At 48.0% G+C, this 143480-nt stretch overlaps 4 protein-coding genes across 6 annotated transcripts; 3 read left to right on the top strand and 1 right to left on the bottom strand.

Moving 5' to 3' along the window:
- The first annotated feature begins 49751 nt into the window (after positions 1-49751).
- On the top strand, positions 49752-57830 carry LOC144160045 (uncharacterized). Its single transcript, XM_077691665.1, has 2 exons — positions 49752-50224; positions 56679-57830. Exons 1-2 carry the CDS (start codon positions 49916-49918, stop codon positions 57828-57830), a joined length of 1461 nt encoding a protein of 486 aa, XP_077547791.1. The 5' UTR covers positions 49752-49915.
- Positions 57831-63624: 5794 nt separating this feature from the next.
- On the bottom strand, positions 63625-79321 carry LOC144157913 (uncharacterized). 2 transcript variants are annotated; one of them, XM_077688630.1, is made up of 6 exons: positions 79089-79321; positions 77923-78074; positions 75180-75260; positions 73035-73097; positions 68299-68349; positions 63625-64294 (listed from the first exon to the last, which is right to left on the bottom strand). In XM_077688630.1, exons 1-6 carry the CDS (start codon positions 79150-79152, stop codon positions 64265-64267), a joined length of 441 nt encoding a protein of 146 aa, XP_077544756.1. In that variant the 5' UTR covers positions 79153-79321; the 3' UTR covers positions 63625-64264. The 2 variants fall into 2 exon arrangements, with proteins under 2 accessions (XP_077544756.1, XP_077544757.1); XM_077688631.1 differs by having other exon boundaries at positions 63659-64294; positions 73035-73073; positions 79089-79271.
- A 4365-nt stretch (positions 79322-83686) lies between these two features.
- On the top strand, positions 83687-93542 carry LOC144157912 (uncharacterized). Its single transcript, XM_077688629.1, has 6 exons — positions 83687-83808; positions 85678-85823; positions 87241-87324; positions 87628-87666; positions 90100-90150; positions 93340-93542. Exons 1-6 carry the CDS (start codon positions 83745-83747, stop codon positions 93376-93378), a joined length of 423 nt encoding a protein of 140 aa, XP_077544755.1. The 5' UTR covers positions 83687-83744; the 3' UTR covers positions 93379-93542.
- Positions 93543-101883: 8341 nt separating this feature from the next.
- LOC144159150 (uncharacterized) lies at positions 101884-139097 on the top strand. 2 transcript variants are annotated; one of them, XM_077690456.1, is made up of 6 exons: positions 101884-102055; positions 113866-114011; positions 122984-123070; positions 130003-130041; positions 132851-132907; positions 138910-139097. In XM_077690456.1, the coding sequence occupies exons 1-6, from the start codon at positions 101983-101985 to the stop codon at positions 139000-139002; spliced, it is 495 nt and encodes a 164-aa protein (XP_077546582.1). In that variant the 5' UTR covers positions 101884-101982; the 3' UTR covers positions 139003-139097. The 2 variants fall into 2 exon arrangements, with proteins under 2 accessions (XP_077546582.1, XP_077546583.1); XM_077690457.1 differs by lacking the exon at positions 130003-130041 and having other exon boundaries at positions 101885-102055.
- The last annotated feature ends 4383 nt before the right edge of the window (positions 139098-143480 follow it).

The following is a 143480-nucleotide window of genomic DNA, read 5'->3' as shown; positions in this document are numbered from 1 at the left end:
GAAGACTGTCACCGTTCATTAGGAAAAATAGAGAATATTGCATAGTCCGCAAACCACGTAAATATTCTGGCAAAAGTATTGCATTAAACTGTAGGTGATACTAATTTTCTTGCATATTGTGAATAAAATCTCTAAGTGTGTTATAGGGCTAAGTGCCATAAGCGTAAGAATAAGAAATTTGCACGCTCAGCAGCTGGTTGAGCAGTTCACGACTTACCTTCAAGAACAACATGAAAAATGGCAAGAAAAAAGAAGATTGTATTAGCATGGAAGCACTAAACAATAATTTCTCCAGCCAAAAAGATTCTGTTATCCATAAGATACACATATCAAATTACCAGCCAATCAGTTATTGAACCACGAAACTATTTGAACAAACTAAGAACTTTAATGTATAACAACACCACTTGATGAAAAAATTTGAAGCTTTCCTCGGTAGACATTTCTCAAGTGTACCCCCAAATATACTTCAGAACGACCACGGCAGTTCATTACCGAAGCTGGCCGTTCCTCCGCGTGGCACAAAGAGCGCGTTAATGCGAGTATTTTAAACGTGATGCGAGTCATCTCCGTGATTTTTTTTATCTTAGTCGGCTTATAAATTACTGCAACGGTGACACTACGCTAGAAAGAGCAGATGATATCATGCATCGAGCACAAACGCCTTTCAGAACGCGCACGCGCGCTGACATTCGGGGCCGTCGTATCGGCGGAGTTATACACTACTTAACTAATGGGAACCACCAGAGGCTTGACAAAATGGCTGATTAAATATTGTAAATTACAACAGTCCACAAATTAAATCAGTCAACATGATCAAATTGCAATCAGTCAACGCACGTTCCTCTACACACTGCGCATCAAGCGCTAACATCTGAATCTCTCAAGCACGTAGCCACGAGCAAGTGTCCCGCCTCAAAAATTGAACGGTGGTACAGGCCACAACCGCAACGAGCGGCGAGAGAGGCACGTTCGCGGATAGAAGTGGTGTGGGACCAGCAGTAACAACAAGTTCATGTGATATCCCCAGGCAGACCTCACTGGAACGGATAATTTAGCAACTTTTTTACATTTGCGCGAAAGCGAGGGCCGTGGGTGCATATGTATGAGCGCGACAAATTTTGAAGGCATGTAATTGGGCAACAGTGGTAACCGCACATCACAGCTACCTACGCTACAGGTGCATCGAGAAAATCCAACCAAAAACGTAATTCACAAAACGCAGGATTTTCGTACACAGAAAACAAAAGGTACGAAACTCGACTATACATTCCCCACAAACGCCATTTGGAAAACTGCGCCAAGGACTGTCTTACGAAACGTCAGCTGCCTTAGGGTGCGCGGAAGAAAATTAGGCCTAGCGGGCACGACCAGCTCGAAATACAGTTACGAGACGACGGCTGCGAAACGACGCACCTTATAAAACCTAGCGCTATACGGAGGGACGCGGCTCTGCTAGTGCGCTCCAGGGCCAGGCAAACCTCGCTGCTAGCCGACCGACCATAAAGACCCTCAAGGCGACCGACCTGAGACGCGTTCGGCAAGGTCAGGAGAGAACGATGTGGCTCACCTCAAACGCTGGCGATAAAATGGCACCGCAGATTTTGCCCGTACCCTTCTTGTTGCTGTTCCTTCGTTTTTAGGGCATACCCACTTGGAGGATTCGCCAGAATCGGGAGCTTTACTGGCGCTAACGTGCCCGATTGAGTAAACTAAGATTTAGAGAATTGTTTTTAATAATCGCACAACAAATATAGGAACAAATATAGAAATATAGCACTATGCGGGAATCTGCGAAAAAAGGAAATTCGGGAATTTGGTAGAAAATGCTTTTCTTTTGTCCGTGGAGAGCTGAACTAAATTCACGAAGAGCGGCTAACAGGGTAGGCGCCTTTTCTCTGCGACGTAGGTGTGGCCGGCTGTAACCAAATTCCTGTGTGTGAACAACACGCACGGCAAAGCGACGCGAATGCTGCTGACGATTGTGCCTGCAAAGACTAATCACACCCCTGTCGCACGGCAGATCTAATGACATTTAGATCAAATTTCATTCGCTCTAAATGTCATTACTTCGGCGCTACACGAGAATACCAAATGATATTTGAGGAGAAGGAGATTTAGCGGCTAACTGAGGTTCGGGAGCTCATTCAGCAGCGATATAAGTAACCTCTACAGCAGTTGCGCGTTACTAGAGAGAAAAGTTCAGTAGTAAACAAAAGTAAACTTATATTTCCCCTTTGCGTTATTTTTCAAATGAAATAAGCAAAGAAATATTAACAAAAAGAAATACCTCGTTTCCAATGCGCGCATACTTCAGAGAGAGAGAGAGAAAAGACTTTATACACAGGATCCTGCGTGGGGTAGGTGCCGGCCTCGCAGGGCGCGGTCTACCCTTCTAATGTTCTAGTCTATGCAGTCCTAGAAACACTGGGCCTAGAACTCGAGGGTTGAACCTGACCCGACAGAGGATACTTGGGTTCCCGCGCCCCGCGCTTGCGGATCACGAGTTCCCGTTCTCCTCTGCCTGGCCAGGGCCCCCTCGAGCCGCTGGATCGCCCATTTCTGAGATTGGCAGTCCACCGAGCGGATCCACCGCTCCATCTGCGCTGGCAGTTCTTGGCGGGCGGTGCTGTCGTCGGCACCAGTTTCCCTGCCGTGAGATTCCCCAGCCCTGCCACACACATCACCGTCGGCACCGTCGCACGAACCGCCGCCCGGTATCGCTGCACTGTCACACCTCACTATGTGTTCTAGTGTCGCCAGTTCTTGTTCACATACACTGCACACCGGGCTTGCGAACATCTCGGGACATATGTGGCGCGCCATCGCCGGGGTTAACGCGCACTTCACTTGTAGGTGACGAAGCAACACCGACTCCGCTCGGGAAAGTTCTCGATGCGGGGCCGGGTATTCTCTTCTTCCTTCCCTGTGCCTCCTGAGTATCGCTCCGTAGTCGACTAGGTGTTCGGGGTCTTGTTCGTCGCCGACACCCGCGGGGATGCTCTCGCTGTCGTCCCGGCACCTGATGAGTTCTCGGGCCGCTGCGTCTGCATCCTCGTTGCGGTTGTCCACGTTCGGTAGGTCCCCCATGTGGGCTGGGAACCACTTTATGGTGATGGTTGGCCCGGTCGGGTGACGTTCCGAGGTTCGCGAGGCTCTGGCGAGCCCCACGATCCGCTCCGCCTCCCTCCAGACCGTGCTTCTGGCGTAGTTCCTGACCGCTGTTTTGGAGTCGCTGAGGATCGTCCGAATGTCCGGTACTCCCATCGCCAGGCCGATTGCTGCCTCCTCTGCCTGGCATGGGGTCTTCGCTTTAATCGTACCCGCGTTGATCAGCTCACCCGTTGACGCCCGGATGACTGCCATCGCGTACACGCATCTTCTCGTTGGATGTTTAGCCACGTCTACGAACGCGGCGTTCTCGTCGCTCAATACGGCTTTCTTGCGGACTTGTCTCATCTTGTGTTGTCTACTGATGCCACCTCAACCGGTGATTTTATTTTTGTAATTTAAATGATCTTTTGTTGTTTCTAAAAAATAGGTATTTAAATATTCCACATGCACTTGGAATAAACTTTTATGGTTTCTCGAGATCGCTAATCGTCTCCGCTATCACTAGCGAAAGACAGTCAAGTGACATTTGTATCGCCGTCATTAACAAATGTCATTAACATTAACCGCACGGCCAAACCAAATGTCATTAACAGCTGATGTCATTCACGTTGAATGGCATTAGACCTGCCATGTGACAGAGGTATGCAATGATGCATTTATTGATAACGACAGAACGGTAGAAATTCTGTTGAAACAAGATGTTTTAGCAATAACAAAACATTTGTGTCGCGTAGTTGAAACGTAAGCTCTTGAATACATTTTGTTGTATCCGACGCCACCGAATCACCATACCTGGCAGATAGATGCAGACGCCACCTCGTACCCACATAAAAGAGAGCCTTTATTATTGCTACACGCTATTTATAACCTGGATGTGGTTACTGATGATAATAATGGACATTGGCCACCTTATAACTGCGAGCTACCAGGTGGCATGAACAGAACAACATGATCGATTGGTTGATGGCTATTGGTTTCCCATTTGTAGCGGGGTGATGACATGTCATCTTAGCAAAAAGGACTAATATACCTATGTTTTACACTCCCGGTTCCATTCTAGCGCCGATAAGGGCAGGCACAAAAAGCTTATTAGGCACAAAATATTTTTTTTTTCTGTTACAGGTGGTAACTGTCCTGGGCAATATTCCCCTCAGCTTTTCGTCCACCAGCATTCTAATCTTCTTTTCGTCCGCTCGACAGCCTTGAAGTTAACTTCGTCTGTGCTACCCTTTAATCCTGGGGCTTCTAGAGGCCGAATATTTCTCTCGTGTAAATTTGGATGGATACCCTCACATTCTAACACTATGTGCCGCATGGTTTCTGTTTCTTTTCGCAGACGACGCATACCCCATCATTTTGTGAATACTTCCCTACAAAGGTCTTAGTTCGCAAGCATCCTGCTATAGCCTCAAAAAGCAAAGCACTGCCCTGGGAATTATCGTAGAAATTTTCCTTTCTGATGTTCAATTTCTCAGCCTTGTACTATCGGCGTCAAATGACACTCGAACACGAAAATATGAACCGGAACGTGCAAAATTGAAAATAAATGCTGTTAGTAGAGTTCATATAGTGGCACGCTATTGGTATGTTTGAAAATTCACTTTTACCAAATTCGTTTTTGTTACTAAGCCACGCGTCATTTTGGCTTCCATGGAAAGAAATCACGCTATCTGTGTGTTCAGACACTACGGCAGCGTCGTTGAAAACCATTAATCCTGATTTTTCTACACTGAAATTTAACCCCAGGTTGGTGGCTTCCTGGCCGCTAATAATTATTAGCCGTTGCATATTGGTCCGATTATCAGCTAAAAGAACAATGTCGTCTGCGTATAACATTCCCGGAATACGCTATTGTGCCACATCGCCTTGCAGCAAATGGGTTATGCTAAACCCAACTTGACTTTCTTCAGGGTTCGCACAGGACCCAGGAACAGGAATTCAAGGATATTCAAGGACTTTCAAGGCCCTGCCAAGGCTTTTTCAAGGGTACAGGGAAGCACGTGTACTAACGTTCCCCTACTATTTTCACATAAATATGTTTGCTTCTTTATACATAAAAAAATGACCTCAACAAAAATGTCTTTCACACAGCTCCACGCTTTGGAAGTGGAAAAGTTTACCCTTACTGAGGGATCTTTACAAAAGCCATACCAACTTGTATTTTTTTAGCTCTGAAAATGCTCCTAATACAGAGTCTCGATTAGCAGGGAACATAACTTAATTCCCCTGCCATTCTCATTCCCCAAATTTCTGTGCTCATTAACGGGGTGGGGTATTGACGACTCCACAGGCTCTGGCAGCAATCCCAGCAACACACCCGTCAAAATAAAATATTCCAGTAAAGTTTAGGGGCTAGATTCACGGTGTTCTCACATTCAGAGTTTTGCTCAACTTTTCTCATTTCTATTTCACCCTGGAGTGTCAGCACCGTTCGTTCTCGGAGCTTAGTGGGGCATAGCTCTGGCGGGGCACAGCAACGGGAAGATATGTAAAATGAATAACAGGGTGAGGTTATGTAGAAAGCGGTATTGAAAATTGGAATGGGGTCTATGCGAATTTCTGCCTCTTCGTATGCCGGGATTTCATTCCGTACAAGCCATTGTATAAAGCAACCCACCTGTGCTCCCGAGCTGATTTAAATTGAAAAATCTGTACAGAGCAGCACTACTGCACCACCAAACTGTCTTTAAATTCTAGAAAGCATCCTTAGGATGGGGAGTGTGCAGGCCCACACTGATATAAGCCACGAAAACCCAGTCACGTAGTCGGGTTTTCTCTGTGTTGCCCAAGAAATCAAGGGTTTTCCAGAAGGAAAAATTTCCAGGCTTTCAAGGCCCCTGAAAACTTAATTTTCAATGTAAAGGGTTTTCAATGTTTCAAGGACCTGTACGAACCCTGTTTCTTCCAGGTTATTTTCTAACCCTGCCATGTAAAGCATGAACAGTATTGGGCTCAAAGGGCATCCCTGTTTCAGTCTCTGATGGATGTTGACCTGCTGGGCGCATTTCTGCTCTTCCCATGTAAGGTGCTTTCTATTGTTTTTATAGATTGATATAAAGAACTGTATTAACTCGTTATCTCATCCGTGAAGTTTCGGCATTCTCCACAGCCGTTCTCTGTTTACGTTGTCATATGCCCCTTTGATGCCCAAGAACGTAATCCATAATGGTCTATTCTGTGCTTTCGCAATTTAAATGCATTGCGTTATCACGAACAAATTGTCGTCCAGTCGCCTGTCTTGCCTAAATATATTCTTTAGTTCCTCAAGTATTTCATTTTCTTCCATCCATGCTTGAATTTCTGATTTTATCGCCTGCATTACGAATCTATACACCACTGACGCTACTGTGAGTGGCCTGTATGAATCAATACTGGCTTTGTCGCCTCTGCCTTTATATATTAAATTCATACTACTTTCTAGCCAGTCCTCTGGTATTCGTTTGGTTTCTATCAGCTTATCTAATGCCCTCATAAACGATTCCTTACTTTTAGGTCCAAGCAGGTTTATCAGTTGCATTGGTATTTCGTACGGGCCCACTGCTCTGCTTTTTGCTCTGCTTTTTTCCAATCAAGGGTGCTCAAACTTGTTTCCCTTTCCCCAGTCTTCTGTGGTGCGGAAGTTATCGGTGCAGGCTTCCCTACCACTATTGCCCTAAACTGCTCACGAATCACTACATGAATATGCGCCATCGCGTGCTCTCCTTCTAAATGTTTCCTCTCCTCAACAATCAAAACTTTTTGATGCAGATCGTTTTTTGAGCTGAGTAATTTTACATAGTTCCAAAACTTCTTTGATGCGCTTTTGTCTGTCTTCCGTAATTCTGCCATCCATTGTTCACTTTTCTGCTTGATGTTTGCTTGCACCATTTTCTGCATTTCTAGTTTTTTCCCCCGGGTAGATATCCCATTTCTCCTTCACTACCTCCGGTTCCATGCGAGTTCTTTTTGCTTCTCTATGTTCTCTCGACGCCTTTCTTCACTGGTCAATGGCCTCTTTTATTTCCTTATTCCACCAGCTTTTTGCCTTTCTCTTCCCTTTCCATCGGTTTCATTGCTTTGCTTCATTCATCTAAACTTTTTATGAACGCAATCATTCGACGTAATACCTATTTTTGTGTGGATATTTATTGATTTCCTATTCCACTCTATCAGCGATGATCTTTAACTGCTGATTGTTCAAATTATATTGTACCTATTTCTAAATCTGTCCGGGTTGCGCTACCAAAGTCCTACGTAAGCCGCTTGTGGTCGCTTCCTAAGCTGTCTGTTCCACTTTCATCTATCCGCATTCAACCTTTCGTATCCTGTCTCGGATACTAAATTGTAGTATATGCTGAACTGTCTGGTACCGCTTTCCCACGTTATTTTTCCGTCACACTTGCTTTCCGCGTTTACTATTACAAGCTGGTTTTTCTGACATAGATCTATCACTAGAGAACCGTTGTGGTCTGCGTATCCATCCAAACCTTTTATATGGGCATTCATATCTCCAACTAAGATTATTTCACCCGAATCTTTGAACTCGTTTATGTCTCTTCTCAAACAGTTTATCATTTCCTCATTTTCCTCCCTAGCACTACTTCCAGTCCACAGATACACCACTCCTAACCATGTATTTTCCCCCTCTATGGTTCCTCTAACCCATAGTTGATCTTTACAGATTTCATGCACTCTCTGCCAGTTGGTCCCTTGTTTAATGAGCATGCCAACACCTCACCCTCTCTTCATTCCTGTAGTTCTGTAACTTGTCTTGCAACGTTCCCAGACACAGTTGTCTATGACAGGTGGGGCTTCTAGGTCTCGGAGGTGAGTCTCGACTAAAGCGTACACGTTTATTTCTTCCCGTTCAAGTTGGTTTCGAATTTCCACCCACTTATCAGGATTCTTCCTCCTTGCGGTCACCAGCGTCAACTACGAACTCCAAAAGATGGCTGCCGAGCTCGCGCTCGCGGCCATCGAACGCCAGCGGCCGAAAGTGCGACTTTCCACCACCCCTTGCACGGGGTCCGGCGAGTAGCGCCAGTAGGTAACCCACCGGGTTTACGCAGGCCTGAATAAATGTTGTTTCTCTCTCTCTCTCTCCTTGCATATTTATGTGCGATTAAATATTTATTGCACTTGTTTTTCTCTTTCCGCTTACGGGGCAGAGTATATTCTTGTCTTTTACAAAATTGTTCACTCCATTGTTTCCACTTAAATCGCTTCTGTCAACGTTCTCAGTTACGTCTGTAGGTTCTCCGTTCAGCTCTAGGCCTGGCTGCCTCCCAGCATTGAGTGTGCATGTGTCCCTCGCTTCCTTATAGTCTCCTAGTTTGCCTTCCTTATCTGCGCCGGGCCCCCTAAAAAGCTACTGCTCTCCCACCTAAGCGCCACTCCACCTTGTTTCCTAGCCTGGGGCTGAAGTGAATCCCGTCCCACTGAAAAGCGTGCCCATGTCAAATGCTGCCCACTGCCCTGTTCACGTCTATCACTTCACGCCCAAGTTCCCTGCCGCGCCTCACGATCTCGCTGTTAGCAGCGAGTACTCCCCGTTCGGTGTGCGCGCCCTGCTTCGTCACCTCCGGCACGATGCAGACTGCAATGAGTACATTTGGGGCCGTCACCCGCAGTTCCATTACCCCCTTCGCTATCTCCTGGCCGAGTTTTCCCTCCTCTCCCTTTAGAACATCGTTAAGCCCCGCGGCAATCACCACAAGGTTTCTAGCTTTGCTGGACAAGGCCAGCTGCCCCTTCGCTCCAGTCATCACCGTCGGAATCGTTGGACCGGGATAACGCCCCACCTTTACACGATTATCTCCCTTTACCCATTCCCCTATGGCAGAGCTGCTCCTCTTCATGTTAGAATCTCCCGCAATGATTACCACGCTATCATCGGTCACGTGATGCTTTTTACCGGTACCCGGCTTATCGACTGGTTTTGCTCGCCTATCTTGCAGCACATGGGAGCAGCTCTTGCCTTTCGTTGCTCCCACCGCCTGTGTCACCTCGGTGCTTGCCTTCACTTCGCTGCGTGGGCCGAGGTGTTAGTCATTTGTTGGCGAAAGGGCGCTCCTTTCTAGCTTCCTCTCTTCTGCTTCCAACTTAACCTCAACGGCCCTACGTTCGTCGCGTTCGTTACTTAGCGCTGACTCCAGTTCTGCAACCCGCTTACCTAACCCCGAGTTATCCGCTTCTACGCGTTCTAGCCGCGAGACCACTAAGCATAAATGACACGAACCTGCCCCTTCGTCTGCCTCGCCGCCATCCCGCTGAAGCCCCTGTGCGTCTATTTGCCGCGGACAGCAACCACACTGTACCAGGTTTCTATGCGTCCTCTCAGCTTTAAAACCCCACACAACGAAAAAGAACCATGCAGGTAAATACTCAGTTTCGGCTGTCCCCCGCTGTCCTTAACTGTATAAACACGCTGTTGTCGGAGCACCAGAAAAGCAGGTCCGCACAGGTTTACTACGCACTCATTACTCATTACATTACACATTACACAACACAACATCCCCTCCTCACGAAAAGGGGCAGCACACCGTCACTGCAATGTCTTGTAAGTAATATTGGGCAAGCCACGCAGGCTTGCGTCGGTCTCTGGTGGATCGCCGTGGAGCATCACTTTCAGCCCTTCTCTCAGTCCCACCCAACACGTTCTTTGGTACACTCATGTCGTTATATCAACACTCAGCACACGAGCACTTGCAGTTGAAGTTGGAACTGCCGCTCTGTCAGTGCTGGCCGGGGTAGTAAGTGGCTGGAATATCTGCGCACTCGGGGACTGTGCTGCTGTGGAGCCGGAAATCCCAGGGGAAACGCAGGTTGCATCTGTCGCAGGATTCCAGGCTCCAGTGTATCGAATCAGCCGCTCACAATTCTAAACGCGGCCGTCGCTTAGCTCATACGTGTCCTTACGTTGGCGCCGTACAACGGTGAAGGGAAGTAAATATGATGGGAAACCCATTGGCGCATGTCCCGATAGCTTAATCCGAACTGCTTTCCTGCACTCAATGACGAATGTTTGGCTTCACGGCGTCGATCCGTATAGTGCTTTATTGCAAGCTGTTTCCGAGTTACCCTTTGCTTGATGGCTTGAAGCTCCACGCCTTCCACCTCGGGAATACTTCCAGTCAGTACTGCAGTGAGATCGAGCCTGGTCCTTGTGTGACGGCCGTGTAGGGGAACAGCAGGTTTCTGGCCGTAGTTGCATGCAGGGTGCAGCGGTAGATTCAAAAATATCCATAACAGCCTTCTTTAGTGGGCGGTGTTCCTCCAGACACACCTGAATGTAGTCCTTTCACACACGATTAAACCATTCCACTTGTCCATTTGATTGTGGATGATAGACTGCAGAGAATGTGTGGTGGATACCTCTATCGCGCAAGAATTCTTCAAACTCGACGGATGTAAATTGTGGCACAAGGTCACTCACTATCTCCTTCGCATAGCCTTCACGGCTAAATATACTCCGCAATAAGGACATGGTCGTCACTGAAGGCACGTTAGGAGTTGAACCATACTTCTGGCCACTGGCTGAAGTATTCTACTAACGTAATGGCAAAACGACAGTCCTGAGGAGCCCTTGCGAAAGGACCAACAATGTCGATGGCCATCTTCTCCCACGGTGCTGAAGGAAATGGTACCGGCTGCATAAGCGGCACAACTGGCTTTGCCGATTTTTCGACAGACTGACAAAAGGCACAACACTTGATTGACTGTTCGACGTGCTTGCTCATGCCAGGCCACATTTTTCTCGGAGCCGTTGCTTTGTACGCGTGATGCCTGGGTGTGATTCATGGGCGATATCGAGAAGTGTGTTTAAAGAAGGTACCACGAACTGTTCCCCTATAAGCAGCACGTCATTCATCACGGACAGTTCGTCCCGAACCCTGAAAAAATTCATCACTTCTGGAGCCAGCGTTTTGGCTCATGGTCACCTGGACGTTGTCCACTATATCACTTGGCACAGTACAGAATCCTGCGCAGTTGCGGTTACGAATTCCTCGTGAGTTAAACATGAAGAGACAATGCAAACAGCACCTTCTGGCTCCGGGCGGGCTGCATGCTTGTACTGCGGTAGCCGGGAAAGGGCATCTGCGACAGTGTCTTCAGTGCCCTTCTTGTATTGGGTAGTTGTATGCCAGCAGTCTGGCATGCCATCTGTTTGCACCAAGCACAGTCACCCGTGCCTGATGGTCTGTGCAGTGATGCTACCAGCTTGGGCTGCTTTGAAGCAGCTTTTGGAGCAGGCAAAAATGCGTTTCTGAGCAGCAAAACCAGCTTTCTGAGCTGGTGTGATGATATACAAGCAATTTTAAGACACGTATTGTAATCATGATAGATATTCGCTAAAAGCAAGCCCTTCAACGATAAAAAAAAATTTTAAATAATCCAGAACATGGATACTTTGTCCCCATTTTCATCAGTCTCCTGAAGAATGTGTGCGCTGAACTTTGTACAGCGGCCTGCACAACAAAAATATCTGAAAACAAGCTCTCATTTTTACACAATAGCAGATTTATTATAAACGAACTAATAATTGCTCGTCGCAATGAACCTGCTATTTAAATCGGGAGCTATTTGAAGGCTATCGTGGGAGTGCACTGACCAATAACATCAGTTGCGCAAGGGCTTTGACTGCATAATTGAACATCACGCTCCTCCCCGTGTTGCACGTGCATCACTATTTAGCAGCGTCAGTGCTGCCACCGTAAGGGTCTAAAACGACAACCCAGGGATAGCAGCGCTATTGTTTACAAAGGTAGCGGGCAGCCATTTCTGGCAAGCAACATGCAGCACCAAGCTGTATCTTGCCCCTTCACAACACGTTTGCCGCCAGAAACAGAAACGCCTCCGTTAATGACAAGGTAGCCCATTAAAATCTGAATGAAAAATTGCCTGTGATGTTGGTGCACCGCCATTGTAGCAATAATCAACGGTAAATGAGCCATAGCTTTTCTACCCCTGCTACCAGGGCACTTGCAACGGCCGTTAACGCAAACGGCAGTTGAATGGCCTAACAGCCATTGGAACTGAATGGTGGTAGCTGTGCTCACACGGCACTTCCCATGTTCACATCCGTTTGGGTGATTTAGTATACGTTCCTCTTGAGATGCTACCTCGCGAACTCAAAAATATTCTCTAATTAGTTTCTGCGCTGCATGTTACACAGTGTATTTCTTTCACTCGTCGCAACCATTTTTGTAACAGTACTGCATAACTTTTAACTTAATCAATGGCTGCGAATGGCTGCAAGTGTTGCAAATTGCTGCGCTTGTTGGAGTATGATGTGGTGAAGCGTCCTAATTGACACTCCATCGCTTGACCTAACCACAGCACCGCGGTCCTACCACAAGTTAATTTGCAAATGCGTCAGCAACGGTGTCCACACGAAGCGTTTTTGTGGGAGCGTGCTCGCCTGCAGTGGGAACACGTGGCTGGGCGCAGCCATTTTGCGCATGTGCCGACGGTACAGAGACTGGTGACCTCCGTTGGTCCGGTGATCGCCATTGCATTTCCAATGACGCTCGCGCTGCCATGTAACTCCGCCTAACTACCTTTAAGGCCAACTGCCGTTCACGTAACGGCCGTTAAGGTGCCCGTGTTTAACAAAGGTTCAAGTCAGGGCAAAAGAACCACTCCGTCATTTGTTTGCACACTGCTATGCCTAAAGGCGGTCATGAAATGAGATCCCCATCGGCCTGCAGTGGCACACATTCAAGAAAAGCAAAATAAAAGTAAAATGTATGAATTTTTCAGCTTTGAAAATGCCATCGACAAGGCCTGTCGACGGGCTTCCCACCCAGTTGAGCGCAGAAACGTCAGTTGACGTTCACACAGCAAAACGGGCTGGCGCCTCATAGGCGTTGTGAAATCCCCCCCCCCCCCCCCTACACCGAGAGTTGATAATTCCCTGCGGAGCCACAGGCGCGCATTTCACCTCCAATTTTCAATTTCCACGTATATGTGAATTCTATGCCTCTATACACTCTACGTGAAATCTAAGGCACGCGTCGTCATATGCGTGCCGTATTCGTGAAGCTCGGCAACAACGTGAGGAGTCGTGAAATTGCCGTACACACAGCCTGTCGAGTGCAATCTTACTATCTACCGTCAGGCTACCGTCAGACTTGCGCCATTGGTATGCTATAGCTAAGTCGCAGACCTGTCAAGCATACCTCGATCTCATCTACACGCACTTGAAATGCTGTCTTAAATTATTTCAATTGAATTTAGAGCATTGAGCAGTAATGCTACGTACCAACGCGAGAGATGGCAGTGCAGCGTCACGGAACACTGTTAACAGTTTTGCATTCGCCGTAGCAAAGTCGCCATCTTTTGATTGATTGATTGATTGATTGATTGATTGATTGATTGATTGATTGATTGATTGATTGATTGATTGATTGATTGATTGATTGATTGATTGATAAGGAGGTTAAACGCGCCGAAGCTACACATGTGATGAGGCGCGCCGTTATGAAGGCCTCCGGGTTTTTTTTGACCACCTGGGGATTTTTAACGTGCGCTGAAATCTCGTACACATGAGGGGCGTTTTCGTTTTTCTATCAGTTGCACAGAAGATTCTGTGATGTCAAAGAGAAATAGCTGGAAAGTCTATGGAGCTCCCACTGCTTCACACATTTTCTGCAATACCGTGTTTGCTTGACGTTTTCCATATAATTGGTCATTTGTTATTCGGCAAAAAATATTTTTAATAAAACAACCTTGTATGTTTTCTTCGTGGCCCCTTTAACAGCCTGATTACTGTGCCACTATACAGTGGTCACTAAACAAATGAATGCCCACTTGCAGCTATCTTCGGTGGCTTGTAACGATTCACTATGATTTCCCATGGCCAATATAAATTCCAAGGAATCCACGGTGCTACACTCCAGGGCAGTGCATGTCTCCAAAAAATTATACAGTAGAACTGGACACTTTAAACGCAACTAACAGGCTCCATAGGTGGCAACCCGTAGCCCACCGACGGAATGCCATGCGATAGCCAATGCAGTAAGTCTCTGGTAAGTATTAAGAAGGTTTAAAGCGTAGGTTTTCTGTGATTGATTTTTAAGCAAGGCATTCAACTTGTGTGGATCAACTAGGTAGGTCTAGATGGCCAGTTTGGGCACAAAATACTCATTTTTGTGATTTGGGACTGTTCTCGAAGGTTTGTCTAGATGTTTTTTTTTTTTTTGCAGAAAGTCAAACCTCACAGTTGGGGTCCTGAAAACACTGTAGCCTCTCCAGCAATTGTGCGAGCCTGAGGTAACCCGGCCTATAGTTGGTCATCATGTTTGCTAGCTCCCTCAGCATCACATGAATGCAGTCTAAGAAAGATGGCGGCCAAAACAAGAAGAGAAGGTAGTTTTTGAACAAACAGCCCGTGATCATCAAAAAGAGCGCTAGTGGCTCACAGTCCTCAGCTTTGGTGTCAAAATACCTTCTAACGTGCACAGTGCACTCACAAACTTTTCTATAAAAAAAATCTTACGGTTACACACACTCCCTCCATGAAAGGGGTTTGTCTCTGTCAAGGTGGTCGAAATTTTTTATTATCAACAACATCAACTCGCCATTCATTCCTTTCATTTTGCATGCTTCCGAGCTTCGCTTTTAAAACCCTGCTTTTTCTAATTCAAGTATAAATTAACTGCTATATGCAATATCCTGTTTACCTCTTTTCGAATAAAACTCTGTTATACCTTAAAAGCCGCTGTGTTCACGCAGGCGTAACATTCTTCAATGGTGTTAGGTGGGGTACATTAAGCATGGTACTGAGGAACTTAAAAAAACCAGGGCAAGTAAAGTTCCCCGTATTATTTCGGGGTATCTAAACTATTTCTAAATTTTTGTAAGTATTCCGTCTACCACTATCTTGGTGGTATCTCAACTAAGCTTACCATTTTGCCATGTCTTTATTATTGTTGTGTTCTACAAACATACACTCCCAGCCGGAGCATATGTCTGCTGGATTTAGGGCCCTAACCATTCTTTTGCTATTTCACACAATTGCAGCGGTATGAAATGTTGCGTATGTATAGTTATTGCCAATCATTTTCAACAAGCCACCTAACTAGTGCCAGAGCCATTTGAAGCATTTTATCGCTATTTATAGGAAACAGTAGTCTGTCATTTTATATAACACATTTCGTTGTAACCTCACTCAAGGTGTTCGTTACCCAGCCAGCCTGGTTCATATATCTTGGTGTGAAGGACATCTAAACAACAAGTGCCTTACTGTAATACCTACGCATGCCTGTCTTGCAGCAAATCTGCACTGACAGAAGCAACATGCTTTGACTTTCCAGCAGAGCTTTGGTGTCAGCAAAAAGGGAATCTGTTCTCGGCTTCTCTGCAGAGCTTTGAACTTGCAGGGCGCTATGCCGGGCGAGAGAAAGGAACCTCGGACAGGACGACCGTTCGTCGGCAAGAACAAGGAGATTCTATGTTGTCGGAACTCTGCGATACCCCGTGTCGTCGTGCGCTCGCGCGGCCGCGCCTGTCCTGCCATGTCGCTTGGGCTGCCGCGTGAAGTGCGGCGCTTGATCTAGCGATATCGCTGGAGCTGCTGCTACAAGCTTTAGCAAAAAGATCACTTGGTGGTTTGACTTTCCTGCAGGACCTCAGTGCAGTGCTAGAAGGTATCACTTGTTTATTTGGAGTTTTTCAATGCTGTGTATCACGCAGAAAAACCCTGGTGTTTGTTTGGAAAAGGCACTTCACACCACAGACTGTTCAGGGAAAGTAGAACTACTCACTGACATTTTTCACAGCCACGGAAGTTTGGTAGGATCACTTGTCATTGACAAACACCGTGTTTGGTTTCTGCCTTAATGCGTGAAGCTGGAAGAGATAATTTGGGGAGAAAACAGCGCTAATAAACTGTATTGAAATACAAGGAAAGGTGCTGTGATGAACACAGTGTCTATGTGTTCGCAGCTTTTTTGTCCAATTTCTTTCTTGTGTTTTCATGAAGGTTTGCTAAGTGCCGGAACGTAGCCTGTTTTTGTGTAACAAAATTGTCAACAGGGAAGTACTTCTCAATGACCACATACTGCCCACTGATACCAAAGCAGAAGTACGTTCATTAGAGTCATTTTATTGTGAGGCCATCCATGATATATACACCTTTCGGCTGTACTGCAATATTCACAAACACTTACAATGACATTCACATCTACACAGGTGTCCTTGGTCCAGTTTCTCATCAAGGTAATAAGGAGTACTTTTGGGAGAGGGTAATGTCAACCTGTACAAGAACCATTGCCTCGTTGATGGGCTTCATAAACTATTTCTCAGGCTTGTTAGCTTAAAAACAGTTTTAATGCCTGTATTTTTTAAGCTAATGGGCACATAACACAAGTTATCTATACACCACCCGATAATGTGCTTTCTAACAGTTCGGACTTGTTGGTATATGCATCGTTGAAAACTAAATATGGGACCCTGTAATATGGCCCATACGACTAAGCTCATTCACTTAAGCCATTAGCCGAAACAGTTTTTTACACAGCACTGAGTTAAAAAACAATAGAACACGAAATATCCCCTCGCAATGGAAAATTTTAGTGTTCATCTCCTCCCAAACATTCAGAGAGCAGAGAACTAAGCACTCTTTACCAGCTGTGAATACAAGCATTAATGTCGAGTTGAATTCCGCAGGGGGCTCCGGATGGTCATAGTGACACAGGCAATCAGAATTCGTGAATCCACTGTAAGTCTTAGAAGCTCCCACCGCCATAACTGGCCATTCGACTGAGTGGGCATGAAAGTATTGTGGTTGGTTATGTTGACTTCCAAGCCGAACACGAAGGCAAACAAGGAACTAGCCTATCAAAATAGATAAGCAGAGCACATGCAGGACTCAGTGAAGTTTTGTTGACTACATGGGTCGAAAACGGCAGAAGGCACTGGGACAAAGGTCAGGTAAATAAAAGCCATGGGGTAGTTATGAACGAAATTATGAGACGCTGCCAGACGATAAACTGGTGGAGGACTATGCTATCTATCCTTTGCCACCTCTTTACATGCATTTGAGCAGATAAGAAGCTTTCATTAAACTTGCTGGCTCGCAGTTCCACGTACCCTCTGTGGAAAATTTCAAGGTAGAAAAAACGTAATTTGTTCCTGTGCGCTCAATACTGGCTGCCTGCAGATCGCTTAAAATTCACAGAAAACACAATAGTATTCGAAGCAACCAATTTGAAAAATATGGGTGAACAGTAAGTGCAACTTGTTTGCCTTGTGCGCACCAACCTTCAAAGCACTATTTAACACAAGTGTCAAGATTCCCACAAACGGCGATCTTATCGGCTTCACTTTCCCCAAACTTCCACAGTTAAAGATTGAGCTTCCTTGCGCAGGAAGCCAGCCAGTCAGCGGCTGGTTTCAGCGATAGCTTGTGTAGATGCTGTCCGTGAACGGGCAGAGAGAGAGAGAGAGAAATAAACTTTATTGCGATACGTAGTTAGGAGGGGGCGGTGACCGGTAGTTGCAGTTTGCCCGTGACCAAGGCAACCGCTGCTGGGCTCTCCATTTCACCAGCCCACCCAGCAAAGTGGAGCTGCGCTCCTTGCACGCGGCGTGCACGGATTGTTTCCGCGGGGTAGTCAGGCGTCTTGCACTGCCCCGCAAGAAAAATCTCAGAACAAGCTACATGCGAGGATGGATTGCATTCGACGACGCCCTGCGCTACCTGACGATACTTGATTCGTGCTCACGCTGACGCCGCTGACACTGGGTCGCTCGCGTTATCATGACATCATAGTCAGCAGTTAGCCGCGGCGCGACGCGCTGGAAAATACTGATCCGCACGTATTATCATTGAGCCGCAGAATCAAAACACAAGTCCTGGCATGCAAGTAGCCAGGCACAAGTAGACAACGAATGCAGGAGCCTGAAGCTGATGACACGCGAACTTTAAGAGAATATGATGCTAGCATGATATTTAACGGCGACAAAACACTTCTAGGAGCATGAAAAAAAAAAAACGGGTCAAATCAGCGGGCCAAAAAGGATGCGTTAGGATTACACCAGCAAGTTCGCGAAAAATACCCAAACTAAATGCTTACAAGCAATCTTCCAAACAAGAAAAAAGCGCCGCGAGGCAGCCGCTGTGCAAGGCGATACGGACGTAATGATGCGTCAGGCTTGCGGTTTGATCCGCGGCCGGAATCCCACATTTACACATTAGGCACACACGCCGGCAACTCAACGCCATGCCAGCAGTTATTAGACCGCGTTTGTGCAGAAAAAAAATTGGCCGCGTATATGCTCCTTTCGTTGCAGATGTCGTCAAAAGACGATAGTCTTTATCGACTTTTGACAAGTACTGCTGAGCGCAAGGTCGCGGGTTCGATTCCCGGCCGCGGCGGCCGCTTTTCTGATGGAGGCGAAAAGCAAAAACGCCCGTGTGTACGAGATTTCGGCGCACGTTAAAGATCCCCAGGTGGTCAACATTAATCCGGAGCCCTCCACTACGGCGCGCCTCATCGCCTGCGTTGCGTCGGCGCGTTAAACCCTACAATCAAATCAACTTTTGCCAAGTAAATGCCTCCCTTCGCTTTTCCGCTCACCTCTCATGTTGTTCCTCTTGCGTCGCACTCCTCCCAAGGAAAAGAGGCCAAATTTTTGCTTTAATCGTTTTAAATTTCCGGCGTTCCACTGCTCCAAACCGGATGTCTCGATGCCAACGCTGCGGTACGGCGAAGAAGTTGAAGTTTATTTCCATAAACGTACACCGTTATGGCGGAAAATAGGGTAAAAAGCTGCACTCAGCAACTTGACGAAGCCCTACATCCTTCATGGTCAACAGAAACAACATAAACAACAACAGCTCGTGAATCGAGGCGCCCTACTTCAACGTTTATAGAACCGCGTTACCCAAGTCCACGTGCGTTCCAAGCAGAACGTGGAACCTATCTAGTGGAACCTGTCGTAACTGTTGCCACTTGATTTCTTCAAATGCCGCCAGAAGCTATATGGCGCGGGCGACAGCAGGCGACGGCGGAGTGATATTTTTTTCTTCAGTTGATGAAGTATTTAATCTCGCCAAAATCAAACATGTACGATTTTTTGTAAAGGAACGCTGCAAATATCACTTCTGTATTAATTTGTCGTCTCATATATGCGTAATGTCTTGTTGTTCTTCAACAATATTGACAAGTATGAACATTACACCGGACTTAGACGGGCACATTTAGCTGTGACTATATAAGAATATTGCGCACGCATTGTTTTACTTTGGCCGGGTGGCTGAATCGAGTCACAGACAGACAGACGGACAGACAGACAGACATACAGACACCAAAATTTCTGGGTTTAAGTAGCCCAAGAAAGACTATCGTCTTTAAAAGTAACATCAAATGAGGTAAATATGACTGACGTATGCCTAATGACGTCACCCAAAGTCTCGTGATTAGTTTAGCTTGGCGTAACTTTTGCGGCGCAGGCGCCACTGCGAGGGAGCTCTCTCTCGTGCACCGCGTGGGTCACGAGACGTACCCTTACTGATAATTGCATTTATGGTAACTGCAATCCATGTATTGTAAGTAAAGCCGCGGGAATAATCGTTATCAAGAGCTAAGATGTTGGATATTTGTCAAAGCAAAACAAAAACCAAGAATAACACAAAACCAGAAATAAGCTTACAAAATCTCAAAGGTCTAGCTAATCTACCGCGCTCTTGCGGCAAAAATAGCCGCAAGAGAAAAGGAACGTAAAGTTATTTGTCAAACAAAACTCAATAGTGTGAGGTCTTGTATACGCATAAATATTTCATAACGGGCGCAGTTAGGACATGGAAGCGTCACAGCGTAAGTCCATATTATTTGTAAAAAAAACATGAAAATAAAAATATAACACAACCAATATATCGCTTGTGTACACTTCGTCCAAATGTGCGCTGTCCACGCCCAGCACGGTATTTTATTGACTTTTACTTTGGTTTGGAACTTTCGGCGACTGTAAATCCCGCCTTCTTATGGCCAAACATTAAACTACTGTAACGATGAGATTGTCGTTTTTGTCACGTTAGAGCATGCAGGGGTTTGTAACCAGAGCGGGCTGACAGATCCGAGGCCTTTACGGATGATGCGAGCTAATCAACAGAGGGCAGTCCTGGTTTGGCAACCATGGTAGCCCCCCGAAAAAATGGCGGGAAAATTTGCGGGTACGCCAGCCGAAATGCTACCGTATAGGGGCAAGCCCAAAATATTAGAAAAAACCAGACCGACTACCCTAGCAGTTATCGAGTCACAAATGAACCCCGGTGCGCTTCCGTCCTGCCACGCCAGCCATAATCTACCACCAAGAACCATGCCTGACACTTAGTCCCACCGGGGAACGCCAAAGTGTGTGTTGCTCCAATGGGACCTCGGGAGACAACTACTATTATGAGGACATTTGAACGTTGCATCGTTACATTCCTAACAAATTTGCGACCCCTTTTTCAATCGCTTGTTCATCCCCTATCCGGGGGAATTTTTTGGCCACCTGTGCGTATTAGACGTTCATTCATTCACTTCAAACTGGTGCATAGTAGAGCAAAGATCAAACGACGACACTAGTGAAAGCAGTGATGTATGAAAACGTTTATTGATATTTTTGAAGCCCTCACGTTCTCTTCGAGTACCAGAACGTCTTCGACAGAGAAAGTGAACAACCTGCAAGCTTCATAGATGACAACGCGATCAAAATAAATGGCTTGAACGTTCAATATCCTCTCCACGTTCACTCAATGTATCGGACGCGGAGATTCGTCCAATGTGGTTAATGAAATACTCCATACAACTGAAATACAAAGAACTGGAGACGTTGCAAAAAATGCGCTCTCGGCGTCTACAGACATTTGCGTCCTCACGACAACCGCCGTCGCATGCCTCGACTTTCATTAGCTTTCATTCTTTATCAGAACGTGGAAGATCAGCGTGTTATCGTCAACCAGGCCAGACTCCTGAATGGCCGAAAGGGACGTCCAAAACCTGTGCTGGCAACCCATCGGAAAGACGTTGTTCTGGTAGTCCTTCTCCATGGCGTGGTTCTGGCGCGGGTCCTGAGGATGCACCAGTGTGACGCTGTAGTTCTTCGGCATCGCAAAGGGGCTGTCGAAGGTGTTGGCCCACTTAAAGTACACGTCAAGTTTGTCTTCCCACTTGGACGTCCCCAGAACCACCGTGCAGTATGAGAACCGGGTGTACCACATGGTAGCGATGCCGAGCACGCCCGGGTCGACGAGGAACGACTTGAACACATCGTTCATGTTCGGAGCGCGCAGTTCGTACCGCGTGCCCCTCCCCTCATCCGTCTCCACTTGCGGAAGGCAACGGAATACGTCGCTGACGCAATATCTCTCACCGTCGCCGTAGGCTCGTCCTGGGTGACGCTGAAAGGAGGCCATACCGTCCTGCACGTCCCGTACACATCCAAGCAGGTCATCAGAGGTCATCTCCAGCTTCCGGAGGATGTATTTCTTCTCGACGCTCCATGGAATGGGAGGCGTCCCATTTGCTGAATGAGTTTCACCGTTCTCAGCCTGCGCCGGTCCGGACATGGTGTGACGCATCTGAGCCAGAAAGTCCCCTGTGGTAACTGAGGCGAGTGTGCTGTTGACTTGTTCCAGACGATCCTTCAAGCTACGCTCTGAGCACTGAACAGCACCGGTGACTTCACTTAGCAGCTCGAACTGATTCTGAACCTGCTGTTGGAGAGCGCCGAGTTGACTCCGGATGGCCACGAGCTGTTGCTGGCCGGGAGACGTCAGCGCCGCTTTCAACTCCTGGAAGGCGACCGCGACGTCGTCCAAAGTGAGCGCACGGTACCGCGCGGACTGTCCGTCGGCATTGTTGGAGGTCGTATCGGGAGACGCGGACGTGCTCGGACATCCGTGTCTTTGGTGTATCGACAAGTCAACGCGTAGGACTTTGACGCCGCAGCGCGGGCAGCTGACGGCGTGGAAGCTGCAGTCGTGATCGAAGTGGTGCAGCATACTCGGCAGGTCTCCGACGAAAGTGCACCCCCGGGCCCCGTTCCAGCAGTAAGCCTGCACAGAAATGGAGAGACGAAACGCGGAATTTAATACAAGTCCGAGCATGTCTCTCTCCAACATATACTCCAAGCCAATCTTGGATGTTAATGACAACAGTCGAGTTCAGTTCGGTTGGCTGAGAAACACTAAAGGAATATTAAAAGTTTACATACATGAATTATTGTACCTTGCATCAGGTGTCGTGTTTGAATATCGAAGCAGTCGAAAAGCACAGTGAGCGCGCGCTACTTCTCTGTGCATGAGTGCCCGCGTAACACTGAGCAAGTGTTTTCACGTTCACAATGCCACTTGCAGAAAAAGTAATAAATAACCGATGGCATTTGAAGCTCAATGACTATGGCGTGTTGCTGGCTCCCGCTATCTTAAGCCTCATGCAGCGAGCAGAAACAATTTTTCCCAGAAGGCGCGGTGGATGTAGCGTGGACTTCAATATCACGAGAATAACGGTTATGTGTTGTGAGAACCAGCCACGTATGACGGATATGAACGAGCAGATCTATTTGACTTCTGTAAAACCTATTTGGCTAATTTAATCTGTATCCATAGTTAATTGGCTACGCCTTTAAGGGCTGAATGCATACTTTAGCACTCCACCACAGTAGGCGCGGCGTATTCTTTTTCTGCCGGGCAAAAAAAGGCACGCACGGTCCCGTTTCTACTGTCGTATAACTATGCCTTTTTTGAGCGTCTGCAATAATTCAGAAGCATTCCTTGCCGAGTATCTCAAAGCACCGACTGATATAACGCCCTGCATCTGTCCAAAACTGTTGTGAAGGACCAAGTTAATATATTTATTCCTTAAAATTCTGTAAATTAAGATAATTTGCCGAAGAAAATTTGAAAAAAAAACTGAGAAACTTGAAAACAAACCGAAACATAAAGTAAAACTTTATGAAAAAGCAACGCCATGTAACGCCCTGCACAAATGGATATTTGGTGAAGTTAACACCCCCAATCGTAATAATAGTGTATATGCAGATCCTCGGTTAAAAAACAGTAAGTATAACTGAACTAAATGCGAAACGGCCCGACACGACTAAAAATAACGAAAGGTATCGCGATTAGGCTACCAATAATTACACCTGGCTACGCACGACGTTTGTCCTTGCTTACCTTGAAGTCCCCAGCCGTCAGCAGTGGCAGCTGAACTTCGCGGCAGTCCTCGACGGGGTAGACGTATCCGTCGAAGGGGCACTGCCGCATGTTGTCCCGAATCGCGCCGCCCGTGCTGCAGGGCCGGCAGAGATCGCAGAGCACGTGGAGGCACGGCATCACGAGCGTGCACTCGGGCACGACTCCGCAGTTGCTGCACACGTGCAGCGGCGGCAGGGCCTCCGTGAACCGCGTCGGACGCCAGCTGACCCCGGCCACGACGTTGCCGTGAATTGTGTACGTGCAAGGGCGCCTGCCGTGGTCCGCCATTGCGTCTGCTTCTCGTCGGAAGGAAGACGACGATGTCTAGGAGCGCTGCCCGCGGTGTAAGACACGGGTGGGATGCCGCAGACGTCCTCGACGATGTCGACACAGCTGAAGTCGAGGTATCCGGAGCGACTGGTGCCGACGGTGTTTAAAGACGCAGCCCGCGAGGTACAAGATGCCTTCGACAATGTCGAGAGTGCCGAAGTCGAGCTTGCTCCGCTACGGAGGAACTGCGGCCGACGCGGAGGCACCGCTGGCAAATGAAGCTTTCGGGGACAAAGCAGGAGGTGGAGAGAGTACCTGCTTACTTCAACGATAAAAGAACGCGACTTACAAACGGTATCCGCAGGCTACCAGATACGGGCTGGTGTCGTGACTCATCTGCCGACGGGGGAAAGGGGAACGGGTAAAGGGAAAAAGGTGTGCCTGCCTGAGGAAATAAGGGGGGCGACCTTTCCGGCGTACTTGGAAAACGATAAGTCGCTGAAGTAGTCAACTAGTAATTTCATATCGCCTTGTAGGGGAGATATTCGTGTTAAGAGGCGGCACAAGCAAGAGTCAGTGAAGGCAGCACGCAGAGTAGTTCGTGAAAAACTGCCACCGCATAGTGTGACTCACTAGGAGGTAGTGAGTCATCTGGTATGACTAATAAATAGACGTGACTTGGACTCTCCCAGGCAACGCTATCAGTTTAAAGCGGAAAAAACAATCGATTTCAAAACACAAGAGTGACAGCATTGCTCTCCTTGAATGGGGATTAGCAGCGAAGCTGTATTAAATACACATCACACAAGTAATTGAAGAATGCAGAACTATTTATTTTTTGTTCATTTGGTAAGGGTTAGTGATCATGCCTTTGTGATTATGTGAATAAATTCGGGAGGACTAGAATTTTACCCCAGCAGAAAAACACCGAGGTGTCCTTGTTCGCCCCCTTCCCCCGTTGAAGCCCGCGTATTCATAGGAGGTGGCAACCTTCGCAAATTCACAGCGTACTACCTAAATATGAGTTTAAAGATCGGCGTAATGACGAAGTTCTTGTCTAATGGTATTGGTTGCGTACTTCGTTGCGGAACAGTTTTCATTAAACAAGGGTTTCCGTCGCTTACTGTAACCATATATACTCTTCCCGTAGAGGCCAATGTATTTACAGGTGAAAGTAATTCGGTGATGCGTACAACTACACTGTGAACTAACTATTTAAGCCAAGTAAATACAACTCGCGGTAATGATACAGTCGCCTTAGCGGCAAATTTCCGTAGAGTTTCTGTTCGGGAAGTTTTGATAAAGCAAGAGCTGCAGGAGGTTTTCACTGAGCATTCGGGTAACGCCCGCTTCGAAGTGACGTGTTTTTTGCTCACGCACATAAAAGAACGCCTAACCCGAGAGCCACAAACAGCTTCTCTGTAAAAAAACGCGAACAGTAACTGGGACATGGACAGCACGTTCCTTTCTGTTCGTGTCGTTTTCTTCCTAACCACATCGGAACAAACTAGCGAAACAACACGTATAGGAATATTTCCAAGTACCTATAGGCCCCTCTCGTATGTAATTTTGTTCTGCGCAGAACTGCTGCAAGCGCTCCGATTTCTTTAATTTTTGCTTTTTTTTCGCCCACAGAGTTTTCAATTGCGAGAGAAGTTCTGGACTGCCCATAAGTGCTCAACACTAATCTGTACAGCCAATGACAAGACCCACATATATACTGTTAGTCTGAGGCTACCGTGTTTACAAAACACGAAGTGTTGCAGTGAAGTGGAGTTCAACCAGTTGTTTCTTCAGAACTAATGTCAGCGATGGCATAAATTCAGAAGATTGGAGAATGACAGCAGTATTAAAAGTAAGCGAACGGTGGCGGTTTGTTACCTCATCTCCACCCCCGCCCACCCCCCCGCTTTTTTTTTAATGCTCTTTTAGGACGTAAGCTAAATAAAACATAAAATGGAAACATAAACTACATTCGGGCCCTACGGGGTTACAACCATTTGGGGGTAGAATATTTCGGTGCGGTCTATTCAGTGAACTGATATTTCGGTGCACGGATATCGTCATCGAATTCTTCAGGAATTTTTCTTGACTATATTTATATATTCGTTAGACATCGTTGTTTTAACGTTTGAGAGCAACGCGTTCGCTGCGCTCAGGTGTCGCTTCCGCGCATAACGCATCGATTGAAAATAGATGTAAACAAAAATTGCTGTTCCTTTATTTCCGCTTGGCTCTTCTTAATTATTGGTATAGACAGCACTATGACTTTATTTGCTCATGTAGCTCTTTGATTTCGCGGCAAAAATGCGCATTTTTATGAAAGCTTAATAACATGACTACAATGAAAAAGAAGTCTAGTGTAAATAACCATATGTAGTGGTTCTGACAAATCTCTCCGTCCGTCAGTAATGGCACTTCACAGAACGCTGGAAGAAGCTGTCTCTTTTATTCCATTTCAACCCTTCTCTCCTTCTCCCTCTAAACCAAGAAAAAAAGAAACCGAGGTAGCTTGGAAATGACAGCATTCTTTATTTCGGGGTTTCATGCATCTTGTGCTTTTTGTGATGATACAGAAACCGCATTTAAAATTACCGACGTACTCAGCTGGCTACAGAAGACGGCATGCTTTGGAGCGCTACGTTGGCCATTGGTAAATTCTGATTCGTTAAGGGACCCCAAGTTGAAATTACAACCTGTAGAAACGAGAGAGACAAAGAGTGATGCAAGCTAGCAAACGCATGGTAAAAGAGGGCCTTGGAACAGACTCGGAATTCGGAGGAATTAATCAAAGGCCGCTTTATAATAGCCGCTTTACCCAAAGCCCTTTACATATGGTTTTTGTTCAACGAAATCGGCGAGCAGTAATCGCTTCTTTTACCATAAAAATTCCCTGTCTAATTATTTTGTGTGTTGTCATGAGCAAAACTTGTAGCAATTAATTTTGTTTATTTTACAGGCTTTACTGTTCTGACGGTCTCTCTCTCTCCCCCTCTCTCTCTCTCGTCCTCCCTGCGATCCGTAGCATGTCCCGGCATTCCAGCCTACCTCCCCCCCCCCCTTTCTTTTTCTTAAGTCCAGAGCACTTTAGGGGCTCGCCTGGTTCTCGTAGTTAACTGTCACAATGTCATGTGACTGCCGGAATCAGGCGGCGCAGAGACATCATAACGGACCCAAGTAGAGTCCCACGGCATGCCGTAACGGCGTTACACCAGAGGCTTGGAAAAACAAGCGGGTTATATAGTCATAACAGTTCGAAACTCCTGAACCGCTCGCGCTTGTCATACATCTCCCCGTTAACTAAAACGTGTGTTTCGTCGCCTCTTTTGCCTTTGTGTCTGTTTAGCGTTCGCTAGTACGATGATCTCCCCGTTGTTAGCGCAAAGAAAACTGCAGGTATATCTCCGGCAAAATCTGTGTACATAACCAGCAGCCCCCAGGTATCACGTGTAGCACGGCAGGGCTAGGGCAGTGGCAAATGCGCGCGTGCCGCCGCTCTACCCCGCCCGTGCTGTAGGTCAACCGGCGAGGGTTGGTCCGCAGCGCCACGAACTAGCGGCGGTGAAAGGTGGGAACTATACCCGAAGCGCAGGCCGTATGAATGTGCGCGCCCGCTGCTCCTCCAGGTGACACGGCCGGGCTGGAGGAGCGGCGGGCGCGCACTTTCATACGGCCTGCGCTTCGGGTATAGTTTCCACCTTTCACCGCCGCTAGTTCGTGGCGCTGCGGACCAACCCTCGCCGGTTGACCTACAGCACGGGCTGGGCAGAGCGGCGGGGCGCGCGCATTTGCCACTGCCCTAGCCCTGCCGTGGCTAAACGTGATACCTGTCCGTGTAAATTTACATGTGCGCCATTAAAATAGGCGACTCCTCCCCCCCCCCCTCTGAATTTTCGGTCTAATAGGGTCAAACAGCCTAACATTATCACTCGGAAGCGCCTAATCAAAAACTTGAAAGAAACATTTTACCTCGGGGCACACGAAGAAAAATATGCGAGGCTTTCATATCTTATCAGCGACTGTATTATATGAAAATGGTGAGGTAAGCAATAAACGCGGCATTTTCAGTGACTGAAATATCAGTTCTTATTTTTCCTTTCGGATAATGCCTTGGTTTGCACACGCACAGGGCACGACCAGTGACGCCAATGATTTCCCGCCGACGGAGATACGGTTATCGCTTATCTAAACGTGTTTCTGCTGCTCACGCTCCGGTCTCGCTCAGGGGACCGCTGCAAGCGAGCGCACTGTCAAAAACATACAGCTAAAACTCTTAATCATGCAACTCAAGTGCACAACGAGTCTTCTTTTAAGTGCGAAGCACTTCTTAGTCGGGCCTACTGCTGCTTCCACCGCCGTCCTCCGTCCGCAGCCTAGCAACGGAGCTAGCTACCGTGCCTAGCAACGGCGCCGGATTTCCGACGCGTGAGGGCGCTCGCATAGCGCCTCCTCTCCCCCCTCGCCTACTCTCCTAAAGCCCCTTTACTACTCTCCAGCTCGCAACACCCTCCCTCGGCGCGCCAGCCAGGCCACTACACTATATAAAAAAAAAAACAGCATCCGGCGCCAGGTTTCGATCCGAGGACTTTGCGGCCGCAGCGCGATGCTCTACCGACTAAGCCACGGACGCCTTTTTTTTTTTTTTTGTAACAGTAACTTTATTTACAAATATACATACAGGGCCAGATGAAGTGGTTACAGAGGTTTCAGAGAACAGTGTAACATCCTTTGCTCACACAGACAAATAATCGCGTTCGGGAACTGAACAAGCCAAGACAAGATTCAGCGTGTTTCGCCAGGGAAGTGGAAACTATTCGTAGACAGTGCCAGCCAAGCCACGCAGTGCTGGCGTGGTTCCTATTAGAAACACTTACAAATGGGCGATGGTGTCATTTGTTTACAGTATACGGTAATGTAATAGGGACGAGGGGTTGGGCGTAGAAGTCGTTAGTGGGCAGAAGTGGCCCATGGTGCTGTCCCGCTTCCGACCCTCAGATCAAGTCCCATCTCCTTTGCTGTTCTACCTTAAACTCCATTAGGGCTCGTGAGCCCCGCGCCAGTGAGTCGCGAAGTTCAGTGTCTGAATCGGGCCCGTCGAGGGCGGCCACTGCCCACTGCGCCTTCTGTACAAAGTGCCTCCACGCTGGCCGCGGGTTTTCGGCACATTCAACCACGTCGACTCTCGCCCTCCATAGCGAGTGGAGACCTATGACGTGGACGCAGTCACGGAGGAGCGGGTGCTCCGAGGCCGCCTCCAAGAAGCTCAAGTTCATCCAGGTGAGCTGCCAGTACGTGTCGAAAGAGCACTGCAGCTCGTCCCAGAAATACGACGCCATGTTGCACTCCAAAAAGACGTGCTCTGCCGTCTCCCTCCTTCCACACAACAAGCAGTTGGTCCCTCCAGGAAGAAAGAAGCCCCTCTCCCCCTGTCTTGCCTTAGTGGGTAGAACCCCTGTGTGAAAGCGGAAGAAGAAATCCTTCGAACCAGAAGGAATGGGGAGCTTCCGCACTCGCCGGAGGACGTCACTTTTCATGCGCCCAAGAGGTGGTGAGCGATACATGGGGGGGTGGAAGGATCTGTTCCACCAGGTCTTAGTACAACTTCTTCGGGGCCACTGCGCACAGGTACTCCCAAGAGAACAGTCCCTGCAAAAGGGCCACCGCTGCCGCCACTTCTTTGTAAAAGCCCGTTGCCCGGTTACTATGTGTAAACTCCGCTGTTGTTGGCAGCCAAGGGGCCAAATGTGAGGAGCCTACATTTTGCAGAGCAGCCCGAAGGAAACCGTCGCGACGATCCCGGAAGAACAAAAAATGTTGCACTGTCAGCTTTAGCTCCACGTTAACAAGCCCGAGGCCACCCGCTTCCGGACTCCAGAAAATGTTCGTGCGACGCATAGGCTCGTAGGTGGATCGCCAGAGGAATACTGCGAACATCCGGTGTAGCTTGGCCACTGAGCCTGCGTCGATGGTCGATACTCTGGCCACGTACAGGACGGCCGGGTATAACACGGCATTGCAAACATGTGCCCTTGAGAAAAAGGCGATTTGTCGCGCTCGCCAGGGCTCCAACTTCCTACCCGCGGCTGCCAACTTTGACTGCCAGCGGGGGGCAATGGCTCGGCCGCAGTCCAGGTTGACTCCGAGGTAGCGGGTGATGGCCTCCCTCCATCGGACTCCGTAGAGCTGTGATGGTTTGGTGGGCCATTCACCTAGCCATGCTCCCTCACACTTAGAAAGATTCAGCTGAGCACCCGAAAACCGACAGAATGATTGCGCGAGCGCGACGATCTCCCTCACCTGATCTTTCGATGAACATACGAAGGCGACATCATCCGCGTAAGCCAGGACTCTTAGTTCTTCGTCGCCGAGAACCAAGCCTTTGACTGACTTCGATGCCATTGCCATTCTTCAAAGTGGCTCTATATATAATGCAAACAGAATCGGGGACATGGGGCAGCCCTGCCTGACCGACCTTCTCACGGCGATGGGGCTCCCCACCTCCCCATTCATAATGATGCTGGTGGTGATTTCAGAGACGCGACGCTGATATCAGTGTTAGTAACGCGCTTTATATCTTTAACGCATTCAAACTACGTCGTCAGCGGCGTGCGTTGGCGACTCAGCGGCGTTATAGCGGCTTGATAACTGCGTGGTGTACACGTGATACTACAAACCCGCTAGTTCTGCATTATCTCACGTGACGGCGCCTCCTCTCCCTTCACTCCGGTCGGCGCTTCGCAGGTGCGGTGCGCTGCGGTGCGGTGCGCTCCTCCTCTCGAACATACACGTTAATTCACCAAGATTTCCGCAGAGGGACAAACGAGGCGTGTTAAGCCGAACGTGATCATGAGGGGGTGTTAATGTAACTAACGGGCAAAATGCCACCAAACTTCAACAAACTCCCCCTCATAGCATCACCCCGTGCTTCGCACTTCCTCATAATCCCCTTCGGAGAAATGCGGGGGAATTTTTTTGGTAAGATATATCAGCGAAGGCATTTATTGGTACCGGTGATATTCCACGGCAGATCCAAAACACATGCGGCAAGCGTTGTCGGCTCGCTCGGCCAGAGGCGATGCCTCGACTAAGAAAAAAGAGGGTTGGTTGGGTAGAAGGTTGGTTCGAAGCGCCCTCACTGTGTCAAGAATCTGCTGTATCGTTTCCTTGTTGGGTGCGCAGGCCGTATGAAAGTGCGCGCTCGCCGCTCCTCCAGTCCGGCCATGGTCGTGACTACAAAGTGCGGTGAGTGGCCGAACGATGGAGCTACCTGCGCGGAACAATCAAAACAGGCCACGGCAGCTGCCCTGTCACCGATCGCCTCAAATGACATTTATTGCGAAAATAAAGCTCTACATGCGGGAAAGGGGACGACAGTGTGGTAAAATGCTGTGTTAGGGTTTGTCGTTAGCAATTGTACAGATAGCGGCGATCAAATATCCGCCACGACGCTAAGCCTAAAGTTCCCAACACCCGAGCCAGCCGACCCGAGCAATGCAGGCTGGTGGCGGGTTGTTGGGGAAGCCCCTCTAAACTCGGCGCGCGCTAGTCCGTTTCGTTTGGGGCCGGGCTGCCCTATTCTAAAACTGCCTATTAGCGCATTTCACCCGCTCATTCCGCTCTGCCAGGTGCGAAGACTGTGCCCTCAAAAACATTCTGTAGTTGTTTATTGCGCTTGAACCATATTTGTTTTTTTGTTTTTTTTGAGGGGGGGGGGATAGCTTTTTCTGCGTTTGAAGGAGCTCCTTCCTGTCTACTTGCAGACGTGGGCAACACGAACTCGGAGCTGCGCAAGCCCAGCGGAGCTCCACGTCGTACACGTAGCTTGCTGTACACATCTCCTGCCCTTCATCCGTCCAACGTTCTCGTAGAAAGTCTTAGGGTAATGGTAACAATTCGCCGATACATACCGCGAAACCACCGGCGGCATTCTTCCCTGGCAAACACGACACAAAATATGTTAAAACAGAACATGCGCAAACCGCGTGCAGGCCGATACTCGTATGGACACGGGCGGATCGTCTGCTTCCATACTACTAAATGTTTCTGCGGCGCTCCCCTAGGTGGCGCTCAGTGTACGTTGCTCGGAGCGCCTCCTACCCAGCGCAGGTTCCCTATGCCTCCAACTTGTTGACAAATTAAAGACGGTACACACCAGGCACGTCACAAAAGGGAGGAGCTTTGCGCCAGCCTTTACTGATGCGAACGCCAATTAAACTTCGCGGTTCGATATCTCGGAGTACAGATGCGCTAGAAGAATTCTGCTAAATGACAGTGCGTAGAAACACGATTGCGTCCCACTTTTCAATACAAAAATGCCTACTTACTGCAGCCACTACAAAGTTAATTATTGAATTTTAGTTAAGTAAGCCACCGACATCAATAATTACCACCTAATTCTGTGTCCCCCTGGGCGCCAAACGTTACTGTAGAGCACGGTGTAAGATATACTTTTAGGTGTGGACACAGCAGCCCAAAAATCTGTCAAATAGACTTGGTGGCGCCGGGGCGCCGCGCGTGGACCTTTGATTGAAAGGACATCTGGTGGCAGAACTCTCAACTAAACTTCGAAGCGACCGAGGCTTCAAGTGACTTGAACAACGACTGTCCGAAGCCAGGTGATTCGCAGGCACCCGCGGCATGCGTGTAAAACAACCATGTTTGAGCTCCGTGGGAGCACGCGATCTTAACGCATAATTTATTGCATTGTTTAAAGAGCTGCGAGATTTCGGGCGTCCTAAGTTCATTAAGACGCGCGCGCAGCTCCTCAGAACATTGGACACCGGCAATGAGTTTGACAACATCGATTCGTGTCCGCTGCTTCGGGCATGGACTTACCCCATTTGTGCAATGTCATTTACCACGAATTATCAGCGTACTCGCCGCCAGTTTAATCCATTTCACAAACTGCCTACTTTCCTTGTATGTCGGGGCGTTGTTCCGGCAGCGGACGTTTTCTTTTGCCGCTGCTTGTACGGAGTAGCTTGGGGGGCTGTAGCCAACGGTAAGGTCGACGGCACTGCATCGTTTGCGAGCGCGCACCTCTTCGACATTCAGTAGTACAGCCCCTCAAAGCACCAAAAAGGACCCTTTCGCGCAACCGCACTCTCAAAAAAATACTGACCGCAAGTAGCATAATTTTCTGCTGGGGATGGCTGCATTCATTCGTTTAGGACCGCAGGTAACGTTAATTCCTGTCACGTTTTCTTGCCATCCGTTGCAATAGGTACTCAATAAAACATTTGCACCCCATTTTTTCTTTGCGCAACCGTAAAAAGAGCAGCATAAAATCTCATTTGTGTGAGCGCTCAACGGCTACCGCGGCACACATTCCCTTCCGTTTAGTGTTTTATGCTTTCTTTTGATTGTTACCAACTCAACACACATGCTTAGAAAACGTTGAAACACTGGGGCGAGCGCAAAGGCTTTCGCTCGGCTTTCTTCAAATTATCGTCTGCATCCCCGGCCGGCGGAACCAGCCAAGCTGCGGCGAGCAGAAATCGAGCAGACGACCGGTGACGGAAGCTGCCGAGAAGGCCCGAGAAGGAACCGAAGAGATCCGAACACCTTTGAGTGGGCGGCGCTCGGGCAGCTTCTTTTCTCTGCCGCTGGAGGGCGCTGCAATCAACGGTCTCAGCGGCGCCAGTTTGGCGACTTTATCAAAACAAAGAGCACACGTTCGTTTTGTAAGCTGTGTCCTCACCTAATAATATATCTTACACCGTGCTGTAGAGGAGGTTTTCACGGAAACCTAAGTGCCCAATTATAAAAAACCTATCTACATAGCTTTGATCACCTTGTAATAAAAACCACATTTTCAACTGTCTTTTTGCCTCTAAGCCACGCGTCATGTTGACGAGCATGGAAAGAAGTCGCGCTGTTTGTGTGTTCTGGCTCATAGTTTCATGTTGGCGTTTCATTTCTCCATGACCGTAGGTGTTGTCTTGTTAGTCAGTTCATTTTGACGTTGTAAAAAAAAAAAAAAGAGAAAGAAACGGCAGTAACAGAAAGAAGTAACAGAAACGGGAGTAAAAGAAAGTTCCTGCACCCGTTGTTTCACGGCGAAGCTGGTTCGTGGTTCTTTTATGCGCATGAGAAAAAACCACTCGCTGCAGAGCGAACTTTACTACGAATGCTCTGCGAGAAGCGGCTGTAGCTGTTGCTTTATGAGAAATTTTCGAACAAAAATAATGCCAACATTTACCGCTAAGACGACTATATCATTTCCTTTAGTTTCATTTACTTGTCATTAGTGTTCAGCTCACAATGGTTTTCAACTTCCCTTAATTTCCGCCTACTGCCTACATGGGACCTACGGGAGTAGTAGTTACAGCACATGGCCGAATCCTTGTTTTATGGAAGCTGTACAACAACAAAGTACAGTACGTGACCATTGCTATTAGACAAGCACTCTATTGTCACGCCGAGTTTCTTTTGGTATTTAGGTATTCCGCAGTGTATTTGCGAAAAGTTTGCATCTGCTATCAATATGCGGGCTTCTACGGGGCGGAGCAGGGTGGGGAAAGATTCGTGTTTTTGTGCTATTGCTGCCAAACTGTAGTCCTCCCAATTTTCGTCACGTAATTACAAAGACGCATTCACAGCTCTTTTCACATACAGAATAAATACGAGTGCATTCTCTAATTACGTCAGCGATGTCTAATTTATACAGCTTCGCTGGTAATACAACTTCAGAAAGTGAAACGCACGCACTTTTTTGCTTAAACGTTGAGTGTTTTTGCCGCGTTAAACTTATAGCGTTGCCGCGGACAGTCCACGTCATGTCTATTTATTAGTCATCCCAGATGACTCACTACCTCCTAGTGAGTCACACTATGCGGTGGCAGTTTTTCACGAACTACTCCGCATGCTGTTATTCTTGTTTCCGCGTTTACTGATTGTTGCTTCTGCCGCCTCCTAACACAACATCTCCCCGACAAGACGATACGGCATAGCTACTTCGACTACTTCGGCGTCTTATCGTTTTCTGATTCCGCCCGAAACGTCGCCCCTCTCCTTCCACAGGCGCCCACAACTATTACGCTTGATCCGTTCCCCTTTTCCCCGCCAGCAGATGTGTCACGACGCCAGCCCCTACCTAGAACCCATCGGGTATACGGGTTCACTCGCGTTCTGCTATCGGTGAAAAAAGCCGCTACTCTCTCCACCTCCACCTTTGTCCCCGAAAGCTTCATTTACCAGCGGTGTCTCCGCTTCGGCAGCAGTTCCTCCGTAGCGGAGGAAGCTTGACTTCGGCTCTTCCGACATCGACGAGGACGTCTGCGGCATTGCCCCCCTGTCTTACATCGCGGGCCGGACTCCTGGACATCGTCGTCTTCTCCGCCGACCAGAGGCACACGCAATGGCGGATCCCGGCGGACACCCTTGCACGTACACCCTGCACGGCAACGTCGTGGCCGGGGTCAGCTGGCGTCCGACGCGTTTCACCGAAGCCCTTCCCCGGCTGTACGTGTGCAGTCTCTGCAGTGTTGTGCCCGAGCGCACGCTGGTGACTCCGTGCCTGCAAGCCTTCTGCGACCTCTGCCTGGAGGGCAGCACGGGCGACGCCAGTCGAGACAATGTATGGCAGTGCCCCTTCGACGGATGCGTCTACAACGTCGAGGAATGCCTCGAATTTCCGCTGCCACCGCTGATGGATGGGGACTTCAAGGTAAACAAGGACCTACATCGTGCGAAAGATGTTTTTTTTGTATGTTGTCAGGTGCAGCTTTTCTGCTCATTGAAATTGTTTCAGAAGTGATGAAGTCATTCCGTGTGGTTCAAGGTATTTCTTGCAATGCTAACATTGGAAAAGAAAGCTTACCGAGCAGTTACGAGGTTGCTCTACCAAATTCCAGAGACGTAGATCATGAAAGCTATCACATTTAAGAGCCTCAACTTTTGATGGATAACTTTAATTAGAGTTCGAAGTGTATTTACAGGGTTCATATACAAATCTATGTTTTCCTTTTTGTGGAATAACACTTTTGTAGAATTATCCTACTATAGCTTCCTGAGTGGTCGTGCTTTTGAGCGAGAACGTTAGGAACGTGTGTAAGAACACAGACAATTCTGTGCTTGCAGTGTTTTTGGAACATGTTCTTTCGCGGGCATTAAAGTACAGTGACGATTCGTACTACCTGATTGTTTTCCGTTTAGCGTTAAGCGACATGAGTTGAAGAAGTCCAAGACGCCGTAAGTATGGTAATGGAAAAAATTCTTACAGTTGTGCCCTGTTTTCTTGGATACGGCAACTCAAATCGAATCATGCTTCTCGTCTTTCTGAGTCACATACTTTGTGGTGAAGCTGCAACAATCCTTTTTCTTTGTGGATGCAGGGGCTTCTACAGCAAGTGTAGCAAGAGTAAGATGTGTGAAATCCGGGGATTAGGCTACGTTGTTACGAATTGCATTTAATCTCATTCCTTGAGGTCAGCATTTAGCTACCGGTGGGCAACAATAACAAAATAATTGTGCATTTCGCGAAATGTGCGTACAGTCTGCTCTTGATAATTCGAAGTCTCCTAGCATGTTAATTCGAGGCACATTGTGTACACGCTTCGATGGAAAAATAAACCTCTTTATAGAGAGACAGACCAAACTTTCTGCGTTTAACTAGCCCAAGAAGGACTATCGTCTTGAAAAATAAAGGGATTCGACTGTGTAGTATGTTTGTCAGAACGGGTAGAACGCAAACTCTTCGAGCCCGGTGGGCCTTTGTTGTCCTGCCGGGCATGTGAGACCTGATCAATCCAGCAGTGTCACATTATCGTCCCGGTCAGGCGGGCATCGAAAACAAAAAGCAGTGGCGTAGTTTAACAGCGGAAACATCCCATTCAATTGCTCTTTAATTCTCTACGTCGCAAGACTTTACACCCGCTGCCCATCTTCCGAAATGTAAGGCGGAACAAATTGATAATTGGACTGCGGGGAAAGTCCCCGCGACGGGTTGACGAATGGCTTCCTGTGGGGCGCTCTCTGAAACACACGCTCACTGCCTGAACTTAAAAAGGCAAGTTCGCCACGTGATTCTAGCGGCGAGAACGAGAAGTTATGAAAAAACAGCTGATTTCGCGATGTCGGGCAAACAAAATATCTGCGGAGATAGGTATTTAGATGCAAACAATTGTAGAGAAATTCAGAGAATTATCTGCTAACTCCTAAACGTTCTTACGTTGCTTGTATACATCGTGAGTTTTTCATCGCCGCATTTCATTATGGGTAGCCATTTTGCTGTTCTTGTTCGTGTTCCACGGTTTCGTGTTTTGTTCGGTCATACTTGTTTTTATATAAGCATACAGTATTATAACGACCTGTTAAGTTCACCAAATATGCATTCTTACAGATGCGGGGCGTAACGTGGCTTTGCTTTTTAACGAAGCTAATGTTGGAATTTGTTTTTTCTAGGTTGTAGTTCTCAGTTTTTGTTAGCAATATTGTTTTTTCGAAGTTTTCTTTTTTCGAAGTTCGAAATTTTACCGTCGGTGCTGCGAGGTACTCAGCAATGAATGCTTTTGTATTATTGCTTGCGCTTAAAAATGCATTATTACAATACAGCAAAAAGGATGCAGCTGGGATCCTTTTTTTTTTCATGCAGAAAAAGAATGCGCTGGGCATCATGGGGCCGAGTGGATTCGGCCTCTCAGGGTAGGAGCCAAATAACTGCGGGTTTAAATTTAAAAAGGTAAAGTAGGTTTTATAGAAGTAAAATATAATTGGTCGTCCATATTCGTCATACTGGTTGGCTCTCGCAATAAATAGTCGTTATTCTCGCGGTGTTCAAAACAACGCCACGTTGACAGCGCCCTCTGGAAAAAATGCTTCTGCTGGCTGCTTGAGTCTTAAGATAGAAGGGAGCCTGGAAAATGCCACGGAGGTTTAGGTGTAGTCGGTAATTTATTATTTTTGCGCAAGAGGCCTTGTAAACATGAAAAAACGCTCACTCAATTTTGTTGCCGCGCGCACTCTCTGCTTTTTGCCCGTTTCGATATTCAAACACGACACCTGATGCAACGTACAATTATTCATGTTAGTATGTGAGCATTTAATATTCCGCTGGTTATTTTCAGTCAACCATGCAAACAAAACTCTACCATTGTCATTAACACCCTAGATTGACGCAGGGCACATCACAGAGAGAAATGCTCGGATTGGTATTAAATTCCGCGTTCCGTCTCTTCATTTCTGTGCAGGCTTACTGCTGGAACGAGGCCCGGGGATGCACTTTCGTCGGAGACCTGCCGAGCATTCTGCACCACTTCGATCACGACTGCAACTTCCACGCCGTCACCTGCCCGCGCTGCGACATCAAAGTCCTGCGCGTGGAGTTGTCGATACACCAAAGACGCGGATGTTCGTTCACGTCCGTGTCTCCCGACACGACCTCCAACAACGCCGACGTACAGTCCATGCGGTACCGTGCGCTGACGCTCGACGACGTCACGGCCGCCTTCCAGGAGATGAAGGCGGCGATCACGTCTCCCGGCCAGCAACACCTCGTGGCCATCCGGAGTCACCTTAGCGGTCTCCAGCAGCAGGTTCAGAGTCAGTTCGAGCTGCTAAGTGAAGTCGCCGGCGCTGTACAGTGCTCAGAGCGCAGCTTGAAGGACCGTCTGGAACAAGTCAACAACGCACTCACCGCAGTGACCGCAGGGGACTCTCTGGCTCAGCTGCGTCACACTATGTCGGGACGGGCGCAGGCTGCGAATGGTAAAACGCATTCCACAGACGGCCGTCCCATGCCCCGAAGCGTTGAGAAGAAGCACATCCTTCGGAAGCTGGAAATTACCTCTGATGACCGGGTGGGATGCACGCAGGACGAGCCGGACGGTATGGCCTCATTTCAACGTCGCCCAGGACTAGCCTACGACGACGGTGAGGGATATCGCGTGACCGACGTGTTCCGCTGCCTTCCGCAACTGCAGACGGATGAGAGGAGAGGCACGCGGTACGAACTGCGCGTCGCGAACGTGGACGATGTGTTTAAGTCTTTCCTCGTCTACCCGGGCGTATTCGGCATCGTTACCCTGTGGCACACACGGTTCACATACTGCACGGTGGTCCTGGGAACGTCCAAGTGGGAAGACAAACTGGACGTATACTTCAAGTGGGCCAACGTCGTCGAGAGCCCCCTTGCTATGCCGAAGGACTACAGCGTGACACTGGTGCACCGACAGGACCCGCGCCAGAACCGCGCCATGGAGAAGGACTACCAGAACAACGCCTTTCCGATGGGTTGCCAGCACAGGTTCTGGACATCCCTTTCGGCCATTCACAAGTCAGGGCTGGTTGACAATAACACGCTCACCTTTCACGTTTCGATAAAGCATGAAAGCCGATGAAGGTAGAGGCATGAGAAGGCGGTTGTCTTGAGGACGCAAATGTCTGTAGACGCCTAGAGCGCATTGCTGCTGCATCTGCAGTCCTTCATCACTCAAGATACCACATATTTCATTTACCCCTTTGGATGAATCTCCACGTCCGATACATTGAGGGAACCTGGGGAGGATATTGGGCACCGAATCCATTCGTTTTGCCGGCGCTAACATATATGAAGGTAGAAAGAAGGTGGTTGACTTCAGTACTTTCAAGGATGTCCTGATGCTGAAACAAACGTGAGGGCTTGAAGAAACAAACAATAAACACTTTCATGGTTCATCTCTCTCAGGAGTGTTTTCTTGTTATCTTTGCTGTGCAATGCATCGGCTGTGATGTGAATAAATAAATGAGTGCTACAGAGAGGAGGCTAAAAATCCCTGTTTGCAGGGAAGTGAAAATGGATTGGGAAAGGTGTTACAAATCAGTTATAGTAAGCGTAAAGACGAAATGTTCAGGTGTCTTTGTAATAGTAGTTGCCTCCCGAGATATCACTGGAGCAACACATCCTTGGTGCGGCATGTCCGACATAGTTTTTGGCAGCACGTTAGGTTTGGTGTGGCAAGATGCAAGCGCACCGGTGTCCATTTGTGACTGGATGACTCGAAGGGTAGTCGGTCAGTCATTATACCATTTGATGGAAACCATTTTTTACAGTAAAGTCCTTGACTTTTACTGATATTTTGGAGTTGTTTCAAACATACTCGACATGCCCTAACGTGAGAGAAAAATGCCGAAGTAATCGTCCGCGCAGTTTAATGTTTTGCCGTATGGCCGATCATTAAACTGCTGTGTTGGTTGGTTGGAAGATTGTTGGTTTTATAGTCTCCGAAATTTCCAAAGTGGAGTTTAATTAAGCCCAACATTGGGCTAGTGGGTGGCTGTATAGTGAAGTGTGAACAGCGCACATTTGGACGATGTGTACCTTATGCTATACGGGTTTGGTTATATTTTTATTTTCAAGGTTTTTTTACAAAGGATATACATTTGCGCATAACACAAAAAAAATGTCCTAACTTCGCCCGTTATGACTTGAAAAGCTTGTGTAGATACTAGACCGGACACTATTAGGGATTTTGACAAATTATTTTGCGTTACTTTTGTGTTTGCGGATTTTTATTTAGGTCTTAACAGCGTGAGGGCGATAGATTAGCGAGACCTTCGAAATTTTATCAGTTTATTTGTAGTTTTTTGTTTTGTTTGAATATTAGTTTCTTGTGCTTCAGCAAATATAACGATTATTCACGAAGCATTACTTACAATACATTGATTGTAGCTATCATAAATGCAATTATCAGCCAATGATGTAATCCGAAATTTCCAAAGTGCAGTTTAATTAAGCACAACATTGGGCTAGTCGGTGGCTGTTAGTGAAGTGTGAACAGCGCACATTTGGACGATGCGTACCTAATGCTATACGGGTTTGGTTATATTTTTATTTTCATTGTTTTTTTACAAAGCATGTACATTTGCGCATAACAAAAAAATGTCCTAACTTCGCCCGGTATGATATGAAAAGCTTGTGCAGATACAAGACCGCACACTATTAGGGATTTAGACGAATTATTTTGTGTTACTTTTGTGTTTGCGTATTTGTATTTTTGTCTTAACAGCGTGAGGGCGATAGATTAGCGAGACCTTCGAGATTTTATCAGTTTATTTGTAGTGTTTTGTTTTGTTTGAATATTAGATTCTTGTGCTTCAGCAAATATAACGATTATTCACGAAGCATTACTTACAATACATTAATTGTAGCTATCACAAATGCAATTATCAGCCAATGATGTAATAGATAGTTTCTCGTCACTGTTAGACCTGGCCACAGCGTTCAAGTGTCGCAAGCGCTTCCCACCGAAAACACCATGACGGATGATGATGATGGTGATGGGGCGCAAATTGCATTTATTTTACCCACAAAATTAAAGGGCGTTAAAGAGGGGAGTTGTGTGCATTGAATACAAGGCGTGGGAGACGGCACAGAGAAAAATACAAAACACAACGTAAGAAAGACTACTAGCAAAAGGAACTTGCTGGTTTATTTGTACGAAATATACATATCGGCTGCAAAAAAGGTTTTTTCTCCTGCATTTGGGCCCGCCGACTCTTTTTCACCATCTCTATTTTGCTTTCTAGCCCGTGTACAGGTGCTCCAAAAGTTAAACCGACCGCGAGAGCGGTGGCCGGAGCGAGCACAGTAGAGTTCCTGCATATAGCACCTTTATCTCGGGTAGGGAAGAAGTTCGTAATTTTTATTTCTTAGCGAGCTTATTTATCAGATTAATCGATGCTTCATGTATGTGCATGGTTAACACGAGCTTGTTGGAGCGAAGACTAATGCGCGCTTATCGTTGTCTACTTCTGTTTTTGCCGTTATTTGTGTTCATTGCTGCTGGGCATGAACATTTGAACCATGGAGCGTTTTATTCGATTTATAAATTTAATAGGACGCGCCATAATAACGTGACGCCTGAATTCAAATATCTGTATAATTTGTTCGTTACTCAGCGCAGCAGAAAGAATTGAGTTTATCCCCAAGCGGCGGCATTGCATTTTGTGAGGCAAGTTACACGCTGTAGCGTTGCATTACGGGTAGTTTTGATGTTTACACTGACGCTACATATCAGCCATTAGACAGGAATAACCGAGATCGAGATTAGTGTAATTAAAGTAGTAGGGCCCGGAAAACGGAGCAAAATAGGTATAGAACGCTGTTTTCCACACTAAGAAAACGGATCTCCTTATGGTTGTACTCTGAATTCAGTCTTTGTGATCAACCGTTGTTGCGAGGTAATGTTGCGAAAAAGTAAAACAAAAAATGGTTCCAATTCAGGCTGTGAAGGTGGTTGGAAAATAAAGCTGTGAACAACCCCCCCAACAATTCCACATGCGACGTCACGTTAATTCCCACACGTGGCTCTACAAAGAGTGAAACCAGTGATTCGGCCAGCCACTATTTGGGATTCACGGGGGCGGTGACCCGAACGCAGCAGCGTCGGCCACGTCCAGGCTCGAGCGGCTGACGCCGCCGCTGTAGCCGGGCCGTGGGTCGGAAGAAAGAAGACTGAGAGGAGCGTGTTTCCAAGGCTGAGACAGCGGAACCTAGCTATCCTGATGTGCTGGCTCGGTGCTGCACCACGGCGCTGCACAAGCGCAGGCACCGAAACCATCCAGTATGTGAGCTTAGTGATTCCCATTTATACAGATATAGACTAAATAGTTTCGGAAGTCTGAGAATTGCGAGAAAGCTTACGGAGCTTTTACAATCGCTATTTATCAGAACCAGTCGCTCCGTTCGTCTTTTGTGATAACCGTTTAAGCACAACCGAATTGGTATTCAGCAATTTCGAAAACGCAGACCCACTCGTGACAAGAAGTGCGCAAAAATTGGCGTTTCTCTAGCGGCCAAATGTCTGTAGGTGGTCCTTACATTCTGTTTTCCCGCCCTGCAAACCAATCCGTAACGCATATTTGCCGTACGACCATTTAATTCCGTCGGGTCCGGGTTACCAGGAGGTGCTGTCGAACAAGTTAATCAGGCCGTGCGAAATAAGCGCGCAATGGACGCGAAGCTGAGCCAAAACAGGCCTAACCCCGTCGCTAAAGCAGACGACACAGCCGACGGAAGGGTCCCGCCGAAGCTTTCGCCGGGGTAAGCACGGGGAACGCTGGGTAATAGCGCCCTATCGACGAGCCATCTACACTGTGCTCCGCGAGGAAAAAGTACCCTCAGCCTCCCCAGGTTTGTTGATTGATTGATTGATTGATTGATGGTAGGGTGTAACGCGCCGACGCAACGCAGGCGATGAGGCGCGCCGTAGTGGAGGGCTCCGGATTAATTTTGACCACCTGGGGATCTTTAACGTGCGATGAAATCTCGTACACACGGGCATTTTTGCTTTTCGCCTCCATCAGAAAAGCGACCGCCGCGGCCGGGAATCGAACCCGCGACCTCGTGCTCAGCAGCGCAACGCCTTATCCACTGAGCCACCGCGGCGGGTTCCCCAGGTTTGTTGCGAGTTTCTTGTTCTGCACGCCACGAAAGAACCATTGGCTGGTAGAGGTAGACAGCTTTGCTTTAAAAAATCTAGTTCTCAACCATATCTGAACAAGTGAACTAATGACGGCCTGGTTGGTGCATGTTCCTACTCGAAAAAAAAACAAAAACGCCAGTAAACGAGAGAAACAGAAGAAAGAGACCTACAGTGCGCTGTTTGCAAGACTTGCATATCTGGCATCCAAAAAAAGGCTCTAACTACCTGAGGTGTGGTCCAGATATCGCCCACCGTTATGCATGACCACGTGACTCGGAGTCTTGTCCTCCAAGCTTTGTAGCTACGTGCTTCGTTCGCTATTCTCCCTTTCGACGTGCGGTCACATGGTTTTGTAGCTTAAAGGGACTCTGCAATACTTCAGATAAACGCTTTCACTCTTTCCTTCGCGTCTGAAAGCACCGTGAAACTATAGTTATCGCCGGCACGCAGCGCCACTGAGTGGTTTGCTCGTCCCAGCAGATGCGCCTTCCGTCTCTGCCTTGTTTTTGTGGCTTTCGTTTTAGAGTAGCTGTCAGATGCGTTCATTGCTACAACTCAAGGAACGCGAGCCAATTGAAGTTACAACGCTGTAACGACGTAATTAATGGAAATCACGTGATATGCTTACATGCTTGGCTGCAGGGAGAGAAAGATAGAGCGACCTGCGCTACGGTGACTAACTTCGGGACTAATAAGGTGTTGAGAATGGCGTGCAAGGCTCGGTAATCTCCGCAACTGTACGCCGTGCCGATTAAAATAAAGGAGGACGCAAAAATTGTTGGAGACGAATGCTAGTTTCCTAGCTGGCTTTTAGATGCAACGCATCTCATGCTCGCCCCTCTGTCCTTCCTGCGTCTCTCCGGCGTTGTCCGCACAGCTGCAACTCTCCTCCTCTCCTCTCTCCGATACCGAACACTATCTCCCAAACAGCTGCGGGTAGACGCAGCGCGCTCTCACTCCGTTGCTAGGCGCCGGTGGGCGGCGCTGCGCATGTGCAGTACTCTCTCTCTTCGCGCTCTCCTCTCCTTCGGGCGCTGTGAATATAAAGCGGCATTCCGCGCTCCAGCGGTCTCAGTCGACGGTCGTCCGCTCACCTCCCCTTCGCGTGAGAATCCCTGCTATAAGCGTAATCAATACGAAGGAAAACGCCATCACACCAGGGTTCCCGCGAGGGGAGGTGGGCGTAATTTTTTCACTTGAGCCCGCCGCTATGACTCAGCAGCCAGTGTTGTGCTGCTGAGCTGAAGGGCGCGGGTTTGATTTCCGGCCGCGGCGGACGTTAGGCAAAAAGTGAAAACGCAGGTGTGTTAAGATTTGAGCGGCCGGTACGTATTCCTAGGTGGTGAAAATTAATCCGTAGCTGGAGCAGGGGCCAGTTCGCCGAACAGGAGTTTCTTGTGACGCACACCCTGGCCGCGGCAGCACAGCGGGGGCAACAAGACCCAGATGCCAACCCCCCCCCCCCCCCCCCCCCCCACCGCTTACCGTCGCACTGAATGCAAAATGACAGTAATAAAATTAAAGCCGTTCCGCTCAAAATGAAAGCTGTCGGAAGTGCTCAGCAGTGCAGTGATTCGCTATAATGGGCTGTAGCGCTGTCATCCGCTGGCTGCTACCACGCAATGCTATTCAAATTTCCCGCCTTCGCAGTGCTCGTGCGCCCCTGCCTGAGACTGGGCCAGCGGGAGTTATGTTCTTTTTGTGCTCGTTTTTCCTCCCGCACGTGCCGGCGTGCGCTACCATTTTTTTCGCTTATATCGTAAAAACCAACCCAACGAGGGTTCCTACATACAGTCAAACGCCGCTACAACGAACGCTTCTACTACGAAATGGCCCGTACAACGAAGCATGCCATATGGCCTGGCCAGATTCCACTGTTTCCTATGTATTGTGAACGCCACTACAGCGAATACCACTACAGCGAATTTGCCTGTTTAACGAGGAAAATCATGCGTTCCCAATCGCTGAATTGTTGTCTGATAACGAATACGGCTAGCCGCACACGTGGTAACGCGCAGCAAGGAACCGAATCCGAGCAACCGGGCTGCTCGGTATAGGCTCGGGGCTTCATCGCCGCGGCCCGCTGCTGCCGCCGATGGCACTCGCTAATGCAAACGGCCAGACAAAGGTAACCCCGGGCTATCTTTTAAAGAACTACAAAAATAAAAAAAGGCGATAATGCCGCTGCACTGCTGCTCAGGGATGTAGCCAGCGGGAAGAGGGAGTAAACACGTACAATGCGTGTTGCGACGCCGCATTGGTTGTGACGGCCGACGATTACGTCTCGGTGGACGACCAGGTCCTAATTTGCTCTGACCTTACAACTGACGACATCGTGGAGGCCATCATAGAGAAAAGGGACGCCACAAATGACCAAGCGAGTAGCGATGAAGAGCTTGCAGAGGAGCCAAGCGTTATGACTACTCGCGAAGCGATAGCGGCATTTGACGCGCTACAGATATATATCTCGTAACTTCCTGACCTCGCGCCGCAGCATGCCGTGAACCTCGATAGCATCAGGTCGGTGGTGGTTGCGCATTCAGTACGTCATACTACTGTGCAGAAGAAAATTGTTTACTCTTTTTCGCCTATTGGAGTCTAAATCTGATGTAAATATAAACATATAGGTTCGCTGCTAATTCTAATTATTTGCTTACTTTATTGCACTAACTACGGTAAAATGCATTAGCATTTTTCAGTTATTGCAAACTACAACAGCCTGCCCGATGAAAGTGAAGCTCTATCATCTTTATCATCATTTAAAAGGCTTCTTCAAAAGTTTCTTCTAGAGTGCTGAATGGTACATAACAGTCATAGTGAAATTTGATGTGTATTTTTCAGTATTATCATCGTTGCACTTTTGCGGATTGTTTTTTCTCGCTGAATGTATGTTTGTAGTGCTGCACTGGGTTTGTATTATTTATGTTACATTTCACTTTAATTCTTCTTTTCCTTTTTGCTGAATGCAGTTATGCCTGCTTTTGTTTCTTGTGGCGTAGGGTGTTTAGAAATTTCACCTAGATGCGCGGTTTACTGTTTTCTATCTCGTGAAAATTCCTTAGTGTTCTTTTGAATATTACTATAGTTTTACATGCATAATACTGCGTTTTCTGTTATTTTATTTGTCTTTTTTTTTCTCCCCCTTCGAGTCCGCCCTAAATATACTACTTATTTTGTATTGCTCTATTGTCAATATTTTTTAATAATTTATATTACTACTCTGCAATGCATATAGCTCTATAATATGCCACTGTATAATGTGATTCTAGCGGCTTTCACTGTGTTTTATTCTTCTATGTAATATTTAACCGAGGGCCCCGGTGCAGTCTCGACTATGGGACCCTCGTCTGTATAATTTTGCTTTGTAACCTTCATCTTCTTGTAAGATAGAATAAACTTCTTCTTCTTATATATGCTTATATGCTTTGTAGGGCGTCAATTTAGTGCGCGACGCATATAGCGAAGTGACGTGTAGAACGAACAATTCACACGGTCCCGCACACTTCGTTATACAAGCGTTTGACTGTAAATGAACGCGGGCGCTACTGGTTAATTGCGTTTATTTTGCCTCAAATATACTTGCAGTCTTGTTTGCACTAAACAACGGGGAGATGTCTGACAAGCGCCAGCGGTTCACGAGTTTCGAACGCTTATGACTATACAAATCGCTTGGTTTTCGGAGCCTCTGGGTTACTCTGCGACGACAGCCGCTACGACGAAACTCCGTGTGGTTCTGCTTGTGTCCAGCGAACGAGCTACGACGACGAGGTGAGCCCTTAAAGTGCTCTGCACTTAAAAAAACGTTTTCCGATCCAATCCAATCCTGCATCACAGTGCGCTAAACCGTCTAAATTCGAAAGTTAAAAAATTTGACACTGGACGAATCGCGGTGTCCATCATGTATGTCAAATAATCATAAAGTGATAATAAAAGAATACTCCAGAAAAACCAGTGGTACATTATGTTTGCCAAGGCATTAGGGAAAAAAACTGGTCAGAGGAACTTCAGTAGACCCAAATCAAAACAGGCTGGAAAGGCAGGAGAGCAGCTAGAGCTGAAATGCCGTGTGGCTGAAATGCCGTACATGCGGCGGGTCTCAGGGAGGACGAGGGAGAGAGAGAGAGATAGATAGATAGATAATAGAGAGAGAGAGAGAGAGAGAGAGAGAGACCGTGACAACAATAGCGCCTGCACAATAAACAAAATTAATGGCTGGAAGTTTTTTTCATTCACCACACAAAAAATTTCACAGGGAATTTTTATGGCGTTAGAAGCAATTACTAGTGCTCGCCAATTTCGTTAAACAGAACCATCCGTAAAGCGCTTTCGATAAAGTGGCTATTATAAAGCGGCCTTTGATTAATACTTCGGACCCCTCCTCCCCCTGAAGGCCATCTTGTAGCATTCGTTTGCTTACTTGCATCACAGTTCTCTCAGGCCTTTCCCACTCTCGTTTGTGCCGGGCCCCTTAACGAATAAGAATTTGCGAATGTCCAAGTTAGCGCTCCAAACCATGCCGTATTCTCGTATCCAGCTGAGTCCGATGTTATTGTAAACGCGTGTTCGGTATGATCACAAAGGGCACAAGATACAAGACACCCACAAAAAAAAAATGCTTACGATGCCAAGCTGCCCCGGTTTCTTTTTTTTTTTTTTTTTTCTTTCTTTAAGGGAGAAGGAGAGAAGGGTTGTAACGGACTAAAATAACAGCGCCTTCCAGCGCTGTGTGAAGTTTCATGACTTGCGGCCGAAGAGTTACATCGGAGCCACTACATATGGTTATTTACACAAGAGTTATTTTTCACTGTAAGCACATTATTAAGATTCCATAGAGATGCGCATTTTAGCCGCAAAACCAAAGAGGTGCATAAGAAAATAAAGTCATAGTGCTGTCTATAGGAATAATTAGGAAAACCAAGCGGAAATAAAGCAACAGCGATTTTTCTTTTCATCTATTCTCAATGGAGGGGTTATGCGTGAAAGAGACACCTGAGCGCAGTTGAGCAAGCAGCTTTCAAACGTATTAACCACGATTTGTAATGAATATATAAAAATAACCAAGAAAAATGCCACAAAATTTGATCACGATATGTGCGGATCGAAATATCAGTGCGCCGAATAGATTGCCCCGAAATATCCTACCCCGAAATGCTTGGACCCCGTCGGGCCTGAATGTAGTTTCTGTTTCGGTTTTATGTTTTATTTAGCTTACGTCATGAGAGAGCATTAAAAAAAGGGGGGAGGGGGGGGATGGAGGAGATGGGGTAACAAGAAGGCACCACCGTTCACTTCGGTTTAATACTGCCGGCACTAGCTACTCTGCTGAATTTCCCCCATCGCTGACAGTAGTTCTGAAGAAACAACTGGTTAACTCAACTTCGCTGCAACACGTGGTGTTTTGTAAACACCTTTGCTTCTGGAAGCAAATACTCTATAAAGTAGCTATTTGAGTTGTTTTATTTGTCAGAATATTTTAACGTGGATAAGAAGAAAACGGCACAAACAGAAAGGAACCTGCTAGTCATGTCCCAATTCCTGCTCGCGTCGTTTTACTGCGAAGCTGATTGTGGCTGTAGGGATCGGTGTTCTTTTATGTGCACTCGAGCAAAAACACGCCGCGGTGAAGCGTACTTTACCGGAAGGCTCAGTGAAAAACGCCTGCAGCTCTTGTTTTATCGAAACTTTCCGAACAGAAACTGTGCGGAGATATGCCGCTCGGACGGCTCTATCATTACCCGCAGTTTCATTTATTTGTCTTTAGGGATTAGGTTAGAAAAAAGTTGTGAACTTTACCAAATTACCACCAGATACATGGACATCTACAGGATGATTATATATGGTTACAGTAAGGGAAAGAAACCCTTGTTTTATGGAAACTATTCCGCAATGAAGTATGTAACAATTACTATTAGACAAGAACTCCAACATTACGCCGATTTTTCTTCTCGCATTTTGGTAGTACACAGGGAATTAGCGAAGGTTGCCCCCTGCTATCAATACGCGGGCTTCGACAAGGGGAAGGGACGCACAGCTCCGTGTTTTTCTGCTAGGATAAAACTCTAGTCCTCCCAAGTTTCATCGAGTAATCAAAAAACCACGGTGACTAAACCTTACCAAATGAAGAAAAAATAAATACGTGTGCATTGTTTAATTACGTGTGTGATGTGTATTTAATAAAGCTTCTCTGCTAATCCCCGTTCGAGGTGTCGAATGCTCCCCCTATTTTGTTTGAAAATCGAGTGTTTTTACCGCGTTAAACTCGTCGCGTTGCCTGGGACAGGCCACGTCATGTCTATTTGTTAGTCACCCCAGATGACTCACTACCTCCTAGTGAATCACACTATGCAGTGGCCCTTTTTCACGAACTACTCCGCGTGCTGTCATTCTTGTTGCTGCCTCCACTGATTGTGGCTTCTGCCGCTTCTTAACACGAACATCTCCCCGACAAGACGATACGGCACAGCTAGTTGACTACTGCGGCGTCTTATCGTCTTCCAAGAACTTCCGAAACGTCGCCCCCCTTATTTTTGCCTGCAGGCACACCTTTTACCCTTGACCCGTTCCCCTTTCCCCCGCCGGCAGATGTGTCACGACACCAGCCCGTCCATGGTAGCCATTGGGAACGCGGGTTGTCCAGTCGCGTTCTGTTATCGGCAAACTCCAGTACCCTTTCCACCTCTTCCTTTGTCCCCGAAAGCTTCATTTGCCCGCGGCGTCTGCGCGTCGGCTGCAGTTCCTCGGTAGCGGAGAAAGCTCAACTTCGCCGCCCTCGCCATCGTTGAATGCACCTTATACCTCGCGGGCTGCGTCTCTGGACACCGTCGGTACCAGTCGCTCCGTATACCTCGACTTCAGCCTTGTAGACATCGTCGAGGACGTCTGCGGCCTTGCCTTCGTGTCTTACACCGCGCGCCGCACTCCTGGATATCGTCGTCTCTTCCGCCGACGAGAGGCAGACGCGATGGTGGACAGCGGCGGGATCCCTTGCACGTACACCCTTCACGGCAACGTCGTGGCCGGGGTCAGCTGGCGTCCGACGCGCTTCACGCAGTCCCTGCCGCCGCTGCACGTGTGCAGCCACTGCGGAGTGGTGCCCGAGTGCACGCTCGTGATGCCGTGCCTGCACGTGCTGTGTGACCTCTGCCTGGCCGGCAGCACGGGCGGCGCCATTGGGGATAATGTGTGGCAGTGCCCCTTCGACGGACACGTCTACCCCGTCGAGGACTGCCGCGAAGTTCAGCTGCCACCACTGACGGCGGGGGATTTCCAGGTGAGAGAAGGCCGCTGTTGCCTACAAACTTTTTTATCGGTTGTTGCGAAAGAAAGTCCGTGCTTGCGGGTTCTTTTTTTTTAGACGATAGTTTTCCTTGGGCTACTTAAACCCAGAAATTTCGGCCTGTCAGTCTGTCTGTCTGTGACTCGATTCAGCCACCCGGCAAAGTATAATGCTTACTGCGCAATAGTCTTTTATACTCGCCGCCCAATGTAAACGTCCAAGCCCGGTTTATAAGTTCATACTTGTCAACTTCGTTGAACAAGACATTACGCAAATATAAGACAGAAATCAGTACACAAGGAATATTTACATATTAAATATTACATATTTACATTTACATATTAAAAAATTCCTGTATGCTTGGTTTTTCGATAGCAAATGATATTCTACATCTACTGCAGAACAACGCGTATCGCCTGCTGTTGCCCGCGGCACCTCCGGGCGGCATATGAGAAATCACGCGGAAACAGCAAAGAAAGGTTCCACTAGCTAGGTTTCACGTTCTGCTTGGAACGCACGGGGAGCACGGCAACGCGGTTCTATAAACCTTGAAGTCGGCCGCCTCGATTTCCGCACTTCTCCGCCGTACTGCAGCGCTCGCATCGAGGAGCTTAAACGAGAAAGGGACCTATGGGTTCCGAAAATACGGGCAAAAAATAAAGGCGCGCCGAGAAAGTTTTGGAATCATGTAAATAACTAAGGAAAAAGACCGAAAGAGTACAAAGTCATGTCCTAAACAGTGAAGGCCAGGTACTAAAATGGGAAGAAGCGGTATTTCACATACGCTCAATGATACAAGAGAAGCTCAGAAGAACGGAGAGAGGGCTACAGCATTTAGGGAGTGGGGCAACTTAGGTGCGTACAGATAGAAAGATAAAGTTGCAGAATCTAAACCGGAAAAATGCTGAAGACAATGTTCCAGCAAATACGGCAACAGGGACGGATGAAATTCCTATACGGCTGGTGAACGTACTGGGTCCAAAAAGCAAGGCAAAACTGATTCGAGCACTCCAAGAAGTAAATAAAAACTAAGCAAGTACCGGAGAATTCCCGTAAGAGCAGGATGAAGATGATATATAAAGGTAAAGGAAACAGGGCTGATGCCAATTCGTACAGGCCTATTACAGTTACCTCAGGGGCATACAGGCTGGCAATGCAAACCATAAAAGCAGAAGTACAGGCGTGGATAGAGGGGAACAGCATACTGGGAGAACTACAAAATGGTTTTAGACGAGACAGACCCTTAGTGGACAATTCATTTGTCCTAACCAAGAGCATAGAGGTGTCAATGGCTCAGGAGCGACCACTATGGATAGCATTTCTCGATATAAAGGGAGCCTACGACAACGTAGATAGAGAACTTCTATGGAGCATACTTGAGCGGGAGGGATTAGGCCAGACCTTTGTACAGCTGCTACAGGGAATTTACAAAGAGAGCGAGGTGCAAATTACCTGGGAGGACCAAAAGTGCACGGAACTGGTAGTCACAAATAGAGGTTTAAAGCAGGGTTGTCCTCTGTCGCTATTGCTGTTCATGCTGTACATGGTACGACTAGAAAGAAAGCTTGAAGGCAGTAAAATAGGTTTTGATCTATGTTATAGCCGCAGAGGACAGGAAGTGGAACAACATATCTCGGGACTGATATACGCAGATGACGCAGTACTACTAGCAGATAGCAAACAGTGTCTGCAACAGCTCACAGATATCTGCGGGGAAGAAGCCACTGAACTGGAGTTAGAGTTTAGCACAGCAAGGTCGGGAGTTCTAGTTTTTAATGACAACGCCCACAACGAATCGGTATTCGTTCAAAAAGCAGCAATACCGTGGGTAACGGAATACAAATATCTGGGCATATGGTTAAACGAAGGTCATGCGCATCTAAAAACTCATGAGGAGCATTTAAGAATGAAAGGCAGAAGAAACGCCTCTATCATGAAGCACAGAGCACTGTGGGGATATAACAGATATGAAGTAGTGAGAGGAATCTGGAAGGGAGTAATGGTACCAGCACTCACCTTTTCAAACGCAGTAGTGTGTGTCAAAAAAGAGATTCAATCAGGGCTAGAAGTAAATCAGCGGGCCGTAGGTTGATTGGCATTAGGAGCACACAGTAAAAGACCAAATGAGGCAGTGCAGGGAGACATGGGATGGGCATCCTTCGAAGTAAGAAAAGCACAGTGCAAAATATGTTTTGAAGAACGACTTAGAAATATGGATGATCAGAGCTGGGCGGCCAAAGTGTTACGGAATCTTTACATGAAAAGCGTGGACACACAGTGGAGGAAAAGAACCAGAAGCCTCAGGGACAAAGTTTATGAAACCTGGAAGTGCAGGGGAAACGACCAAGGCAATAAAAAATAAAGTGAAAGAAACAGAGACAATGACCTGGAAAAAGAGGATGGATGCGAAGAAGTCCTTAGATATCTATAGGATCGGGAAGCAGGAGATGACAATGGAAAAATTATTCGATAATACCAAAGGGAGTGCATTGCTTTTTGAAGCCCGGGCGGGTTATTTGCGGACAAAAACACTTATCCGCGAGCCTGTACAGCAAGAATTATGCGCAGGCTGCGGAAATGAGCCATAAACCATGCGACATATTGTAACGGAGTGCAAAAGTACCCGTCCAGTCCTCAGTGATGGAGCCATCCAGCTACCGGAAGCCCTTGGCTTTAAGGTTAGCGGAAAAATGAATTGGACAGCAGTAGAGGTTAGTAAAAGAAGGTTAGAATGTTGGCGGGAAAAGAGCAGAGAACAATCTCGGAAGACAGGCGAACAAAGAAAGTCAGACTAGCACAAAAATTTCGTAAAAGTATTTTCTTTTTATTTTGATATTATTTTTTAGTGATTTTGTTTTTATTTTTGGTGATGTGAATGTACAGTGGCGTTGCCACTAAGGCCGCTATGCAACGCCGCCCCGCTACAAAGGGGAAGCCACTAAGCATCATCATCATCCCGCCTGTAGCAGTGGAACGCGGTAAATTCAAATCGCCTTGAGCAAACCTTTAGTGTGTTCCCCTTGGGATGAGCGCGACGGAACAGGAACAGCATGAGAGGTGAGCGGGAAAGTGAAGGGGGGCATTTCCTTGGCAAATGTCTACAAACACTTTCGCCTTTTGACGACATTTGCAACGAAAGGAGCAGACACGCGGCTAATTTTTTGACAGCGTTCCTTCACCGGCGCAGAAGTACACAGCTAGGTGAATTACGTTTTTTTGTAGTGTGGTTAAATTTGACTGAGTACATTCTTTAGGGTTTTAAGACGAAGGTATTGGCGTAATCTAGTGAAGCGTTATCGAAGAAAACCACCAAATGAAATTGGGTGGCAAATTGCCGGGTACGCAAGTATTTTTAATTGGGTCGTGATTTATGAGTTTCTGGATAATACTTCGCTGTGGAGTTGCGAAAATTATCTCTCGGTAAATACAAGGGCTTCTAATTGCACACATTGCAAGCTAACATCATGTTTGTCAGCATGGATAGAAGTTAAACCGTTCCAACCCAGCGGACCTTTTTTTTTTCCTGGCACGCATGCGCGGCTTGATCCGGTACAGTCCGACGGGCTTGAAAAGAAAAGAATAAAAAATACAAAGCGCCCTCACGTAAAACGGCCCATCCTCCTAATTTCTGTTTCATCTGCCCCTAATTAATCAGGGGCTGCACTGTACGTCGCAAATCCTTTATTAGACGTGCTTATCGCTATCGATCTTAACAGATGTCAGGCGAAGAGAATCGATAATTGTAGATTCCAAGAAGATTTGAACAATGGCGCCTGGGCGCCTTCGGAATAGGGGGGCTCAGTGCCGGATGCACAACGACACGGTTCGGGAACGGCATGAGCGTTGACGCCGACTAGGGCTGTTGTATTTAAAGCGAAAGACGAAAAAGGGCCAGATGTACGAAAAGTGTAGTCGCTAGAACCAGTTGGGCAGAAAGCGGAATGAAAAAAAAAACCCTGAGATCTGTGGATTACAAAAATCGTGCGGAGATTCACGGAATTGTTTGCTAATGCGTAAGCCTTCTTACGCCGCTTTTATTTATGGTGAAATATATTAATAGTCAGATTTAGTTATGACTAGCCCTAGTGGGCTACTTTTCGCCGTTTTAGTTCGCATTTGGCTATATTTGGCAAATTTGACTTTCGTTTGGTTACATCTTTCTTTTCACTTTTTTGACAAATGTTCGGCATTGCACCTACGGTTGCGCGTGTTAGATTCACCAGTTATTCGTCTTTCTCCATATGCAGGGTGTAACGGCGTTGGTTGTCCGCGATTTTTTTTCAATCATGTTTCGGTTGGGTCTTCCGAGATTGTTTATTTTAGCTGCAATTGCGTGATGGCGGTCCATCAGACTGACGTTTGTGAGTTCCGGAATTCATTTTCATGCATCTTTATGACTTATTATTTTTATTTTTTTGACCAGCTATTTTCTTTACGCTTTTGTAACGATCAAGCGTGCCAAGTTTGCTAATTCCGTATTTTTGTGCAGATTCAAGGCGGTACATGGTTGGGGCACTCGGCAAGGAATGCTTACGCATTAATAATTCCGATGGACAGATAGCAGCGTTACGACAGCACGAAGTCACTGCATTTTATGAGACACAAAAGAAATACGCCGATAATACTGTTGTAGATTGCGATGCCCCAAGTGTATGCTGCGGTCAATCAATTGTGTCCTTGCGATTTTATAGAGCGCTGGCAGCAAAATTGAGTGTCAGCTAAGGAAGGAAGCGCAGAGGCTAAAAAAGGAAGGTTCCAAGGTTTTTTTTTATCTTGTGCGTGAAATTGAAGGGAAGCAAGTCCCAGTAGATCCCTTCAAGGCAGACATCAGTGAAACAGATGGGTATAGGAGGAGGCGGCTGACTTTAACCTGTGTGCTTAATTAAACATATGGCTGTCAGCAGCCGGTTGCCTCCTCTGCATCACATGCCTCACTTTCCAGTCAGTTTCTTGCGCAGCCTTCTATGCTCGGTGTGGCCAAATTAGAAAAAAAAAAAAAAAAAAGCTTCGACGCCAGTCCCTGTTCTACATTTCAAAAGCGGTAAAATTAGCGTCTTTAGCGTATTTCCTGCTTATGTGTCTTGGGCATCGAGTTTGCAAAAGCATAGTTTTCAAAATGGTGTTTCTGTTGCTTATAAAGTGCCATCTTCACATCAATGACATATTGACAATGATTCGATACCCCTACAACTAAATAACAAAAATTGGCATTAGGCAACTGAAAGAGAACAGCTTGTTCATATGCATCACAGTTGCTGGTTCTCGCAACAATTAGGAATTAATATGGGTTGTCCAAATGCACGCCGCACCGGTAAAACCACCCGAATAAAATCGTCACTGCTCGCCGCATGAGGCGTAAAAATGCGGGAGCCAAAAAAAATTACGCCCACCTCCCCTCGCGGGAACCCTGGTGTGATGCGACGCTGAGGGGGGTTCAAGCGCAAGCGGAGAGCAACCGTCGACCGAAAGGCCGCCGGGAGTGGCACACCGGTCATATGTGCAGCGCGCCCGAAGGAGAGGAAACCGCGGAGAGAGTGCCGCGGCTATGACGCAACACAATCCACTTTAATCCAAGCCAAGCCATTCCAATCGAATCCAATCCAATGCCCCTCGTAAGAGAGTGTTCGCTATCGCAGAGGAGAGGGGGAGAGTGGCTGCGGACAACAACGGACGCACTCGGACTACAACGGACGCACGCAGGAAGGACAGGGCCACCGACAAGAGATGCTCTGAGCGTCGCATTTAAAAAACGCCATAGACGCCGGTTTGGATACCATAAGTTATTAGATGCGAGGCTCAGAGCATCTCTTGTCGGTGGCCCTGTCGTTCCTGCGTGCGTCCGTTGTTGTCCGCGTGCGTCCGTTGTCCGCAGCCACTCTCCGGCTCTCCTCTCCGATAGCGAACACTCTCTCGCGAGGGGCATTGGATTGGATTCGATTGAGTTGGGTTGGCTTGGATTGGATTTGGATTGGATTAAAGTGGATTGTGTTGGATTGTGTTGCGTCATAGCCGCGGCAGATGTATAGTGCCTGGAATATACTGTATATTCTAGGCACTATAGCAGATGCACTGGCGCCGGCGCGTGCCCAGGTGAGAGCGTGTGCGGCCCAGCGCGCTCTCCGCCGGTGGGCGGCGCTGGGCGCGGTGCTGCGCATGTTTAGTACTCTCTCTCTCTCCGCGGTCTACTGTCCTTCGGGCGCGCTGCGCATATAACCGGTGTGCCGCTCTCCGGCAGCCTTTCGGTGGACGGTTGCTCTCCGCATGCGCTTGAACCCCCCTCAGCGTCGCATCAGACCAGGGTTCCCGCGAGGGGAGGTGGGCGTAATTTTTTTTGATCCCCCGCCTTCACCGCTGTCATTCATATGCACCATTGTCATGGAGCACATCATGGAGACAGCTGGCCGACTTTGTATTAAATGCCGCGTTTCGAATCTTCATTTCTGTGCAGGCCTACTGCTGGAACGAGGCCCGTGGGTGCACTTTCGTCGGAGACCTTCCGAGCATGCTGCACCACTTCGATCACGACTGCAGCTTCCACGCCGTGAGCTGCCCGCGCTGCGGCGTCCAAGTCTTGCGCGTGGACTTGTCGATACACCAAAGACACGGATGTTCGGGCGCGTCCACGTCTCCCGACACGACCTCCAACAACGCCGACGGACAGTCCTCGCGGTACCGTGCGCTGACATTGGACGACGTCGCCGTCGCCTTCCAGGAGTTGAAAGCGGCGCTGACGTCTCCCACCCAGCAACAGCTCGTGGCCATCCAGAGTCAACTCGGTGGTCTCCAGCAGCAGGTACAGAATCAGTTCATGCTTCTCAGTGAAGTCGCCGGCGCTGTGCAGTGCTCAGAGCACACGTTGAACGATCGTCTGGAACAAGTAAACAGCGCACTCGCCTCAGTGGCCACCGGGGACTTCCTGGCTCATCTGCGTCACACCATCTCCGGACCAGTGCAGGCTCCGAACGGTGAAACTCATTCCGCCAATGGGACGCCTCCCATTCCATGGAGCGTCGAGAAGAAGCACATCCTCCGGAAGCTGGAGATGACCTCTGATGACTTGCTGGGATGTGTACGGGACGTGCAGGACGGTATGGCCTCCTTTCAGCGTCACCCAGGACGAGCCTACGACGACGGTGAGAGATATTGCGTCAGCGACGTATTCCGTTGCCTTCCGCAAGTGGAGACGGATGAGAGGAGGGGAACGCGGTACGAACTGCGCGCCACGAACATGGACGGTGTGTTCAAGTCGCTCCTGGTCTACCCGGGCGTATTCGGCATCGTTACCCTTTGGCACACACGGTTTACATACTGCACGGTGGTCCTGGGAACGTCCAAGTGGGAAGACAAATTGAACGTGTACTTCAAGTGGGCCAACACCGTCGAGAGCCCCGTTGCGATGCCGAAGAACTACAGCGTGACACTGGTGCACCGACAGGACCCGCGCCAGAACCGCGCAATGGAGATGGACTATCGGAACAACGTCTTTCCGATGGGTTGCCAGCACAGGTTCTGGACGTCCCTTTCGGCCATTGAGAAGTCTGGCCTGGTTCACGATAGCACGCTCACGTTCCACGTCCTGATAAAGCATGAAAGTCGATAAAATTCGAGGCATGCGACGGCAGTTGTCTCAAGGACGAGGATGTCTGTAGACGCCGAGAGCGCATATTTTTGCAGCGTCTCCAGTTCTGTATCAATCAAGATACCGAATATTTCAGTTACCACTTTGGACAAATCTCTACGTCTGATACATTGATTGAACGTGGAGAGGATAGTGGACACCGAATCCATTCGTTTTGCCGGCGCTGGCATACACGAACCTGCAAGTTGGTTCAGTTGAGTTCTTTCTAAGATGTCCTGGAGCGGAAACAAATGTGAGTGCTTCGAAAAACAAACAATAAACACTTTCATGCATCATCACTCTCGAAAGTGCTTTCTTGTTATCTTTGCTGTGCCATGCACCGCCTTTGAAGTGAAGAAATGAATGAATGAGTGCTACAAAGAGGAGGCTGAAAAGCCCTGTGGGCAGAGGAGGGAAAAGTTATCGGGAGCGGCGTCACATATCAGTTATAATAACTGTAACGAAGAAATGTTCAAGTGTTCTTATCAAAGTACTTGCCTCCAGAGGTCCCGTTGGAGCCACACACTTTGACCTTCCCCTATTGGCCTGGAGGGGGGAGGTGTAGGAGGGTTGCCGGCATACGTCTTGGTGGAACGTTAGGCTTGGTGTGGCAAGATGGAAGCACACCGGTGTCCATTGGTGGCTCGATGGCTGGAAGGGTAGTCGGTCAGTCCTTAACCATTTGATAGAGGCCATTTTTTAGAGCAAAGTCTGATTTTTTGTAATATTTTGGGGTTCTCCCATGCGTACTCGACGTGCTCTAACGTGACAAAAATACCCAGGTAATCGCTAGAGCAGCTTAATGTGTGGTCATAAAACGGGTGGAATTATATTCTCTGAAAGTTCCAAACCAAAGTAAAATTCTATAAAGTACTATTTTGGGCTAGTCGATGGCTATATGGGGAAGTGTGAACAGCGCACATTTGGACGAAGAAATGTACGCAAGCGCTATATGGTTTGGGTTATATTTCTATGTTAATGTTTTTTACAAATGATGTACATTTATGCTATAATGATCTAAATTTTATAACTTCGCCTCCTAGGTAATGCTCGGGCAGATACAAGACTTCACACTATTGCGGATTCTTATGAATTATTTTACATCACTTTAGTTCTTGCGGTTTTATGTTTTTTGTCATAATCGCGTGAGGGTGATGGATTAGCTAGGCCTTAATAATTTTGCGAGCTCAGTTTTAGTTTTGTTTTATTCCTAGTTTTTCGGATTCTACAAACAGTCAACTTTCACACTATTACAAGTATTATTTCTGCGCAATTACTTAAAATAAATTGATTGCTATTACCTTGAAAGCAATTATCAGCCAGTGATGTAATAGGTAGTCTGTGGTTAGAAACGGGAAAAAAGCATGCAAGTTTCTCCAGCGCTTCTTCTCACCGAGTCATTATGACGGATGATCATGATGGTGATGGTGTGGGCGCTGGCGCTTCATTTCACCCATTATAGCCGGAAAACTAACGGGTGGTAGAGAGGGATGTTTTATGCATTTACTACAAGGCGTAGGAGGCTGCGCAGAGCAATATACAAAGAACTACGTCAGAAAGATAACTAGGAAGACGTCAGCGTACGTGCATTTAAAGAAATACATGGAGTTAGAAAACTAACCTTCTAGCTCTTTCAAAATCACTTCATTTGTACGAAATATACAAAACATCTGCAAAAAAGATGTGCATCCTGCGTTTGGGCACCCCAATTTTTTTTCAACAGCTCGACTTTGCTTTCTAGCCCGTGTACATTAGGTTTTATGTGGCTTTACCTGTTCTCAAAAATATGGTATTTAGGCTGCAGCAAAGGATGTTTCTCGTTTCATACGTTCTAGTACTCAAACAGCCCTTATCTGTTTCCGCCTTTCAAACTTGTTAATAACCAGTAAGCCAGACAAATTCATTCCCTTTATATATAAAATATTTTATTTGGTCACCACAAAGTGCACCAGGATAGCTTGTTGCAAGAGTGTTCTAAAGAAAATATGAATACTCAAACAAATTTGCTGTCATTGAACCTTGTGCGTGAAATACACATCACTGAAAAAGAACATAAAAGATGTGCCTCGGGACATTCAAGGCCGCTGCATTCGGACATGTCACAAGCAATTGTCTGTACAGGGTTCACAAATTAAGAAACAAGCGAAACACCGAATTTGTCGATTTCTGGAAAGACAGATGAGTTAGCCATCATGAGTAAATCATGTTCGGGGCCAACCACAAGGAAGGCCGGAGTGTCACATCAGCAGTGTGCGCAATGTACGACCGACGGCAATCTAGGAGCATATGAAGGGAAAATGCACACTAGTACGTCCAACAAGTCAGCAGAAAAACATGTTCGACAAGGGGCGCTTGAATATTATACAAACACAACACCACATTCATCGTCCGTCCAATCGGCAACAGAGAAATGTAGCACTCCCCCCGCTAGGTCATAGTATATTATGGGTTTACGCGACGAAGAATGTTCTCGTTGTCGTCAAAAGCGAGCACTTCCATTTCTTCAGTTCGGGCACACTCCCGAACGCTGCAGTGCAGGTGTCATTTATCAGTAGGTGGCCCCAGCAGAGGATAAAGGATAGGTGTAGAACATTACTGTATCCCAACAGTACCACCGCTGGGACGCTTATATATACAACAGCCATTTTGGCCACGAGGAATAGCGGCGTCGTATCACTTCTTTCATAAGGCTATTCGATGACAGCTGCAAACGCTTCCTGGAGCCACCTCTTCATTTTTAGCTGCAAATCTACCGTTGTACCGTTGTCATGGGAACCACAGGGTCCTGCCGTTGACCTGTTGCAAGGCTCTACCCCTTTATACAGGTCAGAAGCCTCCCTGTGTGAAGCAGGAACTGCCCTAGCTCCATGATGGGCTTGTCCTCGACAGCCCTGTTGGCTTGGTGTAAAGCCTTCACGATGCGTCGCTGCCGTTGAGTAACGGCGACCTGCTGGACATCGGGATCATAGGAAGAGTACAAGATCTTCCCGTACTTCGACACCCAGTCGATGTCCACGGAGTGCACTTGGACTTCAGTTGTCCTGCCGTAAGCCCTGTAAGGTGTTTCAAGACAACTGGTCAGCCGTAGAGGCGTTTGCAAACTCCGAGGGGTCGCCTCTATGTCTTCAACAGTCCCCACCTGAAGGTTTTCGGTGAAGGCCAGCAGTCATGTCTTCTTGAGGTCTTTCCTACCAGCGTATCTTTGCTAAGTTCAACGATGGCGCGGTAAGCGTGAACTGAGCGGAAAAAGTGCTGCAAATCGATAAACTCCCTTGCGCCAATTCTGTGCACATCGAATGCGCTGGTAGTCAAGCAGATGTAGATGGCGTCAGGCTGCATTATAGACTTTTTTCTGGGGTTTTCAATGGGAACCTATGCGCAGGGACAACTTGTTTCGGCATTTAAGGGCTCGGAATTTGTTCGTATTTTTGTTCGTATTTGTTCCTACACCAACTTGTGCCTCGCTTTTTACCTACAAATTTGACATCAGGGCGCACAGATTTTCATTTGCCTTTTTTGCTTATATGTAAGGGCGAAGTTAACACGAAGCCGCCATAGGGATTCCTCAAAGAGGTTGTGGACACTTCTAACTTTCTTGCCGCGCTGTGTTTCTTGGGATATCTGTTCAGTATCTCAAGGAGAACTATTACGAGCCCTCTAATTGAATGTAACTTCCCAATGCCTATTTATCGATTCGCCAGCCTTACTTAGGTCACCATAAAGTAATGTTTTAAAACGTGTAATGAGTATACGTGTGTTCCTTCATTGCGAACACGTTTGCCTTCAAGCTTCAATCTTCCACACTCCCAGTTACAACATAGCAGCACTGAAAGGGAATGTCTATATTTTGGTAGGACAATTATCGCCTATGACATCAACCGCAGACGTTTATCGTCGTTTGGTGTTGTGCCGTGACGCAGCGTTCTTATGAGACGTTTTGCAGCAGACTCTCAAAAAGGACATAGATATAGAAATTACTGCGTAGACAATTCGGTACCTGCGTTTTTTTTTGTTTATCGGGTGCTCTATATTGTTTTTGTAGTGCTGGTGTGGCTGTGCCGCATGACTGTCCGGAATCGGACCGATACCCCCCCGGACAACTAAGCCTGTTTTTTCAAGAAGGTTCTGCGTTGGTGAAAAGTGTTTGTGCGGCGCAGAGTAATCCACTCGAGTGGTCGAATCTAGAGCAACTAAATTTTTACGCTTAAGAGTAAAGACACTGACGCACGACGGCAGCCATTTTGGTGCCTGACGCCAGGGTGGCTAGCTTTGTGCGCCCTATTGCGGCTGACATTGACGGGCGGAATTGGTCCGGGCGCCGCTTGGCAACCATGACAGCTGTGTTTACTTTTCGAAGGTTTAGACACAGCGCGCCGGTGCGATGGGGTCAGGATCGGTTGTGCTAGCGTAGCCTGTATAGTGGTTCTAGGCTACGGTAAGGCCACTAATTAAGCTACGCATTTTTAGTGGCCGCTAGGCCACTGTTGTTCTTTCTCAGCGGGAACCGATGCAGGCGTTTTCCACCTTTCCACCGGTTGAAACAGCCCAGTACAGAGCAGCACGGCATCACTACTCTATCTGTAGGGCTTAAAAACTCACTCTCAACCTGCCATATAGCCGCACTGCGGTCTGAAAATCACGACTTATCGACGAGCGTGCGCGCGGCCGCACAGAGGCACCCCATTGCCAACGCCCATGGGGTTACCACCTGACGCGGTTCGACCAATGGCCGCTGTCGGCGGCATACAACAATGACAGAAAAGAGTGCCGATACTCTGGAACCTGATGTAGTGGCTCTAGTTGAATCTTTTGAGTGCGTGCACCTGCTTGCCTGACTTTTGAAGTGCGACAATCTTCAATTGGCCTTATGTACCTCTTCATGGATGTTTTAAGCTTTTGTATTGGCTATTAGTCGTTACGTGGGATCGTAAGTGCACCTGTAATTTTCATGTGTTAAAAGAAAAAAAAATACTTGGCCGATAGGTTTGAATAACCGAGAGGTACAGTCCCACGGATTGTGGTGCGAATGGCCGAGGTTTAAGCCCCAAAAATGCGGATTTTGTTTGGAAGACCCGTAACTTTTTCACTGTAAAATGCTCTCCATTAAATCCTGATCAGATTTTTTGTGTAAATAATGATGGCTTGGAATTTTTTTAGTTAGGGTTAGGAGAGGAACGCAGCAAATGAACTCTTTGAAGAAACGTTATTCATAGCTCCGAAATGCCCGGCTTGTATCTATTTTTGAACAGAATATCGCGTCTCTTGGGAGAGGATTGGACAAGAGATTGTACTATTGTTGAAATACTTTTCAATGTGCCTCGCACATTCATCTATGGGGGAATCAATTGAGAGGTTGCGGGTTGTCAGGTAATTGGTAAGCATGGTACGAGCGCTGGACGCGACTTACGTCGGCCACTATAAATTCGCCCGTACAGGTCGGTCTTGACCACGCTGCAAAACCGATGCCAGCTTTACACTTCTGAATGACATTACTAGCCCAACACGCCGGTGTATCCAAGTACGGATGCCCTCCTATTCACCTGACTTGTCGTGGTGGCTGGGTACGCAAAAGGTCTCTTGGCAACGCGAAGCGAACTGTAGGGCCAGTGATCCCCACCCGATTCGCATTGGTCTTATTCCTGAGTGAACAGGTCGCCTTCGTCACCGGTGCATAGATAGCGGTGAACTGGGATACCTGCCGATCTATTCGGAACGCTTCCATCTCATCTTTCACCCCAGACCCCACCGATCTGCTTCGCCGTGTTCCTTCGGATGCCTCCCAGCATACGTGGCTGGAGGAGACACGCCCAAAGCCCAATCTCCGGCTTCTGCAGCTCTGGGCCAAACGTAAACAAGCTAAAGTAATTGCCACCAAGGACCTTTCTTCGATACGTGCCAAGCTGCAGTATCAGCGCCTGGCCACTGCGGCTAGACGGCAAGAGAAAAGACTGCCCATGAAGCGCTGGATTCACTGGTGCGCTTCTCTTGGTCCGTCATCTTGTACGGCGTCTGTCTGTTGCACCGTTCACGCCATGGAATCCTACAGTCGCCCTGCGGAAGCAGCAGCCAGTGCAGTGCTTGCCTTGCATCAAACAAGGATCCGGCGCAATTGGTCCCCCTTTGCCCGGGCCTTCTTACCTTCCTTACTATTGCGCTTTTGATTAAAGTCTACTCTTTTCTCTCGTTCGCACTGGCATGTGAATTTATTGGTTACAAAAATTCTTTGATATAGTATAACCGTATATTTGAGGAATCCTTTAGCACGTACCAGTGCCAAAGACATGTGAAAAAGCAACTACGTGATTGCTCATCGCAAAAGATTTTATTCAGTGGCTCGCCCTGTTTTTGACGTCGTTGGTAGCAGTAACAATACTATTTTAATTAAAATATCGCAGCTCGCGGTCGACTTGGAGTTATCAAAATCCGATGGCTTTATTAATGCATCCCTGAAAAAAAAACAATAAAAACAAATTTAATATCTTGCAACTAGAGCACCGTTTCATACATCTAGCTTTTAAAATCTGAGTACACAAGATAGTACAACCGGAACTCCAATATAAGTAAAGTATACCAAACTTGGCATTCGCGGCTTTTTGGCAATCATAAAGTGAGTTGCTCCCTACATCTGGGCGCTTTGGGGGAAGCCACAGGCTTAACCGCTGGGGAGATCTAGTTTACGGTAGCTAAAAACAGGAACAGAAAATGTCAACTGTTCTCTGAATATAAAGGTATACCTGGGCTGAAATGCACTGTCCTGCGACATTTTTTCGCCGGAATTTTGCTCGGTGTAGTTGCTGCTTATTCAGAGCGGGGAGCCGTGGCGGTTGCGTCGAGAAATACGAGCTATAAGTGGAAGCGTTGAAAGTTTGACTCTCCCTGGCGAATACGCCGACGGTTCCTAGCGGGGAGAACGTGATACACGCAGCACCTAAAGTCTCCCCAGGAACCCTCTTTCCCCCTCGCTGGTTGCGGCCCCAGCTCACCCTTCGGTCGCGGCCCGAGAGGAAGCGAGTATTATCTAGTGCAACAGGCTTCCCGGGCGCTGTCAGCGAAGCGCCTAGCTAGCGTTGTCGGTTTTGAGATAAAACTTAGCGAGATAAAAGCCAGAGATAAGCAGCAGGAGCCCCTTCCAAACCTGGCTGAAAAGCTAAAGCAAACTTCTCTTTAAAGAAACCCTGACATAATATCTTAAATGCTCGTAGAACATAGTCACGCAACACACCCCGTACTTAGATTAGGGGGGTCGCAAAGCACCTTAAACAAAAATTACTGCTCTATACCCATCAGATAACTTGGAAACTTGCTGAAATAATTTTTCTTTTTCCCGAATCTTCACGTTGTTGGAGTGCTCGAATTGCGTCATTGCAGCGGTGTAGCAACTACTGGCCGGCTTTCCTTCAGTTGCAGCAATGAACGCATTCACTAGCCACTTTAAAAATAAAGCCACAAAAGCAAAGCGTAAACGGAAGGCGTATCTGCTGCGACGACCAAATCACGCAGGGCTGCTCTGTGCTGGTTATAACTATAGCTACCGCAGCGCTTCCTGACGTGAATGAAAGAGTGAAAGCGTTTATTGGAAGTGTTGCAAGGTCCCTTCAAAATACCCGGAATTCTACAGGACGTGGAAAGGGGCTAGTTGGTGATGTTTCAATTTGAATTGGCTTACGTATACAAAGACAAATGGGACGCTAACAAAACTGGTATGAGGCGCAATTCTGCGCCTTGTCCCGTTCCTGTTAGCGTCTCATTTGTTTTCGTATACGTAGCATAATTCAATATCAAACGGAATTCCAGCCATGTAAGCTACGTTTCAAAGATAGTTATCAGTCTGTTAACTGCACGTTAGTATTGGGTGGTACCATGAACTGGAACTAGTAGGCCCGCTACCAAGCCCAGTCATGCTCCTTAGCCGTGCCTTTGATTTGGTAGGTTGCCGCCAATCGCACAAACAACAGTCCTTGACGCCATAGATACATCGTCTGAAAAGAGGTCGCCACTGCTTTATCGCTTTTCCTTAACTTCTGGGTTGTATTTTAAAGCAAACCTTTCTACCTCCACCTGCCAATGGTTCTTTCATGGCGTGCGGGACGACAAACCCCAACGTGGCAGAGGTGGGGGCACGGGGCGGGGCGGAGGGTATTACTCACGGAGCGCACTGTACATGGCGCGGCAAATTTACCAAGCGTTCCCCGCGCGGAGGTGCCTGCTTGTCGGCGGGCGGGTCGGTGGTACGGCTTTGTCGTCTGCTTTAGCGACGGTTGTACCGCGCCTGTTCTGGCACAGCTTCGTGTCCATTCCGCGCTTTCTTCCACGGCTTGATTAACTTGTTCGACCGCACCTCCAGGGTATCCCGTACCCGACGGATTTAAGTGGTCGTACGGCAAACATACGTTAAGAATTGGTTTGCATGGCGGGAAAACAAAACGTAGAAACCACATACGCACATCTGGCCGCTAGAGAAACGCTACCTTTTGCTCACGGCTTCCCACGAATGGAGCTCTGTTTTCAAAATTGGTGAATACCAAATCAATTGTGATTTAAGAGGTATTACAAAAGGTGAAAGGAGCAACTGGATCTGATAAATAGCGATTATAAAAGTTCCCTTAGCTTTCGCGCAGTTATCAAACTTACTAAACTAACCAGTTTAAATCGGTATAAATGGAAATCACTAAGCTTACATGCCGAATCGTTGCAGTGTTCGCGCTTGTGTTGCGCGGTGGTGTAGCCCCAAGCTAGCACTTCAGGTTGACTAGGTTCCGCTGTCTCAGCCTTTGGAAAGACGCTCCTCTCCGTTTTCGTTCTCCCGACTCACGGCACGGCTACAGCGGCCGCGTCCGGCGCTCTAGCCCGACTGTGGGCGACGCTGCTGCTGCGTTCGGGATGCCTCCCCCGCGAATTCCAGGTAACGGCTGGCAAAATCTCTGGTTTCACTCCTTGTTGAGCCACGTGCGTGAATTCAAGTGACGTCGCATGGGAAATTGTTATTGGTGTCGTTTAAAGCTTTACTTTCCAACCACCTTTTAGCGTGGATTGGAGCCAATTTTCTTTAGGCTTGCGATAAAATTGATATAACTGATACCCGGAGAAACTATCCATTTTAATGAACCAGTCAATGTCTTCATCACCCCTTTAGGCATAAGCGTCACTGTCAACAGCCTACTGGGACAATAAGTAACGTGCTGGAAACTAGCTAAAACCTTTTTTCTTGCACCGGAATTCGGCCTCATGACCCTCATAAAAAATTAGGAAACTGTCTACAATGCAGTGCACTGGATGGTAGGCCCGTTCATTACGTAGTACGTCTCCAGTACTGTACCCCACGAGCGGTGGATCGGCACATATTAAGGCCGGAGAGTTATTGCAGTGAAACGAAATACTGAACTGTGCGCTCACGCGCTCAAGAGCGAATACTAAAACCACCGCGCAACTAGAGACATTGAAGAGGTGCTGTGGGCTGTCGACATTCTCTGAGAACCTAGTCACTTTCAAATTGAGATTGTATGATACATGTTTGGACTTTTTTCAAGTCATTTAGGGGAACTTTTCAAAAAGGTAAGTGCTCAAAGCTATCATTTTGCATTTACAATACACCTTCCGCAATTTATCGGTGCCTTGCGTGACGACCGCCAATCCTGATACTAAGATGTTATCGAAAGAATTTAGACCACGAGTATCCCATATTGATCGTTCCTGGCAAAAACGAGTACCGATTATAACCGCAAAGTGGGTAATGATATTTACAATGTCGGATTTCTGATCCCCATTTCTAGCCCATATACGCTAGGCCCTTACTCAGGTGTGCAAGGTAGTTGAAAAGGACGTCTCGAGTTTCCTCTCTTTCCGAGCAGTTAAAGTAAATTAAAGCTGCAGACCTTTTTCATACGGTGAAACAACAAATTGTCCGAGTTTAACTACAGAATGCAGCGGTAAATGGGTGTTCGCCTAATGCGCTAAGTTGTGTATCTAAAGGCGGTGTTTTTGAAGTACGTACGCCTAGTAGCCGTGCCAGTGTCCATGCTGTGACCACGCTGGGCCATTTATTTCTATTGAGTAAAATATCGCAATTGATCAAATGAAAGCCGCCTCCAAAGCGCCTCACAAATGAAGAGGCTGTCGGGCGTAATGGGTCAGAGAAGAGCAAACACCAAACGTACGTTACACTGGTGAATTATTTCCAGAACATTGACGTGTCGACACAAAGAATATACTAACACTGATACACCTCAGCCATAAATTCCTGCTCAGGCACTTTTAGCGCGAACGTTGAATACGTTCAAGTCCAAAAGACGACCTCACAATTAGCAAAAAAAAAGTTTAAAAAGTTTAAAACATTACGCGTTTAAAGGCAATACGCTCTGGCAAGGCTTGAACGTCTTTTAACAAACAGACACTTAGTTTTCATGTTAATTTCCGGTTGTTTTATAAGTGTGTGTTCATGATGTATGCTTACCATTCCAGTGTCAAAAACTTTAGCGTCCTCCGCACCCATCCCAGTTGAAGCCTGCAAATAAAAATGTGCCACATTAAAGTAATGGGGACAGTGTTATTATAAATTGAAAGCTGATTTAAGGGCGGATGTCAATATCAGAAGAAACAGAAAGGTTGTGTTGGTCGCTGAAATGTTACATTTTCCCTAGTTCAATGATATTTGCTTAACCAATCCCCTCCGAACGGACTTCTATTATCATAGTTGCTACCGTTAACGGCTGTATACACAAACACTGTAATGGGTTAGGCCAGGAGGTCTATTTACACAAAGGAAACAAAACAAGAAGATTCGCATTTTATTATTGAAAAAAAACACCGAGACAGTCAATGTTTTACACGATACTTCCTACTGCTCACTGAAGCAACCGTGGATCAGGCATCCTTAGAATGACGGATACGATGGGCAAGGGGCTAACGGTGTCCGATTTGTAAGGAATGGATTCGGTTTACGTCCGCGGTAGAAGCTTTCGGCGTCTAGGCAAAGAGGGACAGCGGGTATGTCCATAATATCGCGATGCCTATGCGGAATACGCCCGTGAGGTAAAATATTCTTGGGCAGCTTTTTTTCGTAGTGCCTGGCATTTCTCTCACCCCCACCATCCCTTTCCCCGTAGTGAATCGCTACATTCAGGACTGCCCCAAAGTTGTGCTCACAATAGTACACGCGCATCCTTCTTATGCCCATTTATTCCGTAAGCTATTCAGTTATTACGTCCTGTCCACCTCTAGTTAGCTAGCCTCCCCTGCTATGAGGCCTTGCTGAAATTGCCCTGAACCTTTTAGGTGCGGAGTACCTTAGGAACGCACAATGTCCGTCCGCGTCCGTGCGCATAGCATTTACAATCACAAAAAATCCCACAGGCACCGGCAGGATTCGAGCTCGTCTTTCGTAGACGAGACAGAGTTAGTTTCAGACGTCTTACCGATTGGGCTACGACCATGAGTTATAACCGGAGCGTCAAACGGCTTACTCCCTCGCCTGTAACGGTGCGCAGTATATTAGGACCTCCCAGTTTTCATCCGCGTCCATCCGCGTGCACACCACCATCAAGAGAAAATCAAGCGAAATTCGATTTGAGCAGTGAGTTGCGGTTTCATATAGGGAATAATGAAGGTGCAGCTCACGGCTCAAATCGAATGACGGTGGGGGCGCAAATGGGATGTCACTCGGGGTGCAACTTCGATGTCATTTCGAGTCCCCGTACTCCGCACCCTCGCCATCATCCACGGAGTGGAGATGCTGCCATTTTTCTTAGTGTTTCCAACATTATCAGGGCATTGTGATTTTTTCTCTTACGATAACACAATGTCAGTTAACGTAATGCAATAGAGTCGATCCGCATATGCTTTGATTTTGTGTTAACAAAACTTGCACACTGTTCCCCAACCTGAAAGTGGAAAATATTTATACCATGACTAACTTCCGTTTCAATACGTCTGCAATCCGGTCATGCAATCCGGTCTGCAATCCGTCTGGCACATCCCCACCGCGGTAAATCGTCAATTCTGAGCAAGAACAATATTTCCATGGAACAGACAACTCGTTCTACTGCTCTACGAGTTTTCTTTTAGCGCGTACTAGCAGAGTTTCCACTCAGCCTAATACCAAATAAATTTGCTCCCTGACAACGGTAGCTGAGACGGACCGCACAATTTTACATGATTAAAATGTACGGTGTGGAACCAAAGCTAGAGCGCGTTGCAGATTACCATTAAGCCCGATTCTTTTGAGGCTTCATCTCTGAACTTTGACAAATGTTTTCCCGATAAATATCTCATATTCTTGGTAGCCCGACATTTCTGCAACAAAATAGTAGCTGAAGGGCACAACACACGCAGAATATTCATTACATTTCTTTGAACCTAACAATAAGATCACGACAACAAACATTCCAAAACTCAGGCCATTGAACTAGGTGCTTAATGTACAACTGTGAGTGATAAAATTGTGATACCTTTCTAATTAAGTTCTGTACAAAATAGCAGACTGAAAACGTGTATTTATGCTTGACTGAGAGCCCTTAAACTGCATAATAGATATGACAAAAGTTGTGTTAAACTAGCTAGAAAAGACTCTAAGTTCGAACTATACAGCTAAATAAATAGGGTAATTATAGGAAAGGAAAAGAACGTACGGAATAATCGTTCTAGTACACCGATATATGCGTTATGCTACGCACTACAGCTATTACAAATATGGGCTACATTTTATGTCGCTGCACTGATTGCAACGCCGTTCCGGTGTTTTTTACGGGAATAATAATTCTAAGCCTTCAGTATCCCACAGGAGAAAACCAAATTTTTCTCAGGGTGTGGTGTTTAATTTGGTTAAACATTAGGATCGATGTATCGTATGAGCAAGCTAATGGCTATGAATAAACTAAAAAAACCGGTGCCCTTCCCCTCTATGAACACGGATGACCATCTAGGCGGTAGTGCATAATGTTATAGTGGTCTTAGCGGGTAATTATCCTATAATTGGCTCTCGCTTAGTTACTGTAAAACAAGTCAGAGTCGTTTTCTGTAGCCGAACTTTCTCCGTAGATGACCATGTAGTAACAGTAGACAGTAATTGTGTAACGCTTAAACCTTCGCTGTAAACTAATTACAAGCAAATGGAACTGAGCGTAATTGTAGTGGAGTCTTAGCGACTAATTTTAATTTAATGTGTTTCGGAATACTTTTGACAACCCAAGTGGTAGAGTGGTTTCCTGTAAATAAACTCCCGCAGTAGATAACCATTCCTCACGGTGCAACACAGAAAGTGGTAAAGCAAGCTTAGTAAGATCAAGCTAACACTGATCCCCTTAAAGTCGGCTTCACCTCTGAACACAAATGCATTGGTGGGAAGATATTTTGCGGGCAATATAATCATCATCATCATCACCAGCCTATCTACGCCCACTGCTGGGCAAAGGCCTCTCCCATTATTCTCCAATTACCTCGGTCCTGTGCCAACTGTGACCAATTGATCCCCGCAAACTTCTCGATCTCATCTGCCCATCTAACTTTCTGCCGCCCCCTGCAACGCTTGCCTTCTCTAGGGATCCACTCTGTTTCCCTTAATGACCAGCGGTTATTTGCCTTCGCATTACATGCCCTGCCCACGTCCATTTCTTCTTCTTAATCTCCACTAACATGTCCTTAACACCAGTTTGCTCTCTGACCCACTCCGCTCTCTTCTTGTCCCTTAATGTTACGCCTATCATTTTCCGCCCATTGCCCGCTGAGTCGTTCTCAATTTAAGTTGAACCCTCTTAGTGAGCCTCCAAGTTTCTGCCCCGTAGGTGAGTACCGGTAAGATGCAGCTGTCATACACTTTCTTCTTCAGCGACAATGGTTGGCTGCTATTAATTATGAGAATGTCTGCCATATGCACCCCACCCCATTCTGATCCTTCTAATTATCTCTGCCTCATGGTTGGGATCTGGGGTCACAACTTGGCCTAAGTAGATATATTCGCTTACCACTTCCACTGCTTCACCACCTATCTCAAACCGCTGTGCTGTCCCGAGGTTATTGATCATTACTTTAGTTTCCTGCATATTAATTTTCAGGCCCACGGTTCTACTCTGTTCCCCCAGTGCTGAAAGCATGCTTTGCAATTCGTCCCCCGAGTTACTTAGCAAGGCAGCTTCATCAGCAAATCTGAGGTTACTGAGGTATTCTCCATTAACCCTTACTCCCACCTGTTCCCAATCCAACGTTCTGAATACTTCTTGTAAACATGCTGTGAATAGCATTGGAGAGATTGTGTCTCCTTGTATGACACCCTTTCTTATAGGTATTTTACTGCTCTCCCTATGGAGGATGATCGTAGCTGTAGACCCATTGTAGATATCCTCTAGTATTCTTACATAATGCTCATCTACCCCCTGGTTCCGTAATGCCTGAATGACTGCTAGGGTTTCGACCGAGTCAAATGCTTTCTCATAATCTATGAAGGCTATATATAGTGGTTCAGTATACTCAGCGCACTTCTCTATCACCTGATTGATCGTGTGAATATGGTCCTTTGTTGAATAACCTTTACGGAACCCTGCTTGTTCTTTAGGTTGACTGAAATCTAAGGTTGCAGAGATTCGGTTAGCGATTACCTTAGTAAATACCTTGTAGACGACTGACAGTAAGCTGATCGGCCTGTAATTTTTCAAGTCCTTCATGTCGCCTTTCTTATGGATTAGGATGATGTTCGCGTTCTTCCAAGATTCCGGTACCATTGCGGTCATTAGGCATTGCGTATACAGGTTTGCCAGTTTTTCAAGTACAATTTCTCCGCCATCCTTCAAGAGGTCTTCTGTTATCTGATCCTCACCAGGTGTTTTGCCCCCTTTCATTTCTTTCAAAGCATTCCTTACTTCTTCGGTCGTTATTGGTGGGATGTCTATCTCCTCTGAACTACTGTCTCGTTCGGCATTATCCTGTATGTCCCGGCTGCTGTACAGCCCATGAATACGCCAACTAATATAATCGTATTATATCAAAATATGAAGGACGCAGGACCTTTTTTTTATTTTACTATGATTTTTTTCATACTGGTAACCGGCTTTTGCGCAGTGGAGAAACTGATATGTAGAAAGAGAGTGTGACACGATACCAGCAAAGACTGCCGTCAGGTCCAGACCCCAGAACAGCTATGCTAGCTGTTAAATGACAGAAATCATGCAGGCAACGTTCGTGTCTATGTTGCCAACTTACCTTAATTTTAGCAATGGCGTCGTTCGTGCAGCTCAGGTACTGCATTTGAAACATGAAAAAAAACTACATAACAATTCTATCAAACTTAGCAGAATCTGCATGGACTGTCAGAATTACCGGTAAAATGACAAAAATACGAAACTTGACAGGTACACTCTACGATATTCTGGTGGTTCAGCTTCCCTGCAATGCACTCGGTTGACTTACCCGCGCAGGAAGAGGTAATATTGAGGCGCATTAGGATGTCGAGAGTACGATTTGACTTAGAAGTTCGGTCTGCGTCTAGCACAACGCGATCGAAGCACGGCGTTCTGCATTGTGCAGTGTTACAGTGGAGATAACATCCACAAATCAAATGGCATGCAGGTGGCCATAATTCGCCAAATTCGCTTTTCTGGAGGCACGACATTGTCAATCGAGTGCGTTGCGGTCAAACCAAATCACTGGTTAACCGTAGTGTGCACCAGGAGTGCAAAAAAGAACTTTTTTGAGCTGCCTATAGCTTGTATCCACAGGCGAGGCACGCATGCAGGCAACCGTGTGAGTGCGCCGTTACTGGTTACGTTGGGCTCTGCGGGATGGCGGTACCTCTCCGTGCTAAGCACATCATTTGTGTTGGATGTTCCAAGCTCTACCCCTCCGAACGCGAAGTAATGCCTCGAGTCCAATGTGAGTGCCATTAATAACATCTTTGTTGACACCACCGCTGAGATTCGGGTTAAAACGCAGCAGACCACGCACACCGGGGTTTTTTTTTTTCTTGGGCGTGCGGGCGCAGGGGCTGAAGCCGCGCCGTATCCGTGGCGCATCGGCCATGTCCGCGGGTGTTACCAAGCGAAGAATGTGACAGCTAAACTTTTCAATGAATACCACCTATATATAGGTGTAGTACTCGTGAGTCCTGTCTAATTACTGTCTTTCCGCGACAGCCACAATCGAAATAGCTTCCGGCTTTTGTGCATGTTCAGGGCTTTTTTTGTAAGCAGTTTATATTCCGAAGGATGTCGATAGTCACCAGAATGTTAGTTAATGCCGTTCGTACGGGAAACCACACTAATTAGGAATGAATGATTTTAGATCACTGCGACACGTTTTAAGCCGAAGAGATGGAGAGCTTCAGAGGAACGTACTGTGCCTCTTCATGTTCACACATACAGGAAATATGAAAAGCTACCGAATGCATAAATGTTTTTAATGTTAAATTTACTATACAACACATTTAACCCAGAAAAACTTCGTTTTTACAACAAAAATGAACGTCCCACAAAGGATGTTTACGAAGGATTCTTGTCCCCCCCCTCCCCCATTCTGAATCTCGTGTAGTGGAGGAGATACTTGAAGGTGATTTTCGTATGCAACAAAAAAAAAATACTGCGGGATACTCCACTCCGTCGAGTCGCCGAAACACATAGAGGGGAGGACAGACTCAGTATACGGCCGTTAGTGTCTCAATACATACTGCACTCTCTAACCAAGGAATTCCTGCTGCGGCGTGCCCTATAACAGGTGGGTGCAAAAAATTGCCGTAAAAGTTGCTTTATAAACGCGAGGAAATTTTATTTCATCCGTCAAAGTGAACCTTACGTGTTGCCGAGAAGCGCAGGCTTTTTTCAGAAGTGATGCTCGAAGCGAACTGCTCTTATCTCGGCGGGAATTACCTCAGAGGTCAGCGCTGGGAGACGAAAAATGCGCAAGAACTAAAAACGTCGCTAACTCATCCCATTTTGTTCAGGTTTCAAAATTTATGTCAATGTTCGTAGCTTATCCTGAAATCTAATTTAAATTGCGGCCTTCCTGCAGGCGCTAGAAAAGAGAAAAGGTGGAGGCTTCTCAAAAGGGAATTTCTTGCGTGCGTAATAAAGCTAAAACATTTACCGCATGTTCACTGAATAACTAGTTGGTTTATATTATGCTTTGAATGACATCCGCCTCCCAGTGCGAAAGGCAGTTCGCTGTGGCTGAAAAAGACGCGAAAGTAGTGAAGGTACCGAAAGAAAGCAGCACCAAATTCACGCAAAAAATGTCGCTTTGTTTGCATTCCGCAATCGTGGGCCAGGACAAACGAGTGTTCGCAGATTGTTCCGGCCGTGCTTTCACAGATAAAATGTAAAAATGCCGGCGCAAAAAGCCTTGCTGCTTCCTTACCACTGACGCTTTCTGGTTGTCAGACGCCGCAGACAATTTCATTCCGCAAGTGTTGAAGGCTGGTATCATCTGGTCAACAACCTGTGATGCCAAAAAATCCAGACAAAGTAAAGCAATCTGCGCCCTGCATAAGAAAGTGTCCCAAGACTCTAAACAGTATTTTTAACAGCGGAGCTGTTGCAAATGGCCGTAATGCGTGGCGGGCAACGCGTAACACATACCGCGTTAAAAATGCATAAAAAGAAAAGCTCAGCGCTCGTGAGCGCATGCCTCTTCGCGGCGACCACCCAGCGCCCCTGCACGCGCAGTAGCTTTAGCCAAAAAAACAGAGAAGACCTGGCGAGGACTTTGAAGTTTGAGGAGCGAGAAAATGCCGAGCGCTAGTGAGCGCCTGCCTTGCGGCGCAGTGGCTTTAGCAAAAACAAACAAAAACAAGTGAAAACCCCCAGGAACGACTTGCAACGGCTGGCAACCAACAACACTACTGCTGGCGCAACACCATGCGTCGTGCACTTACGCACCGCCGCTGCGCCTCCGCTGTCCTCAAGCGCTACCGCGCGTGTAATGCTTGGCATAAGGAATAAGGAACACGAAGACATCCATGCATGTGACGGTGCCTACTCCAAGCACAGTGCAAAGCGACGACGGAACATGTAAATAAACAATTACAAACTTGTACAAATGAGGGGTGATGTGCCCTTCACTTCTCATATAGAAAGAAATCCTGCAGCCCTGCTATGGTTCAAGCCTTGCACGACTTCGTGCAAGCTTCGCCAGTTCTTTTACTCGCAGCCATTGATCCGCCACTTCGTAACGTGTTTTATTTGCCTGAAATGACTATTTTTTATCAACACTCAAGTGACCGTTGTTTTGAATTGGAGCTTTCTCACAACAGATTGGGTAAATCCGCTTATTATAGTTGGCCTGCCAGCGAATGACGTTCGCAACCTCGCGAGGAAACTAAGACAGGTTTGCTCATCTACTTTTTCTTCCGAGTACCCAAAAGGCTTCACAGGAAGACGCACAGACTGACAAGAGTACTTTCGATATGCCTCACGGTATATTACTTTGCATGGTACTTCCACGTAGTGCTGTGGAATCCTACGAAAAACCTCGTTCACGAGAGTGCTAATTTAGGTGTGTCGGTACTACAACGTAAAATTTTGCAGCCCTGACACAGACAATGACAAAGCAAAGAGGCACACACGCCCACCGGGTGTGTACCCTCTCCTTGTCCTTGTCCTTGTCTGTGTCAGCGCTACAGAAATTCGCCATGGAAACCCATACGAGATAATTCACGTTTTGGGAAAGTTCGCCTAACGTGGATCTTCTTGGCAGCTTGTACAAAAATACCCACACTTCATGCTCCATGACCTTGCAGAGGGTGAAGAACTGAGGGACGGTTTGTAAAACCCTTTGACTCAAATGCTACGGTCGACAAAATATGTAAGGAGTTCGGTTACAAACTAGCATAACAAAACTATAGGTTGACTCGCAAGAACCAACAGTTTGTCGTAGGTGGCCTCAGTGGTATGTGTACTTTCACTCCAATTTACGCAGCGATTTTCATTCCGCAGCTAAGATTTGAGACGGGATGCACCATTGCACCCAGGAGTAGTAGTAGTAACTTTATTTGAGATCGAGGCGTCAACTCGTTGAAAAGCATTTGATGACAATAAACGTGGTTTGAGACATACCGAAGGGAAGAGAAGGCCACAAGAGAACAGAAGGTGACAGCGGCGGGCTGGCGGGAATAGGAGGAAACTATGAAGGATCGATTAATAGGTGAAGATACGAAGGCAGTTGAAAGTGTAGTCCTTCGGAAGTGATAAATATTCAAAGGAGTTTTTATCGAAGTGTTATTCTTTTCACGGCCCCCCTTTTCCCAGGAAAAGATTATTTTAATATCAACTTAAACCTTTCTACTCTGAAAATTTGTGATTATCGTACCGGGTGCAACCGTGCTCCAATGACAAATGTTGGCCGAAAGGGGCGGCGGCTCACAGTATAACTAATTTATTAGCAGTGTTCGTCCGTGCCTTCACGAATTAGTTACCATACAATGCACATTTAGAATAGAATGAAATTTTACTCTCAGTGTACCCTTCGCTGAGACGCCTCTGAGCTCCCAAGGGAACATTATGGCGTAAAAGCTTCCGTAGAACTTTTTAAAGCGAACCTTTCTATGCTTAACTAATGGCGACTCTCCCGTCACCAAAACGCAATGCAAAAAAGCCGACTTTACACAGTGGGTTTCACAAAACGATGATGACAATAAGCGGAAACATATTAGGCATTTAAAAACGATTCTGCTGGTCAGAATCAAACCTGGGTCCCTCCAGGTAAGAAGCCGACATCCATCCGATTGCGCCATTCTGAACGGTCAAAACAGCTTCGATTTTGGACTTTGACTTCGACTTAGGTTGCATGGAAGTAAGCGTCGCGTTTGAACCATCTCTCTCTTAAGAAACGGGCTCTGATTTTATTCCGCCACATACACTTCGAGAGTATTCTCGTTACTTCGTTCGGTAACATCGGTAAAGCTTGACGACCCGAGTTTGGAATTTTGAGGACAGCTGCTGTTTTCTATTACTCAATAACACAAAAATAAGAAACGTTTGTTTGATAATACTCTCTTTTTGTTTTCTTATTTTCAGTATTCTTTGCCGAACAAGACTGCTTCACCAATGCGCCGTAAATAACTCGTACAGGAGGCCCTAAAACCAGGTCGCCGCGAACTCACTTGCATGGCAACCTGTGGTGACATCTTTATCAAGCCCATGAGACAATTCTGGATCTCGGGGAGCTTGCTCATGATCAGCGCCTTGGTCGCGGGATCAGTAATCTTCTCACCGATAAGCTTCTGCGCGAGTTCCACCATGCCGCCATCTTGACCTGGAACCACGCAGGGTGAGGGCAAAGGAGTGCAGAATACAAAACAGGCGCCAAGTTACATGAGGCAACTGAACAGGCTTGTCTAAGGCCTAGGAACGGGGTGTCTCAAAACTTGGTCACAGATCTGCTGTGGTTCTGCGGTGCCATCTTCATTTTTCACTCGATGAAAAATGAAGATGGCACTAATTACATCAGGGTAACTAAAACAAGTTTGTTACGCACTGTAGTTTTAACTGACAGGTACGTCTTGTTTTGTGCAGACGACGCGCACACACACGCACGCACACGCCGTATTCATATCCGCACGCGAACACACACATAAAACGTCCTTTGGTATGCAGGAATGATTTAATTTGGAAATCATGTCGCTTGAAAGAGTGCTCCGCTCTTCGATGGCTTGATGGGAAACAAAGGAAAAAATTGTTGAAAGCTTTGAACTTGGTATGTGATTGCTGTTTGTCGGTAGTACGTTAGGTGCAGATGCAATCTATTTGGACCAACTGTATGTCTAAGGGCACAAAACTGAGGCGTTTCCATTGGCCACCAATAGCTAGCAAATATACTGATTGATTGATTATGAGGTTTAACGCGCTGACCCTACACAGGCAATGAGGAACGCCACAGTGGAGGGCTCCGAATTGATTTTGACCACCTAGGGATCGTTAACGTGCGCCGAAATCTTGAACGCACGGGCGTTTTCGCTTTTCACCTCCATCAGAAAAGCAGCCGCCGCGGCCGGAATCGAATCCGCGTCCTTGCGCTCAGCTACACAACGCCTTCGCCACTGAGCTACCACGGCGGTTGCTAGCAAGTATACATCAAAGATATATACGAGGATGACATAAGCAGAACACTAATGTGTGACCCTAAGGTGTTTGTGCAACACAGAGACTCAATTCCGGATATCGGAGGGTACACTGAATGTAAGAGAAAGATTGTTCCCAATTAAAACAAAACAAAACAATATGGGATATTACAGCGGCCGACAAGGTTATAGAAAGCGCACTGCATTACCTCTGGTCAACACGACGGGCCCAGTCACCAGCAGGAATGCTGTAAAGAAATAGCTGAAATCCATGGTTTTCTTATAACGTCTGCGAGGTCCTCCGGGCGGCCGATTCGGCAGAAGAAATGTGACTCACGAACAAAATCACCAGACCCGCCCTTTTAAATCACCCTATGTGCACGGTTCCAGTTGGCTGGACTCCGGTACGAAAAATACACTTCCGTCCACGGGAGCGTGCCAGTTCGGATCCTCAGCGAATTGGCTAGGCGGCACGAGGCCATATTTCTTCCAAACGCAACCTTGAGACTGTAGCCCTGAAAATACCGAGCGGGTTCCAAGCGTGACTGCATGCAAAGCAAGAGATGTTCAGCAACTTCGTGTCTATACAGTATGCATGTGGTACCGCGATCAGTCGGTTGTAGGTCGGTCATTTGTCCTCGGCCTTGACTCTTGCCCACAGATGACGAAGAAAATAAGACTTGACTTGTGTTTACTGACGCGTTCTTTTAATCATGTTTGTGTTTTTACAACGAATATGTTATCGTCTTGTTGGTAGCACATTTTTGTGCCGTCCGTGTGTGAGAAAATAACCCTCGCCCCATTCGTCACAAAGCCACCCTATGAAGGCTACAAACTAACTCATCCGCACCCTACTCGACAAAACGTACCCTACCCAACGCTACATGACCTGTTCCCACTGCCCATACTCTCAAACTTGTATTACCTGGTATGGCCGCACGGGCAATTCCTGTCTTTGTCTACAACCCTCAATCCCTCCTACGAGCATGGGTGGACCGGCTGACCAGCTCGGACCCTACAGCGCAACGAAAAGTCTTCGCAAGAAAACGCTCGGCCATCAAGGACCAGGACATCCCTGCATGGCTGTTGGTTCTGCCATTTTGCACCGGATGCTCATTTTAAACGTGTTTACTCCTCCTCATAAAGCGTTACATACCAGGCGCATTGGCCAACACCTACCCTGTTTTTTCCGTTTCATGCGAGATCCCCAGCTCAAACAGTAGGACCAATATTGCACTTGGCACATAGACTCCCTGTTGCTGGAGCCAGTGACCTATATGGGGTGGACAACAATGCAAGAGTGCTAATCCTCACAGCCTATGCATACCCCTTGCAATGTCTAGAACAGACATCGGCAGCTTCACGCATAAGGCTTTTTTCATGTCCAGAGTTAGAATTGCAACAGAGCCGTGACTACGTACTAGGTTCTATGACATCATGGTAATGCCTGAGCATGACGTCTTGGGTAGGAATGTTTGGCCAGAAGCCCTCCATGGCGGGCGAAAATAGATTCATTCGGATAAGTTCGGATTCATGAGTCGTGCGTGGATGACATGCTCCATGAGCTTACCCAGATACGATGTCAGGGAGATTGGTCGGAGGTGTTCCAGTTGTAGGGGTATATTCGGCTTCGGAATTAGGATTGTTTTGGCGTACTTACACGATTTTGGTATAGTGACCGGTCCCCAGCGCTCGTTAATTTACTGCGTGAGCGATTCGATTGAATTATAGCCCAGGTTTCGTAATGATTTATTACTTACTTGGTCTGGGCCAGGGGCTGAGTTGGATCGGAGTGTGGCTAATGCGGCTCTGAATTCAGCTTCTGTAATATCTCGGTCCAGCTCCAGATTTGGTAGACCCGCGTAGCGTGGCAATTGCGATTTCGTAAAGAAGCCGGACCACATGCGCTCAGAAGTTTATGGGCATGACGCCAGCGCGAAACATCATTATCCACATGACCGCCTATTCAGGTCCACTGCAGAACAAAGCGCGAGACACATATCTTCAGCGACCTTAATGTTGACATCGCGAAACAGGGCAAGAACTGGTTCTTGGCTTTTGTCTCAGATAACTTTGGACTTACACGGTACAAGGACCACAGTAAACCAAGCACGTGATGCGGACGTGCAGATAGTGTTCTGATTTCGTCTCAACTGCAAAAAGATTGTCATTAACTCAAATGAAAAGCAATACATCCCTTCCTGTGCCCATTAGCAAGGGTCACGGTTTCGCAACAACTTCTGTCTTCACTGTGCCTTCAAAGGAGAATAGTTAGGACCGCTACGCTTACTCTAAAAAATTACACGTCACTTTTATTTATGGGATAAAGAGGGAGGATTATTCTCGTTTGTCCAGACGAATGAAGGCATTGGCGCAAGTATCACATTCCCGTCTAGGCATCTGCCATTATTTCTCAATTATGAAGCGCGGAATGTCTACCCCATCCATCATTGCTCACATGAATGAAAGGCTCGCCGTGCGCAGGCTACTGACGAGGGGGTTGTGATAATGACGACGCTTCGTCTCTTACCAACGCACGCACGTGGGACAAGTGTTTGCTTTTGTCGGCAACGTGAACGCCGTATTATATAATGAGATACGAACTGTGTCATGAAAGCAGTGAGAGGATACTAGAAAAGAAGGTGGAACGTATCAGGCCGTTGTGAAAAAATTGTCCTGGCAATGTAAGGTGTTTTAGACAATACTTTAAGTCCGTACGTGCAAAAGCCGGTCTAACAGAGCGCGACCGTAAGCTGGCATGCCCTTGGTGACCAACCCAATCGTTACGCTTCTCTGCTTCGCAGTGAGCGCCCGTGCGGATCCGCATTCAGATCTTGTGCAGACAACCAGAACAATTCCGTGACAGTTATGGCAAACCGGGCATGTCTTCGAGCTGTCCTGCGGCGCAAGTATCACATTCACGGCCGTTTCTCCGACTTGGGAAGACAGCGGGCTGAGCGTGTGTGTTAACATTTCCACGAACATGTTGTTTATGTTTTGTTTCCAACGCCTTGCCGCGCACTGCTATTCTTATCCCTTTCGAGTTGAGCACAGGATCGCTCTTTTAAAGCAAAGATTTATTGTCCTCACTGACGCCGTTGTACGCCAACACGCCCCGCAGGAAAGCCAACTTTCTCTGAAGATGATAATGAATCATCATGGGTGAAGGAAACAAGAAGAAACCTTCCCGTGGTCGGAATCTAACCTGGGCACCTCGCGCTATGGAGCCGGCGTCTGTTCGATTGCTCCATTTCGGCACGGTCGAAGCGAATGCCAAGCAGAGGTACCGATACACGCCGCACACCCCGAACTCAAACGTTATGCCTACAGAGTGCACACCCGAGAATTGCCGTGGGTATTCTAGAAAAGTGGTGCGTACCTCCTGTGCAGCACGTATACTCGCAGTGTGCGATTGCCCAACCAAGGAATCCATCACGAGAAAGCTTCGCGTTCAACCATCGTCGTCGTTAGACGGAGGTGTGGCTGAGTTTTTTTGTCGTGGGCTGCGCTTGCAATCTTGTTTGACGGGGGTAGGTTTCCCCCTGTCGTCACGAGCCTCGACTTCTCCTCTTTGATCGACGATGCTCTCGGTTTAATTGGATTGTTCTTGATAACGCTGAGATAACTGCTTGCCATTCGGCGACGTTCTTCTGTGGAGGTTACTTCGCTCACCGCTGCTCGATATTTGTGTACTGTTTAAATGTTGTGCGAGGCGCAAGTTGTTCCGATAAACAATTATTTTAAAGAATGCTGCGTCCTCCTTCGCTAGGTGGCAATACATAGTATTCGAACCAAGAACACGAAATACATACATTCAGGAACCAAACATGCTAAGGATGGGCTTTGTGACATGCATACGAATATTTCGGGGAATAAAACAGCCAATATACTACAAGAGAACGGCATCTCGCGGCAACGTGCCTGGGCGTATACGGCACGCACCCTCCTACGGTGCGTGGACAAAACAACCCGACAATGTTCGCTGCTGGACTGCATTTGCGAGGCAAATGTTTGCGTATTCTTGTGATGTGCTTTCGTCGTCATCATGTAACCATCTACCTCCACTTATTTTACCCTGTGGTCGAGTAAGCGTTTGAAAAGAGCCATCATGTGGCTAACAAAATGGATGACGTTAAGAACAAGGTTCATTTTGATACAATGTTTCACTGTTGTTCGTTTGGTGTATGGAAGCAACAGAAAATATGCACCAATAGAAAACTCCAGTGCCTCATACGGCCTTTCGCTCGCACCAAAATTTCACTACCAAAGTTTAGGCATTTTATCTGTGCCACAGGTTCTCTGGTTTCACTCATTTATCTCACGCGTATGTTTAGAATGGAAGCTGTTCAAAGAGACGGCAAGTTATCACGGATAGCTTCGTTCACGACTGACGGACTTGCATCGTAAGACTCACATACGTTCAATGTAGGCATAATCAGTGTTCGGAGCGTCGACTTTCCGGGTACGTGCATCGTATACTTGTAGCGACGGAGTGGTTACTGAGTTAGTTTTTTTTCCTCGAGTACATGAGTGCCCCGCCAGTTTCCATTAGGGATGTAGATGAGAAGACGATGTCTTTAGTGTAAGGGCTGGACTTATGTGTTGTGTTCGTTATTGTGATACAACTTATAAGACCCAGGTCTGATATCGTTGTTTTTGTACGCGCTGTTTTGAGCAGCTATTATACATGGTTGACGGGTTTTGCTGCGTCTCGTGGGTATATGGTCGTACGATTAAACAGACAGCTAGGGTATATAAGCTATAATGAGGTCTCCGCTGCTTATTCAAAAGCAGTGCGTGCAACAGTTACCTCGTGCACGCGTGCGACCAGAAAGTCGGATGCGTTTAAGCTCTGCGGAGCTACAATGCGTGTTTATTTTTGTGGTTTTGTGACTGTTTTTATCGTGTGCTGCCTGGCAGACAGTGAAGGTGAGTCTATTAGAATGTGTTTGTGGAATTGCCGCCTATTGTGGAATTGCCGCGATGCCTAAGCAAGCTTGAAAACTGAAAGCGCACAACAATGGCGGCGAAGCGCTGATAAAAATGTTCGCACCAATGAGCTAATGTCTTTTTGTTTGTTCAGCATGAGAGCTAGACTGCGAGTCAGTATTATGAACATTGCGTGCAGCCGCCTGAGGTCAAATTTTTACGAGGCAAAATGTAACTGTTTAATCGGGATACAGACGTCTTATACAGCCAAAAAACGACCCCCCTGCAACAACACCAACAAAAAAAAAAACGTTTTCCGTGCTCTAAGTTGGCACAATAAACGTGAACAAAAGCAAATTAAACGAATGCCTGGAGCCGGTCACTTTGACTAAAAAAATTATTTTCTCGATGACGTCACGCAAAACACATGGAACCCTTTGCTGTCTCAGTGGGCACTTCCCGCATCACAATGGTTTGTCGTTTAGGGTGCGTTGCCCGGTAGCAGATGTACAGAATTTTGAAGTGTGTGGTTCATCAGTACTACTTAATACCTTCTGTAATGACAATGCGTACTAAATTTGGAATGTTACTGATTACCGCAGCGCCCAAAGTAATGAATATCCTGATTTTCGGGTTTGTTTTGGCGATATCACTGAGAATGTGTTTGAGGCAATGAATGCACAGCTTCGTCATTCTTGAACGGGATGAAAAGCTAGATGACTTGCTTGCTTACTTGTTTGTTTGATTATGGGGTCTATGTGCGCCAGAGCTGGCCCTGGGCTATGAGTCTCGCCTTAGTGTGCTCCGAAATGTCGACACACATGCGTTTTTGTCTTTCGGCTTAATCAGAAACGCATGGGATAGAACCCGCGTCCTTGGGCTCAGCAGCACAACGCCGTAGCCACTGAGACAACCCGACGGGTAGTGCATCACTGGTGAGCGACTGTCAGTGCCTAAGATATGGAAGTGCTTAGGAGACTGAATTATCACTCGGCACACACTGCTGGAGCGATTTTAAGATGAAAGTTTTGCAAAACAATCCCGGGCTTTCTCCACTAACGTGAAACCCAGGGACCGGCGAAGCATGCAGTCCATCAGTGTACTGAAAGATTGTAAGTCTTTCGTGCCACACAGAGCACGCTGACTGGGCGCCGGAGAAGCGCAGAGGAGAGATTAAATCGCGTGCTTGCTGAGGCGGTGGCGCCACCTCTTGAGTTGAAACGGATTTAAGCAATTTGCATGTCCCGTCTGCGGCAGTTTGGTGTGGCAGGGGTCAACGGGAGCGCAGTGCAATGCCCGTGCCTCGCCCTGGGGACTCGTACTCGGTGATCGATGAGGCCCCGGCACCAGGGAAGTACGCCTTTTCTTGCATCGACCGAGCACCCGACACGATCAGGCATAGCGTCAAGAGACGGCGGGTGCTTGGAGACCGTCTAGAAACAGCTTCTTTTTGTGGTTGGCGATTGGTTAAACGGACATGGAGCTTTCCACAAATCTTTAAGTCATATTAGTTTATTTTGGATCGGCTTTATTCACAATACACTTTCTTTTAGTGAGCGTTACGTTGTAGCGCGAGGCGTAGGAAAACGAGTGTCGCGGTGTTTTATTAGTATGTGATTACATAGATTCTAACTACAATGACAGGATGCGCCGAGAGCCCAAGCCCTTAAGGGGCTTCGCTCCTAATATATAGGGTCCTGGGTGGTGAAGTTCATTTTAATGAGGGAAGGGGCGTTTTACCGGAAGCCTTTTAAACGGCTTCTTTTGGATATACTAATCCGCATCCGCTTGTGTTGCTGCTAAGAAATGCCAGCCTTGTTTGTAAGCCCTCCCATTAAAGTCTACACGAATTGCGTGTGTCGCATGCAGTGGCCGAGATCATGGCAGTCCTGGACAGTGTCATTCGCGAAAATGGCGGCACGGAAGAACTCAAGCAGAAGACGATGGGAAGGATTCGAATAGCTCGGCAGTGCAGCCGCGAGCAACGAACGCTCGGTCCACAAATGTTTAGGAAGGTAATTGTGCGTTATGTATTCATTATGTAACTTGTGCGTATTTGCACATGCATGCGTTACGCTTTTGTCCAAGCGCAGATTGTATACTTTTTTCTAATCGCATACTTGGCCTCGTCATACGCCAAATTATTTGGTCATGCTGCTGGGTAGTTCTAGAGCGTAGTGGTGGAGCCCGCCTGCGGCGATTTCTTAGGATGTAGGGAAGCAGCAGGAGTATCGAGAACGTTTGGTAGAACCATTAGCGAGCTCAAAGTTCAGAGTGAAGCCCGTGTTCTGATTATTTTTATATTGATTATTCTGTATTTCCAGCCGCCATTTGGCATCTGGTGCCGGAGGCGAGCAAATGTGGCTCCCTACTAACCTCTTCTCTCTAAGTAACATCCTCGTAGGGTTGTCAGGCCTTGTCAAGCTGCTATAGGACAGTCTTTATTTTGAGATCCCCGCCGCCACAGTTTGGGTACTTTTATGAAACAAATTGAAATAAATTGAACTGAACCGAAAGCTGCATGACAGCAACAACCACGAGAGAGCAAGGAGCACAGGGGCAACAACAAGTCTAAGGATGGTGTAAACACTAATTTTAGAGCCTACATACGACTTGCAGATGCGGTAAAGTAACCAGCGTTAATTCAAACACCTTTTTACCGCAACACTGCTCTCAAGGGCACCGCATAATTGGCATTTAATTTTAGTGCATTGCGCAATTTGGTGCTGTCAGCGGTGGCAATAAACTTGCAATATTAAGGCGGCATTTGAGCAGTTTACGAGCTCGTTGGTCGTATACTGGCCACAACACTGTTTTATTCATGATAAAGAGAAAATGAGGGATAATTTTAATTTCAAAGAATAAAATCGGTTCATATCTCATGTACAACCCATGTGATGTGATAACTGTGGCAGAAAATGACTTTAGTTTTTTCTGCTTGCAAAAATAAAAATGTATTTTTTAAACATTTCTTTATTGCCTTTCAAGTTTGCTACCAGGTGGCGTGAGCACGGAGAAATTCACTGATTTAAAAATGTAGTTAGGTCATTCTTACCACACATTTTTTCATCTCTACCTGCCCAGCCCTCTTCAACCGGCTTTCTCGCAATGTTAAATTGTTCGAACTGCGCGTTAGCTTCGTTATCGTTGCAACTAGCATCAATCTGGAGCGGAGGCTTCTTCCGCTCTCATTCCTGAGACAATGATATCTGAAAAGCAGTACAAGACGCCAGTTTTCAATTTCAGTCATTGTAATGCACTTTTAAAAACCTTTACGAGCTGGAAAACTGAAGCCAACAGTTTCGTTCCACATGAACGCCCGCCTCAGAGTTACATGGAATGCCGAGAAAAGTTGCGGTACTTCTCATACCTTTTCTTCAAAACATTCCAGCACATTGTATGAAACCCTGTCTTTGTTTCCTTCTTCTCCAGGTGACCCTACCCACTGTAACAGAAGGAACAAAATGCGCATCGAAGAAATCCATGATCACTGACCCTGTTGAAAGAGACATTGCTGTACGTTGCATACCTTCGGAATAATGTTTGCTTGTAAGGACATAAGACGAGTGTAAAACTACAAAAAAAAGTTCTCCAAATAGGTTTTTGCAATAATTTCGAGCCGTATATTTTGCTCTGGCGATAGTGTGCATTAAATAATTCGACACTGTGAAGCCATTCATTGCAATGTAAAAAAAATGCGATGTTTCAATACTTGCAAGTTCTTGAAATAATTTAAATAGCTTGATGTACAGTCTATACCTGCTTTTAGGGGCTAGTAGCGTAACGATACATAATGTGGGGCTGTTTTCACTTTTTCAGGAAAAAGAGTGCTTCAGAGAGGCGTCACTGCGCCAAAGGGTATGATTTGAATCTCTTTAAAGCCTAATGAAAACGAAGTTTATTTCTTTGAAGGCCCTGTCAAACATGCTTGATCTCCATTTTATTTCAAGCATGAAAAATAAAGAGTGCACATTTTCTTCAAAAAGGAGAGCACTAATACCGTTGCTCTCTGCCAATTCGTCAACATGTTGCACTTTTATAAGATTATAAGTTCCAGGTTATAAGTTCCACAAAAAATGTTCTGGACTGAAAAAAATTCGGTTAAGATTTGGAGCTATAGCCTGTATACTTTTTTTAAATTTGAGGAGTACGCCGAATTAAAATGCTAGTGTTCTCAACGTGAGCCACACCAACAACAACAAGACAACAACAACTACAACAACAACAAGAAAAACTGGACAGAGGGTGCGTTTTCTTTTATTTGTTCTGTGAGCAAATAGCAATTAGGGTGTTGTAGGCCAAAACCCACAAAATCTGTAGAAATTCAGAGAATTGCCTACTAATGAGCAGTATTTTATGTTGCTTGTCTAGAACAATAGTCCTTCTCAGCCAAATAGGGCTATGAATAGCGAAATACGTATGAATAGCGAAATACGTATGAATAGCGAAATAGCGAAATGAATAGCCAAATTTTGTATTTTTTGTCAATGATGTATAGCTGTGAAGCGCATTTAATTCGCTACTTAAGTTTTTTCCCGAAGATGCAAGGGGTACTGCCGAGTTTGCCCATTTACGCTTTTTTTAATCGTATTTTCATAGTTCTTTAGCAAACTTTGTTTGTTTTCTCTTAAGTTTCGTGCAGAGATGTATAAGATGCATATTTCTGATTTTGCAGATCATTTCTGTTCTATTTTTAAAAACTTTTCTCATTTTTGGTTTTTATATGCGACGCATTTCTTGCTCTGGGGTATGTCCCTGCTGCGTCGTCGGCGTCCGCACACCACCTGCGCATGTGCAAATCTCCCCCATTCTTCTCTCCGACAGCTGGCGCAACACTCTCACTCCGTCTCATTATCAAAAACAACAACAGCTGCGCGCGCGCGCTTCGCTCCGCTCGCGTCTGCTCAGGCGCGCAAGTGCGCGCATGCGCGACTCTCATGCGCTATCTTCTCTCCTTCAGGCACTGTGAATATAAAGCGGGTAGGGCGCTGCGGCGGTTCAGTCAGCGCTCGCTCTCGTTCGACTCCGCGTGACTTTGCTTGACAACTCCGTGCTTGACTTGATTCTTCCGATGAAGACGTGATGGAAGCGACAGTCTCTTCAGCGAGTGGACTGACGCAATCCAATACCAGCGTCAGTCCAAACGCTCCCCCCCGATGCGTCGCATCACATCAGGGTTCCCTCGCGGGAAGATGGGCGTAATTTTCAAAAAGCTGTACTACCAATTATCTTTGTTAATGCTGTTATAACGATTGAAGATTGAAGGTGTCCCTCTCGCTAAATCTGCATTTTTGTAGAAAGTTATGGCGTTACACGGTCCTGGCTGTTGAGGTACTCGGCAAACAATGCTACGCATTAAAAAGGCCTGCCGTGTGGGACACATAAGAAGGCGATTCTACTATGAAATGCTACCATGGACATATGTGTGGTTCTTCCCCAGGCTTAACTTCGAAATGTGTTCTTTTTCTGCACCGCGACCAGCACAGTGCGGATTTACTGCCCCGCAACGCGTTGCTAGCATTCTTTGAACACCAAAATATAAATTTCACCAGAATTAGAGGAAACCCCCAAGGTGGAATCACTTCCTGCGAAGAAAAATTTAACATCCACCTCAATGTAGCCATAGGGCTACCCAGGAAAGCTGTGCAGCTTTCTCAGAAACTTTGCAGTTGAAGAAAAATTCGTCAAAATCCCGGTGGTGTTGGGGGTTCCGGATCCGTATCGCGGTCCAGGGCGAATTTTTCTTCAACTGGAATCTTTCTAAGAAAGCCGCACAGCTTTCATTTAAAGCCGCAGGGCTGCATTAAGGTGGATGTCAAATTTTCTTTCGCAGACCAAACTAGTAGGAGCTGCGCAACAAATACTTGAAAGGATTTGTGAGAGTTTGTAATAAATTCGGGGTCTTTTATTTAGCACCCACAATAAGAAAATATGGTTGTGCGTCTTCGTAACGGTTTCTTCACAAATCGGAGGATTTGCGAAGTACTGTGTTTGGTAATGTTTAATTTGGACCAGTGGTATCGGTCCAGTGAGTGAAGACCACTCGAGGGCTTGGTAACAAGGCCAGTTAATGTTTGATGAGCAAATCAGAAGCGTTCTGTCTGGGGTAAATGCTCGTAGGAAAAGAAAGGCGGCATTGGGGTTGTTCTGGACAGCTGTTCACATAGAGAAGTAGCTGTATAACAAATATTTCAGTGGTACCTAGTGTTGTTATGCGGCCGTTTGACTCCTTCGAATCATACTGCCATCCTCGGCATTGCCTAACCTCCTTTGTGTCCTATTTAACTGCAGAACTCTGGACTGTTCACGGCCGAAGAAATAGACGGTTTTGATACCATGGCGGTGAGCATGTCAAACTCTTGGTTTCACGCTCGCGACAGATATAGTTCACGCAAGGGAAACTTACGGGAATGATATATGTTTGGACGACAAAAATATTGACAGTTTGTTCCTTCCGAAGTGACGTTTTCCGTTTTTAGTGACAACCAGTCATCATTGGCGGGAAGTTCAAGACAACGTTCATTTGACTACTGAGATCCTTAAACATTTAAAGTTAGTCCTGCTAAAACATTGAACCAGTATGTAACAACTGGTTCAGAGTTTAACAGAACACACAACAATGGCAAGCTCAACAAAGCCAGAAATTCAATAATAATGAATAGTTTTTTTAAAAAAGAGTTTACCAAACGGCGTCTTGCATCCCCAGAGCATTTCGCTGCAGAACCTTGCAGATGTGCTCCATGTTCGTTAGCGAAGCGTTTTGAAGTAGTTTCCTGCCCGCAGAATATACTGAAGATTTTCGCGTTGCTTCCGCCGTAGCTATCGTCGCTTTGGCTGTTATATGATTTTTTTTGTTATTCTTCGCTTCTGTTACCGTAGGCAAGCTAGCTTCTGTTGCGCGCATTTTATGATTTTAACTACAGTCTTACCAACATCAGCGCGATAACGTCCTTTGGACGTTGCTTTAAAAAGACTATGAAGCCAATATACAACTTATTTAATTTTGAAATAATCATAACCTTTGGTAATCTCATCAAAAATTTGGCATGAGCGAGAACTAAAACCATTTTTATGAATGTTTAAACTGCGCGTTAGCATAGAAGGAATACAATTACAGTAGAATCTCGATAAACCGAAATCGCTTAAGCGGAATTGCCACTTAAACGAAATAGTGGACTACGTTGGTTGGTTTTGTATTCATATAACGTAAAAAGAACTCTCGGTCAACGGAACTAAAATTTCCGCGTCCCCGTGTACACGGAACAAGAAATGGAACTTCTTGTGAAACCCATTGGCACGAGAATCAGCTTTTTACGGTTCCGGCTGTTTCGTATTTGTTTTCTTTTTTCTTCCTCCGTATTTTTTTAGCCTCGGTTGTCTCGCAAGCCTCGTCTCGCCAGTTGTCAGCTGTGTTAGCGCAACGAATGCAACATTGTTGTTCTTGTTATAGTCGTTCGGTCTCGATTCAAGACACCGAGGTAACAGGGCTCTGTTCCTGCCGCCTCGTTCGTTCGTGCCATCGTGGTGCTATTCGCTCTTCAATACGGCGTTGCCGTCTTCTAAATTCGGTGGCTCGTAAGCACTCGCGAAGTTCAGCCCTCTAGCCTCCGTGAATATGCAGTTTCAAAGACTCAAACAAAAATAAGTGATGCATTTTGTAGGGGACAACGATAATTGTTGCCAAATCAACTTCGTGAATGCTGTGCGTAAGCCTCTTGTAGTTGTCTTGCTTTCTGAAAAAACTATCAGCTAAATTGACTTTCTACTGCTTAGAGTTCCGTGAAATGGTATTAGAGTGTGTACGCACGCAAATTTGCACTTTCACGCATCTATCTCAGTAAACGGAACTAGTTTTTTCGGTCCCTCGAAGTTCCGTTTATCGAGAGTCTACTGCACTCGGAACTAGAGGCCGCCCTGCAATCGTCCAGTCGTGCTTCTTGGCTGTGTCTTAGATCGGAAGCTGCCAATCGCCTAAGCAATATTCTGTGACGTCACAGACAAAACGCCGGAAAGTGGCTAGGGTTTGCCTCCACTGGTCGATTTGTTTTTTTTTTAATATCTGAACTACTTGTTTGAAGTTTTTGACAAAGTTGGTGTCATTGTTATCGGGGCACAGCTGTATTTTAATGAACCAAATGTGTATTTTGTCTTCATGGCCCCTTTAAAACCGTGTGCTACGCAAGCATGACGTCACTGAGCATGCAGACTATAGAAGTGGCTGTTAGCTGAGCAGTAAAGGAGGAGGAGGAGGAACAACTTTATTAAAATCACCGGCAGCTAGGACGTGGCCGCTACGTCGCGGAGGCCTGCCTGGTGCCCAGGCCTACTCACGCTTCCCAGGTGGGGTTGCGTTTTCGGGCCGCTGGCGTGCCAGGGCAGCCTTCGCCTGCTGGACGGCCTGGATTTGTGCACTGCAGCCTTTAGCGTTCATGGCTTCTGTGATATGAGAGGGCATAGTTCCTTGCGCTGCCTCGGCAGGCTGTGTCCTGCAGTTCCAGAGTATATGACTGAGTGTCGCACGCGCACTATCACATACACGGCACATTTCACTTTCGTATACACCGGGGCACAGATGTTTTGCAAGCACTGGGGTAAGCAGCGATACGGTCTGTAATTGTCTGTAGAGAACTGCTTCTTCCCGATTTAGATTTGGGTGAGGTGGCGGACGTCGTCTTCGGGTCTGCCGGTACCACTCAAAGATGTCCCCGTGTGTGGTGAGGGGGTCGGGCATCTCTACGTCGCCGGACAGGTCCGGTGAGGAGGCCAGACTCGTGGACGCGTCTGGTGAGCTCGCGCGCGGCGGTGTCGGCCTCCTCGTTTCGGTTCGTCAGTCCGCCGCGGAGGCGCAAGGGACCTACGTGGGCGGGGAATCATCGGAGTGCATCCGGCAGCCCGTTGGTACGCGCACTGCACAGCACTTTCACAGTGTTTGGGTTCACTTGGTTGGTTGCGTATGCCAGCATTGCCGACTTGGAGTCACTTAGTACTGTGGTTGTTTGCGGGTCCACGATGGCCAAGGCTATATAGTCATCTCTTCGGCTTGCTTCACATTCTGCGCCTTGAAGCTGCTAGCTGACTTTACTGCACCGTCCGTGGCCGCCATCGCCACGGCAACGTAGGTATTGGGTCTTCCCGGATAGGCCGCCACGTCCACGTAGGAAGCGCCAGTGTCTGCGGCGTACGTAGATGTGAGGGCCCTGGCCCGAGCGAGCCGTCTTTCTTTGTTGTGTTCCGAGTGCATAAGCTGAGCAGTAAAGTAAGTTTACTTTAAATGCCCTTTTTGCTGGGAAACGTCAAGCCTCCACCGCTGTGTACCACGTGACTAGGCGAGGGTTCACCTGCTGCTCGGCCAGCGCTTGTTCACTCAGTCTCGCCATGGTTAACGAGCAGTCCCGGTTGCGCAAGAGTTGCACGTGTGACCTACCTTTCATGAAACACTGTGCACATAGTCTTTGCAAAGACCATCCAAAATACTTTTCGCTCGTGATAACTGGGTTTACAAGTGTTAAATTATCAGCCATTTTCTTTCAGGCCTGCATCGCCTCTCACCTGCCAGTTGTGAAGCCTTGATGAGGCACAAAGCAACGAGTAACGGCCATCGGATAGAAGCAAACGAAGCTTATGTCAAGTGACTGCTCCTGGGACATGGACAATCATGGTCTAGAAAAAAGTTTAACTGCGTGCGCGCTTTATGCCCTCAAATGAGAGAAATATAGCAGCCCTCAGCATTAACAACGACAGCATTTCTTGGGCGTCCACAACACAACATTTTAAAGCAAAGCTTTTTACCCCTACCAGCCAACGGTTCTTTCCCGGCGTGCGGGAAAATAAACTCCCAACGCGGCGGAGGCGGTGGCGGGGGGAGGGGGGGAGGGAGCTGAGGGTTTCACTCATTGAGAACATTCTAGATGGCGCGGCGAATTTCCTGAGCGTTGTAAGCGCGGGTTGTAAAAAGTTTAATTCGTCTTCTGCCTTGTCGTTTTCTGTGCATCTGCACCTGTTTATGACTAATTTTGGTTACCTACTGTAAGAATCTGTGTCTTGTTGCCATTATAGATATGAATAGGTAGTCTACCAATCATTCTTTTGTTTCACCCCTCCTCTTATCGTTAGTTTGCGGGTTCATGTTCTCATATTTATGTGCAGGTTTTTTGCTGCGCAATGAAATCTACGCGTACAAGAGCGGAGGCTTCGGGGGTGGCTGGCTGCCTCGGTCGCAGCGGACCCGCCGCGGTGGCTCAGTGGCTAAGGCGTTGTGCTGCTGAGCACGGGGACGCGGGTTCGACTACCGACCGCGGCGGCCGCTTTTCTGATGGAGGCGAAAAGCAAGAACACCCGTGCGTACGATATTTCGGCGCACGTTAAAGATCCCCAGGTGGTCAAAATTAATCTGGAGCCCTTCACTTCGGCACGCCTCATCGCCTGCGTTGCGTCGGTGCGTTAAACCCTACAATCAATCAATCAATCAATCGGTCGCAGCGGTGGTGGCGATCGTTGTGGGCGCCAATAGCGGGCCCGGCAAATCCCGCGATGCTCTTCGAAGGGTGTGTCGCCGGGGGTGTGCCTCCGGTCAAAAGGTTATTTGTGCATGCTCCACGTAATCGCTGGACAGAAGTAGTAGAGCTTTGCCTTAAAAATAGGGAAACCACTGAAGGGGAGCAACCGATTCCCTTGTCGTAATGCGCTGACCAGTATTGTCGGTGAGTTTGTGTTCCAATCCTCAAGTGATATATTGCACATTTGGGTCTATTTGACTGCATCCTTCCCTTATGCAACAATGGTGGAAAACCACTTTAAGCTTGGCATCGAAAATCCGCGACTCAGTGCGGGATAGATCGCTCAAGCTAATGCCCCATGCACACTGTCGTTGCTTCTTGGCGCTCATTCATATATTTCACCTAATGCAATTAGAGCGCCTGCAGGAAAAACGAATCTCATAAGCGTTTGTGTGGCACCCAAATTGGAAGGAACAGCTGTTCCTTATTTGCATGTAACGGCGAGATACGATTGAGCCATACCATAAATTTATTAGGAGTAATATAATGCTGGCGATTTTCTGTTTATGGTGGAAGACCAACAAAAGGGAAAGAGCGTGAGAAGTACCCTACCACATAAAACTGGTTTTTCTAACATGCAATGGAGCCCCCAGTCTCCAAAGCGGTATGTCACCTCGATATCAATCTTCCTTGAATTCTGCGTTGGTTATTGTGTGATGTTCTGCAAACTACCATGCTTCGACAATTTTGCACCTTCCTCGCGGTCTGTTCTTTGTGCAGTTGTTTAGGCTGCATGCCGCTTTTGTGAAGCATCTGCCTTGTGGAGCAATCCATCCGCTTGCGTCGTGGCAGTCACTTCAGCGTACTCATTCCAAGCGAGCGGCCCATTGAACGAGTGGTTTACTCGCACCGCGTATCTTGGGTGTTTCTAGACAGAACGCCATTTCGAATCTTACGATACTTGAAGTACGAATACGGCTGCGGAGACGAAGAACGATTAGGGGCTTCCTACCTTACAACATGTCGCACTTAGGGAAAACTGCACTGCCTACGCTCTGTGACAACGCGACACAAAACAGCCTCTGGAGCCGCGTTCATATCTGTCGAACGGCTGCTTTCCTTCTAGTATCTGCGCTTCACCAATGTGCTGCACAGAGTCGTTATCTTCCTACGTGCGTTTCAAAGAAGTTTATAAAATGCGCGCCAGCTCCCTCTGGAATCATGTGAAGCCTGCGCCAATCAATCATAGAAAACAGGGAGGGAGGGGGTGCCATGGTCATACCTGTTTTCAATGTAACAACTCCATCTTAAAGGAGCACTGACACGAAAATTTGATGTTACACTTTTATTGCTTTTATCGATGCTTAATGGTCTGGCCAACCTGAAACAGCACTTCAGATACTTCAGCGCGCGATAGTTAATTCCATTGAACGGCCTGAAAATCGTTTGTTTCAAATTCCCGCGCTTTCATCCCGAACGGCGCATATGGCAGACTCCCTGCCTGACCTCACCGCTTCGTGCGGACGTCACCGGCGCCCGCTTGAGAGGGTGTTGCACCCGCTCGCCGCTCGTGGGGCCGCGTGCGTGAAGTGACGTCACGGGTTTTTGACGAGCGCTGTCGCGTCACTTCTTTTTCCTCTCCTGGAGTGATGTCACGCTGATGTCCATTTGCTGAGTGCCGCTCCGCGCGCTGCTCCGTCGGCGCGATAAATGAGACTATGTTCTTCGCGTCGCAGGCCGCTCATATTTCAGCCAGTATTATGTGGAGTAAAGGAAGCGAACTGTGAATAATATTAACGCCGAAAATTGGTGTCAGTGCTCCTTTAACGTATGTTTACTTCTTCACGATCACAAAGTAATAGCCTGCAGCGAAGGGTGCATCCTCCAAAAGAGCATCTTGAGTCGTATTCCCAAAATTATTTTAGTTTGTTGTGACTGTTAGCCACAGTGCCGCAGAATGTCCTACCTTGGACACGGGTGCTCGTGGTAGTCAGGACCGAAGTAAAACAAGGATGGCGATGAAAAAGGACAACTCGTCACAAGGAGGATACTTTTTACCGATATTCATAAATACTTTGGTCCTCGACGAGCCGTACAGTGACAAACAATTCAACATCCCTTTCGTGAATTCCGCATACGCTATATATTCGAAACCATGAAATCTGACGAATTTTTTATACTAACGTTTTGGGCTAGCAGAAGCCTCAGCCGTCATGGAAGAGTACTTGCCTTTCATACCTTCACCGAAGGCGCGCACGTAGCTTGGATGGCAATTCTCTCCAAATTTCCTCCTTAAGGAACACGTGGGTCCTGTGAATGCCGCTTAGGGTGTTTTTTAAAGCGAAGAATTATTGTTCTCCCTGATGGCGCCTGCAAAGTGAATACGCCCTGCAGGAAAGCCAACTTTCTTTTAGGCTGATGGTGATTGTGAGCGAAGTGTAGAAAAAAAATTTTAGTGCCCTTCCACTCTGAGAAAAAGGATCACCAGCAAAGCCGCGGTGCCGAGCCTCAACGTGAGCTTTGACTGGGTCATAGTCCAAGGGGTGCACGAAGCGAAACACGTTTGTTTGCAATTTGCGATTGAGCATACCGTACTTCCCGGTTAATTAACTGAATGAACTTTTGACGAACTAGAGTTTTGCTCCGGTGAAGAGACATGGGGCTGTCCGTTTCCCTTCCGCGAAATCCCATATGTATTGACAGCGGACGAAAATTCCTCAGTATTTAAAGCTTCACTGGGAACCATGTAACTTTCAAAACTATATAAAACCCGGCGTTGTGTGAGAGTCGTCTCAGCGGCTAATGGTCATATAATTTCTTTCGGTATAGTTCCAATAAAACAAGCGTTAGAGCCACTTTCTGTAAAGGTATTCCCTCCGAAGACTGACGCAACCGGTCGTGCGCATCTGCAGCGGCTATTGTGCAACGCGCCCACGCGCTCTCAGGCAGTTGTTACTGAGCAATGAGCTACGCAACTAGCGGAAATGAGTCGTCTGCCGCTGCTGCTAAACGAGCTGCCGGAACAGATGCGCCCAAATATCGCGATTGCGATACTTCATAATGCTATATTTGGGCGCAGCTGTTCAGGCAGCTCGTTTAGCAGCAGCGGCAGACGACGCTGTTCCACTAGTTGCGTCGCTCATTGCTGAGTAAGAACTGGCTGAAAGCGCATGGGCGCGTTTCACAACAGCCGCTGCAGATGCGCATGACCGGTTGCGTCAGTCTTCGCAGGGAATGCCATTACAGAAAGTGGCTCTAACGCTTGTTTTATTGGAACTATTCCGAAAGAAATTATATGACATTTAGCCGCTAAGACGACTCACACACAACGCCGGGTTTTATATAGTTTTCAAAATTACATGGTTCACACTCAAGCTGTAAATATTGAGTAATTCTCGTCCGCTGTCAATACATATTGGATTCCACGGAAGGAAGACGGACAGCCTCATGTTTCTCCAACGGAACAAAACTCTAGTTCGTCAAAAGTTCATTCAGTTAATTAACCAGGAACTACGCTCAATCGCAAATTGCAAACAAACGTGTTTCGCTTCGTGAACCCCTTGGACTACGACCTATAGCCAAAGCTCACGTTGAGGCTCGGCACCGCCGCTTTGCTGGTCGTCCTTTTTCTCAGAGTGGAAGAGCACTAAATTTTTTAAAGGAAATATATTCCATAATGTATCAAAATATGAAGGCCCTAGAATCTTTAATTTGATAATATTTTTTTCCATGCGGCGGGACTGTGGCGCGCAGTTTTACGATCCCGGGGATTTGAGTGGGCTCCGCAACGTGGCACTACGCTCGCAAGCGATTCTTGTCTACATCGCTCTGTTACCGGAGACGATCTGCTGGATCCCAGCCATAGACAGCTTTGATGTAAAAAACGCTTCCCTGCGAAGCTTGGAAACAGTTGCGTTAAGCCCCTTCCGCCAAAGGTTCATGTGCAGCATAGGCAGAAGGTGACGCAGGCGTCCGAGAGCAGGGCGTAAATAGACCTAATGTCGTGCCGTGTGGTCAGCAGCGACAACCGTTACCCACTGGCCGACGTGGGCTGAAACTGGCGTTGCTCTGGCTGCTGTAAGCTAGGTGGGTTTCAAAACAGTCCCGTTACCCACCTTTCTCACTCTCGTACAGAAACCCGGAGGTATTCCACAAAACACAATAAAAACATACATGAAAATCACCCGAGTAAAAGCAAACCTAGCGTTGGCCATCGGTTGTCGGGTGGCTCGTCTTAAAGTATTGCCCATACCGTGCCTGCTGTAATTGTGCCCCACGCCCCACCAAAATTCCTTTCCTTTGTATACACATGGAGCGCCTAACAAAGACTGATCGCCTATCTATTGACGCATCCCAACCGCCGAGTCGCCAGGACCAGACGTTGAGCGAATGAAACCTTCGCCCAGTAGCTTTGAGCTGTGTCACCCTGGTAGACAGAACGTGTAGTGACCCCTTCATACTTTTCATCCCTTGACTGACTTTCAGCTCCGGTCCGTTTCGGGCTTTCTCACGGCGGTAATCGCGCTAGTTAAGATGTCAATAGTCCCCCAACGCTGGTCTTCCAAACGAACTAACTGAAATTATCTTCAAATGCCTGCATTTCTTTTAACTACTTTTGAGTGACCGACGCGTTTGTATACGTGCTCTCTGGGCCCGCTCGTCGGGAGAACACAACAGCGCAGCCATTACAAAGATGACTCCGCGGTCTCTCCTCACGCTCCTCGCGCTCAAGTCATCTCGGCTATCGCGAAAACAAACACAATACAGGTGAGCACGCTATACCCCATGGGCGATACCAAGTTGCCGGGCGGTATTAATTAGGTACGCGATCTCAGCACCTTGGATCCTACTTCAAAGTGCGATACCACCCTGAGGGGGCCTCTTTCCTCCGTACTGCTTAAAACACCATAGAATGCATGCACAACCCATCCCTGCTGAATATGTGGGGCGTATGCTTTATAACACCATTATAACACCATTGAATTTCCGTTAGGTCACTTTAGCCATGAGAATCAAAGCAACTACGCCGGGGCCTCTGTTATTTATACCTATAAAAAGAAGTGCCCGACTGACTGACTGACTGACTGACTGACTGACTGACTGACTGACTGACTGACTGACTGACTGAATCATCAACGCCCAGCCAAAACCGTTAGATCAAGAGACTTCAAATTTCACGAGTTTATTTGCGCCATTGAGTAGGTGCTCACTAAGGGAGGTTTTTCAGAAATTGCACTCATAACCGAGGAAAAGGGCGAAATTGTGATTTCGCGAATTCGCGATTTTCCCGGTCACCCATTCACATATCGAAGCACTTTTTGCTGATATAAGTAGCCTTTAAGAATATCTGAAAAGTCGTTTTTGGATTTTGCCCTAACCTACACCAGCGAGGTTATCCCGTATTCCGGAAATAAAATGGTGTTCCTAAAGATTCTCAAATAAATCTTTCACCGATTCAGTTATCGAACTGATTTTTGATACATTATGTTACTTATACAAATCCACAGAAACGTTTTTAAGGATTTCGCCCTGCGACGCCGCTAAAAGGGCCATATTGTTTTTTTACAAATGACATGACTGATGAGCCAAAAAGGCCTAACAGGTTATGTACACGTCTAGCACAACTGCACTTTCAAACGGCTACAGATTGCAAGGGCACATTCTGATTACGGTGTTGGAGGTCAACATTTCTGAAAATTTTAAAAATTCTACCATAGAGAGAGTGAAAAGTGGTAAAATAGTTTTTCAGGTATTAATTTTTTTACCGCCCGCCATTTGAGATATCGAACTGATTTTTGTTGAGATAGGCAACTTACTCACGTATCTAAACACTGTTATACAACATTTTTCAATGACGCCCTCCCCATAGAGGCACGCGGGATTTCGGAAAAACACTGTAGTTTTACACATTCGTGAATAACCACCGAACCAGTTGATATCTCCCATTCGTTTTTTCTTGAAAATGCTGCCCATTTAGTTGCCCGAAAACTACTTTCAGGATTTTGTCCTGACATGCGGATAAGAAGGCCAGCGAGATTTTTAATCTGCATCCTTTTGGACGTAAAATTCAGTTGAGTTCTCCCGCGTTCGCTTAGCGGTCGTGTTCCCAACGCAATCTCCTGTCGAATTCAAGTAGTGTTTGCAACCTGGCACTCTTCCTCATACCATATTAAGAGTGCAAGCAAACCAAGCTCCTCCTTCTTCAATCCACTTTTCCCAACATTGAGCTGTTGGAGAACCTGGTGACTAACAGCGATCTGGATGTCCAGACAAACTTCCTCCAGAGCGATGGCTGCCCGCTCATTACATGGATTTCTGAAAATGGGAACCACTCCCACTTTGCCGGCTTAATAAACCTTTTTCGCTCACTGACTCACTCGCTCGAGCGTACCAGCTTGGTGCAATTTGTTTAGCCAGAGCTGGAGTAAAACACGAGTGCCAGTCGTTCCACATTACCACGACGCGCCTGCAGTTGGAGCCCATGTACTGACAGCAGGCAGGCGGTCCCCAGTGTGTAGCACTTCCAAATGAAGTAGCCTAATATGGCAACTCGACTAACAAATACCCATTGCTGCCCTTAATACAATGGCCCACCCGGGCACCGCCGGGTACTACCGCTAGTAACCTATAAAATGGCCAAGGAAGGCGTAACTACTAATTCGTGCGCAACCTCGACAGTGGTTCCGAAATTTCCACTTGAATCTACAGTGCTCTACGTTCACATCTCGCGACATTTATGAAAATTATAAGCAATACGCAACGTAAACGGTTCCACAGTGTTCCTTCGCCACCCCTAATATTAAGCTGCGTTTACATGAATGCTACAAAATGCAATAGCAGTGCGTCACATTTCCTAGCGCACCAGGAGTAATGCGATGCGCTATAGCTTTTACATGTAACGCGTTGCCCCTGGTGCGATGGTGGCGCCATGCGGTGTCGCACGTCGAAAGCAAAGCCGCGTTTTCGGCGCTTGCGGTGCTTGGCGCGGCTGGTTCGCGTTTTCTTTTTCTCGACTTGCATTGCTTGGCGTCTCACACCCGATTATGATGTTTGTAAATGCAAAGCTCCGTTTTCAGGCCTTGCTGTTGTTGTCGACATAATTCCTAATGCGATGCGTTCGCGTTTACATGCACTTCGAAAGTCGACTTACGCGTCTCAATCCACCCCTGTCTGGCGCATTAATACAACGCACTCTCCTAGCGCAGTAGCCCCGTTTACATGGATGCGATACGCTAAAAATTTTATGAGATGCGATGCGATGCGATGCGCCACGTGTCGCATTCATGCAAACGCGGTTTAGTATTCATAAATCTTTCCGTGTTTCATGGAAATGGATGGCATCCCTTCTGGCTGCATTCAGCCACCACTCGTTGTTCATTGCAGCTGCGGGCTCTGTTTACTAAAAAAAACAAGCAGCAAAGCTAAGCCTGCTTACCTAGCAGCAGTGCGTTGTTATCACAGGATCCCCTGTCTGCGTTGCCATTGCGATAACAAAATTGGCAAAGAGCTGGTGCGCAAGTAGGGACAGCGCATGTGCTTGCAGGTTTGCTGCTGAGGAAGAGGTATCGGAAAGGGCAACAAAAACGGTATTTAAAAAAGAGACAGTCGGAGCGGACGAGTGCAGAATAGGCTTCACTTGTAGCTCATCTTTGGAGCACAGGTCGGACGTACAGGCAAAATGAAGGCAATCTTTCTTTTTACTACAGCGGTGGTGCTGATTCTTGCCGGTTGTTGTCATGGGCAATCTAGCGGTGAGCACACAATTTTTATGAACTTCTTCAGCTGCGCAATTACAAAGCTGGGGTAACCGACGCTGCACCCATGTGCTTGAAAATAGAAAATGGCAGCGTATATTACTTTTGAATGCTGTTGCTCAAGCTGCGGTAATAGACTGGTTATATAGCGGTATAGGAGTTCAAAATTTCGGACTTAAATTTGTCAAGACCAGAATTACCACTAGGGTCCTCTTATCGAAAAGGCCATGTAATGAAGGCATCTTCTTTATAATACTCTGACACGGGTTCTTTCTATCTGGATTGAAGCGATGCGGGAGTGACTTCTAGAGCGCGCTTGACGCATCGGCGGGGCTGCAAGGGCAGTTTCCATCCCGATAGAGAATTTGCACTAATTGCACTCACGTACGCCACATGGGGGCGTAAAAGAGGGTATTTTCAGGCCTGCGTCTGGTTACCCTGTGCAGTTGTACCCGGTGCCAGCCGCATTCGCCTCCGTACCAAGGCCATCCACTGTAGTGTGGTTGTTTGATACAGCGGGTGATACCCTTAGTGTTGCTGTCTGTGAGCGCTTCCTTTGTCACGAAGGCTGCCTTCCGTCGTATATTTTTCGTATTTCTCTGAGTTGCGACTATACTGCAACCAGAACTAACAACAACGGCTGTGCTCGGTACTGCTGGCGGCATCAGTGGCAAAGAGAGAGAGAGACAGAGAAATAACTTTATTGGGTGAGGCTGGTGATCCTAGGCGTCGGTCAAGAGCCATTGGGCTCTAGCAGCGACTTCGGCCAGCTGGATGGCACAGACTTGATCCGCTGGGTCGGAGCTGAGTAACACGGTCTCCCATTGCTCCGCCCGAATGATTCTGCGCGCTGGTGTAGCCGGCTGCGCGCAGGCCCATGGCATATCTGCTAAATCTGCCCTCTCTTTACATTTGTGGCATTTGTCGGAATGTTGCCATCGATATCAGTAGCCATAAGTAACCGGGTTTGGATATGAATTTGCCCGAAGTAGCCGCCATACGACGGATTGCCTCTTATTGAGTGACGGGTGAGCGGGGGAAGGGGGAAACGGGCCCCTTCCAGACGGTAGTGATTTGTTGCGTCTCTCTAGGACATGAGCCGATCCCTAGTCGACCATCGGAGCGAATGGGCAAATGGGGTGTTACGGTCGATGTCAGCTCGGTCGGTGAATCCTCAAGCAGCATCGTGCGCGGAGCAAAGAGCTTTATGGGCTCGCCTTGCCGTCTTAGCTTGCTAACGGTCGATGCGACTACCGGAATCAGGAGGCCCAGCGAGATGACGGACCCAAGTAGAGCCTTCTGTACCGGGGTCAGGGAGTCACGCTGAGGTTTCGAAAACCACGCGGTTTAAATAGTCATAGCCGTTCAAAGCTCGTGACCCGCTGGCGCTTGTCATACACCTCCCCATTATTTAGCGCAAAGAAAACTGCAGATACACTTCAGGTAAAATTTGTGTATGTAACCGGCAGCGTCCGCGTTCATTTAGTAAGGAATTAACGCGCGTTGGGTTCGATTTTACGATAGCAATCGAAAAACGCGGCCGCGCTAGACGCGTTCTAACGGCGCGTTCTAAATGCCGCAGAAAGGCTCCAGGCGTGCAAGAAAAGAATGAAGCATTCGAAATGCTGCAGAAAGGCTCCAGCCACGCCATGAAAAATTTACGTGTTCGAAATGACGAAAAACAGCTCCAGCATACGAAATTAAAGCAAGCCCAAAAACAACCCACTCCCGCTGGCGCAGTTTCAGGCAGGGGGCGCGCGAGCACTGCAAAGGCGGGAAATTTTAAATGTGTTGGGTGGCAGCAGCAGTGAGCGGATAACGGCGCTACAGCCCATTATGGCGTGTCACTGCTCTGCACTTCCCACAGCTTTTACATTGGGTGGAACGGCTTCAATTTTTGCGATTGGCGGCCGCCAGCCAACAGCACCACCAAGAAAGATGATTGTGCGATTGCAGGCGTATCTATATAGCTCCATCCGGTCTCATCGCTTCAATGCTAACGTGCGGTAGCTCAGCGAAGGGAGCGAGAGAGAGAGAGAGAGAGAAAAACTTTTATTCTGTTGAGCCCCTTGCGGGAGGGCCAGCAGCCAAGGCGTTGGAGTCTCAGCGGTGGGCCTCAGCCGGTGCCTATGTTGCCAAGCTCCCTCACCTCAGCGACCCGTGTGAGAACGGCCAAGTCCCCCGGGTCCCGGACACCCCGACACCCCCTGTGCCCTCGTGAGGGCGGGCCACCGGTGCCGGCGCGTCCAGAGCCAGGCGGACCAGCCGCAGTTGGATCTCCGGGTCGTTGCTGCGCAGAGCTGTCTCCCAGTCGTGATGACTCTTAATGAAAGTCGGTGGTGCCTTCGGGCAAGCCCAGATTATGTGTGGGAGTGTGGCTTTATCAATCTTGCATCTTGGACATTGGTCGGTATAAGTCTCTGGGTATATGCGGCTGAACAGTTTGGGGTGAGGGTATGTATTCGTTTGTATGAGTCTGAGTGTGGTAGTCTGTTGTCGGGTAAACTGGCGGGAGGGGTTAGGATATTGTTGACGAGTTTCGCGGTAGTAATGAAGAATGTCGCTGTATGTGAGCAGCGGGTGGCAGTGCAAGTCGGGAGAGACGGGTCGATCGACTGGGTCCTGGTTCGTGCATTCACAAGCCCAATCGTGTGCCGCCTCATTGCCCTCCAGCCCAGCATGTGCCGGTGCCCATATGAGGTTTATTTGCGGAAGTGGGTGCATATCAGGGATCGTCCGTAAAGCTGCTAGCGTGTGAGGGCTTCCCAGGCCGTTCGATATAGTGCGATAGGCGTCCTGGCTGTCCGTGACGATGGTTCCTGGGGTTGCGGAGGCCGTTATCCGCACTACGGCCAGGGCAATGGCGCATTCCTCAGCAGCCGCTATATTCGGCGTTGGAATGGTGCAGGCCGCGAAGCTTGTCTCTGGATAGTTGCAGGCGACCGCGCAGCAGCTGGGTCGTTGGGCATACTGCGCAGCGTCAGTGTACCATACGTTGGACTTCTGGCGGAGTGTTTTTGTTAGCTGCCGAACTCGTGCTTGCCTTCTCTCTGGATGTAGATCCGGGTTCATGTTGCGAGGTAGCGGGGTCGCGTGTATGGCTGCTTGAACAGTTGTCGGTAAGGAGCGAACGTCAGGGCTTCTTAGCGGTATGGTGATCCCCAAACGCGTGAGGAGCGTGCGACCACCAGGAGATTTCGCTAGACGCTGAATGTGCGCTGTACGCACTGCTTCTGTAATTTCAGCAATCGTATTGTGAGCTCCAAGAGCTGAGAATAACGCCGTGGAAGTGGTGGGAGGGAGTCCAAGGGCCTGCTTATAAGCTTTGCGGAGCAGGGCATCGACTTTCTGTGTCTCCAGCTTTGAGAGTTCAAGGTAGGGTAGCGCGTACGCAAATTTCGCATCTATAAATGTGCGCACCAGTCGGAGAAGTGTCGACTCAGGCATTCCCTGGCGCCGGTTGGCCACCCGGGCAAGCATTCGCCCTACCTGCTGGGAGAATTGTGACAGGGTCTCAATCGTAGTCGTGTTACGCCCGTTGGCCTGGATGGTCAGACCAAGTATACGGAGTGTAGCCACTCTGGGAATGGGATGCCCTCGGGCTGTATATACTTGGATGAGTTGCGATCCCGAAGGTTGGCGTCGTCCAGGATGTATGGTAAGCAATGCTGATTTTTGGGGCGAGCACGTAAGTCCTTTACCTGTTACCAGAGTTTCAATTGCGAGCATGCCCTTCTGAAGCGCCTCCTGGATACTGCCATCCGAGCCCCCCGCCATCCATAGAGTGATATCATCAGCGTAGAGGCTGTGCCGGAGCTGCGGGATACGCTCGAGTGCTGGAGGTATGTCTCGCAGAGCTAGGTTAAATAAGAAAGGGGATAGCACAGATCCTTGCGGTGTTCCCCTAGTACCCAGTGACATAACGTCAGACCTAAGATCTCCCAAGGTTATGCACACTGTGCGACCAGTGAGAAATGCTTGAACATAATTGAAGGTGCGGAGGCCGACATTGATGTCAGTGAGTCCTTGGTAGATGGCGGCGTGGTGAACATTGTCAAACGCCCCTTTAAGGTCGAGGCTGAGTATAGCTCTTGTGTCGCGGGGTGACACTCCGGTGCCTTTGACTACGTCATGATGGAGTTGGAACAGGACATCCTGAGTTGATTTGCCCTTCCTAAATCCATACATGGTCTCCGGTATGAGATGGTTGTCGTCCACGTAGGTGGCAAGTCGATGAAGTACCATATGCTCAAAAAGCTTGCCCAGACAAGAAGTAATTGAGATAGGGCGGAGATTCTCTTGATCAATAGGTTTTCCAGGTTTAGGAATGAGAGCGGTCTGAGCCGTTTTCCATTCCTGTGGGAGCGTGCCCTGTGTCCAGTGATAGTTGAAAAGCTGAGTTAGTTGCTGGATAGAGAGGTCGTCGAGATTGCGCAGGAGTTTGTTGGTTATGCCGTCGGGGCCGGGTGTCGTGCTGGTTTTAAGGGCCATTAAGGCCCGCCGAGTCTCTGCCGCCGTAAAGAGCTCATCGAGCCGAGAGTTGGGGGCTCCCTGATATGCAGGCGGATCAATTGGCGGGGACGTATTAAAGTATCGTTCAGCCAAAGCTCGAAGGAGATCTCGTGGATTTGTCTTGCTGTTGTGAATAAGCTTCGCAATTTGATTGCGCTGCGCCGTCTTGGTGGTGTTTTCGTTGAGGAGGTGTCGAAAGATGTTCCACGCCTTGCGAGTAGTGAGCTGATTGGCTAGCTCTTGGCAGAAAGAATACCACTGCTGGTTTGAGAGTCGCGCCGCGTGCTCCTCAAGAGTTCGTTGCACTTGCGTAATCTTTCGACGAAGCGAACGATTGCGAGGATGCGACTTCAATCGGGTACGAAGACTCCGGAGTGCTTCCCAGAGGCCAGCCAGGCGGGCATCCGCCTCTGGTATATTGGCTTCCTCTGGAACCAGTGTGGTGTGCTGTCGCACGTCCTGGTGTAGTTCACGCACCCATGTATCTAAGTCACTCAATGATCGTGGTGATGCCTCGCGGGCCTGCCGGAAGGCGTACCAATTCGTAATGCGATGCTCTCGGCCACCCGTGGGAGTTCCCGGCATCACATCGAGTTCCGTCTGGAGTATGTAGTGGTCACTGTTTATATTCACGTGCAAATTGGCCCAGCGATGCGTGCGCTGTAGGATATTCTTGAGAAAGGTGAGATCGGGTGTCGTGTCTCTGCATTTACCAGTCCCTAGACGAGTAGGCTGTGTAGGGTCGGTAAGTAGGGTGAACTGTTCTTGCTGCACCGCCACCCAAAGCCGTTGGCCTTTCGCCGAGTCTTTACGGTAGCCCCAGGCGGTGTGTGGAGCGTTAAAATCCCCCACCACCACTAACGGGCTCTCTTTACCCGCTTTTGTTGCGGCAACTTTGAGGAGGCGGGAGAAAGAGTGGTTCTCCCGAGGGCTGCTATATAGATTGAGAACAAATACACTGCATCGCCGCTTACCCCTCGTTAGAATAATTTCTAATAGCTGGTGTTCTGGACCAGTAATGCCAGTGTCATGTACTTCCGTTGGGATGTTCCGGCGGACCAGAAGAGTCAGCTGCGGGATCTCAATGGCTTGCGGGGTGTACGCGCTGTAACCAGGAAGTTTAGCAATTCCGTGGGTTTCCTGAAGAGCTAGGACGTCCGGCCGTTGGTTCTGAGTAAGATTGAGTATGTGCTGATGTAATAAATGCCGTTTATTAGAGTAACTGCGACAGTTCCATTGCCAGATTCGGAGGGGCTCCGAGGGTGTCCTGGTTTTGTTGGCCATTGCTAGTTGGTATGAGTGATTGCCGTCGTCGCATTTTCATTATGAATGTTGCGTGTTGATTCCGCTGCCGGACGAGTGTAGGGCTTGTGTTTCAGTGGACCTCCCCCTGAGGATGAAGCGGAGAGTCGTTGGTTGGTCTCCAGTTCACTCAGGCGATGTTCGTACTTCTCAAATTGTTTGCTTATATAGTCTGTAAGTTCTTTAATCATGGTCTTCACGTCTGCGAAGTCAGTCTTAATTTGGCCGTCAAGCTTTGTTTCTAGTTGCTCAAGCTTGGAATCTACTGATTGATCCAGTTTAGTTTGAAGTATCTGTGCTCTTTCGTCAATGAGTGAGCGGGTGCGGCTCCCCCGTCGGCGTTTCGTTGGAGAGGTATCTGTGTCGCTGTCTATTTCCTGTGTAGCTCCCGCTGGGGATGTGTTTGTGGGTATGTCGCCTTGCTCATCACGTTTGTGTGTTTGCTCTGTACTAATGTCCATTATTTCAGTCTCCCACGTTTGGTTGGTTTTGGTGAAAGAGGCAATCTGTTGCCGTAGTTTCGCGTTTTCTTCCATTAATAGTTCGATCATTTGTTTCATTTCAGCAATTTCCGTTTGTTGTTTGTCTAGCGTGTGTTGCCTGATATTAGACGGGGAGACAGTCTCTGCCCAGCTTACCTGAGGTGAGGTCGCCGTTGTGGAGCTCGTGTCCAGGTACGAGGTGCCCGCCACTTTCTGGAACCGGGGAGTTGGGCTTCGACGTCTGACGTCTCCTTCTCGAGACGTTTCACGACGGCTCGGGATCTTGCCTGCACGATCTTGGCTCTTGCCACTGGTCGGAGGACGGCGGTTCCGTGAAGGAGATCTTCCGGGATGGGCTGGGGAAGCCCCAGTCTGTTGTAGGGCCTGGCTGTGTGGTGCCGTCTCCTGGGACGATCCCGTGGTCTGGTGACGGCGTTCACGTGACCGGGATTGACGAGCTGACGATTGCACGGGAGGAAGCCGGGGGTACGACTGCGATCGGTCTCTGCAACCAGTACGAAGGATGCTTCTCGATGTCGTGGCACGTTCTTGGGACCGGCGGCGGTGAGATAGTTCGCGATCCCATCTTCTGCGCTGCACTAAGTAGGGAGTGCGATATTTCTGTTTGCACTCTCGGTCTCCTGTTTTGTGTCCTTGGCCACATATGGCGCCCCGAGGTTCACAGGGATGTCCCGGTCCAGGGTTACGCGTACCACACCTGAAACACTGTTCCGGCACGTAGCCACAGGGTTTGGGACACACGTCGACCCGATGCCCATACTGTCCACAACGCTCGCATATTTCGTGACGTTTTTTATGCAGATAGCCCTTGTACTCGGTCCCTCGGTAATAGACGAAGTAGGGCACTTCACCATGATCGAAGGCTATAATCACCGAGTGCGTGGTGCCTAGGCGACGTGCCTGTAGGATAGTTGGGTTGCGGGAGTTCACCAAGCTTCTAGTTATGGTCTCCTCAGCGTCTGTGTCCGGAACGTTATGAATGACGCCTTTCGCCGTGCCTTCGGGGGGTGCGATATACGCACTGATTCCATGAACAGAGGTGCCGATCGTAATCTGCGTGATGCTGTCGTACATCTTCGCTCTGGCAATGCTTGGGGTGCTCACCACAAGCACGTTGCGGAGAGTGTTGATACGTAAAGTGTCTTCTGCCGCCGTCTCACGAGGGATGCCAGCTGTGGTACAGATGCTATCGAAGAGCGTCGCCTGGCTGGTCTTGTTCAAGTCAAGATTATTCTTAGGGCGCATTACTACTTTTATGTCAGTAGGAGGAAGCTCTGGGGCCTTTCGAACTCGTTGGCGCTGTCGGATGAGTGATGACGGAACGTCGCCTGGGCCCTTCCCGCCAACAGCTGCGGTGCCGGCGCCATGTTTTCCTTTGTTCTCAGCTGCTAGGTTTAGCTAAAGAAGAGCTTTTTGGCTTCGCCGGCGAAAGCAGTCCATCCAACCCACACCATTGTGATACTCTTCGGGAGAAATGGACTCACCGGGAACTTGAACGGTACTCATGTTGCTGGAGGTAGAAGGGGAGCTGCCGGCAGCCGCGCGTCGCCCCGCGCTGGCTCGCCCGGTGAGCCGATCTCCTGGCGAGGCTTAGCGGCGGAATGCTGGCGCGTCCAAGAAGATAACTCGCCGGTGGCGTTTGGAGAGGCACAGGAACATAAAACTGCTATCCCGTGAGAGCGGAAAAGTTCACGGATCGGATACGGAGGTGATTTACCTCGGTGGAGCAGTTATAAAACCACACGGTCGATAAATTGCGGAGCCGACGTAGAATGCATTTGCATCGCTCGGCCCCCTAGCGGAGATCCCTCAGCGAAGGGAGGAGGAGGAATAAATGTATATTTCACGAGCGCTGGTGCTGCTGTTAGGGCACGCGCCCAGTGGGGGGCGTCCTTAGTCCGGGATGCCCTGGCGTTTGCTGAAACTGTTTTGTAGCGTAAGCTACACTGGCTGAGGTTGAGCAGTTTCACGTGGGCCGTGAAGGGCCGTACTGCGCAAGCGCGAAGAGCATGAGACTGGATTGGATTTGGCTTGGCTTGGCTTGAATTTGGATTGGATTCAATTGGATTAAATTGGATTGTATTGGAAATTGAATCCAATTGTAGTACGGGTGTGTAGAGAATTGGGTGTCCGCATTCGCCAGTCTGCGCATTCCAGAGGAGTGACGTCATAGCCGCGGCTGACGCACTGGAGCCGGCGCGTGCCCAGCTGTCGGCTCCGTTGCGCAGTAGCCAAATCTGTCACTGCGCCGGAACCGCTTGATAGCCGCTTCGCGTGGCTCCTGGAGAGCCGGGCTGCTCATGCGGAAGGAGCAGTAACTGGACTGGATTGGACTGGATTGGATTGGATTGGAAATCGTTTTAGCAGCAGTGAGCATGATAATCAGCTAATCCTGGGAAACCAGAAAACCTAAGAGTAACCAGCTGAAACTTAGCTCACGCTACATAAATCCTGGCATAGCCGAGCTGAGCCACTGCTAATTTTTTTCCTCGTCCCTCCATTTCGTCACGGCTGAAGTCGTCAAGCGCAAGTTTGAAGATGAATATTGATTTCCTTCAGTTTTTCTGGGTAAAACGTCTTTTAGGGTTAGAATAGAGCTTAGTGTTGAACGAAATTCCTGTTCTCTGAAATTAAACAAGGTTGTGTTACGTCTTCATGTGTACCCTAAAAACCAAGACCTGGAACGTCTGAAATTCTTTCTGTGATGAGGTAAAAAGTTTAACGCGTTTTTTTAGAAATACCTTAGAGCCTCTTGACACCCTGAACTGACCGTGAACTGTTCCGTTTTAGAGGATGAATTGTACAAGCTTTACCCATTCAGAACGAATTTTTTTTGTGTATATTGTTGTGCACTCACAAAATTTTGTATATTGTTGTGCGCACTATTCGCCCCTGCCCAGGTTTTACGTTACTGGAGATGGCCCGGAATTTTAGCGTGTGCGCTTACTCTCGCCTATTTCGTCGCTAGACACCCTGATAAGGCGCTGACAAGCCGATAGGTCATCGCTCCCGTGATATTGCTAAACATTTGGAGGGCTGTACGTAAGCTTCTAAAAACATTTAGTTCAAATTCGGGGATACAACAGGTAAAAGTGCTAGCATAAAATAAACATGCAGAAAGATTGCTTTGCTTCTTCTAAATTTCCTCAGCTACTTCGTGGCATTCGTGACAGCTGTATGCCCGGAAGAACAAGTAGTAAAAATAAAGCTTCTATCCCATGATAATTGCCTGTCGGTCAAGGGACCTCTTCCCTGCACGGAATAAAGTTGAAAGAAGCCGGTAACTGGTCAGGAAAGGAGTAGAATGCATCGGATGTGGGTTTGTTGAGGGAGGAGGCTTTGAGGAAGGGCGAAAAACTCATGCATTTAAAGACAGGGCAATCCTGAGGGAGAAACTGAGATCCGGCTTGGTCGTATAAACCTCCTGCAGGTACTCTCTGCACAACCGACGAACAAATAAAAGCCGCCTGCATTTTTTGCGTCCTGTTGGGCGTATTTCTGGCCATTTTTCGCCAGGGAAAACGTAAGTTTGAGACAAAACGAAAAGGAAATAAAATGAAAATGAAAAAATAAAATGCAACGCTTAAACATTACTTTAGCACATCGACTGTAAAGCTGCCGCAAATATCTGGATGAAGCAAATGCATAATTTCTTAGTAAACTACGCCGATTCCACTGTACCTGTAATCTATCAACTTTGTTTTAAGAGTTGAGTACTTCAAGGTGACATTGAATTTACGTCAGCCAACTCAATCGAGCCTAGTTTTTTAGAAGGCGTTTTTGCCCATTTGCTGATGTTTCGTAACAGCAACAAGAACCTAAACTATAGGCAAAGCAAAGACGGTAATTTCACGTCACAGCTGCATAAGCAGCAGCCATGGGCCTAGAGTTGCATTAAAAAGTGGTAAATATTTTTGTATTGCCTCTATTTTAAAGCAGGCTTTGTAGTGTGCCGTGGTTATACAGACTGTGTATGTATGAAAAATTTGCGGAATTTCCTTGGTTAAATATCTTCCATACCAGCTGGAAAATTGCGTTTTTACGATTGGACACATTAAATTTCAGTTTTATGAAGACAGATGCTCCGGCTGAGCGCTGATGCAGTACCTTGTCACGAAACCAGTCGCACGAACTCTTTCCACCATCGGCGCCCTTAATCCTTCAGGAAATATCGATAACATCACCAGAGTCCAAAAATTCACAATTTTGGCCTTTACGGCTTTGAGGTGCACCGTAGTGGGGTACTGTAGGTTAATTTCGGCCACCTGGATATCTATCTCTAAATTGCACCGAAGTCTCAACACATGAGAGCTTTCATATTTCCCCTTAATTAATCAGAAAAAAAGGCCGCTTCAGCCGGGATCTAAGCCCATGTCTTTCCGCTCAACAACGCAACGTTTTAGCCAGACAGCCCCCACAGCGGATGTCGAGCAGAGGCAACAGGTATTTACTGGTTAGATTGACGCAGACTGAAAATTGGCATCCTCCTCTTGAACACACAAGCGACTGGCCGGGTATGTTAACTTTGTTGTCGTCGCTCGCTCACTAAAACCATCAGAGAACAATATAACAGAACTCACGTCGCGTCAGTAGTGAACGCGGACAACCATATCCAACAGTTTGGAACGATGCATTTAATTTGCTATTTTGCTGGTTATTATATCTCCGCACTGTAAATCGGTTTATCCCCCATGGCATTCTTTATAACACGTGCAGACACGGAAAAGCGCCGTTCCACTACTCGGAAGTCGGTGGCTTGAGGGAGCTCAACTCGAAAAAAATTGACGATGGGGTTTCCAGCTTGAAAGTGCTAAGAAAAAGCTTGTTGCAGACTTGTCGTTAAAACACGTGGCCTTAACATGCTGATTGTTTGTTTTGTGCCCTTGGACATTCCCGCTACATTTGTATAGCGTGTATTTGATAGTTGGCCTAAAATATACATTGCGGAGAAGCATGTCTTTATTGCTTCCAGTACAAGAGACTCCCAACAGCTGTTGCTTTCCGTGGTAGACTGCGCGCTTTGAGAAACGCCGACAGAAACGCCTACGCAGACGCCACAACATGAAACATGAAATAAGCAGGACGCACGCCATCGGTGTGAGACTGCAAGTTCCCCGAATGCCCTAAAGGAAGGGTCTATGTCTTTCGCCGGCTAAACAACATCAATTCAGTCTTAGAAAAGTCCAATGTCACGTGTATTTGAGTACCAAATAGAATGGCATGCGCATCTTTTGAAGCCTACTTGAACCATCAGCCATAAAATGTTTCCCAATAATGCATTTTATTTGTATCGGAGATACCGCCTTATTTTAGAGACCCCCGCCGTCCAATATGCACAACGGTCGTGAGTGCATTTAATTTGTATTGGGGAAAACCGCAGTCAAGCAGGGTGAACGCTGTGAATTTCGTTCGTGAGTCTGCATTGGCTAGCCTTGTATTTGGCATACTATACAAAACAAGCAGTTTACATAATTGCCTCTCTTTTTTCAGGTGGAGCTGCTAAGAAGCTGATAGAAGAAAAAATCGATGCCAAATTCCGTGAACCAAAATTCAGGGTTGCATATAGAAGAATATTACGCGACTACGAACACTGCCTGAAACCAGCGGATGGCATCGAAGACCAGGAATTCATTCGGGTAAGAAACAAATTCTTCGACCACTACCCAGTTATACCTTTTCCATCGCTGCCTTAATTGATCCCTGATGATTATCACCTTGCGCTAAGTGATGTTCATGAAGCGAATGCATAAACATTTTGAAATCAGGCTTGGAAATGCAATACGGGCACGTTTAATAAGTTCTTAAAGCTTTCCTTTGTCTTTTTTTTGCGCGATAATATCTCCAAAGTTACCACCGCCATAATCTAAACTGAAATTTAGTGTCTATTTCATGTTTACTCTGTGTAAACTGAAAGTATTGACACTCCAAGTCCATACTTCTTACTTCTTAAAGCGCACACCACCAATTTTCGTGGAGTATATTCTCTCTATCTCAAATGAAAGGCCATCGCTTGAAACACCTTGAACGGAAGCGGTTTTCCTCGAAGGGTCCTAGAACGTTTAAAAGTCGAATTTTTACATCTACCAGCTTAACGTAGGCCACCAAAACGAATGCTGGCAACCACAGCAGCGAGCGGTGCGGCAACATACTTTTCAAAGTCAAAGCCAAAGTATGTTTTATTTACATCGCCAGCAAGAGCGATGCGGGTAGGCCTGGGAAAAAAGTGAAAAGAAATTAACTTGAGAGGCGCCCGAGCGTCCCCCCCCCCCCCCGAGCCAAAACGCACAGGGTGTATATGACATTATCATCCTTCATATTTACAAGAACGACACAATCCCAGGTGAACTTACGAACAAAGCATATATACGGAGCAAGAAAAACGCAGCATAAAGAAAACAGAAAAAAACTGAAAGTAGGATGTTTAACTAGAGAAACAGAAAAAAATACGTAAGCACAACATTCCAAATGGAAATGTAAAATAAGAGGAAAGACCAAGAGCCGCGAGATTGCAGCGGTGCGGTGGTTGTTGATACTTCATGATCATCATCAGGGCCTCGATGACATTATCATCATCGGTGGCCGTCATCACGCGGGAGCAGCTCTAGCTGGAGCTGCTTCGTCTTTCCCATATCCACCATGTAGATAAAACCACCACCATATCACCGGGAGATCGAGGAATTCGTTCTTTCCTATTATTTTACATTTTGATGCCGAAATCAGGGAGGCAGGCCCTCCTGCGATTAGGAGTCCCATGAATGACTGCTACACGCGATTCGCACGCGACTGATAGTTACGACTGATCGTTAGGACCGGTTTTGGCGTCGTTCGCTGGCCGGAGGAGGCTCACGAAGTGCGACTGGCAAGCCAGATGCAGTCGCGCCATCGCTGCGATCGTCGTGCGGCCACAGCCGTTGAGGGCAGTGGAGGCGAACTCAAAGCGTTTCTGCGGGCTCGTTGGTACGCGTAGATGGGTGCGAGGTATGGGGTGTAGGCCCGTTCGTCACATGGCGTTTCGTCGTAGGCCAGTTCATAAAAGGCCGTTTGGTCACTTGAGATCATTGGTCGTAGGACTTCAAGTCACTTAGAAAGTTCGTCACAGGAACGGCGAAAGAAAATTTGCAGTGTGTTTTCAGACGTAAGCGGTGATAAGGCATCCCCCATTAACGTTTGTACATGTTGCGTAAAGGTTGCTGAGTAAGAAAGTGTAATTATGACCAATTCGCAACCGTTGTTGTCACAAACCACGTGATTCTCACAATCCTTTTTCAGCAATGTGGAGTTAAAAATTTTGGTACTGTATCTTTCGAAACTCGTGTAACACATTTCTTTTGTAAGAAGTAGCAAGATAAGAAAGAGATAGTGGGTAAAACTGAGAAATTAATTGTAACTATCAACCCCCAAAAAAGCAAACAGAAAGGCCAACGCGTAACTGTGAAAGCGTCAACCTAGTACCAATTATCAGGGTTAAAGCAGCTAACCCTCCCTCCTTCCCCCCCCCCCCCCCTTCTCCCGACTTCCACCTAAAATGAAACTTCCCCTTTTACGGGACCATTTAGAACCATATGCCTTTTTGACCAGTTTTACCATGAGTCGGCTGTGACGAATGGGCCTGTTCCCATGGGGAGTGCCCAAGCGGGCCGCAACACTAAAAAGGGGGGCGCGGGTTCTTTGTTGGCCCGTCTTAAAATAACTTTATTAGGCTACGTCCCCGGCTGACTTTCCTGTCTAGGGTTGTTGAATTCGTATCTATATTCTTGATCAACCCAGGTTACCCCACTTGCCACTCTGGCTTGCTTTCTTTGCTGAACTTTCCCAGATGTGCGGCCGAAAAGAGAGGGAGAAAAAAAAGAAACATGTGCCTCCCTAATCTTTTGAGTCGAACCATCCTACCGACTTCACTGAGACCCACATGTGTCAAAAAAATGCACGTGGCCATTCGCTTTCGCACCTACGACGAACGTTTTCATTTGTCGAACCGCCAATGACGAAACGCCATGTGCCGAACGGGCCGTATCCGGAGGGATGATCGTCGTCTCGGGGTCTAGGCCCACTCGTCACAAGTCCACTCGTCAGAGGCTAACTCGGCACAGGTAAACTGGTCATGAATGCCAGCTCGTCATAGGGCATTTCGTACGAGGAATTCTCGTGTGGCCGGAATATTTCTCGTGTGGAATTCTCGTGTGGCCGAAGACCTTGTTTTGGAACGGCAAAGTGATGTTACCGCGTGCTATACGTCGCCTTTTAAAGATAGGTATAGGCAAGTGCTGGGACGTAGCCAGAGGGGGTGTTTGGGGGGTCCGACGTTCAGCTTTCTATCGACGACTTTGATGTAGTCGCCCTCATAGACACGGGAGCCGACTACTCAGTAATGAGCGGACCATTTGCGTCTAAGCTGAAGAAAGTTATGACCAGATGGGACTGTCCGCACATTCGCACAGCAGGAGGCCACCTCGTGACGCCAAGTGGAACGTGCACATCGCGCGTCCGCATAGACGGCACAACGTACTCGGCGACGTTCGTCATTTTGCCTAATTGCTCCCGCGACGTTGTGCTCGGAATGGACTTTTTGACGGACAACCGCGCAATAATTGATCTACAGTCCAAGTCGATAGCTTTTGCCTCCGATCACTCCACGACGCCGCAGCAGAACACCGAACACCGTGCTGCTGTAAGGATCGCCGACGATCACGTCACCCTGCCACCACGCGCAAGCTTGATGATCACCGTCTACTGTGAAGGTGCTGCTCTTGAAGTCGACGCTATCGTGGAGAGTGATCAAAGGTTGCTTCTCGACCGCGTTGTGTCTGTCGCAAGAAGCGTTGCGCGGTTTAAGCAACGCAAATCCCACGTTTTGGTCACCAATTTCACCGAGGAGTACCAGCATTTAAACAAGGGCGCTGCAATTGCGTTGCTCGAAGAACCGCAAGAAGCAAGTGACGTGATCGCAGTCGCTGACTTTGAACGCGCACCCGAAGATACCTTCAAGCTTCCGCATCCCTTCGACGTGAATCCGGCGCTACCGCAAGAAGAAAGGGAGAAGTTATCGGCTTTGCTGCGTCGCTACAAATAGTGTTTTTCGTCGAACTCAAAATTACGTCAGACACCTCTGGCGAAGCACCGGATAATAAACGAAGATGGAGCCCCACCTACCCGACAGTCGCCATACCGCGTCTCTTCACACGAGCGCGAAGCAATCCGAACTCAAGTCGACGACATGCTCAGCGACGACATTATACAGCCATCGAAAAGTCCGTGGGCTGCGCCGGTCGTACTCGTGAAGAAAAAAGATGGCACTTTAAGGTTCTGCGTTGACTAATGGCGACTGAACAAAATCACCAAAAAGGACGTGTACCCCCTGCCACGAATATACGACGCCCTCGACCACCTCTGCCATGCGAAGTACTTCTCATCGATGGATCTGAAGACCGGCTACTGGATAATTCAAGACTCAAGAGAAGACTGCATTCATAACCCCAGACGGTCTATATGAGTTCAAGGTGATGCCGTTTGGGCTGTGCACGGCGCCAGCAACGTTTCAAAGAGTCATGGACACTGTTCTAGCCGGCTTGAAATGGCACACCTGTCTCGCATACCTCGACGACGATGTGGTATTCGCCCGAAATTTCGACAAACACCTTGCAAGATTGGAGTCTGTACTCGAGGCTATTCGCACGTCGGGGTTAACGCTAAAGCCTGAAAAGTGTCGCTTCTCTTACGAGGAACTCAAGTTTTTGGGACACGTCGTCAACGCCGCCGGAGCCCCGCCTGACCCGGCGAAAACATCAGCCATAGCGAACTTCCCCAGACTGAAAGACAAAAAGGTCGTGCGAAGATTTCTCGTACTGTGCGCATACTACCGGCGCTTCGTCTCAAACGTCGCATGCATTGTAGAGCCACTCACGCGCCTGACAAAAGGTAGCACCCCTTTCGCATGGGAAAACGCCCAAGAAAAAGCATTTCGCGAGCTGCAACAACACCTGCAAAACCCGCCCGTGCTCGCTGATTTCCACGAAAATGCCGAAACTGGAATGCACACCGACGCCAGCGATATAGGCTTGGATGCCGTTCTCGTCCAAAAGCAAACCGGTTGCGAAAAAGGAATCGCCTTTGCCAGCCGTGGTCTGTTGAAGGAGGAGATATATTACTCCGCCTCTGAAAAAGAATGCTTCGCCATTATATGGGCCATTTCAAAATTTCGCCCATACGTGTATGGTAGACCATTCAAGGTTGTGATAGACCACCATGCGCTGTGTTGGCTCGCCAGTTTGAAGGACCCCTCTGCCCGTCTTGGGCGGTGGGGCTTGCGCCTGCAAGATTCCGACGTTACAATCGTCTACAAATTCGGCAGGAAACACTCCGACGCCGACTGCCTGTCCCGCGCCCTCATCGACCCCCCACCACAAGACTCCGATGAAGACAGCGCATTTTCCGGTGTCGTTACGGAGAGCGACATAGTCGCCCAGCAGCGTGCACCCCCGACTAGCGCGTCATGATCGACTACCTCGAAGGACGCAATGTCGCCATGCCTAGGGCGTTCATGCGGAACTTACCAGCATTCAGCCTCAAAAACTCCGTCCTCGCGAAGAAGAATTTCAGCCGCGGAACGAGAATGAATTATCTTCTTGTCATCCCCGCAGGCCTTCCCGACGAAATTTTGTAAGCGTGACACGACGGCCAGTCTTCCGGACATCTCGGCACAGCCCGCACAATTGGAAAAATCAAGGCGAAGTACTACTGGCTCCGCCTTACATCCAACGTCACCCACTACGTTCGCAGTTTCCGTGACTGCCAGCGACGAAAAACGCCGCCGACAAGACCCGCCGGCTTTCTGCAACCGATCCCCGTCCCGTCGAGGCCCTTTCAACAGATTGGGTTTGACCTTCTAGGCCCGTTCCCTACGTCACAATCACAGAACAAGTGGATTGTTGTGGCGACAGACTACATGAAGCGCTATGCAGAGACCACCGCTCTTCCGAGGGGGACTGCACAAGAAGTCGCAAAGTTCTTCATAAACCAAGCTGTGCTGCGACATGGAGCCCCTGAAGTCCTAATCACTGACCGCGGAACGGCCTTCAGTGCGGAACTTATGCAAGGAATCTTACGCTACAGCAACACGGATCACCGAAGAACGACGGCGTACCACCCCCAAACGAACGGACTAACGGAACGTCTGAACAAGATGATCGCGGATATGCTGTCTATGTACGTCGACGTGGAACATAAGACTTGGGACGAAGTGCTCCCGTATGTCACGTTTGCGTACAACACGGCTACCCAGGAAACTACGCAAAAGACGCCGTTCGAGCTTGTCTACGGAAGAATGCAGACTACGATGCTTGACGCCATGCTTCCGCATGTAGAAGACGACGACCTCAACCCCGACGTCCAATGATACCTTGAGCGTGCGGAGGAGGCCCGCCAGCTCGCTCAAGTTTGTATAACGGACCAGCATCTGGTGGATGCCGGACGCAACAATCTCCGACGCCGAGACACCGAGTACCATCCAGGGGACCGTGTTTGGGTTTGGACTCCCATCCAACGATGCGAGCTTAGTGAGAAGCTTCTGCGACGGTATTTCGGACCCTACCAGATCCTACGATGTGTCGGCCAACTTACCTACGAGGTGATCCCCGATGGTGATTCCGGAACATCACGACGACGCACGCGGCCCGAAGTCGTCCACGTGGTTCGCTTGAAACCTTACTATGCAACATGACGGACTTTTTTTGTTGTTTGTTCGGACTGTCTTTTATTTTAGCATCGGGTTGATGCACTCTTAGAGGGAGGTAATGCCGCGAACCATGTATGGGTTTGTTTATTTATTGTTTGTTTGTACTGCCGGCCCACGCCCGGCTGTGTTATCTGCGTTCCTAGCAAAGCGCGTCTTCCATTGTTTATTTTTATGCCGCACGGGCTATCACATTCAGATAAGCAGACTGTTTCGCCCTAGCGTCGCTAGCCCAGAATAATCTTCTGTGATCTACAAGGTTCTGGATGTGAATCGACGGTTCCAGAAACACTCGCGCCGAAAGATAAAAGCCTGCAGAGCAGACGCCGCGGCATTCGATTCGACGACACTCGCCTGTGTAAGTCACTTTGTTCCCCGCTGCGGCGCCACCTCTGTATTCTTTTGAGTTGTTAGGGGAGCACAAGTTCGCTCCAATAAACTTGTTTCTCCTTCAAGACAATTGCGCCGTCCTTGGCTTCGTAACAGCATATCGGTCTGGCCACAAATATTCCGATGCTGATGACTATCCCGTTCTCCTGTGTCACCAGAAACTCCCTGAATCCTGCCTGACGACGCTGTTGTGTCCCCTCTCTCTTTCATTGACATGCCATCTGAACAACGCAAAGACCCATGGATTGCTTCGCTAATCTCCTTGCTTTCTGACGCTTCCCGTACTGAACGACCTTGGGCCCTGCGCAGTCAAGCTACGCAATTCACGCTTCGTGACGGGTTGCTCTACCGGCGGAATTACCTCAACGAAGGCAGAAGTGACTGCTCGTAATTCCTCGGCACCTTCCCACCGACATTTGCGATAATCTTCATGCCAACAACGTCTGCCCATGCTGGTTTGTTAAAAACGTACCACCGTGTCCGTCTCCGCTATTACTGGTGCGGCATGTAAACCTTTGGGCGGAAGTACGTTGGGTAATTCACTACCTGCCAGCGTCGCAAGTCTCCGCCTTCCAGCTCGGTGGGCCCACTGCTGCCGCTTCCTTGCCCGGAGAAACCACTCCACCGTGTTAGTATTGACCTTTATGGACATTTGCCCATCACAGTCTCCGGCAACCGACGGGTTATCGTCGCCGTCGATCACCTGACGAGCTATGCCGAAACTACTGCTCTGCCTGTTGCCACAGCACGAGACGTCGCCTCTTTCATCATACGGCGCTTCGTTCTGCGGCATGGGGCGATCGTAAGCTCCTCAGCGACAGGGGACGTATGTTTCTGTCGGTCGTTATTTGTGCCCTCCTTGCTGAGTGCCGTCTTGTCCATCACACAAGTACAGCGTACCATCCGCAGACAAACGGCCTCACTGAGCATTTCAACCGCACCCTCGGCGACATTATGTCGATATACATCTCAGCGGATCACGACGACTGGTACCTTGTGGTGATCTGCGTGACTTATGCATACAATGCATCCATTCAGGCTACAACAGGTTACTCGCCGTTTTTGCTCCTGTATGGTCGCGAGCCGTCATGCACCTTTGATACTTTTATCCCGTACCGATCGGGTTGCTCCCAGTGCTCCCCAGCTTCTGAAACTGCCAAGTACGCGGAAGAATGCCGCCAGCTTGCAAAGCCCTTTACGAATCAAGGTCAGCGGCAGCAAAACTCTCGACACGACGACGCAGCTACCCACCCAACGTACTATGGCGTGGCTGTGGATGCCCTCCACCACACCAAGATTGTGTAGCAAGCTTCTTTCTCGGTTTCACGGACCTTACTTTGTCCTCGAGCGGATATCGCTGGTCAGCTACGTCATAGAGTCCATGACGCCTTCCTCAGACCTCCGTCGCCGCACCAGGGAGACTGTTCATGTACAGCTTTTGAAGCCGTACCATGATCCCCTAGTGTCGTGTGCCCCGTGAGGCCCCAGGAAGGCGCTTTATTCCCCGGGGGGCAATTGTAATGAGGCATACCGGGATGAATTAATTAGGAACAGCGGACAATCCATTATAATGGCTATGTGTTATCAGAGATGGCCATGTTGCTGGCAGTCAACCAGGCGCACGTGTGGAAGCAGCAGCTCGGTCTGCGCGGCTTTGGGTGTGATTGTTTGTCGGCTCCTTCTGCGGTTCTGGACCTCTGTGACATCTGTGTCTATACACCCTTTGACTATTTTTATATGAGGTGTACTGGCGTGAGCAACAACCTCTCGCCACCTCCGTGTTAGGGCGTGCGCTGCGGAGCGCTTCTTGATATGGAGAACCGCCTATGGAGCTTTTTTTCTTAAAAACGCCGGCCCGGAATGGCGGCTTTATCACTGAGTAAAACTTGTTTTCCATTGAAGCGAAGAGAAAAATGGAAATTCCGAAGTAAAAGAGCCTAATAATGCCTCCTGGTGATCCTTAAGTTACATCAATACGCAGAACAATGCCTACTATAGTCCCCAGCACCATATTTCCCAGTTGGAGCACTACATATGGCCCTGCGGCGGAACACCGCCCCTGAAAGTTTGGTAGCTTCCCCCTGATGTAAGGCGCTTGTGATATATAGTATGCCCACAAATGCCGATCAGTGCGGTGTTTTAATTGCGTAATGGCTTGCACAATGAAAACAAAAAGCAATCAGCACTGTCAATGGGTTGCTGGCGCTGAAACTTGCTCTCGTAGCATCCCACCACGAACAGCAAACGGGAGGTCCATTTATCCTTTCACGTAAATCTGAGTTTGTTCAGAACCCCTGATCACACGGCGTGTTTTGTGTACACGGTACTAGCGGTTGTGTCCTCAACAACTTAATTGTCGCTTTGTTCGGCCTTCCCACGCTAAGGCCTAATTTTTTCTATGCTTTTTTTGTAATGAGGGGACAAGATCGCGTTCAATGCTGTGCACGTTCCTTTGCCTGAACTCTCTGTATCGTCTGTATTTATTTGCAGAGGATGAGGCTGAAAATGTACAATTACATCAGCTGCATCGCGGAAGAACGCGGCACACACGACAAGCCCGATCAAGAAGCGGCTCTTGTAAGTACCATGCACACTTAAGCACCATGCACACTCTGTAAGTATCATGTAAGTACCATGCACACTCTTGTAAGTACCATGCAGACTTAGCAAGCTTTCAACAGGATCCTTCATTGTTCCCATGTTCTAATGAGCCAAGAGAAAACTCGGAAACGCCTGCTTTTCTATTTGATTAGTGGGTAGAAAAACAAAAAAAAAACTGGCCTTGAGTACACATACACAGTAATTCTGCGGAGTTTGTTCTCTTCCCTGGTAAAGGTACTTAAACATGGCGGAGCAAACACCTGCTGCGCTTACAGACCGACTCCTACAGACTCCTCTTACATACTCCTCCTAACGACTCCTACAGACCGTCCAAGAGTTTGCGTACGTGGGTGAGCCGCGCGAGAAGAAAAAGTCCGATTTTGTTGTAACAAGAAACCCTCGCTGAAATCCGCGGGTACTTGTTCATTGGGAAGACACTTATTAACTGTGCAGACTGAGAGAAAACACTCGACTGGATTCAGACTTTACTGTTAACGGAGGACTCTAAAAGCTTCTACCGTTTATTCCCACGCCCAGCCCCTTGTTTTGTTGCGGTAGCGTAATTGCAATCGGCGTCTGGCTGCGAGAACGAACGGCGTCCTGTCAGGGCCGGTGGAGGAGACGGAGCTCAAACAATAGGAACGTTTATTTAAGTGGCGAATCAATGAGAGGGGAATACAAAACACTTGGTCGCGTGTGTGCTGGCTTCGCTGCAAGTGTCATCAGACCTCCTGGAGCCCCTGCCATTTAACTTCCCCTCCTATCTTCCCCGCCCCCCCCCCTTCCGCTGTTCCACCTCCTATTTTGGTCCTCTCGTCAGAAACGCACTAGACGTTTGCTGAATTCAACCCTACGTTCCGGCGTTCGCATTGCTGGTGAGCGATCTGTTGGGACCCATTGTTACAGTTTTGGCAGCGTATCGAGGAAGCCACGCTTGGTGCTCCAGCCACAAGCTATGGGCTTGATCGCAAGCCCTTCACGTGTTTTCGGGTTAAAATATTGTTCTTAACGCATTAAAAATTACGTCCATGTACAAATTTAATTTAGACAGGGCTGATTTCAGTTTGGCGCTTGTTTTGCTTCAAATATGGCTAATATTTTCTTTTTGCAGAACAATGGCGACAAGTATGAAGTATGCAACCAGATTTAGTAGTTTGCAAATGTTTTGCCTGGGGCGGCGTCAAAACAGCTCATGACGAAAGGGCACGCGGCAGAAGAGCACCGACATAACAGCAGGGCGTCAAAAGGGCACGCGACCGAGGAGCAGGCTGTTCGGTCGTTATACCGTTTTGCCTGTATAAGCGTCTCTTTTCCTAATTCTGTTAACTTTTGGCCAGGCAGCTAAATCGAGGGAGAGACAGAGAGACAGACTAAAGTTTTCCCTTCTGAATTGCCAATGAAGAAGTGTCGTCTTCAAAACCAGATACGGATTTCAATCGTCACAGTTCTTCAGATCCGCTTCAGTTCTTCAGATTCTTCAGTTTTCCCAATCCGCAGATGCAGTACTAGCCACCCCAGAACTCCGGCGAACGAGTTAGCAGGCATCACAGCCGTCCACGTGCTCACAACAAGCGTGCCCGCTGGTGACGTCTATTCTGTTGGAGTCGCACGCCTTGGAAAAGTGTCATTGTTGCCCGAAAGCAGGGGTAGAGGACAAGGCAAACGTTTTGTTGGGCGAAAGGACGGAAGATGGCTCAGTTCAAAAGGCCGCGCGCTTCCGTAGCGTGGGTCGCTGAGTTGATCAAATGTCGATGGTACTCCGGGTGCAAGCTGTTCATTGCGCACTCCCACCGTTCAGTGGATGAGGAAGCGGGGAAGTGGGAAGTGGGGAGTGGGGAAGTGGTGGTTTGGGGTGAGTACAAACATACAAGGTGGCTTTTGGGGAGGGTAGATTACTGGAGTGCCAGCGGTAGGCGAACGTGGTGTGGTGGAGTAGAAATAAGTACCTGTCTGTAACGTGCCCCACGTTCGGGTCCCTGCATTAGAGAGCGACGGGTGGGGAGGGCAGTAGTGGAAGCGTCTGTGGCAATAGCGAACAAAGAGTTTGGTGTATCTGATTGGTAGTGGGTGGAGGGGTGGTGCGTATGCCAATTCGTCTGTTCTCAGATCTGAAGCCCCAAAGTTGAGTTCGCGGACAGCAGTATGGGGTGCCTATGTCCCTATGAGGGAGGCATGTCCGGGTATCCGCACTATCTGGATGTTGTGGGGAGTCGTGGGGGATCAGAGGTTTTGAGAGCCTGGTGAGGGATGCTGTCGGGAAGGCAGTAGCGGCAGTCCTGCTGAGAGTCCGAAATGATGTGGAGGTCACCCGTACTGGTAGATGATGTAGCCGCCAAGGCTATGGCGTTTGCTGCTGCTGCTGCGGTTGTGGAGTTGGGTAAAGGGGCCAAATTGAGTATGGTCCTTGTGAAGTGCTCGGGTGGCACGGGATGTGGAACTGCAGTGAGCGGTGTCCGTGTATCTGGTGTGTGGTTCGCCAGAGTAACGTTGGTTAATGTAGGCGACTCAAGCTTCATAGCGTCTCTTCCTATACTCGGGGTGCATGTGGCACGGTATCGGGGTTAGCCTGACGAAGGACGTAGGGGTGCCGGGATGAGCTGGTGTGCCTCGGCTGCTGTAGGTGTTGGAATATCCAGATCGTGGAGAGCTGTTCGGGCTAGGCATGGCGAAACAAGGAGGAAACATTGGTCCACCTGCTGGACTTCCAGGAGTTGATCGAGGGTATTGGGCCCACTTTTGAATATGAAGGCAGGAAGACCTATGAAAATTTTCAATGCCCGGCGGGTGATTGCTTTAATCGTGAGGTGTTCTTGGGACTTGAGCTGGATGTAGGGGGGCCGTGCGTGATGTAGCATATGACAATGACTTGTACGGCGCAAAGGTGCCTTGCTCATGAAGGCCGTGCCGGTGGGTACAAATGTACTTGAGATCTTCAGTAATGTGACTTTGAGATGAAGTTGCGGTAAGAGGGCACGCCGAGAATTCAGTGTCGTGACTTGAATTACAGGGGTGCCGTGAATGGTAACTGTCCAATCCAACGTTGGAGGTGGGGTGGCTGAGTGCGGGCTCGGAAAATGAGAAGTCCGGACATTTGAAGTGCCCACGTGAGCCCTTGGGAGACGAGCTACGTCATCGTGGTATCATCTGTGCCCAGCGGAACCCATCTTTACTCATGTAGAGTGGTCATCGGCACAAAATGCACGGTGTAGGTCAGGAACTTTCTCAAGGAGCTTACAATACCGAACAGAGCAACACTGAACAGAAGAGGGCAGATGACAGAGCACGAAGGTGTCCAATGGATAAGTACCTACAGTGAGTTCCTATACGAAGGGGGGCCTTTCTCTTGATTGGAAATGGATTTACGTAGTTCTGCATGACGCGGCCGCAGTGGGTTTCTTGAAGACATTTTAAGGTGGCCGCGGTGTCGCGTTTACAAGGGCCACCACCGATTGTCGAAGGCAAGGACGGAGATTGGGTTTGATTTGATTTTCCTGAATCTGACGCTGATTTTCTTCTTCGTTTGAGTGAGGACTTCATTGGTGTGTGCTTACAGAAACTGCATATGGTAGAAGGAAGAGGTCAGGGTTGTCCAAGTAGGTGGTGAAGCATTTGTGCGCTAGATGCTCGAAGAGCATGCCTGGGCATGAGGGCAATTATATTAGGCGGACTTTGGTCGTTTTAAAGGAACTTGTGAGGCATAGGGACAAAGTTAGTGTAGAAGGTCTGCCACTGAGAAGGTACGCTGCCTTGCTTCCAGTGATCGTTGAAGAGGGATAGCCAGTCCTTCAGGGCTCGTCGTCTAGGTTCCGGACTAATTTATTGGTCATCTTGACCTTGTGACGAGTCATGTTGCGTGTGAGCCGGCGTAGTGCTTGTCGTTCAAAGCGTGTGAACGGGACATACAGTGGGTCATTCGGGGGTCCAGCGCACGCCTGATCAAGTGGGGGTGGATAAGTTGGTGGCGCCCAAAGGGGTAGGCGCTGATTGGATCGAGGGGTTCTTGCACGGTGATGGAGTGTTTATGGATGAGGCACTGAATAAAGGCACCAAATGATTATTAATGAAGCCGCGCCAGCTTTGATTTTGGAGGGTATTGGAGTAGATTGCTACACGTAGGGTAATTTCGGCTGTTCCGATTTTCAGGAACCGGTGCTGCTTCTTCGCCTTGAAGCGGTTTCCTAGCCTGCGTCCGGCTGGTCAAAGTTGTTGGTGGGCATCGGCAGCGGGTTTCTGTCGGTTAATGGGACGATGCTGGTGCCTTTTCGGACGAGGCTTTCAGGGGATTCTGTCCACGTTTCAAGGTTTTGCTTCGAATGGGGGAGGGGATGTAAGGTTTTTGCGGAAGGCTGCCCAGTTCTTTGTATCGGCTTCTCCAATTCCGCAGGCCGTATGAAGATTCGTCAGCCTGACTCCGATTATATAACTGCCGTTACCGAGGACTTTCGTTATGCGGGACCAGTTTATGTGGGTAACATTCCGGGCGAAGGTGAGGTGGGGAGTGGTATATCTGGAAACACTGTTGTCAAGGCGGGCGGTGGAGCAGGGGGTGTTGTAAGGGCTTTGGAAAAGGTTACGGAATGATATGCGGAAGTTTCCTTTTTCCCGTTTCGAGATTTCGCATTACATTGCACCTAACCATCCCCCTCAGATCGCTACTCCGCATCTTCATTAGCACCTCCACTTTCTGCAAAATACCGGGGTGGTAGTTAAAATGAACTCAATTTCGTCTTTTGTTAAACCTATCGGACATTGCCATGTCCATTTTCTATTCGTTCGATTGCAGGACATTGTGTTCATTGCCCTCAGGTTATTTCTCTCCGTTCATCCAACTAGTGTACCTCCTCGCCTGTTGCGAGTGCCTTTTCCAAAATGTCCCACCTAACTCTCTCTCGTTTGCTTCTCACCTACTGTACCGTTAAGGCCCGTTCATACTCGTGATGGAGCGAAGTGATCTCTGTCGTGGCAACAAAAATTGATCTAGACCAAACGGCGAAAACTATCGCCGCGTGACAAAGCGACAGAATTCCCCCGCCGCTTGCACTCGCCTACGTCGCAAGTGGGAGCGGGCCTTTAGCCTCTAATCACAATCATGAACTGCGTTCTTCCTTTCTTCATTCCTGGATAGATGTCCTCGTAGAAACTGACTGCGGCATCATCGTTATAGTTAACTGTTGGCACACAACCTTGTGCTATCTTTCACCTGTATCAATTCTTCAGCTTGATCGCAACGACTGCGACGCTTTCGTTCATGCTGAAGAATACTTCCGCATTCCCTGTAATTTCTCTCTGCGTTAAGAATATCCCCCGTGGTCTTCTTTTTCGAGCGCAGCTCTTAAAGGCCCGCTCCTGTGGTTTCACAGCATCCCTCGCCGTCAGCCTCATTCTAACCGCGAGAGCAAGGATAACACCGAAGATAGGGCGAGGAGAAATGCGCAGGACGACAGCATGATGTAGGTGTGAGAGGAAGGGTAGTACGCCGAGGGTGATGTGCGAGACGTGCTTTGCGACGGGGACGCGCTTCGAGATAATGACACTCTGGCGAGCGCAATTGGGCTTTCGCACTGACGCGATCACTTCCAGAGTTGAAAAAAGTACTGCTCGAGCAGAGGAACGGCGCCGCCGACGCCATAATCTAGAGGTGCGCGCCGGCGAAGCAGCAGCAGCTATGCGTCATCACCTAGAAGACTCTGCTGCTGGCTATGCGTTCAAATTTCGCATTAGTGAGTGACGTAATGGTCAGCCCATTTTTAAAGACGATAGTCTTTCTTTGGCGACTTAAACCCACAAATTTTCGTCTGTCTGTATGTCTGTATGTCTGTGTGTGTGTCCGTCTGTTTGTCTGTAACGCGATTCAGCCATCCGGCCAAAGTAAAGTGGTTACTGCACAATAATGTTATGTACTCACAGCCAAATTTAAACGTCTAAGACCGGTTTATATGTTCATGCTTTCAACTTTGTTGAACAAGAACAAGACATTACGCAAATATATGACAGGAAATTAGTATACAAGGGATGTTTACAGTGCTTCTTCATTAAAAGATTCCCGGATGCTTTCTTTTTTGATAGCAAATGATATTCTACATCTATTGCAGAAAACCGCCGCATGCTGTTGCCCGCGCCACCTCCTGGTGGCATATGAGAAATCACACAGTAACAGCAACGAAATGTTCCATAGGTTTCACGTTCTGCTTGAAACGCACGTGGAGCACGGAAACGCGGTTCTATAAGCTTTGAAGTCTGCCGCCTCGATTCACACCCATCTCCGCCGTACTGCAGCGCTGGCATCGAGAACCCGCTTGTAGCAGTGGAACGCGGTAAAATCAAATCGCCTTGAGCAAACCTTTAGTGTGTTTATTTTGGGATGGGCGCGACGGAACAGAAACAGCATGACAGGTGAGCGGGAAAGCAAAGAGGGGCGTTTCCTTGGCAAATGTCTACAAAGACTATCGTCTTTTGACGACATTTGCAACGAAAGGAGCAGATACGCAGCCAATTTTTCGTGAGTTCTTTGGTATGCCTGCTACTGAACTCGGTATTGCCTTCTCGTGTTCGTCAATCCTCGCTCACTCCTATGATATTCCAGTTAATGTTACAGAGCCCCTTTAATAGCACCGCCCAGCCTCCCTCTCTACATAGGGTTCCCGCGGTGTTGGTTGCCAAGTTGAAGCTGTAGAGGCGGTCTTTCCGGAACGCAGACATTCTTAGCATCTCCTGCTGCATCACTCGCCTGATAGCCGCCTTTGTTCGTTGATCTACAGCTGCTGGTTGTCGCGGCCGAAAGTTACGGTGGATGCAAACATCATTAAACCTAAAATATAGAAACACTCCGTCGGTAATTCTCTTTAACTGGATGTCGCTGAAACGCAGAGCTATGCCATAACACTCGAACACACTTCTTTTTTTTTCAGGTGGGATTCTGCGTCGTGAAAAACATACAGAAAGAGCGGGTAAGCAAACAACGGGCATGTCTGGTTTGAGGAAATGAACGTGCCAGCCTTTCACCATTACAACGCACGGTCTTGAACGGTGCTGAAGAAGGCAGCGTCAGCAGCTTAAGAGATATGATGAAGAACACATTTAACGATAAAGAGAAGTCAGCCATGTAGCGAGCTATTCTTGCTACTCCACATGGACATGACAAGTTTTAAATGGTCAAGTGAAGCGAAGACATAAAACCACATACAAGCAATTAAAACGCTTATCAGCACACAAAAGCTACAGACGCAAGAACGCCCACAGCACACGTACAAGAGTAAAGTTAAGGAACGCTGACAGAGTTTTGTTCAGGGCGGAGTCACACAGAAATGACACAAAAGCCCTTGTAGTCTGCCTCTCCACTGTAGTCGAGTGCCAGAAACGGGTGTCCAGGAACCCTAGTCACCGGCCGCGGATGTGTTCGAAGCTGCTCCTCTTTGACCAGTTAGACGGTCTGAGGGTTCGCAGCGTAGAAGTTGTCTTCGGAAAACCAAGACAAAACCGCAGTGTTCGTGCGTGCATAGTTTTTACAACTTTGAGTTGGTCTAGGAAATACAGCCCAGTGCTAGGCGGCTGTATCAGAGCAGTCCTTCACCGAGTTCTGAGCAGGGACGTGAAAGGGGCCCAACAAAGTAGCCTATTGGTCTGTTCGACAGCATGCGTAGATCCTGAGTGAACAAGCCAAGCTTCTCCTTCAGGAGACGAACGTGTGGGGACGACGTCATCGACCTGTCAAGGGGTGCGCCCAGGAATTGGTGAGGGTCCACAAACGGTATGGGGACCCCTGCAGCTGAAATTCCATCGCGAGCGACATCACGCCCGATGAAAGCTGTTGCCTCGCATTTCTTGCCGGAGGTCTCGAAGCCACCTGTTTCCAATACGTTCGCTATAGAATTGACGGCTTTTTGAAGGCTAGCTCGTTAAACACGCCTGTTGCGTCCCGAGCTCCCGATTGAGATGTCATCAGCATGGGGCGAAATTTCAACAGTGGGTGGCACGCAGTTCTCAATTTCCATTGGGCTGATATTAACAAGAGTTGGGCTTAAAGTACCGCCCTGTGGCACTCCTCGAGTGACAATGTGAGAGGCCGTTTCGATGTCCTTCGTGGACATGTGTACAGATCGGTCGGCAACGCAATCGGATATCCACGTATGTATACATTCAGCCTCCGATACCTACCCATTCCATTGTAGACCTTATCACCTCGAGCACCACAGAGTCAAAGACTGCTTTACGTCAATTAACACTGCTAGAGTGATGCGGCGCTGGGGTTTCGAACTCTTTATGTCGTTAACAAGGACAAGCAGATTGTCGATGCTGCTGCGAGGCCGTATCAAGCTAGTAATCTGCGGGGCACACACTTAAGAATTTTTTCAGTTCCCGTTTCGGCGAGGAAGGGCCATTTTCTCCATAAGCTTCCCCACAGAGCTCAGTAATGCCAAGAGGCAATTTCCTTAGGCATTTTGCCGTGTTCGAGATCAGGAACAAGTCGACCCCGCTTCCAGCCAGGTTCAAGGCGGCCCGTTTCCTGTGGTTATATGTGTCGAAGGAAGTTCTTAGCTTTGTATCCAAGGTGAGAAAGAGCTGCATAGCTGACGCCATCTGGACCGGGTGCAGAAGCCTTGCTTTACGAACGACAAGGCAGCAAGCAGCTCTACCACTGGGAACGGCTTGTCTATGGCACTCACATTTGCAGATTGCGATGAGACAGTTGGCAGAGTGGTACATAAGATAGGAGCCGAAAGGCCATGACTGTGGTGCAGTAGGTGGTGCCCATATACGCTCCGTACTAAGCTGCAATCCTCCTTGGAGGTTCTCGCGGGTCTAATGTTGAGCAGAACGACTGCCATTCTCGCTGCGCCTGTTTCTTCAATTGTCCATGTACGTGTCTCTGTGCGCGTTTCGTAGTTCCTACGTCTTCAGAAGTTTGCGTTTCGCGAGCACGTCTTTCAGACCTGCGAAACAGCGCGCGGAGTCTCTCGTACTTAGCATCGGCCACAGAGGACAACAAGGGGACCCGGAAACCCTTCGTACAAGAACCTCCCGCCCCTGTCATGGCGTCTATTAGGTCGCTGCACGCTTCAAAGTTCCCATTGAGCTCCTCAATAAAGTCGAGTGGACTGACCAATCCAAACAGCAATTTTATTGGATAATTGACCCGCCACACAGAATATCTCGCAAGATATATTTAGGGAGATGATGTTCAACAGCACGTATTGTGCTGTCCATTGCATGGTGTAGAACGGGCAACCCTGTTGTCAACAATGCCAAAACTAGCGGTCTTGCACACTACTCTGGAGCACTTAGTTTTCCCAAGCATACATTGAATATTGCGTAGGGAGGTGTCGGTTATTTTTATTAGGTGCCTTGAAGATACGGAACTGGCAGACACATAGTGAAGTGTCCTTATTATTAACACGTTAGGTGCCGCTGAAGCGAAGCGGCTAACACCGCCTGACTCTACAGCAACAACCCCCACACACGCACGGACGCACACATACGAACACACGTACGCATTCACGCACACATGGACGTTACATATTTCGCTAGAATAATTTGCGTTCTTCTAACGACTGCCGTGGCGCTTACTCACATGTTTAACACAAACTTAAGGTACGCATATCTTCTCGGCCAGTGTAGGGGCGGTAGTCTTACCTGATTTATTTAAGGCATGCCTTTTTGGAAACAAAATAATTGCATCTTAAAAAAATAACCTCTCATTTCTGTGGACATCATGCAACACAATTTCGCTCATTTGACAAATTGTTGTCTTGCTTGCAGGACGACCTCGATAACAAACTCAGTAATGATGACAAGGCAAGAATTGATTCTACATTGGTAAGTAATCAGAAGTATTAGTAATGGTAGTAGTATGAACGTGTGTTGTGCACAGGTGGGTAAAGGAGCGGGGAATGCTTTTCTGCATTGGTCTAGAGGTATCATCCTGGGTTGTTGGCGTCCGTAGTCCGGGATGCCATAACCTGCCGAAGTACGAACGGCCCGGGCCACCAGGCGACGCTGGTTCTCCAACCGCGCTGATCAGCACGGCCTCTCACTGTTGCCGGGAAGTGATGGTGCTGGGATTTTAGCGAGTTTCTTAAAGCTCTTACACTCCTATACCATGGGGTATAGGGTGTTGGGCGTTTCGCTGCAGAACATCCATTTGTAGCTGTTTAATTTGGCGTACATCAAATGCAGTTCCGATGCACGTGGGAATTGGTGTGAAGTCTTCGTAGTTTTGTTAATTCTTTTTTGGTGAGCCTTAGATGTGGAGGCGGGTATTTTCTTGGAAGCCTGTGGTGTTCCAATATGTCTCTACTTCATGTGGAAATGCTATAGCTACGTGGCGTACCACGGAATAGGTGTGCTCCCGACAACGCAACTGCCTGGAATGAGATGTCTCGGGCTACGCATCCGCCGCTGGGTTACCCTCTAGGAATCCTTGCCCCGGTGTCCACACAATGTAGATGTCTAGTAAGTTTCGGCGTGCTTGGAATGTCTTGGATTCGTCCTTTATGGTAATTCCGGCTGGCTGCAGGTGAGCCTGTGAGCACTGCGTCATTCTCGTGAGTTTCCGGCGCTGTGGTGATGGCAAGCGCAACCGCTGCCTCCTCCGCCGAGTCTCTGTCACCCGTCTTGATTGTTGCCCGTGGTAAATGAGGGTCCTTGAAGTCGACCACGCTTATTGTGTGGGCTAGTTTAAATATTTGCCTTGGATACACCACCTCATCGACGTATCAAGAGTTGTGATCGGTTCTGTAGGATCTGTTGAGTGCTTTCGCTCTGGCTTCGCGACGCCTCTTGTAATAGACGGGTGCATGTTTTGTTGTGGGATGCTTCCGACTTCGATGTGCGTCCTTAACTCGAGGGGGATGCGTTGTTTCTGGCCTTCGGTTTCCAATGTGCCTCCATAGTTTAGGCGGCACGTGGTAGCTCTGCCCGCTTTTGTAAGCTTGAGCGGTTACAGTCGCCTCTTACAGCCAGTTCATCCCACGTATTATGCACCCCTAGTTGCAGATTTTCGGTTGAGGTTTTGGTCGGTATAGTCCAAGCGCCGTCTTGTAGGTTTGTCTAATTAGAATGTTTATTTTTCTTTTTCAGCTGTTTTCTGTCCCACGTAAACGGTGGCGTAGGTAATACGACTTACGATTAGCGACTGGATCCTTCTGATCGTGTCTTCCTCTTTTAGCGCCTCTTTTTGTTGGTCACTGTTTTAGGCGGTAAACTAAAACAGTTTAGGCGGTAAACTAATTTTTAGAGAGTGGCTTATACCGCCCCGTCCTTTTGGAAGACGAGTCCCAAGACTCTCAGCGTGTCGACCTTTTAGGTGGTCGAGGGACTGCTGTCGTGGTCCTCCTCTTGTACGTTCTTGAGTATTAAGCGCTGGACACATGTACGCATGGTACACGCGATTCGCATGCGCCTGATCGTTACGACGGTCGCCACGACTAGTCGTATGTGTGGTTTTGAGACACATGGCACGATGCGCGCGTGCGATGCGTCGTCGGCGTCGCTCCGCCCACTGTTTTTGCTCCACGGTCAACAACGACGATCTCTGAGCTGAATTTGTAGATTCCGCGCGTCGTTCGCAAGAAATGGATAAAGCAGGCAATCGTGAAGCATTTTCTGCCTTCGGAAACCGTCCGCGCACACGCTCGCCGTGCCTGCCAGCTCATCACGCTCAGCGGCTCGAACCGGCGCAGACCACGGTAACAACCGCTTGTTGCTGCTCTTCGAATCAATGTGATCGCTAAAAAGAAGTTCCACTTGCGAAAACGTAGCTGTTAGTGTGGTGAAAAACTGTGCTAGGGATTTTTGTCAGGGCTTACTTTAAAAGCGGCAATCAGATATCTGCAGCGATGCAAGCCTACGCTGACCGGCCGTGGATTCCGCGGCGCGCGGTGCGCCGAGCGGTCGAGAGATGGGATACCTGCGGGGAAGCATCGAAACAGGCTACGCAGATGTCTTGGTCACCGATCGCTCAAACGGCAGTTTTAGCTCAAATAAAGTTCCACATGCGAGAAAGGGGATGATAGTGTGGTGAAAAGTTATGTTCCGATTGTCATTCGCAGTTGCACAGACAGCGGCGATCAAATATCCGCCAGGATGCTAAGCCTAAAGTTCCCATCACCCGAGCCGATCCGAGCAACGCAAGCCGGTTGCGGGCTCAGCGGGCTCTCATTGGCTGTGGCCTCACTACGATCTCAACGATGGCACGACTGCGTCTGGCTTGCCAGTCGGACGTCGTGAGCCTCCTCCGGCCAGCGAACGACGCCAAAACAGGTCCTAACGATCAATCGTTACGATCAGTCACATGCGAATCGCGTGTACCAGTCATACATGTGTCCAGCGCTTTAGGAGTGTTGATGATTTCTCCGGAGCTAGGGAAAGGCCACAATTTCTGAGGTATTTTTCCGTGGGGTTAACTGCTTCTTGTAGTGCATCCTGTTGGGTACCGGTTGACCCCTTCGTCGTGCAGAAGGTAATACCCATCCGCATAATAAGCGTGTCTCAGCCCTGGGGTGGTTTTCCGCTTTTTTGGTAGTTCGGTTTTGGCGAGGTTGAATAATAGCGGCGGCATCACAGAGCCTTGGGGGGTGCCTTTTGCTGGTACGTAGAATTTTTCGCTTTGTAGTGTACCTAGGCTCACAGTTGCCGTCCGTAAGGATAGAATGTCCCTTAGATAGTTATAGACTTTCTCTCCCCATTGAGTGTGCTGGAGATTTTTGAGTATGGCTGCATGCGGCACATTGTCAAACGCTCCCTCGGCGTTTAGGGTAAGGGTTGCGCTTTTTTTGCGTGGTAGTCAGATTGTCAATCACTTCTTCTTTAATCTGTGAGAAAATTACTTGTTTTTTGTTGTTTTTGTTCTTTTCTCAATATTGCTACGGTGCAGCACTACTCTTTGAGGACAACCGTCCTTGTTGTGTGTAACCTTTGCTTTAACATGGCCAATGAAGTTGGCCCGTTTTCCAGCGATATACATGCTTAACGGATATATAATTGAGCAAATTTGTTCAGACCCTGTATTTCAAAGCGTATCCAGAGTAGCTTCATGCAAAGGGACATATTAGGTTTCAATCTTGCGTAGGGCATAGGCACCAGTCGGGTTCACAGCAGAAGATGGAGAGAACATAATTTTAACGAGTCTGGTGATGTTGGCCGAGCTAAAGCCAGATGTTCTACAGGTGAAGAACGAATTAGTTAAAAAAAATGGCAGCATCTCCACTCCGGGGATGATGGCGAGGGTGCGGAGTACGGGGACTCGAAATGACATCCAAGTTGCGCCCCGAGTGACATCCGATTTGAGCCCCGGCCGTCATTCGATTTGAGCCTGAAACTGAAACTCACGGTTCAAATGGAATTTCGCTTAATTTTCGCTTGATGCTGGTGTGAACACGGATGGAAGAGGACGGAAATTTGAAGGTCCTAAGGTACTCTGCACCGTTTCAGGCGAGGGAGTAAGCAGTTTGACTCAGGGGTACTAATAAGACGACTTACACTAACTCTGTCTTGTCTGCCAGAAACAGGCTCAAATCCTGCCGGTGCCTGTGTGATTTGTTGCGATTGTAAATGGTATGCGCACGCACGCGGACGGGCATTGTGTGGTCCTAAGGTACTCCGCACCTAAAAGGCATCATGCGCCACCTTAGTTAACTGTTCTGCCCACTTTGTAACAAAATAGGCATTGTAAATAGACAAAATGACCCTTCAGAGGTGCTTAAGCTAACACATGCTTTCTTCTGACAGAAGCGATTAGCGAGTACAGGATAAAAGCGAAAGAAGCCTTTACGAACCTACATTCAGACAATGAGAAGACAGCAGGACAGCTTGGCAGAGATCTCGGTGCACTGCCATTCATGACACGCCTAATACAGGCCGGCCAAACACTCGGCGAATCGGGAAGAATACTCATACCATCTTCATTCCTTACTTGGACTCTGTGCTATCCGCACAAGAAGAAAAATTCAGAGAAGCTCCAGAGTTTGCTTTGTGTATTGAATCACCTGGAGGCGTCAAGGGAAGGAGCAGGATTTCAAGCGCAGCTTTTGAGCCAGTTATGAAATACTGCCATTGGGGCAATTACGACTGCGAAGCTGAACTTTGGCGCCGATCGTGCAAGAACAAGCACATTAACAGATATCCGGAGAAATTTCTCACAGTTACTGAAGGGTACATCCTTATAGCAGTCGCGCTCAGCAAACAGTATTTATATTACCCGCGACGACATGTTGTCCCGACCGAGCGTTCGTTTAGCGTGCTTCGGCGTGTGATAACGCGCTTCGTTCGACGGTGTCCGACAACAGTCTGTGAGGACTTTCGATGCTTCAGCGGCATCGTGGAAAATATCCAAGAAGAGAGGCAAATAGTGTTCACAGGGTTATACCCCTGTCACACGGGCACTTCCAATCGGGATCGAGCCAAATCCCGCTCGAACTCAACCCTGGTTCCCCAAACGCAGTTGAGTTTTCTAAGCGCGATCGCACGAAAGCGATGATACTCTCGTCCCCGCTGAGTAATGCGACACAAGGTGGCAATCTCAAGTGTACATAACGCCACAGCATGGAGGAAACCTCCATTCGCCACAGATACTAACAAATAACTGGACTTGCGTGTGATGACACTTATAAAGTTACGTATACCTACGACCGCGCAAAGTTATCAGGCACCGGCCGCGAAATATATGATTGGCGCCACCTGCCGTGCGGGAGGGCAACCAGTGCAACTTCTTCATCGGGATTGAAACGTGCCGTCTCGCAACACGGACGCGTCGAGCAAGCCCGAAAAATCAATTGCGCCTCGCTTCTATCCCGATCGAAAGTGCCCGTGTAACAGGGGTATCACTTTGGTATCAGGGGTATCACCAAGCATCACTTTGCGATGCTTGGGCTTGTAGACGCATGTTGCTTATATTTATCGATGAGTTATGAGACCTGTAACAGTTATTATGAAGTGTTAAGAGCGAATCTGCACAAAGGCAGTACCAATTTTTCGCAATTACACCTCGTAAAATCATTTACTTTTCCATGGTTATATTATCGCTGCGAGACAATTTCTCAAAATCCTGTGCCCTCGATCGTTCTGTTTACTAAAATGGTGCCGCAATGTAACGCAGTGGTTCCTGCTGTGTATAAGCGTTGATAAACATTCTGAAACTTAATTGTTGCCCTTGAGAACAGAAACAAGCTTTTTTGTTATACCCCTGAAGTCCGTGGCATTTTGCTTATGATATTTTGACGCCCCCCTCCTGCGGCGGTGCTAGGGCTCGCCCCTCTCAAGACACAATCCTGCCGACGCCGGTGACGTCCTTGCCCTTGGCAAAGAAAGGGGCAGAGGGGCTGAGGGTCTTGGCACACCTCACGCTTTAGCACCATCATATTCATGCATCGTTACGGCCATCCTTACGTTTTAGAATAAGAGCCCTTTAAAGCCGTATACTAACCATTTAGTATACTTGAAGTTTATACCTTCAGAATGTGCCTGCAAACATGACACCGGCATGTCATCCGACTTTGACATTGCGCTCTTGAGCCATGACTCCTTTGCGCCACAGAAACGCACAAGTGACTACTAACACATTTTTACAGTTGCGGCTTGCAGTGGTCGCTGATTGGCGTCAAGCATATTACAGCTTGATCGCCAAAGTTGGAAAACAAAGAACAAGCGCATTTGTAAGGCAAAAAACTTCAGTGTTGAAGGTTGCGACAGATGAAGTTCGGGTAGAATTACTTTCCCCTGGCAGGCACTAAGTTTTGCTTCTTCTTCTCCTTCTCTTTCTTCTTCTTCTTCTTCTTCTTCTTCTTCTTCTTCTTCTTCTTCTTCTTCTTCTTCTTCTTCAGGAATGCGTTAGAGCGAAGATAAAAAACCTGTTTCCGGAATACGATGAAACAAGCAAGTATCCTCAACGGTTGCACTACTCACGGTTTTCATGAAAAAAGCTTTGCCGGCGTTACGTGATGCCTCAAGAATATTTTTTGCCGTATTCTATTGCATGTGCCTTAAAAGATTCAATAAATGCGCAGCGATACATTTGTGTTTCTGAGCGAGCGCAATCCGTCACCATCGTGTTCTGTATAGTCAAAGGGTGGAAAATGTTTGAAACTTTAAAGCCAAGGCTTTATATGGCTCGTCAAAATGGAAATCCAGTCGTCCTGTGGAGGCAGAAAACTCCCCCGGTGCAACGCTATAAGAATCGGCCGAAAATATGACTGAAGATTACGATACTATCTAATGCAGAATCTTAGCGCAGCGCAAACTGCAGTCTTCTCGGCGACGGTCCATAGCTCCTGCATCAGAGCTCCGCACCTCTGGACTGTGGCGTTGGCGGCGCTGAGCCCCTACTAGCGCAGCACTTCATTCTTCTCCGGAAGTGATAGCGACATCACAGAACGCACGACGGCACGCGCTGCTCTGCCGTCATCGCGCAGTGCGTCGCCGCCACCGAGCATGTCTGGCACGGCCTTGGCAAACCTTCCTTCCCCTCACACTTCGCCGTACTTGCGTTCCCAGTTTTGCTGTTCGCCCTGTCTCGTCCATCTTCGGTTTCCTCTTAGTTCGATCGGTTACGCCGAGGCCTACGACGACGCTAAACTATTGGCGGTGAGGTGTTTTAGTGGCGCCCTCTGGCTCTTACGTCCACTTAGGGACTCGCGCCGCTGTCGTCTGCTACACTCCGCTTGTGAGGGGCAGCAGTGCCTGTGCTAGAAATTGTCCGCTTTGATGCTTTAGTGCATTAAAAATGTATTTCGAGTAATTCAAATATTTTTGCCAGCTTCTGACACATCTGAATAATTTCAAGCAGTATCCCCCACAAGTTTGCAACACACGAGGAGAGAGAGAACAACTTTCTTCAGAGCATCGGCCAGAAGATCGTGTGTAACTCGTCCTTTCTAGCTTATTCGCGAGGTTCACCGCTTAGAGCTCCTCGATAGGTATTCAAAATGCGCAGGCTTCCCTAAACTACTTTTGAGATGCTTTTATGAAGGCTCAACAGGCTAATGCTACGTACCAAGCAGCAGGCCCCTACACGCGCATCGCACAGCAGGAAATAAAGCGGCTGTCCACTCTTTTCTTCGTTGTTATTGACTTGTACAAATCCGATAAAATGTTGTTTTTTTCTGTGCCCAACTCATTAACTGTTCTGCAACGTCACAGACGTCTTATTAGTAGGCTTGGGAATGTTTGGCAGGCTCACAAAGATCGTGTGTATATTTTCTTCAGGCTGTATGGCATACATACCTTTCTCCACAAATTGGCTTTCTTTATGGCTGCGTGCAAGAAGGTACATATCCACAGCGTGCGTTGTTTACTCACATGCAAATACATTGAGAAGGTTTGTGCTACGCAACCGCGATCGCGCCCTACTGGAAGGCGGCTTCTGTGCTCCGAATTTCTATCGTAACCATCATTATCACAACGAACTGACTCTCAACCCGAACAATTATGACATGATTACGCTGTTAAAGGCTTGATATACCGTACTCGGTAACGAACGCATAAAATAGTATGCGTGCATTTATTACAAGAGTCGAAACCGATTAATATTTCCATGAAGCTCTTTGTTGTTTTCCAACCATTCCAGGCGCAGAGAACAAATCCTGGTCTACTCGGGATGGAGTTCTACGAATTGAAAAAAAATTACTCTTACTCTCTTGTCCTGGACTGAGGACCCCGCCCCCAAACCAGCTCGATTTTAATGTTAAATAATGTTTTCTCCTCACCTACTCCTCCTCCTTTTGAGTTGAGTTCTACTCTAACGGAAACCTGATTATTGGGAAGATATGGCTGTGGGAAATGTACAAAAATAAACCTCCAGGTCTTAACAAATATAGGGCTACTGTATCTTTAGCATAGACGTGACTCTTTTTGCTCAATAAACCACCATACTGGTCGGAAGCCCGGTAAAAACTAGCACGTGCCTATACACACAGTGGGTTACTTGGAACTCAATCTACAGTTTTTGCAGCCCATAATGCATGCCGGCATACTTTCATGTCATGAAAACTTAAAGTGATGTGATACAACACTTTCGAGCGTTCGGCAAGGTTGTAAAACTGCTTTATTTTACGTACGATTACGGGGGATCGTAATGCCTTCTGCCAAAGCCGACAGCACCGGAGGTCTGGAATTTGTTTTGGTGTTGGTGTTCTTTCGCTGTTGTCGGTTACTAGCAGCTGGCTGTTAGCTTTGTTCGAAAGAGTGCTTAATACAGAAACTGACACCTAGCTCCGAGTCTTCGAGCTCCGCACACGACCGGCTCCGTAAGGAATGGGGCGACGCCGGCAATATTTCTTCCGTAGCGGTATCCAAAACTATATTTTAACTCATGCCGTAAGCTAGAGTATGCGATTTTGAGACTATTATTGTGATAAAAAGATACGCAGATGCAAAATCTCGCGCGGACAAGCATCAGACGTCACCCGAGCGCAAAGGAACAGCAGCGAGAGCGAGCCCGAATGAAGCAGACGACAAATGCGAGAATCCTTAAGCTGACGTCACAAAGGAGCGCTTCGCAGCGCCGTCCATGGTCGCGCTCACCGCCAATAGTTCATACCACAAGCTGCATGCAGCCCTGTTGGGGCTACATTGTTGTCAATAGAGCGCCCCATGAGGGCGTCTGACTTACCGCGAAGGGAAGCGAGAATAGGCGCCGGGGTCTGCGGTTCCATCTGCCTAGAGGGGAGACTGAAAGGCCCTCTCACAACCCCCTTCACGGTGAGTAAGGCGCCCTCAGTGGGCGCTCCATTGACAACAATGTAGCCTCCACAGGGCTGCATGCAGCTTGTGCTGTGAATTATGGAGGACCGTGCGCTTCAGAGCTGCGCTATAAGAACAAGTTGGAGAGGAGCTAGAAGTAAGTAGAGAGAAATTGACTGAGCCAATAGATTACGTATATAAACTGTCGCGTTTGTCGACACTGGGAAGTTGTAGGACAGCATTGGAGGGAGCCAAAAAGGGTCTCTAGCAGCACAGCGAGCACTACGAGCTGCTGCATGAAGCACAGTTCAAGCTCCGAGTCCGGACAGGAGCGGTGACGGTGTGGGCAGAGCAGCGTCAACGTTGCAGTAGCAAACACCTGCCGCACGTTACTTCGAAATGGACAGGCCCCGCGTCATACCGAAAACATTAGGCGCACTTTGCAGCGTCGCCGATGCACACCGCTCTACGATGTGCATCGGCGCATTCTGTTTAGAATTCTGTCGGCAATAAGTTTGCCAATATTTGTCGTGCTTATGGAATAAGAACCGCATCCACCGCGACTTCAAAGCGTTAACGCCACACCCCCGCGATGGTTTTCGGAGAGCATTTGAGCCATTCGAGAGCTGTTCGAACTAGCTATGTCGGGTGTCTCTCCGGGTTACGCACATCGTAGCAAGTTGTCACCCTGTTTTAAACCTTACTTGTACGGTCATTTGTCACTCCAGCCTGTTTTGTCTGTTTTTTTATGGGGGGGGGGGGGAGGGGGGCGAAGCGCAGGTGGGTTAACGCACCGACGCTACGAAGGCGATGAGTCTCCCCGTATTGGAGAGCTCCGGATTAATTCTGACCATGTGGGGATCTTTAGCGTGCGCCGAAATCTCGAACACACGGGCGTTTTCGCTTTTCGCCGGCATCAGAAATGCAGCCATCGCGGCCGCGAATCGAACCCGCGTCCTTGGTCTCAGCAGCACAACCCATTGACCGCTGAGCCACCGCGGCGGGTCCAGCCTGTAGGAAATTGTACGATCAGCTTAGGCAAATCTGGAGGCTTAAATTCCGAAGGTGATCGTTTGCCCGCTCGCGGAAGACGTCCACTGGCAAGCTGGTGCTTCCAGGGATACCATTCAGATTTTGCTACAGTAAAATCGACATCCATGCATGTGAGAGACTGGATCGTCCCCCGCAGTGGACCATTCTGCGATTGGCAAATGGGGTTCGAGGGCGCAGACCCCTCCGCAAGTAGTGCCGCCCATGGCCGAAGCACCCGCAAAGGTTTGGGCGAGCGTTGCTGCATTAGACAAACAGCCCTCTACACAGGCAGGAACACCGCTACTGGACCAATAGTATCTCCCGTGCCGGTCAATGAAAAAAGCGCTCTCAATTCGGCAGGTCTTTGAAGACGAAACGGCCGAGTACAAGGCATCGCGAAATCACTTGAACAGTGAGAACCGAAACAAACATTTCCTGTAAGTCTTAATATGTCACGTATACCAATCCGACGTGAATACGGTTGCTGCACCGCAAAGCTCGCATTTCTTTCTCTGATACAAGTGTCTTTTGACATTTGAAAGGTGATGTCCAAAAAACTATAGTTTCAAAAATGAAAAGTAGATTGCCGTACACCATGTTTGGTGTGGGAAACTCTGATAATAGGGAACAAAAACCGCTGGCTTCAGAAAGTCTTAGTGTGCTAAGTGCAGATGTGAATGCA

Source organism: Haemaphysalis longicornis, unplaced genomic scaffold, assembly GCF_048455015.1.
Source record: "Haemaphysalis longicornis isolate Haplotype H1 unplaced genomic scaffold, Haemaphysalis longicornis Haplotype H1 scaffold_10, whole genome shotgun sequence".
In the NCBI taxonomy this organism is placed as follows: Eukaryota; Metazoa; Arthropoda; class Arachnida; order Ixodida; family Ixodidae; genus Haemaphysalis; species Haemaphysalis longicornis.
Note: the sequence above shows the minus strand (reverse complement) of the source record. Positions and strands in the feature narration are given on the sequence as shown.

What these genes read in the sequence shown, in the direction of transcription:
- LOC144160045 (XM_077691665.1), top strand. Translation starts at nt 49,916, where the DNA reads ATGGTGGACAGCGGCGGGATCCCTTGCACGTACACCCTTCACGGCAAC. An exon ending in TGACGGCGGGGGATTTCCAG is followed by an intron (nt 50,225 to 56,678) that starts GTGAGAGAAGGC and finishes ATTTCTGTGCAG; the next exon opens with GCCTACTGCTGGAACGAGGC.
- LOC144157913 (XM_077688630.1), bottom strand. Translation starts at nt 79,152, where the DNA reads ATGGATTTCAGCTATTTCTTTACAGCATTCCTGCTGGTGACTGGGCCC. An exon ending in CACCACAGGTTGCCATGCAA is followed by an intron (nt 75,261 to 77,922) that starts GTGAGTTCGCGG and finishes TTGGCATCACAG; the next exon opens with GTTGTTGACCAGATGATACC. An exon ending in AAGTTTTTGACACTGGAATG is followed by an intron (nt 64,295 to 68,298) that starts GTAAGCATACAT and finishes TTTTTTTTTCAG; the next exon opens with GGATGCATTAATAAAGCCAT.
- LOC144159150 (XM_077690456.1), top strand. Translation starts at nt 101,983, where the DNA reads ATGAAGGCAATCTTTCTTTTTACTACAGCGGTGGTGCTGATTCTTGCC. An exon ending in TTGTCATGGGCAATCTAGCG is followed by an intron (nt 102,056 to 113,865) that starts GTGAGCACACAA and finishes CTCTTTTTTCAG; the next exon opens with GTGGAGCTGCTAAGAAGCTG. An exon ending in CAAGAATTGATTCTACATTG is followed by an intron (nt 132,908 to 138,909) that starts GTAAGTAATCAG and finishes CTTCTTCTTCAG; the next exon opens with GAATGCGTTAGAGCGAAGAT.
- LOC144157912 (XM_077688629.1), top strand. Translation starts at nt 83,745, where the DNA reads ATGCGTGTTTATTTTTGTGGTTTTGTGACTGTTTTTATCGTGTGCTGC. An exon ending in GTCCACAAATGTTTAGGAAG is followed by an intron (nt 85,824 to 87,240) that starts GTAATTGTGCGT and finishes CTTCTTCTCCAG; the next exon opens with GTGACCCTACCCACTGTAAC. An exon ending in ACGGTTTTGATACCATGGCG is followed by an intron (nt 90,151 to 93,339) that starts GTGAGCATGTCA and finishes ATTTTCTTTCAG; the next exon opens with GCCTGCATCGCCTCTCACCT.